The sequence below is a fragment of the Oncorhynchus mykiss genome, chromosome 18, assembly GCF_013265735.2.
Source record: "Oncorhynchus mykiss isolate Arlee chromosome 18, USDA_OmykA_1.1, whole genome shotgun sequence".
NCBI classification, from domain to species: domain Eukaryota; kingdom Metazoa; phylum Chordata; class Actinopteri; order Salmoniformes; family Salmonidae; genus Oncorhynchus; species Oncorhynchus mykiss.
Genome location: NC_048582.1, coordinates 7356357 through 7487176, shown reverse-complemented (window position 1 = coordinate 7487176; position 130820 = coordinate 7356357). Strand labels below are relative to the sequence as shown.

The window sequence follows — 130820 nt, the reverse complement described above, 5'->3', positions numbered from 1 at the left end:
CTAACGCTCCAGCTGTCTTTCAGGCATTAGTCAATGATGTCCTGAGAGACATGCTGAACATCTTTGTTTTCGTTTACCTTGACGATATCCTGATTTTTTCACCGTCACTCCAGATTCATGTTCAGCACGTTCGACGTGTCCTCCAGCGCCTTTTAGAGAATTGTCTTTTTGTGAAGGCTGAGAAGTGCACTTTTCATGCCTCCTCCGTCACATTTCTCGGTTCTGTTATTTCCGCTGAAGGCATTAAGATGGATCCCGCTAAAGTCCAAGCTGTCATTGATTGGCCCGTCCCTAAGTCACGCGTCGAGCTGCAGCGCTTTCTCGGCTTCGCGAACTTCTATCGTCGTTTCATCCGTAATTTCGGTCAGGTGGCCGCTCCTCTCACAGCCCTTACTTCTGTCAAGACGTGCTTTAAGTGGTCCGTTTCCGCCCAGGGAGCTTTTGATCTCCTCAAGAATCGTTTTACATCCGCTCCTATCCTTGTTACACCTGACGTCTCTAGACAGTTCGTTGTCGAGGTTGACGCGTCAGAGGTGGGCGTGGGAGCCATTCTTTCTCAGCGCTCCCTCTCTGACGACAAGGTCCACCCATGCGCGTATTTTTCTCATCGCCTGTCGCCGTCGGAACGTAACTATGATGTGGGTAACCGCGAACTGCTCGCCATCCGGTTAGCCCTAGGCGAATGGCGACAGTGGTTGGAGGGGGCGACCGTTCCTTTTGTCGTTTGGACTGACCATAGGAACCTTGAGTACATCCGTTCTGCCAAACGACTTAATGCGCGTCAGGCGCGTTGGGCGCTGTTTTTCGCTCGTTTCGAGTTCGTGATTTCTTATCGTCCGGGCTCTAAGAACACCAAGCCTGATGCTTTGTCTCGTCTCTTCAGTTCTTCAGTAGCCTCCACTGACCCCGAGGGGATTCTCCCTGAGGGGCGTGTTGTCGGGTTGACTGTCTGGGGAATTGAGAGGCAGGTAAAACAAGCGCTCACTCACACTCCGTCGCCGCGCGCTTGTCCTAGGAACCTTCTTTTCGTTCCCGTTCCTACTCGTCTGGCCGTTCTTCAGTGGGCTCACTCTGCCAAGTTAGCCGGCCACCCTGGCGTTCGGGGTACGCTTGCTTCCATTCGCCAGCGTTTTTGGTGGCCCACCCGGGAGCATGACACGCGTCGTTTCGTGGCTGCTTGTTCGGTCTGCGCGCAGACTAAGTCCGGTAACTCTCCTCCTGCCGGCCGTCTCAGGCCGCTTCCTATTCCCTCTCGACCGTGGTCTCACATCGCCTTAGATTTTGTCACCGGACTGCCTTCGTCAGCGGGGAAGACTGTTATTCTTACGGTTGTCGATAGGTTCTCTAAGGCGGCCCATTTCATTCCCCTTGCTAAGCTTCCTTCTGCTAAAGAGACGGCACAAATCATCATCGAGAATGTTTTCAGAATTCATGGCCTTCCGTCAGACGTCATTTCGGACAGAGGTCCGCAATTCACGTCTCAATTTTGGAGGGAGTTTTGCCGTTTGATTGGGGCTTCCGTCAGTCTCTCTTCCGGCTTTCACCCCCAGTCTAACGGTCAAGCAGAACGGGCCAATCAGACTATTGGTCGCATCTTACGCAGTCTTTCTTTTCGCAACCCTGCGTCTTGGTCAGAACAGCTCCCCTGGGCAGAATACGCCCACAACTCGCTTCCTTCGTCTGCGACCGGGCTATCTCCTTTTCAGAGTAGCCTCGGGTACCAGCCTCCGCTGTTCTCATCTCAGTTCGCCGAGTCCAGCGTCCCCTCCGCTCAGGCTTTTGTCCAACGTTGCGAGCGCACCTGGAAGAGGGTCAGGTCTGCACTTTGCCGTTATAGGACGCAGACTGTGAGGGCTGCTAATAAGCGTAGAACTAAGAGTCCTAGATATTGTCGCGGTCAGAGAGTTTGGCTCTCCACTCAGAACCTTCCCCTTAAGACGGCTTCTCGCAAGTTGACCCCGCGGTTCATTGGTCCGTTCCGTATTTCTCGGGTCATTAATCCTGTCGCAGTTCGACTTCTTCTTCCGCGATACCTTCGTCGCGTCCACCCGGTCTTCCATGTCTCCTGTATTAAGCCCGTTCTTCGCGCCCCCGCTCGTCTTCCCCCCCCCCCCCCCCCATCCTTGTCGAGGGCGCACCCATCTACAGGGTCCGCAGGATTTTGGACATGCGTCCACGGGGCCGTGGTCACCAGTACCTTGTCGATTGGGAGGGGTACGGTCCTGAGGAGAGGAGTTGGGTTCCCTCTCGGGACGTGCTGGACCGTGCGCTGATCGAGGATTTCCTCCGTTGCCGCCAGGTTTCCTCCTCGAGTGCGCCAGGAGGCGCTCGGTGAGTGGGGGGGTACTGTCATGTTGTGTCTTGTCTCTGTCCTTTCCCTTCACCCTGTCTCCCTCTGCTGGTCGTTGTTATGTTACCTTTTCTCCCCCGCTTTCCCCCAGCTGTCCCTTGTCTCCTCTAACTACCCGTTCCCCACCTGTTCCCTGTTTCCCTCTGATTAGGTCCCTATATCTCTCTCTGTTTCTGCTCCTGTCCTTGTCGGATTCTTGTTTGTTTGTGTTTCATGCCTGAGCCAGACTATCGTCATGTTTGCTGTAACCTTGTCCTGTCCTGTCGGAATCTGCCGGTCTATCTGAGCCTACCTAAGTTTGGTTATTAAAGAAGCTCTGTTTAAGTTAGTTCGCTTTTGGGTCCTCATTCACTCACCGTAACAGCAACCTTCCGGTTACTAGTCCAATACTCTAACCACTAGGCTACCCTGCCCTGAGTGATTTGTGCCAGAAGGGCTGGAATCAAATCCACGCTGACAAGGTAGTGTTATTTGTACAGGCAGCTGCCCTAACCGCTAGACCATCCCAGATCACTGATTGAACTCCATTTTGACAGTTGATTCATAATCTTATGTTCTCTGGAAAGCTTAAGATGTCCTGAGTATAGAAAACATTAGGAACACCTGCTCCTTCCATGACATAGACTGACCAGGTGAATCCAGGTTAAAGCTATGATCCCTTATTGATGTCACTTGTTAAATCCACTTCAATCAGTGTAGATGAAGAGGTGGAGACAGGTTAAACAAGGATGTTTAAGTCTTGAGACATGGATTGTGTGCCATTCAGAGGGTGAATGGGTTAGGCAAACCATTTAAGTGCTTTAAAACAGGGTATAGTAGTAGATGCCAGTCACACTGTTTTGAGTGTGTCAAGAACTGCAATGCTACTGGGTTTTTCATTACTCAACAGTTTCCTGTGTGTATCAAGAACAGTCCACCACCCAAAGGCCATTCAGCCAACTTACGTAAGTGCATTCTGTACATTTTCAGATTCTGTTTCTTCTTCATACTGGTCCCCCAGTGGAAATCAAACCCACAACCCCGGTGTTGCAAGCGCCATGCTCTACCAACTGAGCCACGAGGGTAACTGAGCCTCGAGGGTAACTGAGCCACGAGGGTAACTGAGCCACGAGGGTAACTGAGCCACGAGGGTAACTGAGCCTCGAGGGTAACTGAGCCACGAGGGTAACTGAACCACGAGGGTAACTGAGCCACGAGGGTAACTGAGCCACGAGGGTAACTGAGCCACGAGGGTAACTGAGCCACGAGGGTAACTGAGCCCCGAGGGTAACTGAGCCACGAGGGTAACTGAGCCACGAGGGTAACTGAGCCCCGAGGGTAACTGAGCCTCGAGGGTAACTGAGCCACGAGGGTAACTGAGCCCCGAGGGTAACTGAGCCACGAGGGTAACTGAGCCTCGAGGGTAACTGAGCCACGAGGGTAACTGAGCCTCGAGGGTAACTGAGCCACGAGGGTAACTGAGCCACGAGGGTAACTGAGCCTTGAGGGTAACTGAGCCACGAGGGTAACTGAGCCTCGAGGGTAACTGAGCCACGAGGGTAACTGAGCCACGAGGGTAACTGAGCCTCGAGGGTAACTGAGCCTGCAACTCGATATTAGGTAGGTGTTTGTAATGTTTTGTACACTCAGTGTATACTGTAGATCAAACAAATCCCAGGCTTTCATTAAAATGTGTTCAACTTCCCATTGGCTAAACTTACCCCAAGGCAAACATTTTGACTATATTAGCCAACACACCTTTAATGCTAGGTTTAGGACCTGGTATGGAAGCTTCTAGAGACCCCAACTGATGTTTAGAACAATCTTAAAATTATTTACTTTGGTTTAGATTAGTGTTGCACGGTATATCAGTATCGTGGTAATATCCCGGTAACAAAACGTCATGATACTTCTGGCACCAATATTTTATAATACCACAGTACCATTTCATATGATACTACCACATTTCTCGGCCCTACTGATCTAAAGAACCAGCTGACGCCTGTTATAAAATGTTAATAAAGTCAGTTTTATTTATAAATTCTATTAAATTTTTTTAAGAAATGGGAAGTAGACTAGTCTATTGTATGCGCCGGGCCAATAATGATAATTTCACAAACATTGTTGCGGGCAAATTTAAAACTAATCCTGGCCCACTATGATTGTTTCGAAAACAAACAACGTTGTTCAGTCACGTTACCTAGCTAGCTAACAACATGGTAACTTGATAGTAGGTGTAGCAGGATGAAAAGAAAATGCCCTGCTACTCATGAGATGTGCTTGAAAAAGGTTAGATTCATATGTAACAGGCCTAATGTGAGCCTGAACTCCTTCTCCTTCTGGTCCTCCTTACATTCTGTGTGGTGCGTTTTTAAAGTTGGTAGCTGTGTGTATGTGTTAGAGAGAGAGAGAGAGAGAGAGAGAGAGAGACAGAAATAGAGAGAGAGAGAGAGAGAGAGAGAGTGGTGTGTGTTTATGAAGGATACAGAGACAATGAGAGAGAGAGAGAGAGAGAGAGAGAGAGAGAGAGAGAGAGTGGTGTGTGTTTATGAAGGATACAGAGACAATGAGAGAGAGAGAGAGAGAGAGAGAGAGAGTGGTGTGTGTTTATGAAGGATACAGAGACAATGAGAGAGAGAGAGAGAGAGAGAGAGAGAGTGGTGTGTGTTTATGAAGGATACAGAGACAATGAGAGAGAGAGAGAGAGAGAGAGAGAGAGAGAGAGTGGTGTGTGTTTATGAAGGATACAGAGACAATGAGAGAGTGAGAGAGCGAGAGAGAGAGAGAGAGAGAGAGAGGTGTGTGTTTATGAAGGATACAGAGACATTGAGAGAGTGAGAGAGTGAGAGTGTGTGTGTGTGTGTGTGTGTGTGTCATGGCATATCATGTGTGGCAGCTGTAATCCACTTCCAGCCATCACTCACCTTCTCTCTGTCTGCTCTTCCTATGCAATTTTTCCTCCACCAGTTTTTAAATCTAATGTAGCCATGATGGCGAGGGGGGATGCAGACCCTGATCAGTCTTCTGTTGTTAGTTTTGTACATTTGATACATTGTAGAAGCGGGCAGAGCCAGTAAAATTGATACATTGTAGAAGCGGGCAGAGTGATCAATGTTTATATATTGTAGCAGCGGGCAGAGCCAGTAAAATTGATACATTGAAACAGCGGGCAGAACCAGCAAAATTGATACATTGAAACAGCGGGCAGAACCAGCAAAATTGATACATTGAAACAGCAGGCAGAACCAGCAAAATTGATACATTGAAACAGCGGGCAGAACCAGCAAAATTGATACATTGTAGCAGCGGGCAGAACCAGCAAAATTGATACATTGTAACAGCAGGCAGAACCAGTAAAATTGATACATTGTAGCAGCGGGCAGAACCAGCAAAATTGATACATTGAAACAGCGGGCAGAACCAGCAAAATTGATACATTGTAGCAGCGGGCAGAACCAGTAAAATTGATACATTGTAGCAGCGGGCAGAACCAGTAAAATTGATACATTGAAACAGCGGGCAGAACCAGTAAAATTGATACATTGTAGCAGCGGGCAGAACCAGTAAAATTGATACATTGTAGCAGCGGGCAGAACCAGCAAAATTGATACATTGTAACAGCAGGCAGAACCAGTAAAATTGATACATTGTAGCAGCGGGCAGAACCAGTAAAATTGATACATTGAAACAGCGGGCAGAACCAGTAAAATTGATACATTGTAGCAGCGGGCAGAACCAGCAAAATTGATACATTGTAACAGCAGGCAGAACCAGCAAAATTGATACATTGAAACAGCGGGCAGAACCAGTAAAATTGATACATTGAAACAGCGGGCAGAACCAGTAAAATTGATACATTGAAACAGCGGGCAGAACCAGCAAAATTGATACATTGTAGCAGCGGGCAGAACCAGCAAAATTGATACATTGTAGCAGCGGGCAGAACCATCAAAATTGATACATTGTAGCAGCGGGCAGAGCGGGCAGAACCAGCAAAATGGATACATTGTAACAGCGGGCAGAGCCAGCAAAATTGATACATTGTAACAGCGGGCAGAGCGGGCAGAGCCAGCAAAATTGATACATTGTAACAGCAGGCAGATCCAGCAAAATTGATACATTGTAACAGCGGGCAGAACCAGCAAAATTGATACATTGTAACAGCGGGCAGAGTGGGCAGAGCCAGCAAAATGTATACATTGTAACAGCAGGCAGAACCAGCAAAATTGATACATTGTAACAGCGGGCAGAACCAGCAAAATTGATACATTGTAGCAGCGGGCAGAACCAGCAAAATTGATACATTGTAGCAGCGGGCAGAACCAGCAAAATTGATACATTGTAGCAGCGCTGCAGAACCAACAAAGTTGTGAAGATCTTCCTGTGAAGATGTGAAGGATCAGGTTACAGTGGGTCTCTCCCACCAGAGGGGGAAAGGTGGAGCGGGCAGCTCTACAGCGCCCTCTCTCCCACCAGAGGGGGAGAGGTGGAGACGCTTTAGTCAGGTCTCTGACTTCCTCCTTATTGAGATTTATTATAAACTGCAAAACCCTTACGCACCACTGCACTTTATATACCAGGGTTGGCTGGCCTTCTCTAGTCACTCGTAGGCTCATTCACTGGTATACTTTATTTACAAAGCCATTTGGGGTTTACTACCTTTTTAATTTGGGCATTTTTATTGTTCAGAAATGTGGTGGGTCGTCTCTTCGTTCGCTGGACTTTATCCTGCTAACTGTTCCAAATGTCCAAACTGAATTTGGTAAAAGGGCTTTTATGTCCTCTTCGCCATCAGCTTGGAACGCCTTACAAAATACTTTTAAACTGGAAGAACTTGTCCCGATTGATGTATTTAAGTCACCGATGAAGGATTTTGAGGCTGATTCCCTGACCTGTCAATGTTTTTCATTTGCTGTTTTGTGATTTTGTTATACTCTTGTGAATTCTATGGACTTTACTAGATTACTTTTCGTTTTTCATGTTGTCTGTCTGTAATTGTGTAATGACTTGGTGCCCATCTTGGCCAGGACGCTCTTGAAAAAGAGATTTCAAATCTCAATAAGCCCTTCTCGGTTAAATAAAAAGTAACAAAATTATAGGCTGTCTCGTTGTTGTCGGTGATCAGGCCTACCACTGTTGTGTCATCAGCAAACTTAATGATGGTGTTGGAGTCGTGCCTGGCCATGAAGTCATGAGTGAACAGGGAGTACAGGAGGGGACTGAGCACACACCCCTGAGGGGCCCCCGTGTTGAGGATCAGTGTGGCGGATGTGTTGTTACCTACTCTTACAAACTGGGGGCGGCCAGTCAGGAAGTCCAGGATCCAGTTGCAGAGGCAGGTGTTTGGTCCCAGGGTCCTTAGCTTAGTGATGAGCTTTGAGGGCACTCTGGTGTTGAATGCTGAGATGTAGTCACTGAATAGCATTCTCACATACGGGTCGGTAGTCATTTAGGCAGGTTACCTTAGTGCTCTTGGGCACAGGGACTATGGTGGTCTGCTTGAAACGTGTTGGTATTACAGACTCGGACAGGGAGAGGTTGAAAATGTCAGTGAAGACACTTGCCAGCTGGTCAGCGTATGCTCAGAGTACATGTTCTGGTAATCCGTCTGGCCCTGTGGCCTTGTGAATGTTGACCTGCTTAAAGGTCTTACTCACATCGGCTGCAGAGAGAGTGATCACACAGTCATCTGGAACAGCTGATGCTCTCATGCATGTGTCAGAGTTACTTGCCTCGAAGCGAGCATAGAAGTTATTTAGCTTGTCTGGTAGGCTCGTGTCACTGGGCAGCTCTCGGCTGTGCTTCCCTTTGTAGTCTGTAATAGTTTGCAAGCCCTGCCACATCCCACGTGCGTCGGAGCTGGTGTAGTACAATTCGATCTTAGTCCTGTATTGACACTTTGCCTGTTTGACGGTTCGTCGGAGGACATAGCGGGATTTATTATAAGCTTCCGGGTTAGAGTCCCGATTCTTGAAAGCAGCAGCTCTACCCTTTAGCTCAGTGCTAAAGGTTGCCTGTAATCCATGGCTTCTGGTTGGGGTATGTACATACAGTCACTGTGGGGACGACGTCCTCGATGCACTTATTGATAAAGACAGTGGCTGACGTGGTGTACTCCTCAATGCCATAAGAAGAATCCCGGAACATATTCCAGTTTCTGCTAACAAAACAGTCCTGTAGTTTACCATCTGCTTCATCTGACCACTTTTTTATAGACCGAATCACTGGTGCTTCCTGCTTTAATTTTTGCTTGTAAGCAGGAATCAGGAGGATATAATTATGGTCAGATTTGCCAAATGGAGGGCGAGGGAGAGCTTGCACGTGTCTCTGTGTGTGGAGTAAAGGTGGTCTAGAGGGAGAGCTTGTACGTGTCTCTGTGTGTGGAGTAAAGGTGGTCTAGAGGGAGAGCTTGTACACGTCTCTGTGTGTGGAGTAAAGGTGGTCCAGAGGGAGAGCTTGTACGCGTCTCTGTGTGTGGAGTAAAGGTGGTCCAGAGGGAGAGCTTGTACGCGTCTCTGTGTGTGGAGTAAAGGTGGTCCAGAGGGAGAGCTTGTACACATCTCTGTGTGTGGAGTAAAGGTGATCTAGAGGGAGAGCTTGTACGCGTCTCTGTGTGTGGAGTAAAGGTGGTCCAGAGGGAGAGCTTGTACGCGTCTCTGTGTGTGGAGTAAAGGTGGTCCAGAGGGAGAGCTTGTACACATCTCTGTGTGTGGAGTAAAGGTGATCTAGAGGGAGAGCTTGTACGCGTCTCTGTGTGTGGAGTAAAGGTGGTCCAGAGGGAGAGCTTGTATGTGTCTCTGTGTGTGGAGTAAAGGTGGTCTAGAGTTTTTTCCCCCCTCTGGTTGCACATTTAACATGCTGATAGAAATGAGGTAAAACTGATTTAAGTTTCCCTGCATTAAAGTCCCTGGCCACTAGGGGCGCCGCCTCTGGATGAGCATTTTCCTGTTTACTTATGGCCTTATACAGCTCATTGAGTGTGGTCTTAGTGCCAGAGTCGGTCTCTGGTGGTAAATAGACAGCTACGAAAAATACAGATGAAAACTCTCTAGGTAGATAGTGTGGTCTACAGTTTATCATGAGATACTCTACATCAGGCGAGCAAAACCTTGAGACTTCCTCAGATATTGTGCACCAGCTGTTGTTTAGATATATGCATAGGCCCCCGCCCCGTGTCATACCAGAGGCTTCTGTTCTGTCCTGCCGATAGAGTGTATAACCCACCAGCTGTATGTTCTTAATGTCATCGTTCAGGCACGACTCGGTGAAACATAAGATATTACAGTTTTTAATGCCCGTTGGTAGGATATACGTGCTTTCAGTTCGTCTCATTTATTTTCCAGCGATCGAACGTTAGCTAGCAGGATGGAAGGCAAAGGCAGATTAGCCACTCGTCGCCTGATCCTCACAAGGCATCTTTTCCCACAAAATCTCAGTTTTCTTCTCCAGAGAATGACGGGGATCTGGGCCTGGTCGGGTGTCTGTAGTATCTCCCTCCCGTCCGGCTCATTGAAGAAAAACTCTTCGTCCGATTTGAGGTGAGTAATCACAGTTCTGATGACCAGAAGCTCTTTTCAGTCATAAGAGACGGTAGCAGCAACATTATGTACTAAACAAGTTACAAATAATGCAAAAAAAATACAAAAAATTGCATGGTTGGTTAAGAGCCGATAAGACTGCAGCCCTCCCCTCTGAAGTCATCATGGTTCTAGTCATCCACGGGGAATGAAAATATCCAACTCAGCTCCCATAAAGACTTTGCATTCCAAATGGCACCCTATTCCCTACATAATGCACTACATGGTGTAAGAGTAGTGCACTACATGGTGTAAGAGTAGTGCACTACATAGGGAATAGGATGCCATTTGCAATGCAACCTTGATGAGATGATTGCAGTATGCAAAGAATGCTGTTGAGCCTGAGAGAAGAATGTGTTTTCACAAGTAGTGTCTTGTGTTCAGGAAAACAAATCTAACTCTGTAGAAAAACACTAAACTCAAAGACAGTCATCATGTAACCAAAGCAGAACTCTTACTAGCTTCAGGAATGACCAGACACAGTTCTGTTAAAAGGAGTGCTCTTTGGTGTTGCTAGACTATTATTTAGTGGTAACACTTAAATTCAAAAGCAATTCCCCCATTCTGTTACGAGGCATTGGCGTTTTGTCCTGTTTTCTAAGATGTCTGTGAAGTTAAGTTGAACTGAGTGCTGTTACACAACTGCAATCTGCTGGAAGACCTACTGTGATTCTCACATTATTTAAGAGGCATTGACTTTTCGGCTGTTTTTTTTTTTACATTGTAAAAGGGTAGACTGTAGACGGTTGTATACCTCTACATTATTCAGCCTGAGTGGTAGACTGTAGACGGTTGTACACCTCTACATTATTCAGCCTGAGTGGTAGACTGTAGACGGTTGTACACCTCTACATTATTCAGCCTGAGTGGTAGACTGTAGACGGTTGGCGCTGTATGCTCTACGCCACACACACACACACACACACACACACACACACACACACACACACACACACACACACACACACACACACACACACACACACACACACACACACACACACACACACACACACACACACACACACACACACACACACACACACACACACACTTTATTTGAATCCACAAATCTCATTACATCATAGAGGATTCAAACATTTCAGAGGACACAGAAGGAAATTAAAGCACCTTCTTCACACAACTAGGCTGACCATAACAGCTGAAACAGAGCAGTACCTTCTCCTTCACACAACTAGGCTGACCATAACAGCTGAAACAGAGCAGTACCTTCTCCTTCACACAACTAGGCTGACCATAACAGCTGAAACAGAGCAGTACCTTCTCCTTCACACAACTAGGCTGACCATAACAGCTGAAACAGAGCAGTACCTTCTCCTTCACACAACTAGGCTGACCATAACAGCTGAAACAGAGCAGTACCTTCTCCTTCACACAACTAGGCTGACCATAACAGCTGAAACAGAGCAGTACCTTCTCCTTCACACAACTAGGCTGACCATAACAGCTGAAACAGAGCAGTACCTTCTCCTTCACACAACTAGGCTGACCATAACAGCTGAAACAGAGCAGTACCTTCTCCTTCACACAACTAGGCTGACCATAACAGCTGAAACAGAGCAGTACCTTCTCCTTCACACAACTAGGCTGACCATAACAGCTGAAACAGAACAGTACCTTCTCCTTCACACAACTAGGCTGACCATAACAGCTGAAACAGAGCAGTACCTTCTCCTTCACACAACTAGGCTGACCATAACAGCTGAAACAGAGCAGTACCTTCTCCTTCAGGATTTACTTAGTGCTTTAATATGGATACATTCCTAGCATGTGCTGTGTTGTGATTTAATTATTTTTTACTCATTTTAGTGACTTCCTTTCCTGTGAATTGCCAAACCCCTTTTTGAGTGCTGGTCTCGTTGTGGGAATGAGTGTGTTAACCAGGGACCTGAGCCACGCCACACACACCATAAGGACTTTTGGGGTTAATGAGCTACCCCTGCACAAAGACAGATCTCAGACAATGTTCAGCAGATATCAAGCCAGCACTGGAGAGGACAGGTGCAACAGGCTGTGTTCAGCCACACCATTAGCGCCACGTCTGGGGAGAAGGGACTGGATGAGTGCGGCCCTGCTCGGGAAGAGCCGACCGTAACAACCCTGCTCAGGAAGAGCCAACCGTAACAACCCTGCTCGGGAAGAGCCGACCGTAGCAACCCTGCTCGGGAAGAGCCGACCGTAACAACCCTGCTCGGGAAGAGCCGACCGTAACAACCCTGCTCGGGAAGAGCCGACCGTAACAACCCTGCTCGGGACAAAGAGCCGACCGTAACAACCCTGCTCGGGACAAAGAGCCGACCATAACAACCCTGCTCGGGACAAAGAGCCGACCGTAACAACCCTGCTCGGGACAAAGAGCCGACCGTAACAACCCTGCTCGGGACAAAGAGCCGACAGTAACAACCCTGCTCGGGACGAAGAGCCGACCGTAACAACCCTGCTCGGGACGAAGAGCCGACAGTAACAACCTTGCTCGGGATGAAGAGCCGACCGTAACAACCCTGCTCGGGACAAAGAGCCGACCGTAACAATTCTGCTCGGGAAGAGCCGACCGTAACAACCCTGCTCGGGACAAAGAGCCGAACGAGGTGTGATTGTGTACCAATGGTTTCCAGTATGATGATGTTTCTGATGAAGCTTTCTCCACCCTTACCAGACGTGGTCTGCTACGGAGAGGCTGTGACTACCGCATCGGAACCCCATGATGCCAACACAGAGGCCGTGACTACCGCATCGGAACCCCATGATGCCAACACAGAGGCCGTGACTACCGCATCGCAACCCCATGATGCCAACACAGAGGCCGTGACTACCGCATCGCAACCCCATGATGCCAACACAGAGGCCGTGACTACCGCATCGCAACCCCATGATGCCAACACAGAGGCCGTGACTACCGCATCGGAACCCCATGATGCCAACACAGAGGCCGTGACTACCGCATCGCAACCCCATGATGCCAACACAGAGGCGACAAACGCTCCATGCCAAGCAACTAAAGACTCTAGAGTGTGTTGTGTTGTGGGCCCGGGCCTGTTCTGTGTTCTGTGTTGTGGTGTGGGCCCGGGCCTGTTCTGTGTTCTGTGTTGTGATGTGGGCCCGGGCCTGTTCTGTGTTGCTTCTATCCTGTAACCCTCTTTTAATACTTAGATATTAGAGAACCGCAAACACTGTCTATCTACCTCCTGCCTGTGTCTGCGGTATTGGGACTGACTATCTACCTCCTGCCTGTGTCTGTGGTATTGGGACTGACTATCTACCTCCTGCCTGTGTCTGCGGTATTGGGATTGAAAGAACTTTGGTTTTTGACATTAAACAACACACACAGGGGGTCCCGAGTGGCGCAGCTGTCTAAGGCACTGAATCTCTGTGCAAGAGGCGTCACTACAGTACCTGGTTCAAATCCAGGCTGAATCACATCCAGCCGTGATTGGGAGTCCCATAGGGCGGCGGCGTCCGGGTTTGGTCGGTGTAGGCGGTCAATGTAAAGAAGTTGTTCTGAACTGACTTGCCTAGTTAAATAAAAAAATATAACACACACGTTCATGTTTATATATTATAGCAAACTGTTTATGTTCCATTTAATATATTGGACAATGATCCTCTGCCAATGCCATTCACGGGATTTACCGTCATCACGCACCAAACCTCTGACGCCAAATTTGGTGTCTCATAGGAGGCACTACCTCCGATGGGTGACATGTTGGTATAATTATGTCGGAACAATATTTGTTTAACTTATTACCAGACCCTGGCTTGGTTTGACTCAGCTGTCTCTTAAACACGTCGCTATTTAGGATCGGGGGGGGGGAGTTGTCACTACGGATCAGTCCCAAACGCTACTCTATTCCCTACACAATACTTTTGACCTTGAGTCCTATTGCCTAAATAGTACACTACATAGTGCTTTCATTGCATTGTCATTTGGGACGCAGACAACCAGAAACATGACACTTGCTTCCACACTTCTGAAACTCATTTTCAGGTCCGCTGAAGGACATGACTACCGTCACCCAAGTTGTTCTAAATGAAAAAGTTTTTTAGTGTCAAACTGTTAAATGTTGCCTCAGCATTGTATTGATCTGTGTCTACAGAAGCTGGCTCTCTGACTACCTCCTCCAGACTAGAGATTCCAAGGCATTTGTTTAAACACAGGGGCGGAATTAGGGGACGCAAGAACAAAGTTCCCAAAGTGTATTTTTTTTTGGCACATATTGACAATTCTCAAGGTTACTTTTTTCCCACTCAAAGAGTCAAAGGTCATTTTGTTAAGTGGGCAAGTGAATCCACTAAAACGCCATGTTACCCCTGAACAAAAGTCTCTGTCGATGTCTTTGTGTTATAATTCAAGTTGGACAAGCATTTAATGAGAGTTCACGTTCCCGTGACGTTATGCACGCTGGGTCCAATGAGTTGGTGCATTTACACCGACTACACAGCAGAAGTAGCTTTACAAAAAACATATCAGTCAAAGAGCACACCAGGCATCGAACCACAGAAGGAGAGAGAGAGAGAGAGAGAGAGAGAGAGAGAGAGACACAGAGACAGAGAGAGGTAGAGAGAGAGCGAGAGACAGAGAGAGAGACAGAGAGAGAGAGAGGTAGAGAGAGAGAGAGAGAGAGAGGTAGAGAGAGTGAGAGAGACAGAGAGACAGAGAGAGAGAGAGGTAGAGAGAGAGAGAGACAGAGAGAGCATTAACAAGATATTCTGTTTTATCTCTGCTTGACAGAAAGCGTAAACATCGTCTGGACACCGACAGCGCTTCGCCTCAGCAGATGATTCTAATGTGACACACAAAGGCGTGCGTTCCAAATGACACCCTATACAATACTGCTGACCAGAGCCCTATGTGCCCTGGTCTAAAGTAGTGCACTATGTAGTGAATGAAGTGCCATTTGGGACACAGACCAGATCAATGCCTCGCAGAGATAATGTGATGGATGGAACTATAACAACGGTCCAGTAGCACTCTCTAAGTACACTTGATTTTAATGGCTTGAATCTTCAATTTAAAATGACTTCTATATTGATCTCTTCACACTTCCTTGTTCATCATCCTTTCAGGTTTTCTTTCCACAGGTTGGCAGATAATTAGTTAGCCATCTATCCCCTCTGCCAGCAGTGATCTGAATGACAAGGTCCAGACGGTTCCTACGTCTGTCCACAACACAGCATACTAACAAAGTTATTTATTAGGCTCTGTTACTAATAAGCAATTAACACAATGAACATAAAAGCCTATGTGCCAACTGCCAACAACTGAACCCATTTCACACTACTGAGCTAGAGACAAACTGAGCCATGCCACGCTGTACCTGTACTGAGCTGGCCTGGTTACTAATCCTCCATGGTAGTATCTGTACTGAGCTGGTTACTAATCCTCCATGGTAGTATCTGTACTGAGCTGGCCTGGTTACTAATCCTCCATGGTAGTATCTGTACTGAGCTGTACTGAGCTGGCCTGGTTACTAATCCTCTATGGTAGTATCTGTACTGAGCTGGCCTGGTTACTAATCCTCCATGGTAGTATCTGTACTGAGCTGGCCTGGTTACTAATCCTCCATGGTAGTATCTGTACTGAGCTGGCCTGGTTACTAATCCTCCATGGTAGTATCTGTACTGAGCTGTACTGAGCTGGCCTGGTTACTAATCCTCCATGGTAGTATCTGTACTGAGCTGGCCTGGTTACTAATCCTCCATGGTAGTATCTGTACTGAGCTGTACTGAGCTGGCCTGGTTACTAATCCTCCATGGTAGTATCTGTACTGAGCTGGCCTGGTTACTAATCCTCCATGGTAGTATCTGTACTGAGCTGTACTGAGCTGGCCTGGTTACTAATCCTCCATGGTAGTATCTGTACTGAGCTGGCCTGGTTACTAATCCTCCATGGTAGTATCTGTACTGAGCTGTACTGAGCTGGCCTGGTTACTAATCCTCCATGGTAGTATCTGTACTGAGCTGGCCTGGTTACTAATCCTCCATGGTAGTATCTGTACTGAGCTGGCCTGGTTACTAATCCTCCATGGTAGTATCTGTACTGAGCTGGCCTGGTTACTAATCCTCCATGGTAGTATCTGTACTGAGCTGGCCTGGTTACTAATCCTCCATGGTAGTATCTGTACTGAGCTGTACTGGTTACTAATCCTCCATGGTAGTATATGTACTGAGCTGGCCTGGTTACTAATCCTCCATGGTAGTATCTGTACTGAGCTGGCCTGGTTACTAATCCTCCATGGTAGTATCTGTACTGAGCTGTACTGAGCTGGCCTGGTTACTAATCCTCCATGGTAGTATCTGTACTGAGCTGGCCTGGTTACTAATCCTCCATGGTAGTATCTGCACTGAGCTGGCCTGGTTACTAATCCTCCATGGTTATATCTGTACTGAGCTGTACTGGTTACTAATCCTCCATGGTAGTATCTGCACTGAGCTGGCCTGGTTACTAATCCTCCATGGTAGTATCTGTACTGAGCTGTACTGAGCTGGCCTGGTTACTAATCCTCCATGGTAGTATCTGTACTGAGCTGGTCTGGTTACTAATCCTCCATGGTTGTATCTGTACTGAGCTGGCCTGGTTACTAATCCTCCATGGTAGTATCTGTACTGAGCTGGCCTGGTTACTAATCCTCCATGGTAGTATCTGTACTGAGCTGGCCTGGTTACTAATCCTCCATGGTAGTATCTGTACTGAGCTGGCCTGGTTACTAATCCTCCATGGTTATATCTGTACTGAGCTGTACTGGTTACTAATCCTCCATGGTAGTATCTGCACTGAGCTGGCCTGGTTACTAATCCTCCATGGTAGTATCTGTACTGAGCTGTACTGAGCTGGCCTGGTTACTAATCCTCCATGGTAGTATCTGTACTGAGCTGGTCTGGTTACTAATCCTCCATGGTTGTATCTGTACTGAGCTGGCCTGGTTACTAATCCTCCATGGTAGTATCTGTACTGAGCTGGCCTGGTTACTAATCCTCCATGGTAGTATCTGTACTGAGCTGGCCTGGTTACTAATCCTCCATGGTAGTATCTGCACTGAGCTGTACTGAGCTGGCCTGGTTACTAATCCTCCATGGTTGTATCTGTACTGAGCTGGTCTGGTTACTAATCCTCCATGGTAGTATCTGTACTGAGCTGGCCTGGTTACTAATCCTCCATGGTAGTATCTGTACTGAGCTGGCCTGGTTACTAATCCTCCATGGTTGTATCTGTACTGAGCTGTACTGAGCTGGCCTGGTTACTAATCCTCCATGGTAGTATCTGTACTGAGCTGGCCTGGTTACTAATCCTCCATGGTAGTATCTGTACTGAGCTGTACTGAGCTGGCCTGGTTACTAATCCTCCATGGTTACTTGACCTCTGCTGGACTGTGTGATAAGTAAAGATCAGAGTCGTCAGAGTCGTCAATCCCAATGCCATTAGATTGAGACGGGTCCATCGTGGCCCAATCATTACGCTGTTCTAACCCAATGCCATTAGATTGAGTTGGGCCCATCTTGTCTGGGTTGGCGCCCCCCCCTTGGGTTGTGCCATGGCGGAGATCTTTGAGGGCTATACTCGGCCTTGTCTCAGGATGGTAAGTTGGTGGTTGAAGATATCCCTAAAGTGGTGTGGGGGCTATGCTTTGGCAAAGTGGGTGGGGTTATATCCTGCCTGTTTGACCCTGTCCGGGGGTGTCCTCGGATGGGGCCACAGTGTCTCCTGACCCCTCCTGTCTCAGCCTCCAGTATTTATGCTGCAGTAGTTTATGTGTCGGGGGGCTAGGGTCAGTTTGTTATATCTGGAGTATTTCTCCTTTCTTATCCGGTGTCCTGTGTGAATTTAATTATCTCTCTTTCTCTCTCTCAAAGGACCTTAGCCCTAGGACCATGCCTCAGGACTACCTGGCCTGATGACTCCTTGCTGCCCCCAGTCCACCTGGCCGTGCTGCTGCTCCAGTTTCAACTGTTCTGCCTACAGATACGAAACCCTGACCTGTTCACCGGACGTGCTACCTGTCCCAGACAGACACCGCTAGCGCGTCGTGGGACACCTTTCACGTCATTTATTATTTTCCATTAAAACACATATCCTTTACTAATTCTATGGTTAGAACAGCGTAATGATTGGGCCACGATGGGCCCAACTCAATCTAATGCCATTGGGTTAGATCAGTGGACATTTTTGCCTATAGAATGTGCCTGGATGTGTCACTGTTACGGTGAGTGAATGAGGACCCAAAAGCGAACTAACTTAAACAGAGCTTCTTTAATAACCAAACATAGGTAGGCTCAGATAGACCGGCAGATTCCGACAGGACAGGACAAGGTTACAGCAAACATGACGATAGTCTGGCTCAGGCATGAAACACAACAAACAAGAATCCGACAAGGACAGGAACAAAAACAGAGAGAGATATAGGGGACTAATCAGAGGGAAAAGGGGAACAGGTGGGAGAAGGGGTGACGAGGTAGTCAAGAGGAGACAAGGAACAGCTGGGGGAAAAGCGGGGGAGAAAAGGTAACCTAATACGACCAGCAGAGGGAGACAGGGTGAAAGGAAAGGACAGAAAGACACAACATGACAATACATGACAGTACCCCCCCACTCACCGAGCGCCTCCTGGCGCACTCGAGGAGGAAACCTGGCGGCAACGGAGGAAATCCTCGATCAGCGCACGGTCCAGCACGTCCCGAGAGGGAACCCAACTCCTCTCCTCAGGACCGTACCCCTCCCAATCAACGAGGTACTGGTGACCACGGCCCCGAGGACGCATGTCCAAAATCCTGCGGACCCTGTAGATGGGTGCGCCCTCGACAAGGATGGGGGGGGGGGGGGGGGGAGACGAGCGGGGGCGCGAAGAACGGGCTTAATACAGGAGACATGGAAGACCGGGTGGACGCGACGAAGGTATCGCGGAAGAAGAAGTCGAACTGCGACAGGATTAATGACCCGAGAAATACGGAACGGACCAATGAACCGCGGGGTCAACTTGCGAGAAGCCGTCTTAAGGGGAAGGTTCTGAGTGGAGAGCCAAACTCTCTGACCGCGACAATATCTAGGACTCTTAGTTCTACGCTTATTAGCAGCCTTCACAGTCTGCGTCCTATAACGGCAAAGTGCAGACCTGACCCTCTTCCAGGTGCGCTCGCAACGTTGGACAAAAGCCTGAGCGGAGGGGACGCTGGACTCGGCGAACTGAGATGAGAACAGCGGAGGCTGGTACCCGAGGCTACTCTGAAAAGGAGATACCCCGGTCGCAGACGAAGGAAGCGAGTTGTGGGCGTATTCTGCCCAGGGGAGCTGTTCTGACCAAGACGCAGGGTTGCGAAAAGAAAGACTGCGTAAGATGCGACCAATAGTCTGATTGGCCCGTTCTGCTTGACCGTTAGACTGGGGGTGAAAGCCGGAAGAGAGACTGACGGAAGCCCCAATCAAACGGCAAAACTCCCTCCAAAATTGAGACGTGAATTGCGGACCTCTGTCCGAAACGACGTCTGACGGAAGGCCATGAATTCTGAAAACATTCTCGATGATGATTTGTGCCGTCTCTTTAGCAGAAGGAAGCTTAGCAATAGACTCTGGGGCGGGGTATGCAGTTATGCTAAATCCCTTTCAGATGCATTTCACATGATGTGTCACAGTAAAATGAGACCGAATGTATTTTGTTCTGTGAACGTCAATCTTCTCACCTCTATGGCTGTGTCACAAATGGCACACTATTCCCTATATAGTATATACACTATATATACACAAAAGTATGTAGACACTTTCAAAATTAGTGGATTGGGCTATTTCAGCCACACCCGTTGCTGACAGGTGTATAAAATCGAGCACACAGCCATGCGATCTCCATAAGACAAACATTGGAGGTAGAAAATGGCCTTACTAAAGAGCTCAGTGACTTTCAACATGGCACCGTCAAAGGATGCCACCTTTCCAACAAGTCAGTTTGTCAAATGTCTGCCCTGCTAGAACTGCCCAGGTCAACTGTAAGTGCTGTTATTGTGAAGTGCAAATGTCTAGGAGCAACAACGGCTCAGCCGTGAAGTGGTAGTCCACACAAGCTCAAAGAACAGGAAGTGCAGTGGGTAAAAATGACATTCTAGATGATTCTGTGCTTCCAACTTTGTGGCAATAGTTTGGGGAAGGCCCTTTCCTGTTTCAGCATGGCAATGCCCCCATGCACAAAGCGAGGTCCATACAGAAATGGTTTGTCGAGATCGGTGTGGAAGAACTTGACTGGCCTGCACAGAGCCCTGACCTCAAACCCATCGAACATCTATGGGATGAATTGGAACGCCAACTGCGAGCCAGGCCTAATCACCCAATATCAGTGCCAAACCTCACTAATGCTCTTGTGGCTAAATGGGAGCAAGTCCACGCAGCAATGGTCCAACATCTAGTGGAAAGCCTCCCCAGAAGAGAGGAGGCTGTTATAGCAGCAAAGGGGGACCAACTCCAAATGAATGCCCATGATTTTAGAACGAGATGTTTGACGAGCAGGTGTCCACATACTTTTGGTCATGTAGTTTATGTTTTATTGCGAGCTACCTATGGGCCCTATGGGTGTCTTTTGGGACAGGTAGCCAGGTTGTTCTTGTCAGAACGGGCCAAGGCAGAACGGGCCAAGGCAGAACGGGCCAAGGCAGAACGGGCCAAGGCAGGGGTGTTAGCAGGAGAAAATGTCACAAAATCCCTTTTTTCGAGGCATTTCATCGTACTCTCACCTTACACAGCGATGACGACGTTAAAAAGGTGCGATCACACATTTGGAACCAAAGACCTTGGAGCCATGTGGGGGTTTTGGTGTGAACCACGTGTTGCGACCCAATTGGCACCCTATTCCCTATGTAGTGCACTACCCCATAGGGCTCTGGTCAAAAGTAGTGCACTACAGTATATAGAGAATAGGGTGCCATTTGGGACATCCAACAGCCACTGAGGAGTCAGCAGCAATATGCTGTCTGTGTGTCAGCCGGTTCTGTTCCTGCTAAGTGCTTCTGAGATCCGGTGAAGACGATGAAGACGGTAGTGTTTTTGACGACCATGGTTTGGAGTCCCAAATGGCGCCCTATTCGCTATGTAGTGCTCTACTTTTGACCAGGGTCCACAGGGCTGTGGTTAAAAGTAGTGCACTATATAGGGAATGGGGTGCCATTTGGTACTGTGTTGGATGAGTTCTCTTATTTTCGTGCAGTTCTGCAGCTGCTGGCTGGTACTCGCTGCGGGTGTCAGGTCTGTTTTAAATGCATAGAGAGAGGCTCAATGCCTGGAGGTTTCATATTATGGGGTGTTAAATGGTGTGTTAGTAGTTATTGCTATACAGAAAGTACATCAGAATAACCATGACATGTTTACAGAGTATGGGAGGGTAGTGGATTTGGGTCAATCTGTCACGTCTCCATATGAATCCATTGTTCTCAGAGTGAGGCACATAGAATCACTATCACCTTTATTCCACCAGTGGATTTACATACTGTACAGCAGGAATACAGAGTATTACAGAGATATTTCAGAGTACAGAGTTTACAGACAGACGAGAAGCACAATAAACAGACAGAATATAGAAACCAGGAATTTACACCGATCCACATGCAATATGTACACTATAAACACTCTAGGCTAAAAACTACACACTACATTGTAAACACTCTAGGCTAAAAACTACACACTACTATAAACACTCTAGGCTAAAACTGCACACTACACTGTAAACACGTTAGGTTAAAACTACACACGACACTGTCAACACGTTAGGTTAAAACTACACACGACACTGTCAACACGTTAGGTTAAAACTACACACGACACTGATGTCACGGTCGTCCTCCTCTTCATCTGAAGAGGAGAGGCGAAAAGGATCAGAGGACCAATATGCGGCGTGGTAAGTGTCCATGGTAAATCTTTAATAAAGAAAGACTGAACACTATACAAACGAGTAACAAAAACAATACACCAAATTCGACTGTGACGCTACAAAATGAGACCTGTGCTGAAACAAGCCATCAACATAGACAATCACCCACAAACAAACAGTGCAACCCAGGCTACCTAAGTATGATTCTCAATCAGAGACAACTAATGACACCTGCCTCTGATTGAGAACCATACTAGGCCGAAAACATAGAAATACCCCAAAACATAGAAAAACAAACATAGACTGCCCACCCAACTCGCGCCCTGACCATACTAAATAAATACAAAACAAAGGAAATAAAGGTCAGAACGTGACAACTGTCAACACGTTAGGCTAAAACTATACACTGTAAACACCATTTTTGTCACAATCCACAAGGAAACAAACCAAAACAATAAACACAGGAACAGGGATCAAACATGTGACTGGGCACAGAACATCCACAGAGTAGTACATATGTATATGAAGTGGTGGGTTTTTCCTCCCGATGCAGAATACATAGAGATTTCTGAATCACTGTGGCCTGCTGTTGACCTCTTGGCTGTATCTCTTTGAGGACTGCCCGCTCTCAGCACCTCTTCTCTGGGCACTTAGGGCTCCATTAGAGGGTCCTGGAGACCTCTGGGTCCCTCAGGTAGCAGGTAGCCTAACAGTTAAGAGCAATGAGCCAGTAGCCAAAAGGGCGCTTGTTTGAATCCCGAGCTGGCAAGGTGGAAAAATCTGCCGTTCTGCCCTTGAGCAAGGCAACCCCAAATAACTGCTCCCTGGGCGCAGTTGACGTCAATTAAAGCAGCCCCCCGCAGCTCTCAGAGGGTTTGGGTTAAATGCTGAAGACACATTTTAGTTGAATACATTGTTGTACAACTGACTAGGTATCCCCCTTTCCCTTTTATATACAGACCCCATTAATACCTGAGTCACATGATCTGATACAAACCCCATTAATACCTGAGTCACATGATCTGATATAGACCCCATTAATACCTGAGTCACATGATCTGATATAGACCCCATTAATACCTGAGTCACATGATCTGATACAAACCCCATTAATACCTGAGTCACATGATCTGATACAAACCCCATTAATACCTGAGTCACATGATCTGATACAAACCCCATTAATACCTGAGTCACAGGATCTGATACAGACCCCATTAATACCTGAGTCACATGATCTGATACAGACCCCATTAATACCTGAGTCACATGATCTGATACAGACCCCATTAATACCTGAGTCACATGATATGATACAGACCCCATTAATACCTGAGTCACAGGATCTGATACAGACCCCATTAATACCTGAGTCACATGATCTGATACAGACCCCATTAATACCTGAGTCACATGATCTGATACAGACCCCATTTATACCTGAGTCACAGGATCTGATACAGACCCCATTAATACCTGAGTCACAGGATCTGATACAGACCCCATTAATACCTGAGTCACATGATCTGATACAGACCCCATTAATACCTGAGTCACATGATCTGATACAGACCCCATTAATACCTGAGTCACAGGATCTGATACAGACCCCATTAATACCCGAGTCACATGATCTGATACAGACCCCATTAATACCTGAGTCACAAGATCTGACCCAGACCCCATTAATACCTGAGTCACATGATCTGATACAGACCCCATTAATACCTGAGTCACATGATATGATACAGACCCCATTAATACCTGAGTCACAGGATCTGATACAGACCCCATTAATACCTGAGTCACATGATCTGATACAGACCCCATTAATACCTGAGTCACAGGATCTGATACAGACCCCATTAATACCTGAGTCACAGGATCTGATACAGACCCCATTAATACCCGAGTCACATGATCTGATACAGACCCCATTAATACCTGAGTCACAAGATCTGACCCAGACCCCATTAATACCTGAGTCACATGATCTGATACCGACCCCATTAATACCTGAGACACAGAATCTGATACAGACCCCATTAATGCCTGAGTCACATGATCTGATACAGACCCCATTAATACCTGAGTCACATGATCTGATACAGACCCCATTAATACCTGAGACACAGGATCTGATACAGACCCCATTAATGCCTGAGTCACTGTGTATAATGATTGGAGACAGGCGCAGGAATACGAAATAGTTGTAAAAAATGTCACTACCCAAAATAGACCATAACAGGGCTGTTAGCTGATAGGTGTAGGTAATCAGACTGTTGGATTTAAAGAGACACCGCTATAATCTTCAATCATTTATTACGTTTTAAGAATTCTGAAGAATTATTCTCAGGAGAAGACATTTCTTCCAAATCTTGTATTTTGTTGATTTGTAATCTGCCACTCCAGGCCTGCTATGAATCTAATGCACCTTTATATGACACTCCAGGCCTGCTATGAATCTAATGCACCTTGATAGGACACTCCAGGCCTGCTATGAATCTAATGCATCTTGATATGACACTCCAGGCCTGCTATGAATCTAATGCATCTTGATAGGACACTCCAGGCCTGCTATGAATCTAATGCACCTTGATATGACACTCCAGGCCTGCTATGAATCTAATGCACCTTGATAGGACACTCCAGGCCTGCTATGAATCTAATGCACCTTGATAGGACACTCCAGGCCTGCTATGAATCTAATGCACCTTGATATGACACTCCTTTTAGCATTTGGTAGTGGCTGATTAGAGGTGATGCGTTTTATTTATACACAGCTGTCATAAATAGGAATAAACATATAGCTACATCAAGCATTAACACATTGTGGACATCTAATCTGGACTATATCTACTGCTGTACATATCATCTAATCTGGAATATATCTACTGCTGTACATATCATCTAATCTGGAATATATCTACTGCTGTACATATAATCTAATCTAGAATATATCTACTGCTGTACATATCATCTAATCTGGAATATATCTACTGCTGTACATATAATCTAATCTGGAATATATCTACTGCTGTACATATCATCTAATCTGGAATATATCTACTGCTGTACATATAATCTAATCTGGAATATATCTACTGCTGTACATATCATCTAATCTAGAATATATCTTCTACTGTACATATAATCTAATCTGGAATATATCTACTGCTGTACATATCATCTAATCTGGAATATATCTACTGCTGTACATATCATCTAATCTGGAATATATCTACTGCTGTACATATCATCTAATCTAGAATATATCTTCTACTGTACATATCATCTAATCTAGAATATATCTACTGCTGTACATATCATCTAATCTGGAATATATCTACTGCTGTACATATCATCTAATCTGGACTATATCTACTGCTGTACATATCATCTAATCTAGAATATATCTACTGCTGTACATATCATCTAATCTGGAATATATCTACTGCTGTACATATCATCTAATCTGGAATATATCTACTGCTGTACATATAATCTAATCTGGAATATATCTACTGCTGTACATATAATCTAATCTGGAATATATCTACTGCTGTACATATCATCTAATCTAGAATATATCTTCTACTGTACATATAATCTAATCTGGAATATATCTACTGCTGTACATATCATCTAATCTGGAATATATCTACTGCTGTACATATCATCTAATCTAGAATATATCTACTGCTGTACATATCATCTAATCTGGAATATATCTACTGCTGTACATATAATCTAATCTGGAATATATCTACTGCTGTACATATCATCTAATCTGGAATTTATCTACTGCTGTACATATCATGTTATCTAGAATATATCTACTGCTGTACATATCATCTCATCTGGAATATATCTACTGCTGTACATATCATCTAATCTAGAATATATCTTCTACTGTACATATCATCTAATCTAGAATATATCTACTGCTGTACATATCATCTAATCTGGAATATATCTACTGCTGTACATATCATCTAATCTGGACTATATCTACTGCTGTACATATCATCTAATCTAGAATATATCTACTGCTGTACATATAATCTAATCTGGAATATATCTACTGCTGTACATATCATCTCATCTGGAATATATCTACTGCTGTACATATCATCTAATCTAGAATATATCTTCTACTGTACATATCATCTAATCTGGAATATATCTACTGCTGTACATATCATCTAATCTGGACTATATCTACTGCTGTACATATCATCTAATCTAGAATATATCTACTGCTGTACATATCATGTTATCTAGAATATATCTACTGCTGTACATATCATCTAATCTGGAATATATCTACTGCTGTACATATCATCTAATCTGGACTATATCTACTGCTGTACATATCATCTAATCTAGAATATATCTTCTACTGTACATATCATCTAATCTAGAATATATCTTCTACTGTACATATCATCTAATCTAGAATATATCTACTGCTGTACATATCACCTAATCTAGAATATATCTACTGCTGTACATATAATCTAATCTGGAATATATCTACTGCTGTACATATCATCTAATCTGGAATATATCTACTGCTGTACATATAATCTAATCTGGACTATATCTACTGCTGTACATATCATCTAATCTGGAATATATCTACTGCTGTACATATAATCTAATCTGGACTATATCTACTGCTGTACATATAATCTAATCTGGAATATATCTACTGCTGTACATATAATCTAATCTGGAATATATCTACTGCTGTATATATCATCTAATCTGGAATATATCTACTGCTGTACATATCATCTAATCTGGAATATATCTACTGCTGTACATATCATCTAATCTGGACTATATCTTCTGCTGTATATATCATGTTATCTAGAATATATCTACTGCTGTACATATCATCTAATCTGGAATATATCTACTGCTGTACATATCATCTCATCTGGAATATATCTACTGCTGTACATATCATCTAATCTAGAATATATCTACTGCTGTACATATCATCTAATCTGGAATATATCTACTGCTGTACATATCATCTAATCTGGACTATATCTACTGCTGTACATATCATCTAATCTGGACTATATCTTCTGCTGTATATATCATGTTATCTAGAATATATCTACTGCTGTACATATCATCTAATCTGGAATATATCTACTGCTGTACATATCATCTAATCTGGACTATATCTACTGCTGTACATATCATCTAATCTGGACTATATCTACTGCTGTACATATCATCTAATCTGGAATATATCTACTGCTGTACATATCATCTAATCTGGACTATATCTACTGCTGTACATATCATCTAATCTGGACTATATCTACTGCTGTACATATCATCTAATCTGGAATATATCTACTGCTGTACATATCATCTAATCTGGACTATATCTACTGCTGTACATATCATCTAATCTGGACTATATCTACTGCTGTACATATCATCTAATCTGGAATATATCTACTGCTGTACATATCATCTAATCTGGACTATATCTACTGCTGTACATATCATCTAATCTGGAATATATCTACTGCTGTACATATCATCTAATCTGGAATATATCTACTGCTGTACATATCATCTAATCTGGACTATATCTACTGCTGTACATATCATCTAATCTGGACTATATCTTCTGCTGTATATATCATGTTATCTAGAATATATCTACTGCTGTACATATCATCTAATCTGGAATATATCTACTGCTGTACATATCATCTAATCTGGACTATATCTACTGCTGTACATATCATCTAATCTAGAATATATCTACTGCTGTACATATCATCTAATCTGGAATATATCTACTGCTGTACATATCATCTAATCTGGACTATATCTACTGCTGTACATATCATCTAATCTGGAATATATCTACTGCTGTACATATCATCTAATCTGGAATATATCTACTGCTGTACATATCATCTAATCTGGAATATATCTACTGCTGTACATATCATCTAATCTAGAATATATATTCTACTGTACATATCATCTAATCTAGAATATATCTTCTACTGTACATATCATCTAATCTAGAATATATCTACTGCTGTACATATCATCTAATCTGGAATATATCTACTGCTGTACATATCATCTAATCTGGACTATATCTACTGCTGTACATATCATCTAATCTAGAATATATCTTCTACTGTACATATCATCTAATCTAGAATATATCTTCTACTGTACATATAATCTAATCTGGACTATATCTACTGCTGTACATATCATCTAATCTGGAATATATCTACTGCTGTACATATCATGTTATCTAGAATGCCTTAATGTAAGTACAGGGGAACCCTCCTCTCCTCTATTCTCTTCTCCTCAACCCCCTTCTCTCCTCTTAAGATCTTCATACCCTGTCTGTTCTGAAAGCAAGAAGCCTGAATGAACCCCTCATACTTAAGGACCAAATGTACTATAAATATACAGGGAGGGATTCAGGTAACGCTTTGGAAGAAGTAAAATATAGAACAAATTGTCTGAGTCAGTGAAGGAGCAGCAGAAATCTTTGTTTGTGCCAGAAAATGAACCAAAGTGTAATTGTGTTCCCAATCAAAAATAAGAACCTGAGACAATGAGGAACGTGTTTCTCATCAGCAGGGACTCTTATAATTGGACAATAACATGCAGAAAACACAACCAGCTATTCAGATGGTGATACTGCACATGGGCAAAATAACCATAACCTGGAAGAGGCCATTTCCAAAGCTTCATTATAAACTGGGTTGTATGAGTCCTGAATTCTGATTGGCTGACAGCCGTGGTATACCACAGATATGATAAAACATTTATTTTAACTGCTCTAATTACATTGGTAACCAGTTTATAATATCAATAAGGCACCTCGGGGGTTTGTGGTATATGACCAATATACCACGGCTAAGGGCTGTGTCCAGGCACTCTGCGCTGCGTCGTACGTAAGAACAGCCCTTAGCCGTGGTATATTGGCCATATACCACACCCCCTCAAGCCTTATTGCTTAACTATATCAGGGCTGTTTTGTTAGCTCAGATGAGATAGTATTAATTGTGTATAGGTATAGCTTGTCGTAAAGATAAATACGCATGTAGCTACATCAAGCATTAGCACATAGTGGACATCATATCTGGAATGCCTTCATGTCAACACAGAGGTAGAGTTAGGAGAAAACTGGGGTTATATAAAGTAACTCCCTTCAATGTGCTGATGTCATGACTCTAGGACCAAGAAAATTGATTTAAAATAGCTTCTGAAGTTGCGTAATTGTATGTTCGTTAATGGGAAAATATGGTCGTTTTTTTTCTCCATTCCCTGAAAAGTGGAGATAAGAGGTTTTCACCTGACAGGGTTGAATAAATGGTCTGTCTCTCTCAGTGAAGCAGTAGAGGTACCTCAGGATGTTAGTGCATGAAAAGGAACAAAGTTGTAAATGTGTTCCCAATCAGGCAAGAGGCTACAGGGAAAGCAGTTGGAGAGGAAGGTGTCTTATATGGAATATGAGACAATAGGAAACAGATAGTACAACATTTCAAGCTCAGACACAAGTAGGAAATATAAAGCTCTTCCTTCATATTCTCCTCTCATCTGCTCCTCTTTTTTCCTCTCGTCTCCTCTTACACTCCTCTCGTCTTGTCTCCTCTATTTTGCTTTCCTCTCCTCTGCTCTTCTCTATTTTTCTCTTGTCTCCTCTATTTCTTTTCCTCTCCTCTTGTCTCCTCTATTTCCTTTCCTCTCCTCTCCTCTTGTCTCCACTATTTTCCTCTCTTATCTCCATACCTGTCTGTTCTGAAAGCATGGAGCCCGAACAAAACCTGTAAAACCTAGAAGTTGGCTGAAGGGCCTTGTGGACTAATATATATATATATATATATATATATATATATATATATATATATATATATATATATTAAAATGACCATCAGTCACTGTTGTACTTTACAATAACTAATGGGGATGCTCACATCACATTTTCTGATGTATCAAATACTTATGTCATGCAATAAAATGCAAATGAATTACTTAAAAATCATACAATGTGATTTTCTGGATTTTTGTTTTAGATTCCGTCTCTCACAGTTGAAGTGTACCTATGATAAAAATTACAGGCCTCTACATGCTTTGTAAGTAGGGAAACCTGAAAAATCGGCAGTGTATCAAATACTTGTTCTCCCCACTGTATATATATACACAAACATTGATGATTTTCAGGTAACGTTTTCCAAGTAGGAGACTTTAGAAATGAATTGTCAGTCTCAGTGAAGGACAGCAGCAGCAGAGGTTCTTTGTGCCAGAAAATGAACCTAATTGTGTTCCCAATCAAAAATAAGAACCTGAAAAGGGTTTGTCATCAGCAGGGACTCTTATATTCATAACTGAATATAGTTTATTTGTCGTCATGGTAGACCTTTGGTCACCCAGTTTCCCTTAAAGAGAATGACTAATGGAACGTCGTCTCTTTGATTCAGTACCATTTGTAAAAAGAATAGTCTGTTGCTATAGCTACAGGTTTGCCATGAATGAACCTATCCAGGCAATAATGACTTCTAATGGAAAGCACTGCTGGGCTTTTAATGGGAATAGGTCAGGGTCTAGTGGTTTTCAAGCACTGAAAAACCTACAAAAAGAAATGCAAACTAAATATGAATTGAATGCCATTTTATTTGACAAGGATGAATCATTTCCATGTCTGAACTTCCTTTAACCAACCTAGAGTATAGAATCATCTCAGCAGATGGACTAGATTTAACCAACCTAGAGTACAGAATCATCTCAGCAGATGGACTAGATTTAACCAACCTAGAGTACAGAATCATCTCAGCAGATGGACTAGATTTAACCAACCTAGAGTACCGAATCATCTCATCAGATGGACTAGATTTAACCAACCTAGAGTACAGAATCATCTCAGCAGATGGACTACATTTAACCAACCTAGCGTACAGAATCATCTCAGCAGATGGACTACATTTAACCAACCTAGAGTACAGAATCATCTCAGCAGATGGACTACATTTAACCAACCTAGAGTACAGAATCATCTCAGCAGATGGACTACATTTAACCAACCTAGAGTATAGAATCATCTCAGCAGATGGACTAGATTTAACCAACCTAGAGTACAGAATCATCTCAGCAGATGGACTAGATTTAACCAACCTAGAGTACAGAATCATCTCAGCAGATGGACTAGATTTAACCAACCTAGAGTACAGAATCATCTCAGCAGATGGACTAGATTTAACCAACCTAGAGTACAGAATCATCTCAGCAGATGGACTACATTTAACCAACCTAGAGTACAGAAACATCTCAGCAAACAAATTACTATTGTTGTCCTTTGAATTTCAACTTGAACTCTATTATTAGCTGATTAAATGCACGGGAGGAGCAAATAAAAAGGACCATTTCAACAGTATCCCAGATGTTGTCCATGATGCTCAGCTACCTCAGCACCAGAATGTAGAGAGACTGGACTAGATAGACCATGACCTTTTCACTTTCTCTTTGACAACTGGAGGAGTGGGGGCTAAAGACCCAGTCTCTTGTCACAGCGTGACAGAGAATAAAGATCACAGAGTCCCTTGTCACAGCGTGACAGAGAATAAAGATCACACAGTCCCTTGTCACAGCCCTCCTTCCCTCCCTCCCTCCCTCCCTCCATCCATCCCTCCAAAGTGACCTCTGCTACAGCCCTCCTTCCCTCCCTCCCTCCATCCATCCCTCCAAAGTGACCTCTGCTACAGCCCTCCCTCCCTCCCTCCATCCATCCATCCCTCCAAAGTGACCTCTGCTACAGCCCACATTGTAATATCTCTGGTCAGGAACCAACAGAGGAAGGTGGCATGCATCTCATCATACCTCACACTCCTTTAGCAACAGCAGCCAAATCTTCATTTCCTTTCTTTCTTTCTTTCTTTCATTTCATTTCATTCCATTTAATTTAATTTCCTTCCTTCCTTCAATTTCCTTCCTTCCTTCCTTTCATTCCTGCCATCCTTCCCTCCCTTTAGACACGGGACCCCTGCAGTCCAAAATCACGCTCGTCTCATAAACATAGCCCACACCTCAAACCTAGCTGAATGTAACATAGCCCACACCTCAAACCTAGCTGAATGTAACATAGCCCACACCTCAAACCTAGCTGAATGTAACATAGCCCACACCTCAAACCTAGCTGAATGTAACATAGCCCACACCTCAAACCTAGCTGAATGTAACATAGCCCACACCTCAAACCTAGCTGAATGTAACATAGCCCACACCTCAAACCTAGCTGAATGTAACATAGCCCACACCTCAAACCTAGCTGAATGTAACATAGCCCACACCTCAAACCTAGCTGAATGTAACATAGCCCACACCTCAAACCTAGCTGAATGTAACATAGCCCACACCTCAAACCTAGCTGAATGTAACATAGCCCACACCTCAAACCTAGCTGAATGTAACATAGCCCACACCTCAAACCTAGCTGAATGTAACATAGCCCACACCTCAAACCTAGCTGAATGTAACATAGCCCACACCTCAAACCTAGCTGAATGTAACATAGCCCACACCTCAAACCTAGCTGATTGTAACATAGCCCACACCTCAAACCTAGCTGAATGTAACATAGCCCACACCTCAAACCTAGCTGAATGTAACATAGCCCACACCTCAAACCTAGCTGAATGTAACATAGCCCACACCTCAAACCTAGCTGAATGTAACATAGCCCACACCTCAAACCTAGCTGAATGTAACATAGCCCACACCTCAAACCGAGCTGATTGTAACATAGCCCACACCTCAAACCGAGCCGATTGTAACATAGCCCACACCTCAAACCTAGCCGAATGTAACATAGCCCACACCTCAAACCTAGCTGAATGTAACATAGCCCACATCTCAAACCTAGCTGAATGTAACATAGCCCACACCTCAAACCTAGCCGATTGCTTTGGGGTGACTCAGATGCATGGAGGGAGGGTTTGACGTGAAGGATCTGACAGTGTTGGTGGTAGTGGTGTGAAGGCTCACCTCCCTCACACCATCTCCACTGCCCTCAGCGCCCAGCACATTAGTGCTGTCTGTCCTTCAGTCTGATTGGACCTCAAAGCACCCTCCCATGGCCAGCAGGGGTCTCCGGGCAGAGATGCAAGGGGCTTGTTAGGAGAAGGTCACTGACTCACTGCTCATTGGCTGACAGCTGGTCTCACAACAGAACAATAACCAGGGGAAAAGGAGGGAGATGGAGAGAGAGAGAGGGAGAAATGGCTGGAGGACGAGACAACAGAACAACAGCTCTGATATCACTAACCCGCAGTGCGTGGCTGGTCTTAAAGCAGAACAGAGCAGCTGTTAATATTGCTCAATCTATCTGCGAGGAGCGTATAAAGCCACATAAGTTCACACAGGGAGTGTTTGAGAGGATGTTCTGGATGCTAAGGCATGTTCCATGCGACCCCAAACTGTTCACACCCCTCTTGTTGGCGGAGAGAACATGCTGCAAGTTTTAAAGTTCCCGTAATTTGTTTGTTTTTGTTTTAAAGCACATTTCCTGCAATTCTACTCCTTCCTCCATGTCTTGTGTGGTTAAATGATCCGAAGGTGAGTCAATCGACTCCAGGGGGTTAAAGTCTTGACTTATAAGAATAACTACTAGTCTGGATAAAGCTTTAATTTTCCAAGACTGGTGAAAACAATGCACGCCGCGAAAACCAAGAAATTAGCTTCCCAAATTATGTTCATTTATGACATACTGTAATTAAGACATGATTATGACTTAATCAAGAATCTCCTCACCAGGAATCAAAGGAAAAGAGAGCATGTCCAGGCTACCGTAAACATCAAGGTCTCCTCTGGTTCAGACAACTAAAATACATCAGTCGTATGTGGTATAATACACACAATCTATACAGTAGAAATCCATGTGTTATCTGGTTTAGACAGCTGAACATATCAGTCATGTATAGGAACATATCTACAATCTATACAGTAGATACATGTATGTCTCCTACCCCCTCCCTTGTAACCTCTAACACCATTACCAGCTATGGGTGCTGGAAGTACAGTGGTTTCTCTAAGCTATCACAGACATTTGCTTGCTATAGGTGCGACTGAGCACAGACACATTCAGAAAACACACACGTGGCCAGTGATTTTAATGCAGGGAAACTGAAATCCGTTTAACCTAATTTTGACCAGCATGTCACCTTGTGCAACTAGAGGGGAAAAACTCTAGATCACTTTCCTCCACACACAGAAATGCATAAACTCTAGATCACTTTCCTCCACACACAGAAATGCATAAACTCTAGATCACTTTCCTCCACACACAGAAATGCATACAAGGCACTTCCTCACCCTCCCTTTGGCAAATTAGACCATAAGTCCAGTTTACAAGAAAACTCTAATAGGAAGAACCAGTGACACGCTCAATATGAAAATCCGACAAAGAGGAAGCTACAGGACTGTTTCGCTAGCACAGACTGGACCAGTAAGGAACCAATCACTGTTAGTCTACACCTGTTGTTTACCAAGCATGTGACACATACAGTTTGATTGGACCTAGCCATATCTGAACAGAGGGGGACTTTATATCTATATATTTCAACAGAGGGGGACATTAGTAGTCTGTACCAGTCTCTTCAGCTAACATTTCACTCCTTGCTACTCCTTGTCATTGCCCATGAGACTGGCCTTTCGGCAATCGCAACGTTCAATATGCGCTGGATTTACCTCAAGAGTTGCTCATTGGTTGATTGAAATAACATTCATATTTTCCAGGACAACATGTGGAGCTTCAAATATAATTAGAATTTATAACAATTTTAAAATCAAACATTTAGCTATTAGCTAGGCAAGTTGTTGTATTTTGAGGCTTAACATTTTGTTCTGTGGTTGGAATTGCAGTATGTATTTTGTTAGAGAATTTTAGATATGAGCTAGCAACTATTGATGTACTGGTTTTCTCTGGATCAAACAAAAAAATGGTTGCTGAGCAACCGGATACCAAGGTGTTTTGGGGAGAAAAAGTTCCAAAATTTGCATAAAATCATTGTGATTGGAGGATAGCTTTGAGGGTGATCAAATCAGGATCAAGTCCTCTATTCTCCTCCAGCTCATTAATGATAAAATACTCATATTTCAAGATGGCAGTAAAGCCATTCACTTTGGCACAATGACACGGAGTACAGGGAGTGGATTAACTAAAGAGACTAGTACCCAGGCTAGGACATTAGACCTATAGTTGAACAGAGGGGGACATTATAACTATATTTGGACAGATGAGATGACTAGGAGCAGAGCAAAGTGTCTCCATCCTCGGTTTCTAGCTAGTCACGTTTGGCATAGGATAAAGAGTACAACGAGTGGAATGTTAGCACAAACAGACTGGTACCCAGGCTAGTTTCTAGATACCTGGAGCAACATTCCACACATTTGTTCAGAGAAGTGGTGTGTTGGTAAATTCAATATGGAGTGCCAGAGTGCGCTCAGAGTGCGCTCTGGACGTTTGTATATTCAGAGCGTTGTCAGATTGTCCATTTGGCTAGCTTGCGAGCTACTTCCAGACACAAATGAGAGAACACCTCACTCTGACCATGTTACTCATCGGCTGTTTTCATGTTATCTAGAGCGTTGGTGACTGTAACCGTGCTGGCAACAATTTAATTACGTTTTTTTGCCAACGTTTACTGACACTGGCCATATTCAACAGGTGTTGAGCATTTGTAAATTCATAATTTATTCTGCACTTTGGCACACAGACGAGAGTGCTCTGAAATCCTCTCTGTGAAATAATTGGTTGCCGTAGCAACACCAAAATGTTTATTCTATTTAAAAAAACAAACATTAAAAAACGCTGTATCGAGGAGGCATGAACAATTTATGAAAACATGCAACTATACATAAATGAATGGTTATTATGTAATCTTTAAATCAGGGGTTCTTAAACTTTTTCAGCCTGGGACCCAATTTACGCTTATGAAAACATGCAACTATACATAAATATTGGTACTTTTCATTGCCCTTATGCATAAAACACATGCAATATAGATAAATAGCAAATAACAATTAAATATAATAATATAAATAGTTATTCATGTTTATTTTTCCCCCATTAAAAACACACCGCATTCTGAAAAAATTCAGACCCTTTGACTTTTTCCACATTTGTTAAGTTACAACCTTATTCTAAAATGGATTAAATTGTTTTTTTCCTCACATCATTCTACAGACAATACCCATAACGACAAAGCAAAAAAAGGTTTTTAGAAATGTTAGCAAATGTTTTAAAAAATGACATAAGCATTCAGACCCTTTACGCATTACTTTGTTGAAGCACCTTTGGCAGAGATTACAGCCTCAAGTCTTTTGGGGTATGATGCTACAAGCTTGGCATACCTGTATTTGGGGAGTTTCTCCCATTCTTCTCTGCAGATCCTCTCAAGCTCTGTCAGGTTGGATGGGGAGCGTCGCTGCACAGCTACAGTTGAAGTCAGAAGTTTACATACACTTAGGTTGGAGTCATTAAAACTCGATTTTCAACCACTCCACAAATTTCTTGTTAACAAATTATAGTTTTGGCAAGTCGGTTAGGACATCTACTTTGTGCATGGCACAAGTACTTTTCACAACAAATGTTACAGACAGATTATTTCACTTATAATTCACTGTATCACAATTCCAGTGGGTCAGAAGTTTGCATACACTAAATTGACTGTGCCTTTAAACAGCTTGGAAAATTCCAGAAAATTATGTCATGGCTTTAGAAGTTTCTGATAGGCTAATTGACATCATTTGAGTCAATTGGAGGTGTACCTGTGGATGTATTTTAAGGCCTCCATTCAAACTTTTCATGGGAAAATCAAAAGAAATCAGCCAAGTCCTCAGAATTATTTTTTGTAGACCTCCACAAGTCTGGTTCATCCTTGGGAGCAATTTCCAAACACCTGAAGGTACCACCTTCATCTGAACAAACAATAGTACACAAGTATAAACACCATGGGACCATGCAGCCGTCATACCGCTCAGGAAGAAGACACATTCTGTCTCCTAGAGATGAACACACTTTGGTGCAAAAAGTGCAAATCAATCCCAGAACAACAGCAAAGGATCTTGTGAAGATGCTGGAGGAAACAGGTACAAAAGTATCTATATCTACAGTAAAACGAGTCCTATATCAACATAACCTGAAAGGTCGCTCAGCAAAGAAGAAGCCACTGCTCCAAAACCGCCATAAAAAAGCCAGACTACGGTTTGAAACTGCACATGGGGACAAAGATCGTACTTTTTGGAGAAATGTCCTCTTGTCTGATGAAACAAAAATATAATTGTTTGGCCATAATGACCATTGTTATGTTTGAGGGACGAAAGGGGGAGGCTTGCAAGCCGAACACCATCCCAACCGTGAAGCACAGGGGTGGCAGCATCATGTTGTGGGGGTGCTTTGCTGCAGGAGGGACTGGTGCACTTCACAAAATAGATGGTATCGTGAGGCAGGAAATGTATGTGGATATATTGAAGCAACATCTCAAAACATCAGTCAGGAAGTTAAAACTTGGTCGCAAATGGGTCTTCCAAATGGACAATGACCCTAAGCATACTTCCAAAGTTGTGGCAAAATGGCTTAAGGACAACAAAGTCAAGGTATTGGAGTGGCCATCACAAAGCCCTGACCTCAATCCTATAGAAAATGTGTGGCCAGAACTGAAAAAGCGTGTGCGAGCAAGGAGGCCTACAAACCTGACTCAGTTACACCAGCTGTCAGGAGGAATGGGACACAATTCACCCAACTTATTGTGGGAAGCTTGTGGAAGGCTACCCAAAATGTTTGACCCAAGTAAAAAAAAATTAAAGGCAATGCTACCAAATACTAATGGAGTGTATGTAAACTTCTGACCCACTGGGAATGTGATGAAATAAATAAAAACTGAAATAAATCATTCTATCAACTATTATTCTGACATTTCACATTCTTAAAATAAAGTGGTGATCCTAACTGACCTAAAACAGGTAATTTTTACTAGGATTAAATGTCAGAAATTGTGAAAAACTGAGTTTAAATGTTTTTGGCTAAGGTGTGTGTAAACATCTGACTTCAACTGTATTTTCAGGTCTCTCCAGAGATGTTCAATCGGGTTCAAGTCAGAGCTCTGGCTGGGCCACTGAAGGACATTCAGAGACTTGCCCCGAAGCCACTCCTGCATTGTCTTGGCTGTGTGGTTAGGGTAGTTGTCTTGTTGGAAGGTGAACCTTCGCCCCAGACTGAGGTCCTGAGCATTCTGGAGCAGGTTTCTTTGCCTTGATCCTGACTAGTCTCCCAGTCTCTGGGATGCTTCCACCACCATGCTTCACCGTAGGGATGGTGCCAGGTTACCTCCAGATGTGACGCTTGTCATTCAGGCCAAAGAGTTCAATCTTGGTTTCATCAGAGAATCTTGTTTCTCATGGTTACCTTTAGGTGCCTTTTGGCAAACTCTAAGCGAGCTGTCATGTGCATTTTACTGAGGAGTGGCTTCCGTCTGGCCACTCTACCATAAAGGCCTGATTGATGGAGTGCTGCAGATATGGTTATCCTTCTGGAAGGTTCTCCCATCACCACAGAGAAACTCTGAAGCTCTGTCAGAGTGACCATCGGGTTCTTGGTCACCTCCCTAACCAAAACCCTTCTCCCCTGGGGCCGCAGGTAGCCTGGCGAGTAGGAGCTTTGGGCCAGTAACAGAAAGGTTGCTGGATTGAATCCCAGAGCTGATGATATTCCCCAGGCACCGATGATGTGGATGTCCATTAAGGCAGTCCCCCCACACCTCTCCGATTCAAAGGGGTTGGGTTAAATGCGGAAGACACATTTCAGTTGAATGCATTCAATTGTACAACTGAATATCCCCCTTTCCACACTTCTTACATTTAAGAATGATGGAGGCCAATGTGTTCTTGTAAGGTGTACGTGTTGGTGGCAGGGAAGTCAGGTGCAGGAGAACAAACTTGGTATAAACAGAGTCATTTAATAAGAACTCACAAACAAACTCCAAAAACCTAAATATACAAAAATGTATAAAATGGGTACAAAACCCATCGCGCACCAACACATACTAGCACTAACATACAATCAAACAATCTCCAACAAGGACATGAGGGGAAACAGAGGGTTAAATACACAACATGTAATTGATGTGATATGAACCAGGTGTGAAGGAAGACAAGACAAAACCAATGGAAAAAGAAAAATGGATCAGTGATGGCAAGAAGATCTGTGACGTCGACCGCCGAACACCGCCCGTGACAGTACCCCCCCGCTGACGCGCGGACCGACTCGCAGGGCGATCCGGATGGAGACGGTGGAAATCTCGCAGCATAGAAGGATCCAACACGTCGTCCACCGGAACCCAGCATCTCTCCTCCGGACTATACCCCTCCCAGTCCACGAGGTACCGAAGGCTGAATCGAATCCAGTATGGAACGAACGGAGTACGCCGGGTCCCCCTCGATGTCCAGAGGGGGTGGAGGAACCTCCCACACCTCAGACTCCTGGAGCGAGCCAGCCACCACCGGCCTGAGGAGAGACACATGGAACGAGGGGTTAATGCGGTACTCGGGGGAAGCTGGAACCTGTTACATACCTTGTTCACTCTCCTCAGGACTTTAAATGTCCCCACAAACCGCGGACCCAGCTTCCGGCAGGCGGAGGGGCAGGTTTCGGGTCGAGAGCCAGACCCTGTCCCCCGGTGCGAACACCGGGACCTCACTGAGGAGACGGTCTGCACACCTTTTCTGGTGCAGTACGGCGCACTGAAGGTGGACATGTGCGGCGCCCCATGTTTCCCCCTTGCGCCGGAACCAGTCGTCCACCGCAGGAGCCTCAGTCTGACTCTGATGTCAAGGAGACAGAACCGGCTGATACCCCAAGACACACTGGAAGGGAGAAAGGTTAGTGGAGGAGTGGCGGAGCGAGTTCTGGGCCATCTCTGCCCAGGGCAAGAACGCCGCCCACTCCCCCGGCCGGTCCTGGCAATAAGACCTCAGAAACCTTCCCACATCCTGGTTAACTCTCTCCACCTGCCCGTTACTCTCGGGGTGAAAACCTGAGGTAAGGCTGACCGACCGCCCGAACAAGGAGCGGGATCGACTTAGGCAGAAGTCGTGACAGTTCTTGGGGACCTTCAATGCTGCAGACATTTTTTGGTACCTTTCCTCAGATCTGTGCCTCGACACAATCCTGTCTTGGAGTTCTACAGACAATTCCTTTGACCTTATTGTTTGGTTTTTGCTCTGACATGAACTGTGGGTCCTTAGATATAGACAATTGTCCAATCAATTGAATTTACCACAGATGGACTCCAATCAAGTTGTAGAAACACCTCAAGGATGATCAATGGAAACAGGATGCAACTGAGCTCAATTTCAAGTCTCATTGCAAAGGGTCTGAATATTTATGCAAATAAGATATTTCCATTGTTTTTTTTTATACCTTTGCAAAAACCTGCTTTTGCTTTGTCATTATGGGGTATTGGGTATAGATTGATGAGGATTTTTATTTATTTAATCAATTTTAGACTACGGCTGTAACTTAACAAAATGTGGGGAAAGGGAAGGGGTCTGAATACTTTCCGAATGCTCTGTTCCCCAACTGTCTAGGTTGGAACTGTTGCTGTTAAAATATAATAAATAATTTAAATTCTGAACTGGAATAAGCTGATTGATCACATCACACAGATGTAGAGCAGAAAACACACACAGTCCTAATGAGAGGTGTGTGGCTGGTTGATGCTTTCAACAAGCATTTCTATTCTGGGTTCAGTTTTTAACAGTGCAACCCTGAGGTCATGCTCAGCATGGAGTCTGTTTCTGTACTTGTTTTTTAAGTACGCCAGAGATACGAACCCTGACTCATATAGGTATGTGGTGCCAAACTGGACCAGAACATCTACTGCTTTCTCAGTCAGGCACGAGACCGCTTCCTGCTGTAGATGAGCAAAAAAAATAAAAAGCAATCAATAATTTTATTCCAGTTCAGAATAAAAATGATAACTTGTATTTTAACAGCAACAGTTCCAACCTCGACTTGTTGTTTTCAACAATCATTTCTACAGTAAGTTGTGCAGTAGGCCTGATCATTTTATATTCTAAATATACAGTACTGTAACTTAAGGGTAGCACAGTAGCTAGCTAGCTTGCTTGCTTTGGCTAATATTAGCAATCTAACGTTAATAGCTGTGTACAATGTAATTGTTTGAAAGGGAAACTCACATCTAAGTTACTACTTTGAGAGATTGTACTCCCTTATTTCTGCTTACCTGTTATAAAATGACAACAAGCTAGTTGACTTACTTTTCCACTGTCAAAGCGATGTTTCCTGAAGCATTCAGCCCTGCTCTGAAACAACTCCCTGGGTTTACCATCATGCTGTGGATGTTTGCTCAGAATGTGTTATTTTAATGTGAGAGTCTCATTACTAAGCACTTCCCTGGACAAAATACATTGTGTGCGCCCCTCGTTATTTCTCAAAGTTGGTATGAAACCAAGAGAAAGAAACGTATCGCAGTATTTCAGTTTAATGACGATTGAGCTGTCAGAATTTATGGCTAGCTTGACTACATTTGATGACAGCTGGGCGAGTGAGAATACCAAGTCATTGGCTGACGGCGCATCATCTGCTGCCGAACTACAGCGCTGCTGTAGGGTCGCGGAGTGATCTTCAATTAAAACTGCAGAAAAAAAAGATCCGGTAAACCGCGAAGCACACAGGCTTCTCCTCTCAGTCGCGCAGCTGCCGAACTGACACGGCTGCTTAGCAGACAGAGCGCAATGAACACAGACCATTTGTCCTTGGCCAAATCAATTCCAGGAATTAATGAAAGAATGATACATTTGCTCTAACACGTCGCGACCCACCGTTAACAGGTCTGGTCGCGACCTATACTTTTACAAGGTGAGAGAACTTTGAACAAAACGGTTAAAACTTTAATTATAAATATGAAGGATAGACACCGAAAGGACAAACTTCGATTATATTTACAAAATGTTGGCAGCAATTATTACAAAAATATTGTTCTTTAGCGCAAAATACATGTTCAGTGCATATAAATACTAATAATTTACATATGTAAATAAAACATGTAAAACGTCATGTATGTAGGTTAGAAAGATAAACTATTTTATTTGAAGTTAGATATATAAATAGCGATATAAATTAAATTATGAACTTTTTCACTGCTTCCAAACTTCAAAGCCAAGCAGATGTCAAAGGTTATATTCTTCTTAGTATCACTGGCATCTGCGGATCAAAAGAATGAAAAGGTGTTAGTACATGTGTTGTAGTATGGCTGTTCAACCACGGTCTCTTGAGGACCCAAACATTTCTGATGTACATCAGGTACTGATTCATTCAGACCTTGAACATCAGCTGATACATTTATCAATTAACTACTATCAAAACGATCAAACTAAGTAGTCAAAAGGGGTGTGTCTCAAGTTGCATTCTACCTGCGAGAGGCATGGTTGAAGTGCTGTTTGTTGTTAGCACAGGCAGTATGGTTCAGGTGACATGCAGGGTAGGATGATCTGGGTCCTGGGTTAAGGTGGGCTGTGGGGACAGTGTAGTGCGGTCTGGGACACAGTCACACCTGTCAACATCTATGTCACAGTCCACCGTTCTCATATTGGGAGAGAAGTCTGGAACAAACAGAGAGAAAAACATAGGAATGACTTAATATGACTACAGGGACCAGACCAGGGAAAATGGAGCGAGAACAACACATCAGAATAACCACTTCCTACAGAGGCTATATCATATCCTGAATAACACCCTGATTTAGCATCCCCAGCGCATTACAATGGAATGGTCCCCAAAGTGCAAACACTGCCCAAACCCAGTGCTGCATACCAGCTAAATCTAGTGCATCTACTGGGCTGGATAGTTGATACATCTACCAGTGGTAGACTAACCTGGTTGTTCAGTGGAGGGGTAGGATACAGTGGTAGACTAACCTGGTTGTTTAGTGGAGGGGTAGGACACAGTGGTAGACTAACCTGGTTGTTCAGTGGAGGGGTAGGATACAGTGGTAGACTAACCTGGTTGTTCAGTGGAGGGGTAGGATACAGTGGTAGACTAACCTGGTTGTTTAGTGGAGGGGTAGGACACAGTGGTAGACTAACCTGGTTGTTTAGTGGAGGGGTAGGACACAGTGGTAGACTAACCTGGTTGTTTAGTGGAGGGGTAGGACACAGTGGTAGACTAACCTGGTTGTTTAGTGGAGGGGTAGGATACAGTGGTAGACTAACCTGGTTGTTTAGTGGAGGGGTAGGATACAGTGGTAGACTAACCTGGTTGTTTAGTGGAGGGGTAGGATACAGTGGTAGACTGACCTGGTTGTTTAGTGGAGGGGTAGGACACAGTGGTAGACTAACCTGGTTGTTTAGTGGAGGGGTAGGACACAGTGGTAGACTCGTTGTTCAGTGGAGGGGTAGGACACAGTGGTAGACTAACCTGGTTGTTTAGTGGAGGGGTAGGACACAGTGGTAGACTAACCTGGTTGTTTAGTGGAGGGGTAGGACACACAGCGGTCGGACATGCAGTCCCAGATCAACCCACTGGCACACAGACGCCTGGAGTCCTCTGATTTAGAGAGCTGACGCATCGGAGAGCACCTGCAACCAAACACACCGCCTGGTTAGTGCTAAGGGTACGACTAGCGAGAGAGTGTGTTTGTGTGTGTGTGTGTGTGTGTGTATCTGTACATCTGGACTCACCCGTTCCTCCTGTGAGAGCGTATATGGGCTTGCCGTCGGATCAGGGGTGGTTCCATACACTTACACTCTGTGTGATTGGCTACCTTTATCAACACCGGCTCAGGTCCGTATTTGAACGGTATCACACTCAGCAGCTGCAGGACGGAACGTGTCAGATCACATTAGTCCGGTTCTGGAGTCAGAGATCCACTTTGTAGAGAGAGCTGTATTTTATTTGACTCATTGATGGCCCAATGACGTGCATAGTGTACATTATGTAGTCTGTACGTTCTGTATATATTCACATTCTCCAAAATCCTTGTCATTTAGGAGCACTTATCATAATCACAATTGTCTTAAAACATAAATCAGGGGTCCCCAACTATAGCCGCGGGGTGATGTTTGTTGGAGCGGATGGTCAGGGGACCGGAACTATAGCCGCGGGGTGATGTTTGTTGGAGCGGATGGTCAGGGGGCTGGAACTATAGCCGCGGGGTGATGTTTGTTGGAGCGGATGGTCAGGTGGCCGGAACTATAGCCGCGGGGTGATGTTTGTTGGAGCGGATGGTCAGGGGTCCCCAACTATAGCCGCGGGGTGATGTTTGTTGGAGCGGATGGTCAGGGGGCCGGAACTATAGCCGCGGGGTGATGTTTGTTGGAGCGGATGGTCAGGGGGCCGGAACTATAGCCGCAGGGTGATGTTTGTTGGAGCGGATGGTCAGGGGGCCGGAACTATAGCCGCGGGGTGATGTTTGTTGGAGCGGATGGTCAGGGGACCGGAACTATAGCCGCGGGGTGATGTTTGTTGGAGCGGATGGTCAGGTGGCCGGAACTATAGCCGCGGGGTGATGTTTGTTGGAGCGGATGGTCAGGGGGCCGGAACTATAGCCGCAGGGTGATGTTTGTTGGAGCGGATGGTCAGGGGGCTGGAACTATAGCCGCGGGGTGATGTTTGTTGGAGCGGATGGTCAGGGGACCGGAACTATAGCCGCGGGGTGATGTTTGTTGGAGCGGATGGTCAGGGGGCCGGAACTATAGCCGCGGGGTGATGTTTGTTGGAGCGGATGGTCAGGGGGCCGGAACTATAGCCGCGGGGTGATGTTTGTTGGAGCGGATGGTCAGGGGGCCGGAACTATAGCCGCGGGATGATGTTTGTTGGAGCGGATGGTCAGGGGGCCGGAACTATAGCCGCGGGGTGATGTTTGTTGGAGCGGATGGTCAGGGGGCTGGAACTATAGCCGCGGGGTGATGTTTGTTGGAGCGGATGGTCAGGGGGCCGGAACTATAGCCGCGGGGTGATGTTTGTTGGAGCGGATGGTCAGGGGGCCGGAACTATAGCCGCGGGGTGATGTTTGTTGGAGCGGATGGTCAGGGGACCGGAACTATAGCCGCGGGGTGATGTTTGTTGGAGCGGATGGTCAGGGGGCCGGAACTATAGCCGCGGGGTGATGTTTGTTGGAGCGGATGGTCAGGTGGCCGGAACTATAGCCGCGGGGTGATGTTTGTTGGAGCGGATGGTCAGGTGGCCGGAACTATAGCCGCGGGGTGATGTTTGATGGAGCGGATGGTCAGGGGGCCGGAACTATAGCCGCGGGGTGATGTTTGTTGGAGCGGATGGTCAGGGGGCCGGAACTATAGCCGCAGGGTGATGTTTGTTGGAGCGGATGGTCAGGTGGCCGGAACTATAGCAGCGGGGTGATGTTTGTTGGAGCGGATGGTCAGGGGTCCCCAACTATAGCCGCGGGGTGATGTTTGTTGGAGCGGATGGTCAGGGGGCCGGAACTATAGCCGCGGGGTGATGTTTGTTGGAGCGGATGGTCAGGGGACCGGAACTATAGCCGCGGGGTGATGTTTGTTGGAGCGGATGGTCAGGGGGCCGGAACTATAGCCGCGGGGTGATGTTTGTTGGAGCGGATGGTCAGGGGGCCGGAACTATAGCCGCGGGGTGATGTTTGTTGGAGCGGATGGTCAGGGGGCCGGAACTATAGCCGCGGGGTGATGTTTGTTGGAGCGGATGGTCAGGGGGCCGGAACTATAGCCGCGGGGTGATGTTTGTTGGAGCGGATGGTCAGGGGGCCGGAACTATAGCCGCGGGGTGATGTTTGTTGGAGCGGATGGTCAGGGGGCCGGAACTATAGCCGCGGGGTGATGTTTGTTGGAGCGGATGGTCAGGGGGCCGGAACTATAGCCGCGGGGTGATGTTTGTTGGAGCGGATGGTCAGGGGTCCCCAACTATAGCCGCGGGGTGATGTTTGTTGGAGCGGATGGTCAGGGGACCGGAACTATAGCCGCGGGGTGATGTTTGTTGGAGCGGATGGTCAGGGGACCGGAACTATAGCCGCGGGGTGATGTTTGTTGGAGCGGATGGTCAGGGGACCGGAACTATAGCAGCGGGGTGATGTTTGTTGGAGCGGATGGTCAGGGGGCCGGAACTATAGCAGCGGGGTGATGTTTGTTGGAGCGGATGGTCAGGGGGCCGGAACTATAGCCGCGGGGTGATGTTTGTTGGAGCGGATGGTCAGGGGGCTGGAACTATAGCCGCAGGGTGATGTTTGTTGGAGCGGATGGTCAGGGGACCGGAACTATAGCCGCAGGGTGATGTTTGTTGGAGCGGATGGTCAGGGGGCTGGAACTATAGCCGCGGGATGATGTTTGTTGGAGCGGATGGTCAGGGGGCCGGAACATTGTTACAATCATTTGTACACCGCAAACATCCAAAAAGAGGTTGTATTTGAAAATAGACATCATTTCATACATTGATAACATTGAGACATGATAAAATATCTATTTTCTTAATTAGTAGGAATACTTGGGAACAGATTTACTAAATTAAACACATTTTTAGCTGAATTCCTGGGGATTTTAAAGGTATTTTTTAGACCAAAAACTAAAATCATATTTAAAAAAATATATATATATTTACTAAAAACTTTGGGCCCTGTTGCCTGTTACCCTTTGCCGACCCCTGCCAGAAATTATTGCCATTTATTAAGAATAATATTAATAATGCATTTTATTTGTAATACACCTTCTAACAGATATTTAAAGAGGAAATGCTCACTGTTTTATTAACATAGGCAGTACTTGTGTTTCTGCACGATACACCCTCTTTGTTACAGCATCCGTTGCACCTGAAGACGGACACGCAGGGGGGCTTGAAGAACATGGAGGTCGTGGTGCCCAGTTCCTTTGCCACGTCTACACACGTCTCTCTGGGCGTGCACTGGGTCTTCTGCCACTCATCATCTATGGCTAATGATCACATACACACAACACCAACAGTTACACACAGAACAAAACTAATAGCAACCATAGAGACTTGCTTTGGCTACCGTCTGGGTACACTCACATTCTAACCACAAAACATGCATTAGCAACCTGGAATGAATGTCTTGGCTTTTGCTTGGAGGGTTAACACAGTCTCGAGAAGACAAAGGGTTCAAACCCGTCTGTCTCATACTTTATGACTATCTCCAGGGAGAACATTGAATAATGCCCAGCCTTTAGCTCAGAGGTCTAACACATTGAGCAAGTGCACAGTAGACGCAGATATCGAACCCACATACCTTTGAGTATCCCGAGGCTGTATGAGCCAGCAGCATAGCTCAACAAACAATACCAAAACTTTAGCTTAGAGAGCCAACACAGTTTTGAGGAGACCCAGGTTTCGAACCCACATACCTTTGAGTATCTCCAGGCTGTAGGATGCTACAGCGTAGCGCGTGGAGCGGTGTGACCCAGATCCAGGGGAGGAGGAGGAGGAGGAGGAGGAACGGTAGTTGGGCTGCTGAGAGGAAGAGGATGAGGGAGACGTCTCCAGGTGTTTGAGTTTTAGACGACACTTCCACAGCTTCCAGTCAGGGAAATCTGTCAGCATGAGCAGCTCGTCCAGACTGGAGGCCGAACGCACATCCCTCTCCCACTTCTCCTGGTTGATCACCTGCAGGGAGCAGAGGAGGAGGACACAAAACATTTAATGGTATATGTTGTTTTAAAGACAGGATAGAAAATAAGCTCCAACACGCTGGTAAAATATTGTTAGTTGGTTTGTGAGAGTCAACAGTCTCACCACAAGAGGGCAGCACTCTTACATCCAAGTCAGGATTAACTTTAGATGCGATTGAGGCCGGTTTACAAGGACTGGACTGAGCTGATGATACATGCAAGTCAGTGATTCCTCACACTCACATCCACCTCTGACTGTGCTATTATTGCCCAACGCCAGGTCCCACAGACCATTAACAGCTGTCCTGGGATTTAAGACTATCATCATTTAGATCACAACAGATACAACAACAATCAGTGCTTCTGTGTATTATAGTATTATATCACTACAGTATTAATAGTACCACTGTATTGTAGTATTAAAGTACTACAGTATTATAGCACTACATAGTATAGTACTATATTATTAGTATTATAGTACTAAGGTAGTGTATTATTATAGTAGTACAGTATTAGAGTACTATGGTAATGTAGTATTATAGTACTACAGTATTATAGTACCACAGTATTGTAGTACTACAGCATTATAGTATTATAGCACTACAGTAGTATAGTACTACATTATCGTAGTATTATAGTACTACAGTATTGTAGTATTATAGTTCTGCAGTATTGTGGTATTATAGTACTACAGTATTGTAGTATTATAGTACTACGGTAATGTAGTATTATAGCATTACAGTATTATAGCACCACAGCATTGTAGCACTACAGTATTATTGCACTAAAGTATTATAGTACTGCTGTATTGTAGTATTATAGTACTGCAGTATTGTAGTATTATAGTACTACAGTATTGTAGTATTATAGTACTACAGTATTGTAGTATTATAGTTCTGCAGTATTGTGGTATTATAGTACTACAGTATTGTAGTATTATAGTACTACGGTAATGTAGTATTATAGCATTACAGTATTATAGCACCACAGCATTGTAGCACTACAGAATTATTGCACTAAAGTATTATAGTACTGCTGTATTGTAGTATTATAGTACTGCTGTATTGTAGTATTATAGTACTGCAGTATTGTAGTATTATAGTACTACAATATTGTAGAACTACAGTATTATAGTACTACAGTATAATAGTACTACAGTTTTATAGTACTACAGTATTGTAGTATTATAGTACTACATTATTATAGTACTACAGTATTGTAGTACTACGTGTGTAATCATTACTTCTTCTCATTCCCATGACTGTTCATAGCTGGGATGAGAGGATGCCCATTGTACCCCAAATGCACAGTAGATCCCCTGGCATCAGCCCATAGACAACATAACAGCTGCGAATGTGGAGTTGGCTGGGGTGACATTAAGGGGTAGTGGGGGGCAGGAGTTCCCAGGGTCCACCTGTTGAGGAGCTCTAGGAGCTATGAGAAGACAAGCCTCCTCCTTCCCATGGAGCAGAGGATGGAGGAGAGACACAGAATATTAGGAGACCTAGCTACTGTTTCCCACAGAGACAAGCTTAGAACTGCTGCTGCACAGGCTAGTGCAGATAACAAGCAGGTAGGCCACTAACTAACACATATACAGTACTAGTGCAGATAACAAGCAGGTAGGCCACTAACTAACACATATACAGTACTAGTGCAGATAACAAGCAGGTAGGCCACTAACTAACACATATACAGTACTACTGCAGATAACAAGCAGGTAGGCCACAAACTAACACATATACAGTACTACTGCAGATAATAAGCAGGTAGATCACTAACTAACACATATACAGTACTAGTGCAGATAACAAGCAGGTAGGCCACAAACTAACACATATACAGTACTACTGCAGATAACAAGCAGGTAGGCCACTAACTAACACATATACAGTACTACTGCAGATAACAAGCAGGTAGGCCACAAACTAACACATATACTGTACTACTGCAGATAACAAGCAGGTAGGCCACAAACTAACACATATACAGTACTACTGCAGATAATAAGCAGGTAGGCCACAAACTAACACATATACAGTACTACTGCAGATAATAAGCAGGTAGATCACTAACTAATATACAGTACTACTGCAGATAATAAGCAGGTAGATCACTAACTAATATACAGTACTAGTGCAGATAACAAGCAGGTAGGCCACAAACTAACACATATACAGTACTACTGCAGATAACAAGCAGGTAGGCCACAAACTAACACATATACAGTACTACTGCAGATAACAAGCAGGTAGGCCACAAACTAACACATATACAGTACTACTGCAGATAACAAGCAGGTAGGCCACAAACTAACACATATACAGTACTACTGCAGATAACAAGCAGGTAGGCCACAAACTAACACATATACAGTACTAGTGCAGATAACAAGCAGGTAGGCCACAAACTAACACATATACAGTACTACTGCAGATAATAAGCAGGTAGATCACTAACTAATATACTGTGTTACTGCAGATAATAAGCAGGTAGATCACTAACTAATATACTGTGTTACTGCAGATAACAAGCAGGTAGATCACTAACTAATATACTGTGTTACTGCAGATAACAAGCAGGTAGATCACTAACTAATATACTGTGTTACTGCAGATTACAAGCAGGTAGATCACTAACTAATATACAGTACTACTGCAGATAATAAGCAGGTAGATCACTAACTAATATACTGTGTTACTGCAGATAATAAGCAGGTAGATCACTAATATACTGTGTTACTGCAGATAATAAGCAGGTAGATCACTAACTAATATACTGTGTTACTGCAGATAACAAGCAGGTAGATCACTAACTAATATACTGTGTTACTGCAGATAATAAGCAGGTAGATCACTAACTAATATACTGTGTTACTGCAGATAATAAGCAGGTAGATCACTAACTAATATACTGTGTTACTGCAGATAACAAGCAGGTAGATCACTAACTAATATACTGTGTTACTGCAGATAATAAGCAGGTAGATCACTAACTAATATACTGTGTTACTGCAGATTACAAGCAGGTAGATCACTAACTAATATACAGTACTACTGCAGATAATAAGCAGGTAGATCACTAACTAATATACAGTACTACTGCAGATAATAAGCAGGTAGATCACTAATATACTGTGTTACTGCAGATAACAAGCAGGTAGATCACTAACTAATATACTGTGTTACTGCAGATTACAAGCAGGTAGATCACTAACTAATATACTGTGTTACTGCAGATTACAAGCAGGTAGATCACTAACTAATATACAGTACTACTGCAGATAATAAGCAGGTAGATCACTAACTAATATACTGTGTTACTGCAGATAATAAGCAGGTAGATCACTAACTAATATACTGTGTTACTGCAGATAATAAGCAGGTAGATCACTAACTAATATACTGTGTTACTGCAGATAATAAGCAGGTAGATCACTAACTAATATACAGTACTACTGCAGATAATAAGCAGGTAGATCACTAATATACTGTGTTACTGCAGATAATAAGCAGGTAGATCACTAACTAATATACTGTGTTACTGCAGATTACAAGCAGGTAGATCACTAACTAATATACTGTGTTACTGCAGATAATAATCAGGTAGATCACTAACTAATATACAGTACTACTGCAGATAATAAGCAGGTAGATCACTAATATACTGTGTTACTGCAGATAATAAGCAGGTAGATCACTAACTAATATACTGTGTTACTGCAGATAATAAGCAGGTAGATCACTAACTAATATACTGTGTTACTGCAGATAATAAGCAGGTAGATCACTAACTAATATACTGTGTTACTGCAGATAATAAGCAGGTAGATCACTAACTAATATACTGTGTTACTGCAGATAATAAGCAGGTAGATCACTAATATACTGTGTTACTGCAGATTACAAGCAGGTAGATCACTAACTAATATACTGTGTTACTGCAGATAACAAGCAGGTAGATCACTAATATACTGTGTTACTGCAGATTACAAGCAGGTAGATCACTAACTAATATACTGTGTTACTGCAGATAATAAGCAGGTAGATCACTAATATACTGTGTTACTGCAGATAATAAGCAGGTAGATCACTAACTAACATACTGTGTTACTGCAGATAACAAGCAGGTAGATCACTAACTAATATACTGTGTTACTGCAGATAATAAGCAGGTAGATCACTAACTAATATACTGTGTTACTGCAGATAATAAGCAGGTAGATCACTAACTAACATACTGTGTTACTGCAGATAAGAAGCAGGTAGATCACTAACTAATATACTGTGTTACTGCAGATAATAAGCAGGTAGATCACTAACTAACATACTGTGTTACTGCAGATAAGAAGCAGGTAGATCACTAACTAATATACTGTGTTACTGCAGATAATAAGCAGGTAGATCACTAACTAACATACTGTGTTACTGCAGATAAGAAGCAGGTCGGAAAATCCGACCACAATAATTGCTAGACGTGTGTTGGGTGATCTCTCTCAGTGCCCTACAGGACAACATGGAGAATGGGAACAGTCATGTGTACAACTCCAAACACATTGGAGGAGACCGGTCTGGTGTTACAGCTGACCAGTCCTATGGAGCTGTGGCTTCTTCCCTGCCTCCATGTGTACAACTCCAAACACACTGGAGGAGACCCGTCTGGTGTTACAGCTGACCAGTCCTATGGAGCTGTGGCTTCCTCCCTGCCTCCACTTATAGTGTTCAAATCATATTTTCACTAAATTCACTCTCTGCACACTATTACCCCCCAAAAAACGAAGACATTACATTATGACTGTGTTGGTGTAATGTCAATTTAACAACAAAATGTGGCAATTTAAATAGTCTATTGTTGCCAATTGTAAAAGTTCCAAATCATAAAAACCTTTTAAACATTTACAATATAAAAAGGGTGTGGTCGGATTTGTTGAGAAAGACAAATAACGAGGGAATAAGGGACTTCCATTCATTTACGAGACGGGAAGGGAAACCCACAGAACAGATGGAGAGTTGAATAAACAACGGAGAGGAGAGGGGCCGGGTCAGAGGCGGGCCCGGGTCAGAGGCGGGGCCGGGTCAGAGGCGGAGCCGGGTCAGAGGCGGGGCCGGGTCAGAGGCGGGGCTGAGGAAAAGGACTGTCGTGTAATATGAAACATGTCAAACAGAAACAGCTTGCTTTCATTTCTCCCAGTCGTTGTAACGACATGAGCCGCCGCTGATCTGTTCAATATGTGAAGATTGTGGCGTTAGGGTGTAGCTGGATGCTTCCTCTATGTGAGGATTGTGTCGTTAGGGTGTAGCTGGATGCTTCCTCTATGTGAGGATTGTGACGTTAGGGTGTAGCTGGATGCTTCCTCTATGTGAGGATTGTGACGTTAGGGTGTAGCTGGATGCTTCCTCTATGTGAGGATTGTGACGTTAGGGTGTAGCTGGATGCTTCCTCTATGTGAGGATTGTGACGTTAGGGTGTAGCTGGATGCTTCCTCTATGTGAGGATTGTGTCGTTAGGGTGTAGCTGGATGCTTCCTCTATGTGAGGATTGTGACGTTAGGGTGTAGCTGGATGCTTGCTCTATGTGAGGATTGTGACGTTAGGGTGTAGCTGGATGCTTCCTCTATGTGAGGATTGTGACGTTAGGGTGTAGCTGGATGCTTCCTCTATGTGAGGATTGTGACGTTAGGGTGTAGCTGGATGCTTCCTCTATGTGAGGATTGTGACGTTAGGGTGTAGCTGGATGCTTCCTCTATGTGAGGATTGTGACGTTAGGGTGTAGCTGGATGCGTCCTCTATGTGAGGATTGTGACGTTAGGGTGTAGCTGGATGCTTCCTCTATGTGAGGATTGTGACGTTAGGGTGTAGCTGGCTGCTTCCTCTATGTGAGGATTGTGACGTTAGGGTGTAGCTGGATGCTTCCTCTATGTGAGGATTGTGACGTTAGGGTGTAGCTGGATGCTTCCTCTATGTGAGGATTGTGACGTTAGGGTGTAGCTGGATGCTTCCTCTATGTGAGGATTGTGACGTTAGGGTGTAGCTGGATGCTTCCTCTATGTGAGGATTGTGACGTTAGGGTGTAGCTGGATGCTTCCTCTATGTGAGGATTGTGACGTTAGGGTGTAGCTGGATGCTTCCTCTATGTGAGGATTGTGACGTTAGGGTGTAGCTGGATGCTTCCTCTATGTGAGGATTGTGACGTTAGGGTGTAGCTGGATGCTTCCTCTATGTGAGGATTGTGACGTTAGGGTGTAGCTGGATGCTTCCTCTATGTGAGGATTGTGACGTTAGGGTGTAGCTGGCTGCTTCCTCTATGTGAGGATTGTGACGTTAGGGTGTAGCTGGATGCTTCCTCTATGTGAGGATTGTGACGTTAGGGTGTAGCTGGATGCTTCCTCTATGTGAGGATTGTGACGTTAGGGTGTAGCTGGATGCTTCCTCTATGTGAGGATTGTGACGTTAGGGTGTAGCTGGATGCTTCCTCGTAAACCAGACAGACAAGGAGTTTTCTTTTCCCTCTTCTGCAATTTAGACCCAGGGGAAAGCAGGGCCCCAAGGGGAGAGATATCGGGAGATTGAGTGAGGGGGGGGGGGGGGGGGAGACAGACAGCGAACAAGAGAGAGGAGAGAGCGAAGAAGAGAAAGAGAAAGAAGTGATTGATAATTTAGGAAGTTGAAACGCTCCTCTTTCCAGGTCGGTGAGATCTTGTTAATGGTGACGCATGCATTTGGACTTCCAATACATTTGCACCGTTTACATAAGAGGCACACACACACACACACACACACTGCTCATTAGACCATGTCAGCTCTGATCTTCATGGACAGCTCACAGGTGGTGTGTGTGTGTGTGTCTCCACGCCCCTTGCCAACTGGTCAGCGCTAGTTTTATTAGCTAACATGGTGAGTTGTAAGGAGAGTTGATTCAGTTCATAAGAACACAAAGATGGACTCAAACCTGGTGCCTCCAGTGGGAGACATGTGTCCCCATTTGATGACATACCGGTTATTAATAAATAGCTTCTTGATGACGATGACTCGTGCATTTAATCCACAGAATAAGAGCCTGAGCAGAACATGAGTTGCAGATGAAACAGTGCCTGGTCTGGACATTGAAGTCATACAGAAATGAAGTGCATAGACACCGGACACTTACCCTGAGAGAGCTGGGATCATCTTGAACCTTGTTTGGCATTCCCAAGTTCAACCTCACCAACACCAGCATCATTCCAACACCGGCAGCAAGCATCCTCTGCATCCTCTGGTTCAATGCTGTATCTCAGTCTCTTTTGTGTTCAAAGTTCTCCTTCTGTCTCTGTACGGTGAATTTTCAGTCTCTGGACAGAAATTGTACAACAGAGAGCCGTTTCTCTCAGGGTAATCCCCTGTAACAGAGAGATGTTTCTGTATTGGGTAATCCTCTATAATAGAGAGCAGAGCCAGAGGAAGGAGTCTCCTCTCTACAGACCAGCCCCTCTCAGACCGGCGCTGACTCCTCAGACCACACACAAGCTCCTGTCACAGTCCCTGTGGTTACGGACACCTCTCCCTCTCTCCCCCCGGGTCACAGACTCTCTCTCTCTCCCTGGTCACAGACACCTCTCCCTCTCTCCCTCTCCGTCTGGCCACAGACACCCCAGAGCAAATGGAACAGCTAAAGAGGATTTAAAACACCTCTACCTCTCTCTCTATCCCCCCAACTACACACAGCAAGGACACTTAGAGTTTCACTCAGTCACTTGAGACTGCCTCAAGGACTCTTAAGACTGTCTCTCTATTGGTCCAACTACAAGCAAGGACTCTTAAGACTCTCTCTATTGGTCCAACTACAAGCAAGGACTCTTAAGACTCTCTCTATTGGTCCAACTACAAGCAAGGACTCTTAAGACTGTCTCTCTTTCTTTTGCCTGTCTTGACTATCCCCTCTCTTCTCCCCAGTTAGTCCAGACCTCATTATCTACTGTGTCTCAGCCTCTGCGTTAAAGGGCCTGCTTGTCACATCGAGCGAGCATGGCCCCGCACTTAGTTCCCGTCCTTCAGGGTTGAGAGGGCTGTCTGTCTGTCTCTCTGTCCCCACCATGTCACCCTGGCTCTGTCTGTCCCTGCCTTGTCTCCCTGGTTCTGTTTGTCTGTCGGATGTTGCCTTGCTCTGTCTGTCTGTAAGTCTGTTCTGTCTGCCCCTGCCTTGTCTCCCTGGTTCTGTTTGTCTGTCGGATGTTGCCTTGCTCTGTCTGTCTGTAAGTCTGTTCTGTCTGCCCCTGCCTTGTCTCCCTGGTTCTGTTTGTCTGTCTGATGTTGCCTTGCTCTGTCTGTCTGTAAGTCTGTTCTGTCTGTCCCTGCCTTGGCTGTTAAATCCAAAGCCACTGTATTTCCACAGAGTTCAGCTTATCTGGAGCAGCATGAACATGTGTTTTAAATGTGATCCAGACCTCAGCTACGCAGCATGGATACATGGGCCAGGGAGGGACGCTCCCACCCTCCACCCCACCCCTATCCCATCCCAGCCAAAACTCACTTCCCACTGGGCACAGACCTCATTTCAACGTCTAATTACGAGGAAACATTGATTCAACCAGTGTGTGCCCAGGGGTTTGATTGTCTGCGGAGGGAGGGATGGAGGGAGAGGAGATGTGATAGAGAGGGAGGAATGGAGGGAGAGGAGAAAGAGGAGATGTGATAGAGAAGGAAGGAGGAGGGAGAGGAGAAAGAGATGTGAGAGAGGGAGGGAGGGAGGAGGGAGAAACATGAGATGTGATAGAGAGGGAGGGAGGGAGGAGGAGGGAGAAACAGGAGATGTGAGAGGGAGGGAGGGAGGGAGGAGGAGGGAGAAACAGGAGATGTGATAGAGAGGGAAGGAGGGAGGAGGAGGGAGAAACAGGAGATGTGATAGAGAGGGAAGGAGGAGGGAGAGGAGAAAGAGGAGATGTGATAGAGAGGGAGGAATGGAGGGAGAAACAGGAAGAAACAGGAGATGTGATAGAGAGGGAGGGAGAAACAGGAGATGTGATAGAGGGAGGGAGGAGGAGGGAGAAACAGGAGATGTGATAGAGGGAGGAGGAGGGAGAAACAGGAGATGTGATAGAGAGGGAGGGAGGAGGAAGAAACAGGAGATGTGATAGAGAGGGAGGGAGGAGGAGGGAGAAACAGGAGATGTGATAGAGAGGGAGGGAGGAGGAGGGAGAAACAGGAGATGTGATAGAGAGGGAGGGAGGAGGAGGGAGAAACAGGAGATGTGATAGAGAGGGAGGGAGGAGGAGGGAGAAACAGGAGATGTGATAGAGAGGGAGGAATAGAGGGAGAGGAGAAACAGGAGATGTGATAGAGAGGGAGGGAGAAAGAGGAGATGTGATAGAGAGGGAGGGAGGAGGAGGAAGAAACAGGAGATGTGATAGAGAGGGAGGGAGGAGGAAGAAACAGGAGATGTGATAGAGAGGGAGGGAGGAGGAGGGAGAAACAGGAGATGTGATAGAGGGAGGGAGGAGGAGGGAGAAACAGGAGATGTGATAGAGAGGGAGGAGGAGGGAGAAACAGGAGATGTGATAGAGAGGGAGGGGAGACCCGCTGTTTCGCAGTATGAGACGTCATTCTGCCAGATGCAAATGGCCCTGAAATGTGAGACGTGGTTGGTTTCCCTCCTTCTCGTAACGGATACCTGCATCTCCTCTGAGGTCTGTCCAAGGACATAATGACTGGAACTAATCAGTGGTTCCATTAGATCGCTTCTGGAGACATCACGGCAGGATAGTTTTATTGAGGTTGAATTAAAAGTGCCTTTTTCATCATTTACATTTCAGTTTAATGGTTTGGAGGCACAGTAACAAAACATCTATTTCAGAAAAAGAAAACCAGTATAAAATGACAACTTAATGATTTAAAAAGAGACAAACAACACATCAAGCTGGTTCATGATTAAAATACACTTGGGTCACATGACCATAACAAGACAAGACCTATAACATGATTAGAAGATGTCTGCCGATTCTTAGAAGGAATCCCTGATCTTAGACCTCCAAGCCGTAGCCCTCTCGAACCCATTGGTCCCTGTCCTGTAGTCTCTGACTGCCTGGTTGATCTCCTCTTCCGTGTTCATCACAAACGGACCTGGAGAGAACAAGGAAAGTGTAGTGTGTCACGTGACACATGAACGATCCAATACTGTGGTAACTGACTGGAGTTCAGTGATGTAAAGAAATGAAGGTCTTACCATGTTGGACCACCGGCTCATTGATCGGCTGTCCCGCAATCAAGACAAAATGGCAAACCTCTGATGCCTGGAGAAAGGAGTTTGAGTTGTAGTGAATTTACAATTCCCGAAAACTGTGTTAAGAGTCTGTAAGAAGTTCAGACAGCCTACCTTGTTTTCTACGGCTATGCAGTCTCCATCATCAAACACGATGGTGTGATGTGGCTCCACTTTCTGCTGCTCTGCATCTGGACCTGAAAGAGCAATGGAAAACAGAATAAACTCTACAGACGGCCCGCCTGGGATGAAAACAAGATTATTACCTCAAAAGAAATGGCAAACAATACAACTTTCATTTGAGGAATTTCTGTCGAGATTTTAACCCGAGGGAAACACTGCAATCAAGAACCAAAGAAAATGTGCATTTCCTCTCCATCTGACATGGTGAAGTCTGCTTCCTTCATCTGAATACTAAAGGTCAACAGAAATGCAGAAACGCCAAACGCTTCAAGTTGTGGTGGATGTATTTTTCAGACACAGCTGTGCTTGATTTGCCTTACAGACTACACACTCTGTCGATTCAGTGGCATCTCGGTTCAAACCCACCTTAATCTTAGTTACAGCGAACGGTTCAACTTGATTCTGGTTTCAAAACATCTGTCTACAATTAAAAAAGGAGCTTTCCGTGAGATCCTACGAAGCAACGATTCCATTTAATCAGATCATAATGCAACTTCCTGTAGAAACAAATATCAACTATGAGTGAAATGTAACAAAAGCCCTTTCTAAATGAGTGAAGAGCACGCTAGATCTTCTCACGCTAGCTAACATCTATCATAATGAAAATACAATTCCTCCTACTCACGCTAGCTAACATCTATCATGATGAAAATACAATTCCTCCTTCTCAAATATGTGCTTCCCATTGACAAACAAAAGAAACGTTACATTTTTACACGTGAAAAAGGACAGGCTTAACGTGTCCTGTATAGACAAACACTGTAGGGAACAGTCCAACTCTGTATAGCAGGGTGTCACAGGACTGTAGGGAACAGTCCAACTCTGTATAGCAGGGTGTCACAGGACTGTAGGGAACAGTCCAACTCTGTATAGCAGGGTGTCACAGGACTGTAGGGAACAGTCCAACTCTGTATAGCAGGGTGTCACAGGACTGTAGGGAACAGTCCAACTCTGTATAGCAGGGTGTCACAGGACTGTAGGGAACAGTCCAACTCTGTATAGCAGGGTGTCACAGGACTGTAGGGAACAGTCCAACTCTGTATAGCAGGGTGTCACAGGACTGTAGGGAACAGTTCAACTCTGTATAGCAGGGTGTCACAGGACTGTAGGGAACAGTTCAACTCTGTATAGCAGGGTGTCACAGGACTGTAGGGAACAGTCCAACTCTGTATAGCAGGGTGTCACAGGACTGTAGGGAACAGTTCAACTCTGTATAGCAGGGTGTCACAGGACTGTAGGGAACAGTCCAACTCTGTATAGCAGGGTGTCACAGGACTGTAGGGAACAGTTCAACTCTGTATAGCAGGGTGTCACAGGACTGTAGGGAACAGTCCAACTCTGTATAGCAGGGTGTCACAGGACTGTAGGGAACAGTCCAACTCTGTATAGCAGGGTGTCACAGGACTGTAGGGAACAGTCCAACTCTGTATAGCAGGGTGTCACAGGACTGTAGGGAACAGTCCAACTCTGTATAGCAGGGTGTCACAGGACTGTAGGGAACAGTCCAACTCTGTATAGCAGGGTGTCACAGGACTGTAGGGAATAGTTCAACTCTGTATAGCAGGGTGTCACAGGACTGTAGGGAACAGTCCAACTCTGTATAGCAGGGTGTCACAGGACTGTAGGGAACAGTTCAACTCTGTATAGCAGGGTGTCACAGGACTGTAGGGAACAGTTCAACTCTGTATAGCAGGGTGTCACAGGACTGTAGGGAACAGTTCAACTCTGTATAGCAGGGTGTCACAGGACTGTAGGGAACAGTCCAACTCTGTATAGCAGGGTGTCACAGGACTGTAGGGAACAGTCCAACTCTGTATAGCAGGGTGTCACAGGACTGTAGGGAACAGTCCAACTATGTATAGCAGGGTGTCACAGGACTGTAGGGAACAGTCCAACTCTGTATAGCAGGGTGTCACAGGACTGTAGGTGAAACCATTTGTTACAGGTATAGTACCATAAGACATACATCTATTCCTGCGTCCCATATGGCACCCTATTCCCTACATAGTGCACTACTTTTGGCCAGGCCCCATAGGGCACTATATAGGGAAAGGTTTCCCTGGAACATGAATCACAACATGAAGGGTTCAAGTGGGATTTTGTCCCATTCCTAAACCATTCCTAGAGTTGCTATTGGCTTCAGATCAGAAGGCTACATCCCAACGTTGACATGACATCCCAGAGAGGACGGAGGAGAGGAGGAAGGGAACATCCCAGAGAGGACAGAGGAGAGGAGAAGAGGAAGGGAACATCCCAGAGATGACAGAGGAGAGGAGGAAGGGAACATCCCAGAGAGGACGGAGGAAAGGAGAAGAGGAAAGAAACATCCCAGAGAGGACGGAGGAGAGGAGAAGAGAAAGGGAACATCCCGGAGATGACGGAGGAGAGGAGAAGAGGAAGGGAACATCCCAGAGATGACAGAGGAGAGGAGGAAGGGAACATCCCAGAGATGACGGAGGAGAGGAGAAGAGGAAGGGAACATCCCAGAGAGGACGGAGGAGAGGAGAAGAGGAAGGGAACATCCCAGAGAGGACAGAGGAGAGGAGAAGAGGAAGGGAACATCCCAGAGAGGACAGGAGAAGAGGAAGGGAACATCCCAGAGAGGACGGAGGAGAGGAGAAGAGGAAGGGAACATCCCAGAGAGGACGGAGGAGAGGAGAAGAGAAAGGGAACATCCCAGAGAGGACGGAGGAGAGGAGAAGAGGAAGGGAACATCCCAGAGAGGACAGAGGAGAGGAGAAGAGGAAGGGAACATCCCAGAGAGGACGGAGAGGAGAAGAGGAAGGGAACATCCCAGAGAGGACAGAGGAGAGGAGAAGAGGAAGGGAACATCCCAGAGAGGACAGAGGAGAGGAGAAGAGGAAGGGAACATCCCAGAGGACGGAGGAGAGGAGAAGAGGAAGGGAACATCCCAGAGAGGACGGAGGAGAGGAGAAGAGGAAGGGAACATCCCAGAGAGGACGGAGGAGAGGAGAAGAGGAAGGGAACATCCCAGAGAGGACGGAGGAAAGGAACATCCCAGAGAGGACGGAGGAAAGGAGAAGAGGAAGGGAACATCCCAGAGAGGACGGAGGAGAGGAGAAGAGGAAGGGAACATCCCAGAGAGGACAGAGGAGAGGAAGGGAACATCCCAGAGAGGACGGAGGAGAGGAGAAGAGGAAGGGAACATCCCAGAGAGGACGGAGGAGAAGAGGAAGGGAACATCCCAGAGAGGACGGAGGAGAGGAGAAGAGGAAGGGAACATCCCAGAGAGGACGGAGGAGAGGAGATGAGGAAGGGAACATCCCAGAGAGGACGGAGGAGAAGAGGAAGGGAACATTATTAAATAAATGCACCTGCTCTGTTTGATTGTCTCTCTCTCTGGACGAGGGACAGCAACAAGATGCAGAGTGTTTCCGAACCACCAAACACAACACTGTTCTGGGTGACCATCAACATGAGGCTGCAGGGCAGTTAGGAACTAATGGAAAACTGTTCAACAGAAACTAAATGGAGGAAACTCACCGACACAGACAGATCCTGCCAGTGTGTAGATAAACGAGGTCCATCCTAGCAGAGATGATAGAAAAACTGTTGTTTTGGACTGGCATTGATAATGCATTTTGTTACCTCATTAACAAGTTAACTGTCACAGTATACACAACAATCACGACATTTATAAAGCCTCATATTCTAAATGATGTGACTTGGTGGGCGAGTCTGACCACTTGGTATACCGACGTCTTGCCATGTGAGCTGTGGGCCATAACACTGAGATGGCCTCATTTCTAATCCACCATAGGGCCCTGTAATACGATGACGTGGGAGCCATCCATTCAACGCACCAACACTGACTGTGCGCACACACACACACACACACACACGCACACGCACACGCACACGCACGGACTACTTAACGTCTTACGTATGGTATAATGTGACCATTCAACACAGCACCACTGACTCCATAGCAACCACACAGCACCACCGACTCCATAGCAACCACACAGCACCACTGACTCCATAGCAACCACACAGCACCACTGACTCCATAGCAACCACACAGCACCAGACTCCATAGAGAACAGGCAGGGTGACCATGGAAACCAAGCCAGTTGTATAAACTTTAGAAGACTCCCAACCCTTGGAGGACTTCTGTTTGTCACAGACAGTTGATAGCAACTTTCTCCCACCACAAACCAACGTCAGGTACAGTACCGTTCCCACAATGAGAAAGCGTGTGTCATACACACCACATAGCACTTAGCTAGGGTTTGAGTTGAAAGGTTCTGCTAACTTTACTGAAAAGGTTAACAGATTTAGTGCCAGATTGTGGATGAATGGAGCACACAGAACAATATCGCTACAGTAGACCAAGCTCTGGTCCATGGTGTTACATGCAGCTTGAGCTTTCTTCATGGAGCAGGTAACGCCCTGGACCAGAGCCACAGAAGGCCTATTCAGTAAAGATGGTTTTACCTGAAGGAACTGGTTGTACATGCTTGGCTCCTACATCCAGCTTGAAGTCCAGATAGAGTGTTGGAGTCCTGGTGAAGATTTTTGACTGCACAAAAAAAAAGGACAAGACATTTATAGTATTTCACTGACCCCCAACATTCCAGGCAGCACCCCTTTAAACACCCAGCACCCTGATCTGTTGGTGTTACCTCTCCCACTCCCTCTTTTAACACCAAGCACCCTGATCTGTTGGTGTTACCTCTCCCACTCCCTCTTTTAACACCAAGCACCCTGATCTGTTGGTGTTACCTCTCCCACTCCCTCTTTTAACACCTAGCACCCTGATCTGTTGGTGTTACCTCTCCCACTCCCTCTTTCAACACCTAGTACCCTGATCCGCTGGAGGAGTTGTCTCCCTGTCAGTCAGCGACAGGCCAAACCCAGTCATTACTCTGTCTCCCTGTCAGTCAGCGACAGGCCAAACCCAGTCATTACTCTGTCTCCCTGTCAGTCAGCGACAGGCCAAACCCAGTCGTTACTCTGTCTCCCTGTCAGTCAGCGACAGGCCAAACCCAGTCGTTACTCCGTCTCCCTGTCAGTCAGCGACAGGCCAAACCCAGTCATTACTCTGTCTCCCTGTCAGTCAGCGACAGGCCAAACCCAGTCATTACTCTGTCTCCCTGTCAGTCAGCGACAGGCCAAACCCAGTCATTACTCTGTCTCCCTGTCAGTCAGCGACAGGCCAAACCCAGTCATTACTCCGTCTCCCTGTCAGTCAGCGACAGGCCAAACCCAGTCATTACTCCGTCTCCCTGTCAGTCAGCGACAGGCCAAACCCAGTCGTTACTCTGTCTCCCTGTCAGTCAGCGACAGGCCAAACCCAGTCGTTACTCCGTCTCCCTGTCAGTCAGCGACAGGCCAAACCCAGTCATTACTCCGTCTCCCTGTCAGTCAGCGACAGGCCAAACCCAGTCATTACTCTGTCTCCCTGTCAGTCAGCGACAGGCCAAACACAGTCATTACTCCGTCTCCCTGTCAGTCAGCGACAGGCCAAACCCAGTCGTTACTCCGTCTCCCTGTCAGTCAGCGACAGGCCAAACCCAGTCATTACTCTGTCTCCCTGTCAGTCAGCGACAGGCCAAACCCAGTCATTACTCTGTCTCCCTGTCAGTCAGCGACAGGCCAAACCCAGTCGTTACTCCGTCTCCCTGTCAGTCAGCGACAGGCCAAACCCAGTCATTACTCTGTCTCCCTGTCAGTCAGCGACAGGCCAAACCCAGTCATTACTCCGTCTCCCTGTCAGTCAGCGACAGGCCAAACCCAGTCGTTACTCCGTCTCCCTGTCAGTCAGCGACAGGCCAAACCCAGTCATTACTCTGTCTCCCTGTCAGTCAGCGACAGGCCAAACCCAGTCATTACTCTGTCTCCCTGTCAGTCAGCGACAGGCCAAACCCAGTCATTACTCTGTCTCCCTGTCAGTCAGCGACAGGCCAAACCCAGTCATTACTCTGTCTCCCTGTCAGTCAGCGGCAGGCCAAACCCAGTCATTACTCTGTCTCCCTGTCAGTCAGCGACAGGCCAAACCCAGTCATTACTCCGTCTCCCTGTCAGTCAGCGACAGGCCAAACCCAGTCATTACTCTGTCTCGCTGTCTGTCAGCAACAGGCCAAACCCAGTCATTACTCTGTCTCCCTGTCAGTCAGCGACAGGCCAAACCCAGTCATTACTCCGTCTCCCTGTCAGTCAGCGACAGGCCAAACCCAGTCATTACTCCGTCTCCCTGTCAGTCAGCGGCGTATTCAACCCTGTTGGAAGTCTTTACTCTGTCTCCCTGTCAGTCAGCGACAGGCCAAACCCAGTCATTACTCCGTCTCCCTGTCAGTCAGCGGCGTATTCAACCCTGTTGGAAGTCTTTACTCTGTCTCCCTGTCAGTCAGCGACAGGCCAAACCCAGTCATTACTCTGTCTCGCCGTCTGTATCCTCTCCAGTCCTAGAGTAACTCTACCACACAGTAAATGGTAAGGGTTCATATCCTGGTCTTAGCAGTTTAGGTGTTGATGTAGTGTTACTTAGTGTTACTAAGAACGGACTGAACGCCCAGCTGGTGTTGCGTTTTAAGCGGTTGTTAAAAAATACTGTTGTTCGGTGGTTTAAAATATTCAATTCAAACCAGTTGTGATGGTATTTGAGAAATGTTCAAATGTTCATCATTGACTGTGATGTTATGATTGCTGGTGTCCATGTTGTGACAGAATCAAGCATATTTGGAAGTGTCCTTCCGTTAAAAGACACAGACTAAATTTATTTTAACACGTACAGTAAGCTAATACCATTTTTTTTTACCAGTCTCTCTGTATATCCCCAGTGTTAGCCAGTGTTACCTGGTGTTGATTTTTCAGTGTAACTTTTCTAGTGTTGATTAAGGTGTTAAAGTAGCTCTGTAAGTGTTAAACACTCATTGGTTTAGAAGAAACCCAGTGTTGGTGTTAATACCCAGTGTTGAACTAAAACCACGCCCATCATTATCATATTTCCCAGCATGCTCTACTGCAGTTAGATTTTTTTTTAGAATTGTTTGTTTCAATATCTATGTTTTTGAATGTACATCGATTAATTAATGAAATATAAATAACATACATTTTTCTAAGCTAATCCAATCTGTTATATGGATTCATTGCACCCATTACTGAAATGGTTGATCCAGTTTAGATGCTTAAGGTATTCTTCCGATCCCAGCAGTCATTCTGAATCAGGTTGCAGGTGAATAAAAATTAGAAAATGTTGGATATCCCCACTCTGGCTGGATTCCAATAGGAATTACACATCACTTTGCAAGACAGCATAATGTGATTTGCAGGCCTAAAATTTTCCCGTAAACCATGAGTTTCAGGCCACTTTATTAGGGTAAAACCAAGCCCTCAAAAATAAGGCCTTGTGAATTATGTGTTGTTTTGTGTTAAATAATACAATTATAATGATAACATAATCGCTTAGGATCTCACTTGGTGAAGGCCACAGGACGGAAAATGGATGAACGCATCAACCATAGCTGTGTTTGAATACCCATACTAACATACCGTAAACTACATACTTAACGAGTATATATACTACATCATATAAGTTTATTTTAGTATACTGTAAACAAACGGTATCCTTTCAGTTGAGTGTAGTAGCGCTTCGCCTGTCTACCGGAAGTTGATGCTGTTGCTATGTAACTTCTTGCTAGTTTGTTAGCATAGACATCTTACGACTTCAGAACGCACCAAGAATATACCACTTAGCTAAGCTAAGAATGACGTGAATAATCAAGTTAATAAATGTTGTGTAGGTAGTTAGATAGCATATAGTTAATGTACTGGAAAGTTCAATGTATTAGTAGCCAACTAACATTACGTAGCTAGCTAACATACCAGTACATACAAGCAATTGTTGTAATGATATGCGGTTCGTAAGGCTAACGTAGCTAACAATTTGTAAGCCAGCATAACGTGTAACGTAACTTATTTGAAAAGTCATTACTTTATTACATTGCTCAACATTTCTTTAACATTTGTCATAATTAGTTTAAAGCAATGAATTTGTATCCGCTCTCATCAGACTTCGGCTGCTCGTGTCTCTGTCACTAACAGATACAGGCATGGGTCGTAACTCAACAAGTCACTCGAAAGGCAAGGCACTCTGGAAAATAAGGCTTTACACTAAGCAGTGTGCTCATTTAACACTGAAAGTGTGGACCAGTATAGACACTGGACCAGTGTTAAATGTAACACTCTCAGTGTTTATTCAGTGAACACCATAACAGTGTAACTTTAACACTGAGTTAGTGTAACATTTTAATGCCACTGGTGTTGGAAAGTACCAGTGTTAAAAGGGCAACACTTTGAAAAGTGTAAATTCAACACTTTCTGGTGGTTCTCATATAAACACTTAAAAAGTGTGAAATTGAACAATCACAGTGTGTTTTACCAATCAAATGTTGCTGTGCAGCTCAGTCCCACCCAGCCCCACCCAGTCCCACCCCCAGTCCCACCCCCAGTCCCACCCCCAGTCTCACCCCCAGTCCCACCCAGTCCCACCCAGCCCCACCCAGTCCCACCCAGCCCCACCCCCAGTCCCACCCAGCCCCAGTCCCACCCCCAGCCCAGTCCCAGCCAAGTCCCACCCAGTCCCACCCCCAGCCCAGTCCCAGCCAAGTCCCACCCAGTCCCACCCCCAGTCCAGTCCCACCCCCAGCCCAGTCCCACCCCCAGCCCAGTCCCACCCCCGTCCCAGTCCCACCCCCAGCCCAGTCCCACCCCCAGCCAAGTCCCAATACATTTACATACAGATAACTGCCAAAATGAAGGAAACACAAATGAGGAATAGAAAATATATTGAAAGCAGGTGCTTCCACACAGGTGTGGTTCCTGAGTTAATTAAGGAATTAACATCCCATCATGCTTAGGGTTCTGTATAATGTGTGTTGTGTCTCAGTCACCAGATCTCAATCCAATTGAACACTTACTGGAGATTCTGGACCAACGCCGGAGACAGCGTTTTCCACCACCATCAACAAAACACAAAATGATGGACTTTCTAGTGGAAAAATGGTGTCGCATCCCTCAGCTTGTAGAATCTACGTTGAAGCTGTATAATCTACATCTACATTGTAGATTCTATCTACATTGTAGAATCTACATCTACATTGAAGCTGTTCTGGCAGCTCGTGGAGCCCAATGACATGTTAAAACACTTTATTTTGGTGTTTCCTTTATTTTGGTGTTTCCTTTATTTTGACAGTTACCTGTCTATTACCCTGTTGGACATCGTTAGCCTCTCTGCCTGTCTGTAGTGTCTCCCCCTGCCCTGTAGTAACCAGAGGCAACCCGTGTCCCAGCTTCAACCCATTTTCATGTGTAAAATGACAAACCTTATGGACGTCATTAGAAACTCTGTCTCCACTCCTGCCCTAGAGTAACCCCGCCAGGCAATACGGTCCCAGCGATGCCCCGCCCCTTTCCCAGCTTCAACACATTTACATCTGAAATATGACAAACCTTATAGACGTCATTAGAAACTCTGTCTGTCTCCACTCCTGCCCTAGAGTAACCCCAAACCCAACCGGCCCTGGTCAAATTTACATCTGAAATATGACAAACCATATAGACGTCATTAGAAACTCTGTCTGTCTCCACTCCTGCCCTAGAGTAACCCCAAACCCAACCGGCCCTGGTCAAATTTACATCTGAAATATGACAAACCTTATAGACGTCATTAGAAACTCTGTCTGTCTCCACTCCTGCCCTAGAGTAACCCCAAACCAAACCGGCCCTGGTCAAATTTACATCTGAAATATGACAAACCTTATAGACGTCATTAGAAACTCTGTCTGTCTCCTCTCCTGCCCTAGAGTAACCTCAAACCCAACCGGCCCTGGTCAAATTTACATCTGAAATATGACAAACCTTATAGACGTCATTAGAAACTCTGTCTGTCTCCTCTCCTGCCCTAGAGTAACCTCAAACCCAACCGGCCCTGGTCAAATTTACATCTGAAATATGACAAACCTTATAGACGTCATTAGAAACTCTGTCTGTCTCCACTCCTGCCCTAGAGTAACCCCAAACCAAACCGGCCCTGGTCAAATTTACATCTGAAATATGACAAACCTTATAGACGTCATTAGAAACTCTGTCTGTCTCCTCTCCTGCCCTAGAGTAACCCCAAACCCAACCGGCCCTGGTCAAATTTACATCTGAAACATGACAAACCCACTTCCCCAGAAACCTGCAACTAATTTCCTGTCTCGTCTAACTCAGCAGACAGACGCAGAGAACATAAGGAGGAGAAGGAGAGGGGGGGGGAGAAAGAGGATGGATACTCGTGAAGACGTAATTGCCTGCAAATGTCACATGATGAAGCTGAATGTCTTGTGGTTGGTTGGGATTTCTGGCGAGTCATATCTAGGCCTGAGGCTTTCAACATCTCAGTCATTGTATTGTATAAAGTTTTCTGGCTTTGATATGGGCAAGACCCCAGCACATCATATCAACAGCCGACACTAAGTATTCATTCTGTATAATACAGTGACAAAGGAACAATGATGATGACAATGATGGAGATGATAAACTCCCCCCCCCCTTTTCATCCACTGTGGTTTTGGACCTGTGATTACAAATGCGTTACATTGTAGGGTGAGAAATATATAAATCTATACATGTTCTTATGGCTGTTTGTTATGACTTCCACATGACATCAACCAGTGTTTCTCCTAAATGCGTTTAGTAGCGGCGTACTGCCATTGCTAATTCGTGGACGCCACCGAAAAACTTATATAAAAATAAGAAATGATTTTACCATCCCGTGGTGCACCGCTGCTAAGCGCATATAGGGGAAACACTGGTTGATGCCATGTGGAAGTCAGAACAAACATCCATAAGAACTTGTATAAACTTAAATAACTAAAACCCAGATAAAATATGTAGAAAATATAATAGAGCAATATATATATATATTTTAATGATTACCTTTGAGAACTAACAATCCCCCCAAATAAAAAATAAACAGTCGGGGAGAATCCAAAATGTAAGAAATATCATGTCATGGGGCCCCCATTGATTTTGTTATACTGTTTGAGTCATTCAGATAGCATAAGAACAAGGCATAAGCCATGATAAAATGTGTAGAATTGAAGGAATTTAGCTTTAAAATCTTCTCTCAGCCCTATGGCACATTTTTTTTGAATGGCATGAAATTAGCTTTAAAAAAAATAGCACAATGTTCTCTCTGCCCCGCGGCAAAATGTATAGAATTGCAGGAAATTTGCTTTAAAACAGCATCAGTTTGTCTCTGCGGCCAAGAAGAGGGTCTCTAAAACCGCACAACTGGCCACACCCACTACCACCACCCGGGTTATGGTTAGTATGGTGCTCCTCACCTGTACACCCAGGGTTATGGTTAGTATGGTGCTCCTCACCTGTACACCCAGGGTTATGGTTAGTATGGTGCTCCTCACCTGTACACCCAGGGTTATGGTTAGTATGGTGCTCCTCACCTGTACACCCAGGGTTATGGTTAGTATGGTGCTCCTCACCTGTACCCCCAGGGTTATGGTTAGTATGGTGCTCCTCACCTGTGCACCCAGGGTTATGGTTAGTATGGTGCTCCTGACCTGTACACCCAGGGTTATGGTTAGTATGGTGCTCCTGACCTGTACACCCAGGGTTATGGTTAGTATGGTGCTCCTGACCTGTACACCCAGGGTTATGGTTAGTATGGTGCTCCTTACCTGTACACCCAGGGTTATGGTTAGTATGGTGCTCCTCACCTGTACACCCAGGGTTATGGTTAGTATGGTGCTCCTCACCTGTACAACTAGGGTTATGGTTAGTATGGTGCTCCTGGCCTGTACACCCAGGGTTATGGTTAGTATGGTGCTCCTCACCTGTACACCCAGGGTTATGGTTAGTATGGTGCTCCTGACCTGTACCCCCAGGGTTATGGTTAGTATGGTGCTCCTCACCTGTACACCCAGGGTTATGGTTAGTATGGTGCTCCTCACCTGTACACCCAGGGTTATGGTTAGTATGGTGCTCCTCACCTGTACACCCATGGTTATGGTTAGTATGGTGCTCCTCACCTGTACACCCAGGGTCATGGTTAGTATGGTGCTCCTCACCTGTACACCCAGGGTCATGGTTAGTATGGTGCTCCTCACCTGTACAACTAGGGTTATGGTTAGTATGGTGCTCCTCACCTGTACCCCCAGGGCCTGTCCAGAGATGACGGCCACAGTGACCCCCTCCCTGCTGGGCTTGGGGACCTGGCTGTCCTTCAGCTCCTGGTACTGGGGCTCCACCATCTTGTCCTCCCTCCTCAGGTTGACCCACAGCTGCAGGCCCTGGACGGGCTCCTCAGACACGGGCATCTCTGCATGGACCACCCCTCGACCTGCCGTCATCCACTTATGAAGAGACAAGGACACACAGAGACAGACACAGAAACACACACACACAGATACAGAGAGGCATAGACACACAGAGACGGACACAGAAACACACACACACAGATACAGAGAGGGACAGACACACAGAGACGGACACAGAAACACACACACACAGATACAGAGAGGCATAGACACACAGAGACGGACACAGAAACACACATACACAGATACAGAGAGACATTGACACACAGAGAAGGACACAGAAACACACACACACAGATACAGTGAGGGACAGACACACAGAGACGGACACAGAAACACACACACACAGATACAGAGAGGCATAGACACACAGAGCCGGACACAGAAACACACATACACAGATACAGAGAGGGACAGACACACACACACACACACACAAAACACAATTACTAACCACATAAAGGAGAATTGTACAGTATAATATACATGAAATCAGTGTTGTCTCATATGATTTCCATAATAAATCACCCATGTGGACTTAATACTGGAACTAACTGGTTTCCAGGAGGATATTAACTTCACATTTACACCTTTCCTTCCCCAGTGCTGTGATATGTACCTAGTGGATGTCTATCTTCCCCAGTGCTGTGATATGTACCTAGTGGATGTCTATCTTCCCCAGTGTACCTAGTGGATGTCTATCTTCCCCAGTGCTGTGATATGTACCTAGTGGATGTCTATCTTCCCCAGTGCTGTGATATGTACCTAGTGGATGTCTATCTTCCCCAGTGCTGTGATATGTACCTAGTGGATGTCTATCTTCCCCAGTGCTGTGATATGTAGCTAGTGGATGTCTATCTTCCCCAGTGTACCTAGTGGATGTCTATCTTCCCCAGTGCTGTGATATGTACCTAGTGGATGTCTATCTTCCCCAGTGTACCTAGTGGATGTCTATCTTCCCCAGTGCTGTGATATGTACCTAGTGGATGTCTATCTTCCCCAGTGCTGTGATATGTACCTAGTGGATGTCTATCTTCCCCAGTGCTGTGATATGTACCTAGTGGATGTCTATCTTCCCCAGTGTACCTAGTAGATGTCTATCTTCCCCAGTGCTGTGATATGTACCTAGTGGATGTCTATCTTCCCCAGTGTACCTAGTGGATGTCTATCTTCCCCAGTGCTGTGATATGTACCTAGTGGATGTCTATCTTCCCCAGTGCTGTGATATGTACCTAGTGGATGTCTATCTTCCCCAGTGCTGTGATATGTAGCTAGTGGATGTCTATCTTCCCCAGTGCTGTGATATGTACCTAGTGGATGTCTATCTTCCCCAGTGCTGTGATATGTACCTAGTGGATGTCTATCTTCCCCAGTGCTGTGATATGTAGCTAGTGGATGTCTATCTTCCCCAGTGCTGTGATATGTACCTAGTGGATGTCTATCTTCCCCAGTGCTGTGATATGTACCTAGTGGATGTCTATCTTCCCCAGTGCTGTGATATGTACCTAGTGGATGTCTATCTTCCCCAGTGCTGTGATATGTACCTAGTGGATGTCTATCTTCCCCAGTGCTGTGATATGTACCTAGTGGATGTCTATCTTCCCCAGTGCTGTGATATGTAGCTAGTGGATGTCTATCTTCCCCAGTGCTGTGATATGTACCTAGTGGATGTCTATCTTCCCCAGTGCTGTGATATGTAGCTAGTGGATGTCTATCTTCCCCAGTGCTGTGATATGTACCTAGTGGATGTCTATCTTCCCCAGTGCTGTGATATGTACCTAGTGGATGTCTATCTTCCCCAGTGTACCTAGTGGATGTCTATCTTCCCCAGTGTACCTAGTGGATGTCTATCTTCCCCAGTGCTGTGATATGTACCTAGTGGATGTCTATCTTCCCCAGTGCTGTGATATGTACCTAGTGGATGTCTATCTTCCCCAGTGCTGTGATATGTAGCTAGTGGATGTCTATCTTCCCCAGTGCTGTGATATGTAGCTAGTGGATGTCTATCTTCCCCAGTGCTGTGATATGTACCTAGTGGATGTCTATCTTCCCCAGTGCTGTGATATGTACCTAGTGGATGTCTATCTTCCCCAGTGCTGTGATATGTACCTAGTGGATGTCTATCTTCCCCAGTGCTGTGATATGTACCTAGTGGATGTCTATCTTCCCCAGTGCTGTGATATGTAGCTAGTGGATGTCTATCTTCCCCAGTGCTGTGATATGTACCTAGTGGATGTCTATCTTCCCCAGTGCTGTGATATGTAGCTAGTGGATGTCTATCTTCCCCAGTGCTGTGATATGTAGCTAGTGGATGTCTATCTTCCCCAGTGCTGTGATATGTACCTAGTGGGTGTCTATCTTCCCCAGTGCTGTGATATGTACCTAGTGGATGTCTATCTTCCCCAGTGCTGTGATATGTAGCTAGTGGATGTCTATCTTCCCCAGTGCTGTGATATGTAGCTAGTGGATGTCTATCTTCCCCAGTGCTGTGATATGTACCTAGTGGATGTCTATCTTCCCCAGTGCTGTGATATGTAGCTAGTGGATGTCTATCTTCCCCAGTGCTGTGATATGTAGCTAGTGGATGTCTATCTTCCCCAGTGCTGTGATATGTACCTAGTGGATGTCTTATCTTCCCCAGTGCTGTGATATGTAGCTAGTGGATGTTCATTGTTCTTCTCAAAGCTCCGCTAACATTAAAAGAACACACTGGAAGGTTGTGTTCAAAATGGCCGCTACTACTTTTGGTCCAGGGGCTAAGCTGTGCACTAAATAGGGTCTAGAGCCCTCAAAACTCAACGTTGGACCTCGAAGCCAGTTCCACTGCGTGTTCTCTACGTCCCCTCTAATCAGGGACTGATTTAGTCCTGGGAAACCAGCTGTGTGCAATTCATCATCAGGTAAAACAGAAAACCAGCAGGCTCCAGACCTCGTAGGGTAAGAGTTGAGTACCCCTGGTCTAGAGAATAAGGGCTCAGGGAATAGGGGTTTTAGCCAAAAGTAGTGCACTATATAGGGAATAGGGCTCTGATCTAAAGTAGTGCACTATATAGGGAATAGGGCTCTGATCTAAAGTAGTGCACTATATAGGGAATAGGGCTCTGATCTAAAGTAGTGCACTATATAGGGAATAGGGCTCTGATCTAAAGTAGTGCACTATATAGGGAATAGGGCTCTGATCTAAAGTAGTGCACTATATAGGGAATAGGGCTCTGATCTAAAGTAGTGCACTATATAGGGAATAGGGCTCTGATCTAAAGTAGTGCACTATATAGGGAATAGGGCTCTGATCTAAAGTAGTGCACTATATAGGGAATAGGGCTCTGATCTAAAGTAGTGCACTATATAGGGAATAGGGCTCTGATCTAAAGTAGTGCACTATATAGGGAATAGGGCTCTGATCTAAAGTAGTGCACTATATAGGGAATAGGGCTCTGATCTAAAGTAGTGCACTATATAGGGAAAAGGGAGTCATTTCTGATGCAACTTTTCAGTGCCCTGAGGGTGATGCAGCGTTGCTGTGGGAAGCTAATTGAGCAATAACACTTAAAACTTTCGTCAGCAGCTTTCCCCTCCTGTTCCACTGTGAGGAAACCCGTCTGCCCTGGGTTAGTAGCTCCAGCCCCCCTCCCCCCCAATGGTGTTTGTCTATACCGCTCTCTCTCTCGCTGTTGCACGCACACACACACACCAAGTCTCTTGTAGTAGTATCTTGGTATTTTATCAGGATCACTGTTAGCTGTTGCACACACACACACACACACACACACACACACACACACACACACACACACACCAAGTCTCTTGTAGTAGTATCTTGGTATTTTATTAGGATCCCTGTTAGCTGTTGAGAAAGAAGCAGCTCCTCTTACTGGGTCCACACAAAACATGACATAATTTAGTGTCCTCGACTTGTTCAACAGCCACACCGTTCATGACCAAATTCAGCTGAGGTCTAGAACTTAGGGAATGATTTGTACCAAATTACAATGCTTTTAGTTTTAGAGATGTTCAGGACCAGTTTATTACTGGCCACCCATTCCAAAACAGACTGCAACTCTTTAAGGGTTTCAGTGACTTCACTAGCTGTGGTTTCTGATGTGTACATGGTTGAATCATCAGCATACATGGACACACATGCTTTGTTTAATGCCAGTGGCATTAGTGTCTATTTAGTGCCTATTAAACCACTTCCTGGTTGATGCTGACTGACTGACCAGGGACAACAGCTTTACGACTGCTGCATGGGAAAAACACAGGAAATGCTCCTGAAGGCACGATGCTTCATTGGTTCTGGTGGGAGTCTGGTGAAGAGTAGGAACCTACATACCGTACTGTGAGTGCCCACTAGGTGTTTCTCTACCTGTAAATCCCCTGGTTTCAGTAGTCCAGAGTGGCCACAGAAATCCTCATGGCATTATGATGCTTCATTGGTTCTGGTGGGAGTCTGGTGAAGAGTAGGAACCTACATACCGTACTGTGAGTGCCCACTAGGTGTTTCTCTACCTGTAAATCCCCTGGTTTCAGTAGTCCAGAGTGGCCACAGAAATCCTCATGGCATTATGATGCTTCATTGGTTCTGGTGGGAGTATGGTGAAGAGTAGGAACCTACATACCGTACTGTGAGTGCCCACTAGGTGTTTCTCTACCTGTAAATCCCCTGGTTTCAGTAGTCCAGAGTGGCCACAGAAATCCTCATGGGCTGAAACGCCTTTCAGAACGTAGGTCACCTAAACAAAGACGAAACAGATCCAAATATATTCACAAACCCACCGATGAGCCACTGCTGATTTTATATAACAGCTTGAGAGGCAAAACAAAACATGAACTGTGCTCTGCAGTTACCCCTCCCCCGAAATACCAACCGTGTCTAGAGAAGTGGAAAACAACTTTCTCTAAGTCTTTGCATATTGAGGTTGAGATGAGGAAAGAGATGAATGAATCTCGGTTGTAAACATGAATGGGTTTGGGAAGGAAATCTCATCATAAAGGTTGTAAGACTGGAAAGCATAGTATGGTAAATCATTGATTTCATATTTTCCTCGTGCAAGTCTAACAGATTAAATATGTACAGTGTGTGTGTGTGTGTGTGTGTGTGTGTAATGCAGTGTCCGTTGAGCAGGACAGACAAGAGCACGTGTTCACTCCCCGTGTCCATTCCACTGCCACATGGACTGAGGTCAAAACGGACAGGAAGTAGAAAGCTATAGAGGTTAGAGGTAAACATCTGTCTCTCAGAGAGGCTTCTAAACCTCCAGCCAGGGGGGCGAGAGCCTCTCTCTGATCTGGCAGCGCACGCGGATTTGAGCTCTGAGATCTAACAGTGAGCCAACACACCTGCTGCATGGAATGCTGGGCCGTGGGCGCTTCAGCCCTGCCCCCGTCAGGTCTGGTCCAGTCCGCGGCCAGATGGACACTAAGCTACACATATACAGTATCAGCTGGGCCTATGGCCTCATCTGGTCTGGGCCATGGTAGACGCTATGTTAGGTTACACATGTATCTACAGTATCGGCTGGGCCTATGGCCTCATCTGGTCTGGGCCATGGTAGACGCTATGTTAGGTTACACATGTATCTACAGTATCGGCTGGGCCTATGGCCTCATCTGGTCTGGGCCATGGTATGTTTAGTTACACATGTATCTACAGTATCAAAAACAGGCCGAGACTTTTCTATTAAAAACACTTGTTTTGACTCTATAAATTCCCACTGTGGACCATCGCCTTTATGGTTGAGGAAACCGTGATTCACCAACACCACTTCCAAAGCAGAAGTTTAATTTCCCTCCTCCCCTCTGTCTAAATATGTGATATTGGTGGGTTTTCATTCAAACCCCAGTATACAAAAGCAAGCTAATGCTATGTATAACAAACCTATTGAGAAGCTTTCTCTGGACGAGGCTTACACTACAGTAGGCCTGTTAGTGCCATCTGCTGGTCGTTAGCAGGAAGTGCATCAATGGTGTATGTGCCTCACCCTCCCGCATCACTAAGGGTGTATGAGCCTCACCCTCCCTCATCATTAATGGTGTATGTGTGCCACACCCTCCCTCATCAATAATGGTGTATGTGCCACACCCTTCCATATCATTAATGGTGTATGTGCCACACCCTCCTTCATCATTAATGGTGTATGTGCCACACCCTACCTCATCATTAATGGTGTATGTGCCTCACCCTCCCTCGTCATTAATGGTGTATGTGCCACACCCTCCTTCATAATTAATGGTGTATGTGCCACACCCTACCTCATCATTAATGGTGTATGTGCCTCACCCTCCCTCATCATTAACGGCGTATGTGCCTCATCCTCCCTCGTCATTAATGGTGTATGTGCATCACCCTCCCTCATCATTAATGGTATATGGCGAGCAGGCCTTTCTAATCGACCTGGCCCGGGTATCCTGGAAGGATATTGACCTCATCCCGTCAGTTGAGGATGCCTGGTCATTCTTTAAAAGTAACTTCCTCACCATCTTACATAAGCATGCTCCGTTCAAAAAATGCAGAACTAAGAACAGATATAGCCCTTGGTTCACTCCAGACCTGACTGCCCTCGACCAGCACAAAAACATCCTGTGGCGGACTGCAATAGCATTGAATAGTCCCTGCGATATGCAACTGTTCAGGGAAGTCAGGAACCAATACACGCAGTCTGTCAGGAAAGCAAAGGCCAGCTTTTTCAAGCAGAAATTTGCATCTTGTAGCTCCAACTCCAAAAAGTTCTGGGACACTGTAAAGTCCATGGAGAACAAGAGCACCTCCTCCCAGCTGCCCACTGCACTGAGGCTAGGTAACACGGTCACCACTGATAAATCCATGACAATCGAAAACTTCAACAAGCATTTCTCAACGGCTGGCCATGCCTTCTGCCTGGCTACTCCAACCTCAGCCAACCGCTCCGCCCCCCCGCAGCTACTCGCCCAAGCCTCTCCAGGTTCTCCTTTACCCAAATCCAGATAGCAGATGTTCTGAAAGAGCTGCAAAAGCTGGACCCGTACAAATCAGCTGGGCTTGACAATCTGGACCCTCTATTTTCTGAAACTATCCGCCGCCATTGTCGCAACCCCTATTACCAGCCTGTTCAACCTCTCTTTCATATCGTCTGAGATCCCCAAGGATTGGAAAGCTGCCGCAGTCATCCCCCTCTTCAAAGGGGGCGACACCCTGGACCCAAACTGTTACAGACCTATATCCATCCTGCCCTGCCTATCTAAGGTCTTCGAAAGCCTAGTCAACAAACAGATCACTGACCATCTCGAATCCCACCGTACCTTCTCCGCTATGCAATCTGGTTTCAGAGCTGGTCATGGGGGCACCTCAGCCACGTTCAAGGTACTAAACGATATCATAACCGCCATCGATAAGAGACATTACTGTGCAGCCGTCTTCATCGACCTGGCCAAGGCTTTCGACTCTGTCAATCACCATATTCTTATCGGCAGACTCAGTAGCCTCGGTTTTTCTAATGACTGCCTTGCAAAATAGCTTCCAATACTCTACTCAGCAAACTGGATGCAGTTTATCACAGTGCCATCCGTTTTGTTACTAAAGCACCTTATACCACCCACCACTGCGACCTGTATGCTCTAGTCGGCTGGTCCTCGCTACATATTCGTCGCCAGACCCACTGGCTCCAGGTCCTCTACAAGTCCATGCTAGGTAATGCACTGGTTACGATGGCAACACCCACCCGTAGCACGCGCTCCAGCAGGTGTATCTCACTGATCATCCCTAAAGCCAACACCTCATTTGACCGCCTTTCCTTCCAGTTCTCTGCTGCCTGCGACTGGAACAAATTGCAAAAATCGCTGAAGTTGGAGACTTTTATCTCCCTCACCAACTTTAAACATCTGCTATCTGAGCAGCTAACCGATCGCTGCAGCTGTACATAGTCCATCGGTAAATAGCCCACCCAATTTACCTACCTCATCCCCATACTGTTTTTATTTATTTACTTTTCTGCTCTTTTGCACACCAGTATCTCTACCTGCACATGACCATCTGATCATTTATCACTCCAGTGTTAATCTGCTAAATTGTAATTATTTGCCCAACTCCTCATGCCTTTTGCACACAATGTATATAGACTTTTTTTTCTACTGTGTTATTGACTTGTTTATTGTTTACTCCATCTGTAACTCTGTGTTGTTGTCTGTTCACACTGCTATGCTTTATCTTGGCCAGGTCGCAGTTGTAAATGAGAACTTGTTCTCAACTAGCCGCCCTGGTTAAATAAAGGTGAAATAAAAAAAAAAAAAAAAAATAAAAAAAATCCTCCCTCATCATTAATGGTGTGTGCCTCATCCTCCCTCATCATTAATGGTGTACGTGCCTCACCCTCCATCATTAATGGTGTACGTGCCTCACCCTCCCTCATCAGTAATGGTGTACGTGCCTCACCCTCCCTCATCATTAATGGTGTACGTGCCTCACCCTCCCTCATCATTAATGGTGTACGTGCCTCACCCTCCCTCATCATTAATGGTGTACGTGCCTCACCCTCCCTCACCATTAATGGTGTACGTGCCTCACCCTCCCTCACCATTAATGGTGTATGTGCCTCATCCTCCCTCATCATTAATGGTATGTGCCTCATCCTCCCTCATCATTAATGGTGTACGTGCCTCACCCTCCCTCATCATTAATGGTGTATGTGCCTCATCCTCCCTCATCATTAAATGGTGTACGTGCCTCATCCTCCCTCATCATTAATGGTATGTGCCTCATCCTCCCTCATCATTAATGGTACGTGCCTCACCTTCCCTCAACGGCCTCATATGAACCTGTTATTCCACATGACGGTCCGATCTGCCAGGGCTTCAGTCAGAACACAACATTGTATCACTCCAGATAGAGAGAGACAGTGTAGATGCTGCATCGCGCTAGCTAGACAGGCAGAGAGAGACAGAGAGAGAGAGAGAGAGAGAGAGAGAGAGAGAGAGAGAATAGATAGCCTACTCACGGTCTCAAATCCTCTGTGGGGGTGATCGGGGAAGCCAGATGGCTTTTTGACTTTGAACTCATCCAACATCAAGAAAGGATCCAGGTTAATCAGCTGAAATACATGGATGGACAAGATATCAGCCTACCATGTCATAATATGTGGTTTAGTTTGGTATTTTAAAAAGGATATTATTAAACATGATAAACTAGGCAGATGTAAGACAGACAGTATGACAGTAACTCACCTCCTTTCTTCCTATGCTTCTGCGGACATGGGCTCCCACACCTTCTACCTGCTCCACACTCAACACCGTCTTCACAACTCTTCTTATCCTCATTGTAGAGGATAGGGTTATTTACTTGTAGTACCTTATTTATTATGGTACACCTTGAACAAAAATACTGAAGAGAAAAGGAAAAATAACTGCATTGAATATATAGCCTAAGCCTTCAAATACCCACCGTTATTGTTCAACGTCAATACAAAACATCACGTTAATACCAAACACTATAACGAGTGTTTTGTTATTAGATGTTACAATATTTCTTATTTGGCTAAGACTTTTATTGGGATAATATGGAGTAAAAATACAACATGACAGAGCAATAACAGCATCGGTCTCTAGCTAGGATAAATTAAGTTAAGCGGACTTCCCCGTGGAGTAGAGTTTACTTTGATACACGAAACTCAATGTCACTAACCTTGCAGAAATTGGATGTGGACTCAACAATACTAATTTACTCCGAATATCAACTAGAATCAGACAAGCACGTATTGTAGGCTGTCAAATCCTCCCAGTGTGTAGCAACAACAGAATTATAAACCTATCATCTTCCAAGCGCAGTCATGTTGTTGTCGCGGTTGCCAACACTGCATCTGTTGCGCATGTACGGACATGAAGGGCGTGATTGACCGTACGGGATTAGTTTGAATAAAAAAAGAGGGAGGGTTATTTTTCATTCTCAGATAAAAAGGGGTGAGGTGCAGTTTATTAGGAAGGGGGGAGTTTATTCTGAGCTAGGAAGGGGTGAGGTGTAGGTTATTCTCAGATAAGAAGGGGTGAGGTGCAGTTTATTAGGAGGGGGGGGGGGGGGGAGTTTATTCTGAGCTAGGAAGGGGTGAGGTGTAGTTTATTAGGAGGGGAGAGGGGGGGGGGGGGTTTATTCTGAGCTAGGAAGGGGTGAGGTGAAGTTTATTCTCAGCTAGGAAGGCAGCTGAATCCATGATCTATCGCTGCGTAAATCTCCCTTTGACATCCAAACATTACTTGCGCTAAGGTCTTTAATCATAACCACATCAGCCCGTGCATCTGCTGAATGTATTCTTCTGTGTGTGCTCTCTCCACGGTGGTTTGTGTCCCTGTCCCTCCGTAACCACTCCGGTTGTGCTGGAATATTATGTCCTTCGCGATGCGCGCGCTCGCAGCCTGTCCTCCTGCCAGATTCAGCGCGTGCGGACCAACCTGTTTGTGACAACAAAGGGAATACAGCTGAGTCACACTGACTGTACAGTATTACATAACCAACTGAGTCTCTATCGACAAGTACCCTACAAAAGAGATTCTCACATAGGTCTACTTTCCAAGCCATATGTTGCCTATATTTCAGAGCCTATATTGCGGCCTTGAAAGACTAAAGAAAATACAAGCTTATAAATATATCAAAAGGCTGTCCCTGCTCTGCTGCGTTTTTGCCAACACTCCATTGGGTTATCATTCCACCCCTCCAAAACCCTGAAAAGCTACTTCTTTTTTAATCCATTACCATTTTTTTCATTACTTGTGTCTGTCAATGCTTTGACAAATTCACAGCAATACAGATGAATGAAATATTCTCCCTCTGACATTCCATTCTCTTATTTCTACAAAATGTTTTCATTTGTGTGATTAGCAAAAAATACCAATATACCTGAAGTGCTGTGTACTGTCCCATCAGGTACAGAGGACAGCCTGGAGCCCACTGCAAGCTCTCAGATATACAAGGCCAGCCATCCAGGACCTAAAGTTGAGATACGTTGTAATTAGACTTGGATCAAATGCAGGTGACTGTAGTATAGTGGTATAACATAGTATAGTAGTATAATAGTAGTCTATAGTAGTACAGTAGCCATCTATAGTATAGTAGTATAGTAGTAGCTCATAGTAGTATAGTATCAGCCTATAGTAGTAGCCCATAGTAGTATAGTAGCAGCCTATAATATAGTAGTATAGTAGCAGCCTATAGTAGTATAGTAGTAGCCCACAGCAGTATAGTAGCAGCCTATATTACTATAGTATAGTAGGAACCTATAGTATAGTAGTATAGTAGTAGCCTATAGTATTATAGAATAGTAGGAGCCTACAATAGTATAGGAGAAGCCTATAGTATAGTAGTAGCATAAAGTACTATAGTATAGTAGTAGCCTATAGTAGTATAGTATAGTAGCACAGTATAGTTGTAACCTATAGTATAGTAGTATAGTATAGTAGTAGCCTATAGTAGTATAGCACAGTCGTAGCCTATAGTGTAACAGATTAGTATAGTATGGTATGGTGTAGTAGTAGCCTATAGTATAATAGTACCATATAGTAGTATGGTAGTATAGTATAGTATAGTAATAGCCTACAGTGGTATGGTGTAGTAGTGTAGTATAGTAGTAGCCTATAGTATAGTAGCTTAGTATAGCAGTAGCATATAGTAGTATATTATAGCCATATAGAAGTAGCCTATAGTATAGTATAGTAGTAGCCTATCGTAGTATAGTATGGCATAGTGTGGCATAGTATAGTAGTAGGCTATAGTAGTATAGTATAGTAGCCTAAAGTATCGTATAATAGTAGCCTATAGTAGTATAGTAGCATAGTAGTAGCCTATAGTAGTATAGTATTATAGTAGTAGCCTATAGTAGTATATTATAGTAGTATAGTATAGTAGTAGCCGACAGTATAGTTGTATTGTGGCGTAGTATAGTAGTAGCATATATTATAGTAGCAGCCCATAGTGGTATAGTATAGTAGTAGCCTATATTAGTATAGTATGTGTGTATAGTATAGTAGTAGCCTATAGTATAGTAGTAGCTTATAATAGTATAGTATAGTAGTAGCCTATATTATGATAGTATATGTGTATAGTATAGTAGTAGCCTATAGTATAGTAGCCTATATTATATTAGTATAGTAGTAGCCTATAGTATAGAAGTATAGTATAGTAGTAGCTTATAGTATAGTAGTATAGTATAGAGGTAGCCTATAGCATAGTAGTAGCCTATAGTAGTATAGTATAGTAGTATAGCATAGTAGTAGCCTATAATATAATAGTATAGTAGTGTAGTATGGTATAGTATGGTAATAGCCTATAGTAGTGGGGTGTAGTAGCCTATAGTAGTGGGGTGTAGTAGCGTAGTGTAGTAGTCACCTATAGTATAGTAGTGTAGTCTAGGAGTAGCCTATAGTATAGTATTGTAGATGCCTATAGTAGTATAGTATGGTATAGTTTGGTATAGTATAGTAGTAGCCTATGGTATAGTGGTAAAGTATAGTAGTAGCCTAAAGTGTAGTGGTAGCCTATATTAGTATAGTAGTATAGTGTAGTAGCAGACCATACCATAGTAGTATAGTATAGTATGGCAGTACCCCATAGTATAGTAGTATAGTATAGTATGGTGGTATAGTATAGTAGTATATTAGTATAGTATTATAGTATTATAGGAAAAAGTACCCAACTATCATACTGTAGTAAAAGTAAAGATACCTTAATAGAAAATGACTCAAGTAAAAGTAAAAGTCACCCAGTAAAATCTACTTCAGTGACGGTATAAAAATGTTTGGTTTAAAATATACTTAAGTATCAAAATTAAAAGTGTAAATCCTTCTAAATTCCTTATATTAAGCAAACCAGATGGCACCATTTTCTTGTCCAACATTCAGTCATAATTTACAAACAAATCAGGTGTGTTTAGTGAGTCTGTCAGATCAGAGGCAGTAGAGATGACCAGGGATGTTCTCTGTTTAGTGAGTCTGTCAGATCAGAGGCAGTAGAGATGACCAGGGATGTTCTCTGTTTAGTGAGTCTGCCAGATCAGAGGCAGTAGGGATGACCAGGGATGTTCTCTGTTTAGTGAGTCCACCAGATCAGAGGCAGTAGGGATGACCAGGGATGTTCTCTGTTTAGTGAGTCCTCCAGATAAGAGGCAGTTGAGATGACCAGGGATGTTCTCTGTTTAGTGAGTCCACCAGATCAGAGGCAGTAGGGATGACCAGGGATGTTCTCTGTTTAGTGAGTCTGCCAGATCAGAGGCAGTAGGGATGACCGGGGATGTTCTCTGTTTAGTGAATCCTCCAGATCAGAGGCAGTAGAAATGACCAGGGATGTTCTCTGTTTAGTGAGTCTGCCAGATCAGAGGCAGTAGGGATGACCAGGGATGTTCTCTGTTTAGTGAGTCCACCAGATCAGAGGCAGTAGGGATGACCAGGGATGTTCTCTGTTTAGTGAGTCCACCAGATCAGAGGCAGTAGGGATGACCAGGGATGTTCTCTGTTTAGTGAGTCCTCCAGATAAGAGGCAGTTGAGATGACCAGGGATGTTCTCTGTTTAGTGAGTCCACCAGATCAGAGGCAGTAGGGATGACCAGGGATGTTCTCTGTTTAGTGAGTCTGCCAGATCAGAGGCAGTAGAAATGACCAGGGATGTTCTCTGTTTAGTGAGTCTGCCAGATCAGAGGCAGTAGGGATGACCAGGGATGTTCTCTGTTTAGTGAGTCCACCAGATCAGAGGCAGTAGGGATGACCAGGGATGTTCTCTGTTTAGTGAGTCCACCAGATCAGAGGCAGTAGGGATGACCAGGGATGTTCTCTGTTTAGTGAGTCCTCCAGATAAGAGGCAGTTGAGATGACCAGGGATGTTCTCTGTTTAGTGAGTCCACCAGATCAGAGGCAGTAGGGATGACCAGGGATGTTCTCTGTTTAGTGAGTCTGCCAGATCAGAGGCAGTAGGGATGACCGGGGATGTTCTCTGTTTAGTGAATCCTCCAGATCAGAGGCAGTAGGGATGACCAGGGATGTTCGGTTGATAAGTGCGTGAATTGGACTATTCTCCTGTCCTACTAAGCATTCAAAATGTATCCAGTACTTTTGGGTGTCAAGGAAAATGTGTGGAGTAAAAAGTACAATATTTTCTTAAGGAATGTAGTGAAGTAAATGTAAAAGTAGTAAAAAAATATAAATAGTAAAGTAAAGTACACATACGCCCAAAAAATACTTAAATAGTACTTTAAAGTATTTTTACTTAAGTACTTTACACCACTGTCGTATAGTATAGAAGTATAGTCATTTTGTGGACACAGATTTGATTAAAGATACATGAAAGATTCTTGCAGAGGTTGAGATATGATGTGATAGCAGCACACCTGAATAGGGAATTCCTTGATGACAGAAGAGAGCATAGGGTCTTGGTTGACGTCCAGTTTGCATCCTGTAGCCAGCCATATCCTGTCCCCAGTCCAAGTCTCACAGCCATTCTGTCCACACAGTGACAGTCTCCACACCTGGCTTTCATAGCACCACTTAGCTTCAGTCACCTGTAGAACACAACAGGTCGTGAATACCTTGGCTCTGCTTTCTCTCTTTCACCACATTGTGTTGTTTTATAGTTCCAAACGTTAGTTCCAAATGTTAGTTCCAAACATTAGTTCCAAATGTTAGTTCCAAACGTTAGTTCCAAATGTTAGTTCCAAACGTTAGTTCCAAACGTTAGTTCCAAACGTTAGTTCCAAACGTTAGTTCCAAATGTTAGTTCCAAACGTTAGTTCCAAACGTTAGTTCCAAACGTTAGTTCCAAACGTTAGTTCCAAACGTTAGTTAGTTCTCTGTGGAGAGAGGGTGGACAGAGGTTGTGTGTGCCTGGGGGGGGGGGGTCGCAGTAGAGAGGGTGGACAGAGGTTGTGTGTGCATGGGGGGGGGGGGGGGGGGGGGGTCACAGTAGAGAGGGTGAACAGAGGTTGTGTGTGCCTGGGGGTCACATTAGTATTAATATTATTGATATCTATTTACTAGCAGTATTATTCTGACTAGTAGCATTACTATATTATTGATATCTATTTACTAGCAGTATTATTCTGACTAGTAGCATTACTATATTATTGATATCTATTTACTAGCAGTATTATTCTGACTAGTAGCATTACTATATTATTGATATCTATTTACTAGCAGTATTATTCTGACTAGTAGCATTACTATATTATTGATATCTATTTACTAGCAGTATTATTCTGACTAGTAGCATTACTATATTATTGATATCTATTTACTAGCAGTATTATTCTGACTAGTAGCATTACTATATTATTGATATCTATTTACTAGCAGTATTATTCTGACTAGTAGCATTACTATATTATTGATATCTATTTACTAGCAGTATTATTCTGACTAGTAGCATTACTATATTATTGATATCTATTTACTAGCAGTATTATTCTGACTAGTAGCATTACTATATTATTGATATCTATTTACTAGCAGTATTATTCTGACTAGTAGCATTACTATATTATTGATATCTATTTACTAGCAGTATTATTCTGACTAGTAGCATTACTATATTATTGATATCTATTTACTAGCAGTATTATTCTGACTAGTAGCATTACTATATTATTGATATCTATTTACTAGCAGTATTATTCTGACTAGTAGCATTACTATATTATTGATATCTATTTACTAGCAGTATTATTCTGACTAGTAGCATTACTATATTATTGATATCTATTTACTAGCAGTATTATTCTGACTAGTAGCATTACTATATTATTGATATCTATTTACTAGCAGTATTATTCTGACTAGTAGCATTACTATATTATTGATATCTATTTACTAGCAGTATTATTCTGACTAGTAGCATTACTATATTATTGATATCTATTTACTAGCAGTATTATTCTGACTAGTAGCATTACTATATTATTGATATCTATTTACTAGCAGTATTATTCTGACTAGTAGCATTACTATATTATTGATATCTATTTACTAGCAGTATTATTCTGACTAGTAGCATTACTATATTATTGATATCTATTTACTAGCAGTATTATTCTGACTAGTAGCATTACTATATTATTGATATCTATTTACTAGCAGTATTATTCTGACTAGTAGCATTACTATATTATTGATATCTATTTACTAGCAGTATTATTCTGACTAGTAGCATTACTATATTATTGATATCTATTTACTAGCAGTATTATTCTGACTAGTAGCATTACTATATTATTGATATCTATTTACTAGCAGTATTATTCTGACTAGTAGCATTACTATATTATTGATATCTATTTACTAGCAGTATTATTCTGACTAGTAGCATTACTATATTATTGATATCTATTTACTAGCAGTATTATTCTGACTAGTAGCATTACTATATTATTGATATCTATTTACTAGCAGTATTATTCTGACTAGTAGCATTACTATATTATTGATATCTATTTACTAGCAGTATTATTCTGACTAGTAGCATTACTATATTATTGATATCTATTTACTAGCAGTATTATTCTGACTAGTAGCATTACTATATTATTGATATCTATTTACTAGCAGTATTATTCTGACTAGTAGCATTACTATATTATTGATATCTATTTACTAGCAGTATTATTCTGACTAGTAGCATTACTATATTATTGATATCTATTTACTAGCAGTATTATTCTGACTAGTAGCATTACTATATTATTGATATCTATTTACTAGCAGTATTATTCTGACTAGTAGCATTACTATATTATTGATATCTATTTACTAGCAGTATTATTCTGACTAGTAGCATTACTATATTATTGATATCTATTTACTAGCAGTATTATTCTGACTAGTAGCATTACTATATTATTGATATCTATTTACTAGCAGTATTATTCTGACTAGTAGCATTACTATATTATTGATATCTATTTACTAGCAGTATTATTCTGACTAGTAGCATTACTATATTATTGATATCTATTTACTAGCAGTATTATTCTGACTAGTAGCATTACTATATTATTGATATCTATTTACTAGCAGTATTATTCTGACTAGTAGCATTACTATATTATTGATATCTATTTACTAGCAGTATTATTCTGACTAGTAGCATTACTATATTATTGATATCTATTTACTAGCAGTATTATTCTGACTAGTAGCATTACTATATTATTGATATCTATTTACTAGCAGTATTATTCTGACTAGTAGCATTACTATATTATTGATATCTATTTACTAGCAGTATTATTCTGACTAGTAGCATTACTATATTATTGATATCTATTTACTAGCAGTATTATTCTGACTAGTAGCATTACTATATTATTGATATCTATTTACTAGCAGTATTATTCTGACTAGTAGCATTACTATATTATTGATATCTATTTACTAGCAGTATTATTCTGACTAGCAGCATTACTATATTTTTGTTATTTCTGTACCTGGCAATATGCTCGGACAGACAGCTGTCCAGTCTGGATGTAGGGCTGCAGGGCTGCGTAGGCCTCAGGTGTAACTGCCCCTCCCTTCCTGGCCTGTCTGATCATGGCCAGTCTCTTATGGACGCTGCTCTCGTTGTAGAACTGGCGCAGGTAGGCCAGGCCGTCCATCTTGATGCCATGCTCCACATGGGAGTACCGGCCCACCAGGCTTTCCACGTCACCCACGTCAAACTGCTTCAGCTGGGGGAGAGGACCGAGGCAGAGGGGTTTGGGGTTTGAGATCATGGTGGTCTGACTATAACATTTTCTTAACATCAAACTGTTTCAGCTGGGGGAGAGGACCGAGGCAGAGGGGTTTGGGGTTGGAGATCATGGTGGTCTGACTATAACATTCTCTCAACATCAAACTGCATCAGCTGGGGGAGAGGACCGAGGCAGAAGGGTTTGGGGTTGGAGATCATGGTGGTCTGACTATAACATTCTCTCAACATCAAACTGCATCAGCTGGGGGAGAGGACCGAGGCAGAGGGGTTTGGGGTTGGAGATCATGGTGGTCTGACTATAACATTCTCTTAACATCAAACTGCTTCAGCTGGGGGAGAGGACCGAGGCAGAAGGGTTTGGGGTTGGAGATCATGGTGGTCTGACTATAACATTCTCTCAACATCAAACTGCTTCAGTTGGGGGAGAGGACCGAGGCAGAGGGGTTTGGGGTTGGAGATCATGGTGGTCTGACTATAACATTCTCTTAACATCAAACTGCTTCAGCTGGGGGAGAGGACCGAGGCAGAGGGGTTTGGGGTTGGAGATCATGGTGGTCTGACTATAACATTCTCTTAACATCAAACTGCTTCAGCTGGGGGAGAGGACCGAGGCAGAGGGGTTTGGGGTTGGAGATCATGGTGGTCTGACTATAACATTCTCTCAACATCAAACTGCTTCAGTTGGGGGAGAGGACCGAGGCAGAGGGGTTTGGGGTTGGAGATCATGGTGGTCTGACTATAACATTCTCTTAACATCAAACTGCTTCAGCTGGGGGAGAGGACCGAGGCAGAGGGGTTTGGGGTTGGAGATCATGGTGGTCTGACTATAACATTCTCTCAACATCAAACTGCATCAGCTGGGGGAGAGGACCGAGGCAGAAGGGTTTGGGGTTGGAGATCATGGTGGTCTGACTATAACATTCTCTCAACATCAAACTGCTTCAGTTGGGGGAGAGGACCGAGGCAGAGGGGTTTGGGGTTGGAGATCATGGTGGTCTGACTATAACATTCTCTCAACATCAAACTGCTTCAGTTGGGGGAGAGGACCGAGGCAGAGGGGTTTGGGGTTGGAGATCATGGTGGTCTGACTATAACATTCTCTTAACACGGGGACTCTGGAGATGTGATGTATTTCCAGAGTATATATTTAAACAACATGTCTACAAATGAACAAAATCTAAAAGGGTACTTTTGAGCTATTGATATTATTAGTTATAATGTTGAATAAATTAATGTGTAAAATTGTAGTTCACAATATAGACATACTATATTAAATACGGATATAAATACTCCATATTTTAGAGCACTCTACGAAGAGAGTAATGACACCAAGATGTTGTCTATCTGTCAGTATCTCCCTAGGAGAGGTGGGTGTGGAGTCAGGAGCAGGAGACCAAGATGTTGTCTATCTGTCAGCATCTCCCTAGGAGAGGTGGGTGTGGAGTCAGGAGCAGGAGACCAAGATGTTGTCTATCTGTCAGTATCTCCCTAGGAGAGGTGGGTGTGGAGTCAGGAGCAGGAGACCAAGATGATGTCTATCTGTCAGTATCTCCCTAGGAGAGGTGGGTGTGGAGTCAGGAGCAGGAGACCAAGATGTTGTCTGTCAGTATCTCCCTAGGAGAGGTGGGTGTGGAGTCAGGAGCAGGAGACCAAGATGTTGTCTATCTGTCAGTATCTCCCTAGGAGAGGTGGGTGTGGAGTCAGGAGCAGGAGACCAAGATGTTGTCTATCTGTCAGTATCTCCCTAGGAGAGGTGGGTGTGGAGTCAGGAGCAGGAGACCAAGATGTTGTCTATCTGTCAGTATCTCCCTAGGAGAGGTGGGTTTGGAGTCAGGAGCAGGAGAGCAAGATGTTGTCTATCTGTCAGTATCTCCCTAGGAGAGGTGGGTGTGGAGTCAGGAGCAGGAGACCAAGATGTTGTCTATCTGTCAGTATCTCCCTAGGAGAGGTGGGTGTGGAGTCAGGAGCAGGAGACCAAGATGTTGTCTATCTGTCAGTATCTCCCTAGGAGAGGTGGGTGTGGAGTCAGGAGCAGGAGACCAAGATGTTGTCTATCTGTCAGTATCTCCCTAGGAGAGGTGGGTGTGGAGTCAGGAGCAGGAGACCAAGATGTTGTCTATCTGTCAGTATCTCCCTAGGAGAGGTGGGTGTGGAGTCAGGAGCAGGAGACCAAGATGATGTCTATCTGTCAGTATCTCCCTAGGAGAGGTGGGTGTGGAGTCAGGAGCAGGAGACCAAGATGTTGTCTATCTGTCAGTATCTCCCTAGGAGAGGTGGGTGTGGAGTCAGGAGCAGGAGACCAAGATGTTGTCTATCTGTCAGTATCTCCCTAGGAGAGGTGGGTGTGGAGTCAGGAGCAGGAGACCAAGATGTTGTCTATCTGTCAGTATCTCCCTAGGAGAGGTGGGTGTGGAGTCAGGAGCAGGAGACCAAGATGTTGTCTATCTGTCAGTATCTCCCTAGGAGAGGTGGGTGTGGAGTCAGGAGCAGGAGACCAAGATGTTGTCTATCTGTCAGTATCTCCCTAGGAGAGGTGGGTGTGGAGTCAGGAGCAGGAGACCAAGATGATGTCTATCTGTCAGTATCTCCCTAGGAGAGGTGGGTGTGGAGTCAGGAGCAGGAGACCAAGATGATGTCTATCTGTCAGTATCTCCCTAGGAGAGGTGGGTGTGGAGTCAGGAGCAGGAGACCAAGATGATGTCTATCTGTCAGTATCTCCCTAGGAGAGGTGGGTGTGGAGTCAGGAGCAGGAGACCAAGATGTTGTCTGTCAGTATCTCCCTAGGAGAGGTGGGTGTGGAGTCAGGAGCAGGAGACCAAGATGTTGTCTATCTGTCAGTATCTCCCTAGGAGAGGTGGGTGTGGAGTCAGGAGCAGGAGACCAAGATGTTGTCTATCTGTCAGTATCTCCCTAGGAGAGGTGGGTGTGGAGTCAGGAGCAGGAGACCAAGATGTTGTCTATCTGTCAGTATCTCCCTAGGAGAGGTGGGTGTGGAGTCAGGAGCAGGAGACCAAGATGTTGTCTATCTGTCAATATCTCCCTAGGAGAGGTGGGTGTGGAGTCAGGAGCAGGAGACCAAGATGTTGTCTATCTGTCAGTATCTCCCTAGGAGAGGTGGGTGTGGAGTCAGGAGCAGGAGACCAAGATGATGTCTATCTGTCAGTATCTCCCTAGGAGAGGTGGGTGTGGAGTCAGGAGCAGGAGACCAAGATGATGTCTATCTGTCAGTATCTCCCTAGGAGAGGTGGGTGTGGAGTCAGGAGCAGGAGACCAAGATGTTGTCTATCTGTCAGTATCTCCCTAGGAGAGGTGGGTGTGGAGTCAGGAGCAGGAGACCAAGATGATGTCTATCTGTCAGTATCTCCCTAGGAGAGGTGGGTGTGGAGTCAGGAGCAGGAGACCAAGATGTTGTCTATCTGTCAGTATCTCCCTAGGAGAGGTGGGTGTGGAGTCAGGAGCAGGAGACCAAGATGTTGTCTATCTGTCAGTATCTCCCTAGGAGAGGTGGGTGTGGAGTCAGGAGCAGGAGACCAAGATGTTGTCTATCTGTCAGTATCTCCCTAGGAGAGGTGGGTGTGGAGTCAGGAGCAGGAGAGCAAGATGTTGTCTATCTGTCAGTATCTCCCTAGGAGAGGTGGGTGTGGAGTCAGGAGCAGGAGACCAAGATGATGTCTATCTGTCAGTATCTCCCTAGGAGAGGTGGGTGTGGAGTCAGGAGCAGGAGACCAAGATGTTGTCTATCTGTCAGTATCTCCCTAGGAGAGGTGGGTGTGGAGTCAGGAGCAGGAGACCAAGATGTTGTCTATCTGTCAGTATCTCCCTAGGAGAGGTGGGTGTGGAGTCAGGAGCAGGAGAGCAAGATGTTGTCTATCTGTCAGTATCTCCCTAGGAGAGGTGGGTGTGGAGTCAGGAGCAGGAGACCAAGATGTTGTCTATCTGTCAGTATCTCCCTAGGAGAGGTGGGTGTGGAGTCAGGAGCAGGAGAGCAAGAATTTCAAGAAGGGCGTTTTATTTACTGGTCCACCAACAAGGTAGAGGACCACAAAAGCAGCCACTAGAAAACAGGAACCCAGTCTAGTGGAAAACGGAGGAACACACTCCTCTGACTAAACTAACGTGCTGGAAAAACAGTCCTGTGAAATAAACCTGCTTAACAGAGAAAACCGCAACCCAAGCCAACGACGGTAACACAAACAATCTTGCACAAAACCTAGAGGGTAGGGCGAGATGAAATACCCCACTAATAACCTAAACTAGACACAGGTGAACACAAGACAGACAAAACCTAGAGGGTAGGGGGAGATGAAATACCCCACTAATAACCTAAACTAGACACAGGTGAACACAAGACAGACAAAACCTAGAGGGTAGGGCGAGATGAAATACCCCACTGATTAGCCTAAACTAGACACAGGTGAACACAGGACAGACAAAACCTAGAGGGTAGGGCGAGATGAAATACCCCACTGATAACCTAAACTAGACACAGGTGAACACAAGACAGACAAAACCTAGAGGGTAGGGGGAGATGAAATACCCCACTAATAACCTAAACTAGACACAGGTGAACACAAGACAGACAAAACCTAGAGGGTAGGGCGAGATGAAATACCCCACTAATAACCTAAACTAGACACAGGTGAACACAAGACAGACAAAACCTAGAGGGTAGGGCGAGATGAAACACCCCACTGATTAGCCTAAACTAGACACAGGTGAACACAAGACAGACAAAACCTAGAGGGTAGGGGGAGATGAAATACCCCACTAATAACCTAAACTAGACACAGGTGAACACAAGACAGACAAAACCTAGAGGGTAGGGCGAGATGAAATACCCCACTGATTAGCCTAAACTAGACACAGGTGAACACAAGACAGACAAAACCTAGAGGGTAGGGGGAGATGAAATACCCCACTAATAACCTAAACTAGACACAGGTGAACACAAGACAGACAAAACCTAGAGGGTAGGGCGAGATGAAATACCCCACTGATTAGCCTAAACTAGACACAGGTGAACACAAGACAGACAAAACCTAGAGGGTAGGGGGAGATGAAATACCCCACTAATAACCTAAACTAGACACAGGTGAACAACAAGACAGACAAAACCTAGAGGGTAGGGCGAGATGAAATACCCCACTGATTAGCCTAAACTAGTCACAGGTGAACACAAGACAGACAAAACCTAGAGGGTAGGGCGAGATGAAATACCCCACTGATTAGCCTAAACTAGACACAGGTGAACACAGGACAGACAAAACCTAGAGGGTAGGGGGAGATGAAATACCCCACTAATAACCTAAACTAGACACAGGTGAACACAAGACAGACAAAACCTAGAGGGTAGGGCGAGATGAAATACCCCACTGATTAGCCTAAACTAGACACAGGTGAACACAGGACAGACAAAACCTAGAGGGTAGGGCGAGATGAAATACCCCACTGATTAGCCTAAACTAGACACAGGTGAACACAAGACAGACAAAACCTAGAGGGTAGGGCGAGATGAAATACCCCACTGATTAGCCTAAACTAGACACAGGTGAACACAAGACAGACAAAACCTAGAGGGTAGGGCGAGATGAAATACCCCACTGATTAGCCTAAACTAGACACAGGTGAACACAAGACAGACAAAACCTAGAGGGTAGGGCGAGATGAAATACCCCACTGATTAGCCTAAACTAGACACAGGTGAACACAAGACAGACAAAACCTAGAGGGTAGGGCGAGATGAAATACCCCACTGATTAGCCTAAACTAGACACAGGTGAACACAAGACAGACAAAACCTAGAGGGTAGGGCGAGATGAAATACCCCACTGATTAGCCTAAACTAGACACAGGTGAACACAAGACAGACCAAACCTAGAGGGTAGGGCGAGATGAAATACCCCACTGATTAGCCTAAACTAGACACAGGTGAACACAAGACAGACCAAACCTAGAGGGTAGGGCGAGATGAAATACCCCACTGATTAGCCTAAACTAGACACAGGTGAACACAAGACAGACAAAACCTAGAGGGTAGGGCGAGATGAAATACCCCACTGATTAGCCTAAACTAGACACAGGTGAACACAAGACAGACAAAACCTAGAGGGTAGGGCGAGATGAAATACCCCACTGATTAGCCTAAACTAGACACAGGTGAACACAAGACAGACAAAACCTAGAGGGTAGGGCGAGATGAAATACCCCACTGATTAGCCTAAACTAGACACAGGTGAACACAAGACAGACCAAACCTAGAGGGTAGGGCGAGATGAAATACCCCACTGATTAGCCTAAACTAGACACAGGTGAACACAAAACAGACCAAACCTAGAGGGTAGGGCGAGATGAAATACCCCACTGATTAGCCTAAACTAGACACAGGTGAACACAAGACAGACAAAACCTAGAGGGTAGGGCGAGATGAAATACCCCACTGATTAGCCTAAACTAGACACAGGTGAACACAAGACAGACAAAACCTAGAGGGTAGGGCGAGATGAAATACCCCACTGATTAGCTTAAACTAGACACAGGTGAACACAAGACAGACAAAACCTAGAGGGTAGGGCGAGATGAAATACCCCACTGATTAGCCTAAACTAGACACAGGTGAACACAAGACAGACAAAACCTAGAGGGTAGGGCGAGATGAAATACCCCACTGATTAGCCTAAACTAGACACAGGTGAACACAAGACAGACAAAACCTAGAGGGTAGGGCGAGATGAAATACCCCACTGATTAGCCTAAACTAGACACAGGTGAACACAAGACAGACAAAACCTAGAGGGTAGGGCGAGATGAAATACCCCACTGATTAGCCTAAACTAGACACAGGTGAACACAAGACAGACAAAACCTAGAGGGTAGGGCGAGATGAAATACCCCACTGATTAGCCTAAACTAGACACAGGTGAACACAAGACAGACAAAACCAAACGAAAAAGAAAAGGGATCGGTGGCAGCTAGTAGGCCGGCGACGAAGACCGCCGAGCGCCTCCCGAACAGGGGGAGGAGCCACCTTCGGTGGAAGGCGTGACAGTATCATGTACGGTTCACAGATCATAGGGTCTTACAGGAGGCATATACAGGTCTAAAAAAGCAATTTTCACCATGGTTTTCAAAACAATGGTTTGTGCTACAAATGTAAAAGCATATTAAAACCTCCTAGATCCTCCAAATGAAGTTCCTATGTGATAATTCCCAGAACTAACAAGTTTCCACTTCGGGAGGAAGGAAAGATAATTGGGACATATGGCCATAGATTTAAACAGAAACAGACCTGTAAGTGTTTGCGCATCACCCAGGTCACATGACTGGCTCCTTGCTGCAGAGCGATGGAGATGACGTGAGCGCTGGTCAGGCCTCCACCAACCACCACCACCCTCTGGCCAGGCTCACACACCACATAGAGACCTGCTGGATGGAGACAGAGTTAGTGACACCATGCTGAATGGAGACAGAGTTAGTGACACCATGCTGGATGGAGACAGAGTTAGTGACACCACATAGAGACCTGCTGGATGGAGACAGAGTTAGTGACACCCCATAGAGACCTGCTGGATGGAGACAGAGTTAGTGACACCCCACTGATTCTTAACAGGAACAGAATGTCCAACACAAATAAGTACTAAGTAATTAAGTTAATTTATACATTTGATAACTCAAACAGATGCCCAGTCAGTGTGATATTACAGTATTGCAGCCTTTGGCTTGACAGCATGTCATGTCACCTCAACACCAGGAGAGGGCGTTATAGTACAGTGTCATGTCATGTCACCTCAACACCAGGAGAGGGCATTATAGTACAGTGTCATGTCATGTCACCTCAACACCAGGAGAGGGCATTATTGTACAGTGTCATGTCACCTCAACACCAGGAGAGGCCATTATAGTACAGTATCATGTGGAGACATATGGTCCATCTATACAGATAGCTATCAATAGCAGAGTATTCTCATCTCAACCGACCTGATGAGAGAGAAGAAGAACTCTCTTCCTGTTCCTGGTTCTGGCTTCTTGGTTCCTGTTGCCGTGTTGACCGTGAGTGGTGGTGCATGAGCTGCACGGTGTGCTGCAGGCGTTCCTCAGGGTAGCTCTCCGCTATGGACGACACCCAGAAAGGAATGTTGGCCATCTGGGCACGGGTCGGCCCGGTCGCCATGACTACCCGCCTTGCCTCGAGGACGTCCCCGTTCTGAAGGAATACCCTGAATGATGTCACAATTCCTTCTGACATCACAGGGGTCAGTCTGTCCACTGTGCCCTTTGTCAGGACACTGTCCAGGCCGTATTTGTCCACCTGGATAGAGTATTGTTGTTGTATAGTTATTTTGCTCTGGGTGATTTGAGTGGATGGCTAATAGATTACAGGCACACACATGTTACACTATATATCACAAGTTCATAGATTTTAATGAACAACTACAGTGGCAAGAAACAGTATATGAACCCTTTGGAATTACAGTTGAAGTCAGAAGTTTACATACACCTTAGCCTAATACATTTACACTCAGTTTTTTCACAATTCCTGACATTTAATACTAGTAAACATTTCCTGTCTTAGGTCAGTTAGGATCACCACTTCAAGAATGTGAAATGTCAGAATAATCGTAGAGAGAATGATTTATTTCAGCTTTTATTTCTTTCATCACATTCCCAGTGGGTCAGAAGTTTACATACACTCAATTAGTATTTGGTGGCATTGCCTTATTTTTCTTGGGTCAAACGTTTCAGGGAACCTTCCACAAACTTCCAACAATAAGTTGGGTGAATTTTGGCCCATTCCACCTGACAGAGCTGGTGTTACTGAGTCAGGTTTGTAGGCCTCCTTGCTCGCACATGCTTTACCAGTTCTGCATACAAATATTCTATAGGATTGAGGTCAGGGCTTTGTGATGGCCCTTCCAATACCTTGACTTTGTTGTCTTTAAGCCATTTTGCCACAACTTTGGAAGCATGCTTGGGGTCATTGTCCATTTGGAATTTGCGACCAAGATTTTACTTCCTGACTGATGTCTTGAGATGTTGCTTCAATATATCCACATCATTTTCCGTCCTCGTGATGCCATCTATTTTGTGAAGTGCACCAGTCCCTCCTGCAACAAAGCACCCCCACAACATGATGCTGACATCCCCGTGCTTCACGGTTGAGATGGTGTTCTTCGGCTTGCAAGCCTCCCCCTTTTTCCTCCAAACATAACAATGGTCATTATAAACAAACAGTTCTATTTTTGTTTCATCAGACCAGAGGACATTTCTCCAAAAAGTACAATCTTTGTCCCCATGTGCAGTTGCAAACCGTAGTCTGGTTTTTCTATGGTGGTTTTGGAGCAGTGGCTTCGTCCATGCTGAGCGGCCTTTCAGGTTATGTCGATACAGGACTCGTTTTACTGTGGATATACAGTGCCTTGCGAAAGTATTCGGCCCCCTTGAACTTTGCGACCTTTTGCCACATTTCAGGCTTCAAACATAAAGATATAAAACTGTATTTTTTTGTGAAGAATCAACAACAAGTGGGACACAATCATGAAGTGGAACGACATTTATTGGATATTTCAAACTTTTTTAACAAATCAAAAACTGAAAAATTGGGCGTGCAAAATTATTCAGCCCCCTTAAGTTAATACTTTGTAGCGCCACCTTTTGCTGTGATTACAGCTGTAAGTCGCTTGGGGTATGTCTCTATCAGTTTTGCACATCGAGAGACTGACATTTTTTCCCATTCCTCCTTGCAAAACAGCTCGAGCTCAGTGAGGTTGGATGGAGAGCATTTGTGAACAGCAGTTTTCAGTTCTTTCCACAGATTCTCAATTGGATTCAGGTCTGGACTTTGACTTAGCCATTCTAACACCTGGATATGTTTATTTTTGAACCATTCCATTGTAGATTTTGCTTTATGTTTTGGATCATTGTCTTGTTGGAAGACAAATCTCAGTCCCAGTCTCAGTTCTTTTGCAGACTCCATCAGGTTTTCTTCCAGAATGGTCCTGTATTTGGCTCCATCCATCTTCCCATCAATTTTAACCATCTTCCCAGTCCCTGCTGAAGAAAAGCAGGCCCAAACCATGATGCTGCCACCACCATGTTTGACAGTGGGGATGGTGTGTTCAGGGTGATGAGCTGTGTTGCTTTTACGCCAAACATAACTTTTTGCATTGTTGCCAAAAAGTTCAATTTTGGTTTCATCTGACCAGAGCACCTTCTTCCACATGTTTGGTGTGTCTCCCAGGTGGCTTGTGGCAAACTTTAAACAACACTTTTTATGGATATCTTTAAGAAATGGCTTTCTTCTTGCCACTCTTCCATAAAGGCCAGATTTGTGCAATGTACGACTGATTGTTGTCCTATGGACAGAGTCTCCCACCTCAGCTGTAGATCTCTGCAGTTCATCCAGAGTGATCATGGGTCTCTTGGCTGCATCTCTGATCAGTCTTCTCCTTGTATGAGCTGAAAGTTTAGAGGGATGGCCAGGTCTTGGTAGATTTGCAGTGGTCTGATACTCCTTCCATTTCAATATTATCGCTTGCACAGTGCTCCTTGGGATGTTTAAAGCTTGGGAAATCTTTTTGTATCCAAATCCGGCTTTAAACTTCTTCACAACAGTATCTCGGACCTGCCTGGTGTGTTCCTTGTTCTTCATGATGCTCTCTGCGCTTTTAACGCACCTCTGAGACTATCACAGTGCAGGTGCATTTATACGGAGACTTGATTACACACAGGTGGATTGTATTTATCATCATTAGTCATTTAGGTCAACATTGGATCATTCAGAGATCCTCACTGAACTTCTGGAGAGAGTTTGCTGCACTGAAAGTAAAGGGGCTGAATAATTTTGCACGCCCAATTTTTCAGTTTTTGATTTGTTAAAAAAGTTTGAAATATCCAATAAATGTCGTTCCACTTCATGAATGTGTCCCACTTGTTGTTGATTCTTCACAAAAAAATACAGTTTTATATCTTTATGTTTGAAGCCTGAAATGTGGCAAAAGGTCGCAAAGTTCAAGGGGGCCGAATACTTTCGCAAGGCACTGTAGATACTTTTTTACCTGTTTCCTCCAGCATCTTCACAAGGTCACTTGCTGTTGTTCTGGGATTGATTTGCACTTTTCGCACCAAAGTACGTTCATCTCTAGGAGACAGAACGCGTTTCCTTCCTGAGCGGTATGACGGCTGCGTCGTCCCATGGTGTTTATACTTGCGTACTATTGTTTGTACAGATGAACGTGGTACCTTCAGGTGTTTGGAAGTTGCTCCCAAGGATGAACCAGACTTCTGGAGGTCTACAATTCTTTTTCTGAAGATTTTCTGAAATCTTGTCTGATTTCTTTTGATTTTCCATGATGTCAAGCAAAGAGGCACTGAGTTTGAAGGTAGGCCTTGAAATACATCCACAGGTACACCTCCAATTTACTCAAATTATGTCAGTTAGCCTATCAGAAGCTTCCAAAGATATTACATAATTTTCTGGAGTTTTCCAAGCTGTTTAAAGGCACAGTCAACTTAGTGTATGTAAACTTCTGACCCACTGGAATTGTGATACAGTGAATTATAAGTGAAATAATCTGTCTGTAAACAATTGTTAGAAAAATGATCTGTGTCATGCACAAAGTAGATGTCCTAACCGATTTGCCAAAACTATAGTTTGTTAACAAGAAATGTGTGGAGTGGTTGAAAAATTAGTTTTAATGACTCCAACCTAAGTGTATGTAAACTTCCGACTTCAACTGTACCTGGATTTCTGCATAAATTGGTCATCAAATTTGATCTGATCTTCATCTTAGTCACAACAACAGACAAACATAGTGTACTTAAACTAATAACACAAATTATTGTATTCATCTTGTCTATATTGAATACATCATTTAAACATTCACAGTGTAGGTTGGAAAACGCTAGGTTAAAACCTTTTACGGCTAGGGATTCCGCTAGCGGAATGTTTCGACAACATCCGGTGAAATGGCAGAGCTCGAAATTCAAAAAAAAATATTAAAAATATTTAACTTTCATACATTCACAAGTCCAACACACCAAATTAAAGCTGAACTTTTTGCTAATCTAGCCACTGTGTCAGATTTCAAAAAGGCTTTGCGGCGAAAGCAAACCATGCTATTATCTGAGGACAGCATCCCATCAAACAAACACAGACAATCATATTTCATCCCGCCAGGCGCGACACAAAACTATATAATTCATGCTTACCTTTGAAGATCTTGTTCTGTTGGCACTCCAATATGTCCCATAAACATCATAAATGGTCCTTTTGTTCGATTAATTCTGTCTTTATATATCCAAAATGTCCAACTTACACAACATGACTACAAAATATCTAATAAATTACCTGTAATCTTGATCCAAACATTTCAAACAACTTTCCTAATACAACTTTAGGTTTTTAACGTAAATAATCGATACAATTTAAGACGGGATAAACTGTGTTCAATAGCGGATAAAAACAATGTGGAGCGAGCTTTTGGGTCGCGGGCCCCAACCACAACAGTACACTAGACTCGACCCTCGATCTGAACAGCCCTACTTCTTCATTACTCAAAGGAAAAACATCAACCAATTTCTAAAGACTGTTGACCTCCAGTGGAAGCGATAGGTACTGCAAGCAAGTGCCTTAGAAATCTAGACCCACATAGAAACCCATTGAAAAGAGAGTGAGCTCTAAATAAAAAATCCCTGGATGGTTTGTGGTTTCGCCTGCCAACTAAATTCTGTTATACTCACAGACATCATTTTAACAGTTTTAGAAACGTTAGAGTGTTTTCTATCCAAATCTACCAATTATATGCATATCCTAGCTTCTGGGCCTGAGTAGCAGGCAGTTTACTTTGGGCACGCTTTTCATCCGGACGTGAAAATACCACCCCCTAGCCCGAAGAGGTATTAATGACTTCTACAAAAGCTAATTGGAGTCAGGAGTCAGCTAACCTGGAGTCCAATCAATGAGATGAGATTGGAGCAGAAATCCGGGAATTTCCAAAGGGTTCACAAACTTTTTCTTGCAACTGTACATAAACCCTACAATAGAGCAAGCATTCACTGTAAAACTCACATTCACTATCATTAGTAGTCATCAAGTGTATTAGTGCAGGTCTGGAACAAAAGCCTGCAACCCCAGTAGCTCTCCAGCAGGAGGGTTAGTTGACCACTCCCAGGTAAGTCCTACTTGTGTCACACAGAGAAGCATCACTGTTATTGCACAATTTTGTGTAGTGGAGGGACTCACATAGTATGTTTAGTATGGTGCAGGGTTGGGGTCAATTCCATTTCAATTCCAATTGGAAGTTCAGTTTACTTCCTGAATTGACTGAACTGAAATGGAATTCACCCCAATGATGGTATGGTGCCTTTTCACTTCAACTCAACTCAAGCCACGGCCAGCGTGCATCTCCATCTCCGACCTGCTGCATGAAGAAGTCCACACTGAGCCTGGTGCCTGGCAGGCTAAAGTACAGGCTCTTCTGTAGGCCTCTGCTGCTGCTCAGTCTCCTCCTGTCCTTCTGGCCCAGACGCATGTCGTTGAAGAAGGCGTTCTCATCCAGAATGAAGGTGTGATCAGGGAGGCAGTGTAGCTCCGCTGTCCGATCCTTCTCCAGAACAAACTCCTGCAAAGCCCTCTGGGAGGAACCAAGACAAAGGGCTTATAGGCAAAAACAAGTACACTGCCTGAATTGACTGGATTGAAAACTGAAGTGACCTCAACTCGCGTTGTCCAGAAGGAACCATTCATTCAACCCTACAGCAGGGACCATCAACCTTGTTGAGTGTGTGTGTGTGTCTGTGTGCACCAGGGTGTGTGAGCGAAGGTGAGGGATGTACCTTATTGAGTGGGTCTGTGTGCACCAGGGTGTGTGAGCGAAGGTGGGGGATGTACCTTATTGAGTGGGTCTGTGTGCACCAGGGTGTGTGAGCGAAGGTGAGGGATGTACCTTATTGAGTGGGTCTGTGTGCACCAGGGTGTGTGAGCGAAGGTGGGGGATGTACCTTATTGGGTGGGTCTGTGTGCACCAGGGTGTGTGAGCAAAGGTGAGGGATGTACCTTATTGAGTGGGTCTGTGTGCACCAGGGTGTGTGAGCGAAGGTGAGGGATGTTGAGTGCTCTGAACTGGCTCTCCCACAGCGAGGTCCATGCTCCGTATGAGTCCACCACTCTGAAGGCCAGCGGAGGGCAGGATGTAACTGACTCTGGGTCTGGAGCGGCCTGCTCCTCCGGCTCGGCTGTCTGCTGTCCTGGGAGATATTACACACCTGTCAACCAGACAGCATCGCCAGCAGAACGGTGTGAACTGGAGAGACTCAAATACAGTCTATACAGTCAAATTAAGCCTACACCTTCAACCTCGACTAAAAACCACTTTCAATGGAGATTTTCTTTTTAGCCTAGAGACTGGATCTGGGCCCGGCTTGGAGTGGCCTGCTCCTCAGCTGGCTGTTGTCATGGGGATGGGGAGAGATTAGAGACATGTCAAACAGAGAGCACCAACAGCATGCTGTACACTATATGTGTAGGGAGATTAGAGAGGAATGTCTCTCCTAACTGAAATCAAGAAAGGCCAAAATGTGAGGAAAAACATTGGTCTACTTTCTGGGATGTTTTCCTGGACCAGATCACGCCGACGTCGAGCCCCTGACGATCCTTTTAATAAACATTTACTCTTTAGTCTGGGAACAGGCTTCATCTGGGCCCTTTATGAAAAGCCCACGTTAAAACATTGAGCTGCAGTGTAGTTATCCTCACTGGTAGCTCCTCTTCTCTTGCTCTTAGAGCGGCTGGTCTTGGCCCTGCCCTGGCTGAGCTGGATCCCCTGGAGGATGTCTGTGTTGGGGGGAGGTGGGGACAGGGCCTGGTCTGGACAGGACAGCAGGGTGGCCAGGGTCAGGGCCTGGGGTCCTCCGCCTATTATCAGGACGTCCAACATCACACGGCTGGCATGAGACAAACACCAGCACAGAAAAAAAGTTACAAAATCTAAATCAAATGTAAAAAGTCAGTTAAGAACAAATTCTTATTTTCAATGACGGCCTAGGAACAGTGGGTTAACTGCCTGTTCAGGGGCAGAACGACAGATTTGTACCTTGTCAGTGTAACAGTACAAGTTTAGACCGTCCCCTCGCCCATACCCGGGCGCGAACCAGGGACCTTCTGCACACATCAACAGTCACCCTCGAAGCATCGTTACCCATCGCTCCACAAAAGCCGCGGCCCTTGCAGAGCAAGGGGAACTACTACTTCAAGGTCTCAGAGCAAGTGACGTCACTGATTGAAACGCTATTTAGCGCCCACGCTAACTAAGCTAGCCGTTTCACATCCGTTACACTCACCCCCCTTTTGACCTTCCTCCTTTTTCCGCAGCAACCAGTAATCCGGGTCAACGGCACCAATGTAACAGTACAAATTTAAACCGTCCCCTCGCCCATACCCGGGCGCGAACCAGGGACCTTCTGCACACATCAACAGTCACCCTCGAAGCATCGTTACCCATCGCTCCACAAAAGCCACGGCCCTTGCAGAGCAAGGGGAACTACTACTTCAAGGTCTCAGAGCAAGTGACGTCACTGATTGAAACGCTATTTAGCGCCCACGCTAACTAAGCTAGCCGTTTCACATCTGTTACACTATCTTGGGGATTTGAACTTGCAACCTTCCAGTTACTAGTCCAACGCTCTAACCACTAGGCTACCCTGCCGCCTACCCTGCTGACTAACAGTGAAATGCTTCCTGACGGTCTTTAAATCCCCAATGAGAAACAATAACTTGGCTATTTACACAGAGTATCAGTACTGAGTCAAGGATAACTTGGCTATTTACACAGAGTACCAGTACTGAGTCAATGATAACTTGGCTATTTACACAGAGTACCAGTACTGAGTCAAGGATAACTTGGCTATATACACAGAGTACCAGTACTGAGTCCATGTGCACAGGTACAAGGTAATTGAGGTAGATATGTACATATAGGTAGGGATAAAGTGACTAGTCAACAGGATAGATAATAAACAGTAACAACAGTATACTGTAGGTAGGGGTAATAGGATCGATAATAAACAGTAACAACAGTATACTGTAGGTAGGGGTAACAGGATAGATAGTAAACAGTAACAACAGTATACTGTAGGTAGGGGTAATAGGATCGATAATAAACAGTAACAACAGTATACTGTAGGTAGGGGTAACAGGATAGATAGTAAACAGTAGCAGCAGTGATGAGTCAAAAGAGTTAGTGTAAAGAGAGTCATTGCAGATAGTCCAGGTAGCTATTTGGTTAACACTTTAACTAACTATTTAGCAGTCTTATGGCTTGGGAGTAGAGACTGTTCATATAACACACACATATGCAGGCATACACACACACACACACACACAATGTCAATCTCTAACTCTCCACTGCAAAGTACTACCGAGCAAAACAGTGAGTGATTTTGAGACCACAAAGCCTTCCAGAAGGATCTCTACCCTACAGGAATGTGTGGCAGTTTAAGATGTCATGCCAACACTACAAGCCTACTGCTTCAGATATATTTTCACTTACCATAGGCTAGTTAGTCATTTAGCTACCTAAAAAGTACCAAGACCATGTAAACACATAACAGTACCTCGTTGAACTTTCAGTATCTGTCAACTCAGTTTGTCAAACACAAAAACAAAACACAGTACCTTATTAAGATTCCAGTATCTGTCAATTCAGTTGGTCAAAATACGCAAAGCCTCCAACAGTCACAGTGTGTCAACATAAAACAGTCAACATATACTAAGGCTGAAAACAATGAATACTTGGGCTGAAAACAATGAATACTAAGGCTGAAAACAACATATACTAAGACTGAAAACAATGAATACTAAGGCTGAAAACAACATATACTAAGACTGAAAACAATTAATACTAAGGCTGAAAACAACATATACTAAGGCTGAAAACAACATATACTAAGGCTGAAAACAACGAATACTAAGGCTGAAAACAACAATATACTAAGGCTGATAACAATGAATACTAAGGCTGAAAACAATGAACACTAAGACTGAAAACAATTAAGGCTGAAAACAATGAATACTAAGGCTGAAAACAATTAAGGCTGAAAACAATGAATACTAAGACTGAAAACAATGAATACTAAGACTGAAAACAATGAATACTAAGGCTGAAAACAACATATACTAAGGCTGAAAACAACATATACTAAGGCTGAAAACAACATATACTAAGGCTGAAAACAACATATACTAAGGCTGAAAACAACATATACTAAGGCGGAAAACAACGAATACTAAGGCGGAAATCAATTAAGGCTGAAAACCCACAGCTGGTCAGGGCTGTAACCCTATCTACCTCAGGCATCTATAGACACAGTTGAGTGTCATTGGCTACCAGGAGGGCTCTCAAAATAGCCTTGCCGTAAAGAAGGGGGGTGCTCTGAACTCTCTCACACTCTCACAGCTTAGTACCACTGTTATCTAAACTGACTTGATACTGTTCACCAATGGTGCTTCCTGAACCTATAATATCATAGGATTGATATTGAAAAAAGATATAACAGCACTTTAGTTATTTTTTAGACCACTAGACTTGAACCAGCAACCTTCTGGCTATTAGTCCTTCGCTCTAACCTCTAGGCTACCTACCAATTGCACTATAGAGACGTCCTATAAATGTGATAAATGTGTAAACACACAACCTGGTCTCAGAGCATTTCATATTATTCTTTACGTAAGTCCGAGACATTCCATTTAGCATGATATTTTACGTTTCGTATGGTATGTATTATTTTGTGGATGTCCAGCACCCATTTTGTATGATATGTTACGCATTACAACTTGTATGACTTGTTACGAATTTGATAAACGTATAATATGTTACGAATTTGCTAAGCGTACATTATGTTACAAATTCCAATTTGTTGTGACTAATGTTTGCTAGGTGGCTAATGTTAGCTAGGCTAGGGGTTAGGGTTAAGGTTAGGGTTCGGGGGAAAGGATAGCTAAAAGCATTATGGTTAGGGTTGGGGTTAGGGTAAGGGTTAGGGTTAGGGTTCGGGGGAAAGGATAGCTAAAAGCATTAGGGTTAGGGTTAGGGTTGGGGTAAGGGTTAGGGTTAGGGTTATGGTTAGGGTTGGGGTTAGGGTTAGGGTTCGGGGGAAAGGATAGCTAAAAGCATTAGGGTTAGGGTTAGGGTTGGGGTAGGGGTTAGGGTTAAGGTTAGGGTTCGGGGGAAAGGATAGCTAAAAGCATTATGGTTAGGGTTGGGGTAAGGGTTAGCTAGAATGCTAAGCAGTTGAAAAATAGCAACAAAGTCGTAAGTGCTTGAAAAGTTCCTTATTGGCTAAAATGCTGAAGTTGTCCGTAATTACAGTATATTCAAACACGTAACCTTTGCGTTGCTCGACATTCTCGTTATAAAAAACGACCCATCCACCCCGACCGACCACCCTCATATTGTTTTGCCTTAAGTAACCTTCTGTTTTAAGTAACTATACCAAACGTAACATATCATACTAATTTGAGTGTCCCAGATTTAGCTTGACTATGTTACGCCTCATAAGTCCTCAACTGGCAGCTTCATTAAATAGTACCCGTAAAACACCAGTCTTAACGTCAACAGTGAAGAGGCGACTCCGGGATGCTGACCTTCTAGGCAGAGTTGCAAAGAAAAAGCCATTTCTCATACTGGCTAATATAAAGAAAAGATTAAGATGGGCAAAAGAACACAGACACTGGACAGAGGAGCTCTGCCTAGAAGGTCAGCATCCCGGAGTCGCCTCTTCACTGTTGACGTTGAGACTAGTGTTTTGCGGGCACTATTTAATGAAGCTGCCAGTTGAGGACTTGTGAGGGGTCTGTTTCTCAAACTAGACACTCTAATGTCCTCTTGCTCAGTTGGGGACCGGGGCCTCCTAATCCTCTTTCTATTCTGGTTAGACCAGTTTGCGCTGTTCTGTGAAGGGAGTAGTACATGGAATAGCCTTAATTTCTCAGAGCAAGAATAGACTGAAGAGTTTCAGAGGAAAGTGCTTTGTTTCTGGCCATTTTGAGCCTGTAATCGAACCCACAAATGCTGATGCTCCAGATACTCAACTAGTCTAAAGAAGGCCAGTTTTATTGCTTCTTTAATCAGAACAAGTTTCCAGCTGTGCTAACATAATTGCAAAAGGTTTTCTAATGATCAATAAGCCTTTTAAAATGATAAACTTGGATTAGCTAACACAACGTGCCATTGGAACACAGGAGTGATGGTTGCTGATAATGGGCCTCTGTACGCCTATGTAGATATTCCGTTAAAAATCAGCCGTTTCCACCTACAATAGTAATTTACAACATTAACAATGTCTACACTGTATTTCTGATCAATTTGATGTTATTTTAATGAACAAAACATTTGCTTTTCTTTAAAAAACAAGGACATTTCTAAGTGATCCCAAACTGTTGAACAGTAGTGTAAGTATCTTACACAGACACACACAGACACACACAGACACACACAGACACACACAGACACACACAGACACACACAGACACACACAGACACACACAGACACACACAGACACACACAGACACACACACCGTGAACGGTCAACATGGTCAAGTTAATCTGGGAGAACCTCATATTTTCAGTTGACTTCACAGAGGAAGCTGCGATTGTGATGTAATTTCCTGTCTACAGGGTCATCATCTCAGTTCCCCTCGATGTTCCCCTTTCTAGGCTTTCCCATGGAGGTGAAGGACCATGTCTCTGTATGGTGTTAGTGAGGCAGTGTGTCATTGTGTTTGTATGTGTTAGTGTATGTGCGCGCGTGTGTGTTCACTCACCTGTATGCAGAAACCTTTCATTGTTTAAATCAACATCCCTAATCTTCACTTCTGTACTTAAATTCAGCCACCACCTGTACCTTCAATGATCTAGAACTTCAAATGCTTCTGCTTTTTATAAATCCCACTTCTGGAAATAACAACAACGCACTCTACATTCAAACAGTCAACGCCTAGTCACTAAAGAGATGCATTTCAATGTATAAACAACTCTAATCGGAAGCTCGGTCAAACAAAAACATGTGGTCTTTCATGGGTTCACTTCAACAGCCATCTCTACTGTCATGTGCAGTTGAAGTCTGACGTTTACCTACAGTAACTATCTTCTAAATGAGCGGACCAAGCCATCTCTATTGTGATGTACAGTTGAAGTCTGACGTTTACCTACAGTAACGTTCTTCTAAATGAGTGGACCAAGCCATCTCTACTGTCATGTACAGTTGAAGTCTGACGTTTACCTACAGTAACGTTCTTCTAAATGAGTGGACCAAGCCATCTCTACTGTCATGTGCAGTTGAAGTCTGACGTTTACCTACAGTAACTATCTTCTAAATGAGTGGACCAAGCCATCTCTACTGTGATGTACAGTTGAAGTCTGACGTTTACCTACAGTAACGTTCTTCTAAATGAGTGGACCAAGCCATCTCTACTGTCATGTACAGTTGAAGTCTGACGTTTACCTACAGTAACGTTCTTCTAAATGAGTGGACCAAGCCATCTCTACTGTCATGTGCAGTTGAAGTCTGACGTTTACCTACAGTAACGTTCTTCTAAATGAGTGGACCAAGCCATCTCTACTGTCATGTGCAGTTGAAGTCTGACGTTTACCTACAGTAACGTTCTTCTAAATGAGCGGACCAAGCCATCTCTACTCTCATGTACAGTTGAAGTCTGACGTTTACCTACAGTAACTATCTTCTAAATGAGCGGACCAAGCCATCTCTATTGTGATGTACAGTTGAAGTCTGACGTTTACCAACAGTAACTATCTTCTAAATGAGCGGACCAAGCCATCTCTATTGTGATGTACAGTTGAAGTCTGACGTTTACCTACAGTAACGTTCTTCTAAATGAGTGGACCTAGCCATCTCTATTGTGATGTACAGTTGAAGTCTGACGTTTACCTACAGTAACGTTCTTCGAAATGAGCAGACCAAGCCATCTCTATTGTGATGTACAGTTGAAGTCTGATGTTTACCTACAGTAACTATCTTCTAAATGAGCGGACCAAGCCATCTCTACTGTGATGTACAGTTGAAGTCTGACGTTTACCTACAGTAACTATCTTCTAAATGAGCGGACCAAGCCATCTCTACTGTGATGTACAGTTGAAGTCTGACGTTTACCTACAGTAACTATCTTCTAAATGAGTGGACCAAGCCATCTCTACTGTCATGTACAGTTGAAGTCTGACATTTACCTACAGTAACGTTCTTCTAAATGAGTGGACCAAGCCATCTCTACTGTGATGTACAGTTGAAGTCTGACGTTTACCTACAGTAACGTTCTTCTAAATGAGCGGACCAAGCCATCTCTACTGTCATGTACAGTTGAAGTCTGACGTTTACCTACAGTAACTATCTTCTAAATGAGTGGACCAAGCCATCTCTATTGTGATGTACAGTTGAAGTCTGACGTTTACCTACAGTAACGTTCTTCTAAATGAGTGGACCAAGCCATCTCTACTGTCATGTACAGTGTAAGTCTGACGTTTACCTACAGTAACGTTCTTCTAAATGAGCGGACCAAGCCATCTCTACTGTCATGTACAGTTGAAGTCTGACGTTTACCTACAGTAACGTTCTTCTAAATGAGTGGACCAAGCCATCTCTACTGTCATGTACAGTTGAAGTCTGACGTTTACCTACAGTAACGTTCTTCTAAATGAGCGGACCAAGCCATCTCTACTGTCATGTACAGTTGAAGTCTGACGTTTACCTACAGTAACTATCTTCTAAATGAGTGAACCAAGCCATCTCTATTGTGATGTACAGTTGAAGTCTGACGTTTACCTACAGTAACTATCTTCTAAATGAGTGGACCAAGCCATCTCTATTGTGATGTACAGTTGAAGTCTGACGTTTACCTACAGTAACTATCTTCGAAATGAGCGGACCAAGCCATCTCTACTGTGATGTACAGTTGAAGTCTGACGTTTACCTACAGTAACGTTCTTCTAAATGAGTGGACCAAGCCATCTCTACTGTCATGTACAGTTGAAGTCTGACGTTTACCTACAGTAACGTTCTTCGAAATGAGTGGACCAAGCCATCTCTACTGTGATGTACAGTTGAAGTCTGACGTTTACCTACAGTAACTATCTTCTAAATGAGCGGACCAAGCCATCTCTACTGTGATGTACAGTTGAAGTCTGACGTTTACCTACAGTAACTATCTTCTAAATGAGTGGACCAAGCCATCTCTACTGTCATGTACAGTTGAAGTCTGACATTTACCTACAGTAACGTTCTTCTAAATGAGTGGACCAAGCCATCTCTACTGTGATGTACAGTTGAAGTCTGACGTTTACCTACAGTAACGTTCTTCTAAATGAGCGGACCAAGCCATCTCTATTGTGATGTACAGTTGAAGTCTGACGTTTACCTACAGTAACGTTCTTCTAAATGAGTGGACCAAGCCATCTCTACTGTCATGTACAGTGTAAGTCTGACGTTTACCTACAGTAACTATCTTCTAAATGAGTGAACCAAGCCATCTCTATTGTGATGTACAGTTGAAGTCTGACGTTTACCTACAGTAACTATCTTCTAAATGAGTGGACCAAGCCATCTCTATTGTGATGTACAGTTGAAGTCTGACGTTTACCTACAGTAACTATCTTCGAAATGAGCGGACCAAGCCATCTCTACTGTGATGTACAGTTGAAGTCTGACGTTTACCTACAGTAACTATCTTCTAAATGAGTGGACCAAGCAATCTCTATTGTGATGTACAGTTGAAGTCTGACGTTTACCTACAGTAACTATCTTCTAAATGAGTGGACCAAGCAATCTCTATTGTGATGTACAGTTGAAGTCTGACGTTTACCTACAGTAACGTTCTTCTAAATGAGTGAACCAAGCCATCTCTATTGTGATGTACAGTTGAAGTCTGACGTTTACCTACAGTAACGTTCTTCTAAATGAGTGGACCAAGCCATCTCTATTGTGATGTACAGTTGAAGTCTGACGTTTACCTACAGTAACGTTCTTCTAAATGAGTGGACCAAGCCATCTCTATTGTGATGTACAGTTGAAGTCTGACGTTTACCTACAGTAACGTTCTTCTAAATGAGCGGACCAAGCAATCTCTATTGTGATGTACAGTTGAAGTGTGAAGTTTACCTGCAGTAAAGTTCTTCGAAATGAGTGGACCAAGCCATCTCTATTGTGATGTACAGTTGAAGTCTGACGTTTACCTACAGTAACGTTCTTCTAAATGAGTGGACCAAGCCATCTCTACTGTCATGTACAGTTGAAGTCTGACGTTTACCTACAGTAACGTTCTTCGAAATGAGCGGACCAAGCCATCTCTACTGTGATGTACAGTTGAAGTCTGACGTTTACCTACAGTAACGTTCTTCTAAATGAGTGGACCAAGCCATCTCTATTGTGATGTACAGTTGAAGTCTGACGTTTACCTACAGTAACGTTCTTCTAAATGAGCGGACCAAGCAATCTCTATTGTGATGTACAGTTGAAGTGTGAAGTTTACCTGCAGTAAAGTTCTTCGAAATGAGTGGACCAAGCCATCTCTATTGTGATGTACAGTTGAAGTCTGACGTTTACCTACAGTAACGTTCTTCTAAATGAGTGGACCAAGCCATCTCTACTGTCATGTACAGTTGAAGTCTGACGTTTACCTACAGTAACGTTCTTCTAAATGAGTGAACCAAGCCATCTCTATTGTGATGTACAGTTGAAGTCTGACGTTTACCTACAGTAACTATCTTCTAAATGAGTGGACCAAGCCATCTCTATTGTGATGTACAGTTGAAGTCTGACGTTTACCTACAGTAACTATCTTCGAAATGAGCGGACCAAGCCATCTCTACTGTGATGTACAGTTGAAGTCTGACGTTTACCTACAGTAACGTTCTTCTAAATGAGTGGACCAAGCCATCTCTACTGTCATGTACAGTTGAAGTCTGACGTTTACCTACAGTAACGTTCTTCGAAATGAGTGGACCAAGCCATCTCTACTGTGATGTACAGTTGAAGTCTGATGTTTACCTACAGTAACTATCTTCGAAATGAGCGGACCAAGCCATCTCTACTGTGATGTACAGTTGAAGTCTGACGTTTACCTACAGTAACTATCTTCTAAATGAGCGGACCAAGCCATCTCTACTGTGATGTACAGTTGAAGTCTGACGTTTACCTACAGTAACTATCTTCTAAATGAGTGGACCAAGCCATCTCTACTGTCATGTACAGTTGAAGTCTGACATTTACCTACAGTAACGTTCTTCTAAATGAGTGGACCAAGCCATCTCTACTGTGATGTACAGTTGAAGTCTGACGTTTACCTACAGTAACGTTCTTCTAAATGAGCGGACCAAGCCATCTCTACTGTCATGTACAGTGTAAGTCTGACGTTTACCTACAGTAACGTTCTTCTAAATGAGCGGACCAAGCCATCTCTACTGTCATGTACAGTTGAAGTCTGACGTTTACCTACAGTAACGTTCTTCTAAATGAGTGGACCAAGCCATCTCTACTGTCATGTACAGTGTAAGTCTGACGTTTACCTACAGTAACTATCTTCTAAATGAGTGAACCAAGCCATCTCTATTGTGATGTACAGTTGAAGTCTGACGTTTACCTACAGTAACTATCTTCTAAATGAGCGGACCAAGCCATCTCTATTGTGATGTACAGTTGAAGTCTGACGTTTACCTACAGTAACTATCTTCGAAATGAGCGGACCAAGCCATCTCTACTGTGATGTACAGTTGAAGTCTGACGTTTACCTACAGTAACTATCTTCTAAATGAGTGGACCAAGCAATCTCTATTGTGATGTACAGTTGAAGTCTGACGTTTACCTACAGTAACTATCTTCTAAATGAGTGGACCAAGCAATCTCTATTGTGATGTACAGTTGAAGTCTGACGTTTACCTACAGTAACGTTCTTCTAAATGTGTGAACCAAGCCATCTCTATTGTGATGTACAGTTGAAGTCTGACGTTTACCTACAGTAACGTTCTTCTAAATGAGTGGACCAAGCCATCTCTATTGTGATGTACAGTTGAAGTCTGACGTTTACCTACAGTAACGTTCTTCTAAATGAGTGGACCAAGCCATCTCTATTGTGATGTACAGTTGAAGTCTGACGTTTACCTACAGTAACGTTCTTCTAAATGAGCGGACCAAGCAATCTCTATTGTGATGTACAGTTGAAGTGTGAAGTTTACCTGCAGTAAAGTTCTTCGAAATGAGTGGACCAAGCCATCTCTATTGTGATGTACAGTTGAAGTCTGACGTTTACCTACAGTAACGTTCTTCTAAATGAGTGGACCAAGCCATCTCTACTGTCATGTACAGTTGAAGTCTGACGTTTACCTACAGTAACGTTCTTCTAAATGAGCGGACCAAGCAATCTCTATTGTGATGTACAGTTGAAGTGTGAAGTTTACCTGCAGTAAAGTTCTTCGAAATGAGTGGACCAAGCCATCTCTATTGTGATGTACAGTTGAAGTCTGACGTTTACCTACAGTAACGTTCTTCTAAATTAGTGGACCAAGCCATCTTTACTGTCATGTACAGTTGAAGTCTGACGTTTACCTACAGTAACGTTCTTCTAAATGAGTGAACCAAGCCATCTCTATTGTGATGTACAGTTGAAGTCTGACGTTTACCTACAGTAACGTTCTTCTAAATGAGTGGACCAAGCCATCTCTATTGTGATGTACAGTTGAAGTCTGACGTTTACCTACAGTAACGTTCTTCTAAATGAGTGGACCAAGCCATCTCTATTGTGATGTACAGTTGAAGTCTGACGTTTACCTACAGTAACGTTCTTCTAAATGAGCGGACCAAGCAATCTCTATTGTGATGTACAGTTGAAGTGTGAAGTTTACCTGCAGTAAAGTTCTTCGAAATGAGTGGACCAAGCCATCTCTATTGTGATGTACAGTTGAAGTCTGACGTTTACCTACAGTAACGTTCTTCTAAATGAGTGGACCAAGCCATCTCTACTGTCATGTACAGTTGAAGTCTGACGTTTACCTACAGTAACGTTCTTCGAAATGAGCGGACCAAGCCATCTCTACTGTGATGTACAGTTGAAGTCTGACGTTTACCTACAGTAACTATCTTCTAAATGAGTGGACCAAGCCATCTCTATTGTGATGTACAGTTGAAGTCTGACGTTTACCTACAGTAACTATCTTCTAAATGAGTGGACCAAGCCATCTCTACTGTGATGTACAGTTGAAGTCTGACGTTTACCTACAGTAACGTTCTTCGAAATGAGTGGACCAAGCCATCTCTATTGTGATGTACAGTTGAAGTCTGACGTTTACCTACAGTAACGTTCTTCTAAATGAGCGGACCAAGCCATCTCTATTGCGATGTATAGTTGAAGTCTGAAGTTTACCTACAGTAACGTTCTTCGAAATGAGTGGACCAAGCCATCTCTATTGTGATGTACAGTTGAAGTCTGAAGTTTACCTACAGTAACGTTCTTCTAAATGAGCGGACCAAGGCGCAGCGTGGATTGAGTTCCACGTCTTTTTAATACAAAGTGAAACTAGACACAAAAACAACAAAACTACAAAGACCGTGACGACGTAGTGGCCAAACACAAACAATATCCCACAACCCAGGTGGGAACAATGGAGAACTTAAGTATGATCCCCAATTAGAGACAACGATAATCAGCTGCCTCTACTTGGGAACAATACCAAGCTCACCAACATAGAAATAGGAAAAACTAGAACACCCCCCCCCAGTCACGCCCTGACCTACAACACTATAAGAGAATCAAGGGCTCTCTATGGTCAGGGTGTGACACATACACCTTAGCCAAATACGTTTCAACTCAGTTTTTCACAATTCCTGGATTTAAATCTAGTAAAAATTCCCTGTCTTAGGTCAGTTAGGATCACCACTTTATTTTAAGAATGTGAAATGTCTGAATAATAGTAGAGAGAATGATTTATTTATTTCATCACATTCCCAGTGGGTCAGAAGTTTACATACACTCAATTTGTATTTGGTAGCATTGCCTTTAAATTGTTAACTTGGGTCAAATGTTTTGGGTAGTCTTCCACAAGCTTCCCACAATAAGTTGGGGAAATTTTGTCCCATTCCTCCTGACAGAGCTGGTGTAACTGAGTCAGGTTTGTAGGCCTCCTTGCTCGCACACGCTTTTTCAGTTCTGCCCACACATTTTCTATGGGAATGAGGTCAGGGCTTTGTGATGGCCATTCCAATACCTTGACTTTGTTGTCATTAAGAAATGTGTGGAGTGGTTGAAAAACGAGTTTTATTGACTCCAACTTAAGTGCATGTAAACTTCCGACTTCAATTGTATGTAGTGAGTAATTTCTTCCTGTTGCAACAGAGAGCTAGCCTGCTTCCAGGTCTGTGTGTGCTGTCTTGCCAAACAATGACCATAGTAGTTGGTCCTGACGGCACACAGTAATCAGGGACCAGGCTAACAAGGAGCTACCGAAGCCACAGAACTGTGTGTGGTGATGACGTTGATGCCATGCCATACCTGGAAAGCCAACATTTTCAACACAGGCAGGAGTTTAATGAGTGGATAGCACAAGCAGACTGTGAATTGTCCATTTAACACTCAAACAGCTGTGTTCTTGTAATCTATTGTTTTTCCATTTTACAACTCATGACCAGTTCCTCGTTCTGCAGAAGATCCTCTTTTGGCAAAATAATAGTCCCTCTTGTGTGCGTGTACCTACTTCCTCTCTGGCTGCTCGGTTCACATGATGCAGAAGTGCTTGGTCAACCCTCCTATAAAAAGCTATTTAAGTCAGGACTTGTTGTACTGCCCACACACTACCAGAGGGGAGACTGCTAACACTCACTACCAGTCAGAAGACTGCCTACACACTACCAGTAGGAAGACTGCTAACACTCACTACCAGTAGGAAGACTGCCTACACACTACCAGTAGGAAGACTGCCTACATACTACCAGTGGGGAGACCTAGAGAAGGATATGGATATCACAGTAAGTGATATGACTGCATCACTTCCCTTCCAGTTTATGTTGTAGTTTTCTATTTGAATTGTAACAATGTAGGGTAGGGTAGTAGAAATGTGAGGGATCAGGGATATGCTCTTTGGTCTTTTCAACAATGTATACAGTAGTAGTCGTCACGTGGAGGCTAAGGCTTAGTTTTCAACCATGTATGGTAATGTGAGTTGCTATGATTTCCATTCCGGTCCATAGGATTCACCTGTGAAGGGAGGTATCTCTATACTTCACACAGAGGAGGATGGGAAACACCACTATGAAGTGGAGAAGATCCTCAAGTTCAAGAAAGGAGGACAAGGAGGAGGAGCCTTCGCCAGGTAACCTCTGATAACCTCTGTTTTTCTGTGAAGAATTTGAATATACTGTAGGTTGAAACCTTTTAAGGATAGAGGAGTTGAGACATTTTAGAGGGAAACAAGAGGGACTTCCCATAGTAAAACTCCTTTATGATGTAAGGAAATAGTTTTTGATCTAATGTCAGGGGTGAGGTCACAGAGTTATTTAATTTGGTAATTCCACCCCTGAATGTCATAAAAAGCTGTATTGTTTTTCTCCAGGTCCGTGTAGATTGAACCACGGGGTCTGTGTAGATTAAACCACGGGGTCTGTGTAGATTGAACCACGGGGTCTGTGTAGATTAAACCACGGGGTCTGTGTAGATTAAACCACGGGGTCTGTGTAGATTAAACCACGGGGTCTGTGTAGATTGAACCACGGGGACTGTGTAGATTGAACCACGGGGTCTGTGTAGATTGAACCACGGGGTCTGTGTAGATTGAACCACAGGGTCTGTGTAGATTGAACCACGAGGTCTGTGTAGATTGAACCACGAGGTCTCTGTAGATTGAACCACTGGGTCTGTGTAGATTGAACCACGAGGTCTGTGTAGATTGAACCACGGGGTCTGTGTAGATTGAACCACGGGGTCTGTGTAGATTGAACCACGGGGTCTGTGTAGATTGAACCACGGGGTCTGTGTAGATTGAACCACGGGGTCTGTGTAGATTGAACCACGGGGTCTGTGTAGATTGAACCACGGGGTCTGTGTAGATTGAACCACGGGGTCTGTGTAGATTGAACCACGGGGTCTGTGTAGATTGAACCACGGGGTCTGTGTAGATTGAACCACGGGGTCTGTGTAGATTGAACCACGGGGTCTGTGTAGATTGAACCACAGGGTCTGTGTAGATTGAACCACTGGGTCTGTGTAGATTGAACCACGGGGTCTGTGTAGATTGAACCACGGGGTCTGTGTAGATTGAACCACGGGGTCTGTGTAGATTGAACCATGGGGTCTGTGTAGATTGAACCACGGGGTCTGTGTAGATTGAACCACGGGGTCTGTGTAGATTGAACCACAGGGTCTGTGTAGATTGAACCACCGGGTCTGTGTAGATTAAACCACGGGGTCTGTGTAGATTGAACCACGGGGTCTGTGTAGATTGAACCACGGGGTCTGTGTAGATTGAACCACAGGGTCTGTGTAGATTGAACCACGAGGTCTGTGTAGATTGAACCACGAGGTCTGTGTAGATTGAACCACGAGGTCTGTGTAGATTGAACCACGGGGTCTGTGTAGATTGAACCACGAGGTCTGTGTAGATTGAACCACGGGGTCTGTGTAGATTGAACCACGAGGTCTGTGTAGATTGAACCACGAGGTCTGTGTAGATTGAACCACGAGGTCTGTGTAGATTGAACCACGAGGTCTGTGTAGATTGAACCACGGGGTCTGTGCAGGGCCATATTAAGAAATCAAAGGCCCCAGGGCTTTGTTTTTTTTTTTATTGAGATCCCCTTTAAAAAAATCTGCCTTTTTAAAAATGTATATCATGCAAATCTACATAATTTACATGCCAGAAGACATTAGCTGAATCTTTTTTAATACCACACAAATGACCGAAATGACCGGCTACTCTGACACTGACAAACTGAGATCAATCTGGTCATGAATTCAAGCAAACAATAGCCCCAGCCAATGAAGCGACACACAGATTGTACAATATTTGGAGGCAATGTACAGTATATATATATATATATATATATATATATATATATCATAGGCTACAGTAGGCTGCTAAATACAATTTCCAGTGGCACACTGACTTTCCTAATGATGAAGATGAAGCCATAGGCTACTCACGGTGATGACCGATGCGCCCGTCGTAGCAAACGCCTGTCTCAAGATGAGCTACACGTTGGGTGTTGTTCTATTGGTTCTACAGAAAGCCTGTCTCAAGATGAGCTACACGTTGGGTGTTGTTCTATTGGTTCTACAGAAAGCCTGTCTCGAAATGAGCTACACGTTGGGTGTTGTTCTATTGGTTCTACAGAAAGCCTGTCTCAAGATGAGCTACACGTTGGGTGTTGTTCTATTGGTTCTACAGAAAGCCTGTCTCAAGATGAGCTACACGTTGGGTGTTGTTCTATTGGTTCTACAGAAAGCCTGTCTCAAGATGAGCTACACGTTGGGTGTTGTTCTATTGGTTCTACAGAAAGCCTGTCTCAAGATGAGCTACACGTTGGGTGTTGTTCTATTGGTTCTACAGAAAGCCTGTCTCAAGATGAGCTACACGTTGGGTGTTGTTCTATTGGTTCTACAGAAAGCCTGTCTCGAGATGAGCTACACGTTGGGTGTTGTTCTATTGGTTCTACAGAAAGCCTGTCTCGAGATGAGCTACACGTTGGGTGTTGTTCTATTGGTTCTACAGAAAGCCTGTCTCGAGATGAGCTACACGTTGGGTGTTGTTCTATTGGTTCTACAGAAAGCCTGTCTCGAGATGAGCTACACGTTGGGAGTTGTTCTATTGGTTCTACAGAAAGCCTGTCTCAAGATGAGCTACACGTTGGGTGTTGTTCTATTGGTTCTACAGAAAGCCTGTCTCAAGATGAGCTACACGTTGGGTGTTGTTCTATTGGTTCTACAGAAAGCCTGTCTCAAGATGAGCTACACGTTGGGTGTTGTTCTATTGGTTCTACAGAAAGCCTGTCTCAAGATGAGCTACACGTTGGGTGTTGTTCTATTGGTTCTACAGAAAGCCTGTCTCGAGATGAGCTACACGTCGGGTGTTGTTCTATTGGTTCTACAGAAAGCCTGTCTCGAGATGAGCTACACGTCGGGTGTTGTTCTATTGGTTCTACAGAAAGCCTGTCTCAAGATGAGCTACACGTTGGGTGTTGTTCTATTGGTTCTACAGAAAGCCTGTCTCGAGATGAGCTACACGTTGGGTGTTGTTCTATTGGTTCTACAGAGAGATGAGTCTTCTCTTTTCAGCACTTCTCTTTACATTTGCTTTCCAAACTGTACGTTTTTGTTTTTCCTGCAATATTGTATTTTGAAATGTGCAAAAAGGGCAAACCGACATCCGGAACCAAACATAGAAATATAATCCATGGATGGCAGTTCCCATTTCAGTCAGGACTGGCATCCATTGCTAGTGTACCCATGAGTTTAAATTGCCAGGGTAAGAGGTTATAAAATCCTTCTATGGATTGTATGTCTATGGCCACAAGCAACAATCTGTAGCCTATAGTTTGCTACAAATGACATGTTATGGCGTCAGGTGCAATTTCCTGACGTGGTTTAGGTCCACTTGTAGAATCTATGCCAAGGCACATTGAAGCTATTCTGGCAGCTCGTGGTGGCACAACACCCTTCAAGACATTTTATGTTGGTGTTTCCTTTATTTTGGCAGACACCTGTATGTGCTTGTGATAAAACTTAATTCACAGTTTAAAAAATAAATAATAATCTATTGATTTTCATCGCTAAATCTCTGGTGTATTTTTAACATTGAGATCGGGCTCTGGTGGTTGGATAAAAAAAATATTTTTTAAATTATAAGAATATAAAAATGTCATACCGACATATTGACCAGTCACATTTATTGATTGTGCAGTTTATTTTAATTATTTTATTAATAAGTTACCCAATCAAGGCAGGGCACCCACAGTTGCCCACGTGGGCCCTCTACCTCCTCTCCTTCCCCCAGCTGATGAATACCAGAGCGGCAGCAGGCAGTTTACACTCATTGAGAGTCCTCCTGTGGTTGGCAGTTGCAATGAAAAAACATAATAAATATATACAAATATATATAAAACAGGTATGTGGTGTTGTTGTTGTTCCTCAGTGAAGGAGACAAGCTCCTGACGATCAATGGAGTGGACCTACAGGATCTATCCCCAGAGGCCTTCGCCAAGATTCTGACGGAAGGAAACCCCATGTTGGTGAGTGATATAGCTGGAGGAGAGTTCTTATATCACTCCACTCTCTTCATGGGTTGCATGTTTCATCACAATATTGTTTTGAACTAATGCCCAACTGAGCATTCTACTAAAATGTATTGTCAATGAGCACTGATTAAGATTTCATCAAAAGTGCGTTACAGTGGCTTAGAAATACAATGCCATTCAAAAGGATGCAAATAATTAGTAGTAAAACCTTTTGTCCTCATTTTGATGTCGCCAGATTGACTTTAGATGCAGTATGACGTTAGCTAAAATTGAGGTAGCTGCCGTTAGCATTGCTAGCTATTTTTTGACGAACTTTGCTAGCTAATGACAACATTGCCATCTGTCTAAAGTAAATTTGACGACATGATAATGCTGGGAAAGTTGTTTCTTACTAAAAATTTGACTCGTTTAGCAATGTCATCTTATTTCCAGGCACTATAGTGTAATTTAGACTAAACAGCCGTACCCTCCGTCCAGAATGACTGGGCTTATCACGACTTTAGGGCACCACTATTACGCCGCCGGTCAGGGTTGCCAGGTCTGGCCGAAATTGATTACTCAAAACCCACCCACAAGGCCTAAACACTAACAATTGTTCGTTTTTTTTCGCAGCAAGAAAGGAGTTGGCACAATTAGCCAATAAACCATTTTTTCAATAACGTTATCGAGTGAATATCGACTTAACTTCTAAAGACTTAAACAAAATTCTGTTTTCCATCAAATACTAATTATTGTGAACTAATATGACTAGCTAAGGAATTTGAATATCAAATCTAATTTTATTTGTCACATGCGCCGAATACAACAAGTGTAGACTTTACCGTGAAATTCTTACTTACAAGCCCTTAACCAACAGTGTAGACTTTACTGTGAAATGCTGACTTACAAGCCCTTAACCAGTGTAGTTCAAGAAGAAGAAAATCTATCAGCCGTCTTATTGCTCGGGGGTAGAAGCTGTTGAGGAGCCTTTTGGTCCTAGACTTGGCGCTCCGGTACCGCTTGCTGTACGGTAGCAGAGAAAACAGTCTATAACTTGGGTGACTGGAGTCTCCTACAATTTTATGGGCTTTCTTCTGACACTGCCTGGTATATAGGTCCTGGATGGCAGGAAGCTTGGCCCCAGTGACGTGTTGGGCCATACGCACCAGCTTTGTATTTAATTAAAAATTGTATTTAACCAGGTAGGCCAGTTGAGAACAAGTTCTCATTTACAACTGCGACCTGGCCAAGATAAAGCAAAGCAGTGCGACAAAAACAACACAGTTACACATGGAATAAACAAACGTACAGTCAATAACACAATAGAAAAATCTGTGTACACTGTGTGCAAATGAAGTAAGGAGGTAAGGCAATAAATAGGCAAAGTGGCGAAGTAATTACAATTTAGCAACTTACACTGGAGTGATATGTACAAGTTGAAATACTGGTGTGCAAAAGAGCAGAAAAACAAATATGGGGATGAGGTAGGTAGTTGGTTGGATGGGCTATTTACAGATGGGCTTTGTACAGCTGCAGCGATCGGTAAGCTGCTCTGACAGCTGACATTTAAAGTTAGTGAGGAAGATATGTCTCCAACTTCAGTGATTTTTATTTTTGTAATTAGTTCCAGTCATTGGCAGCAGAGAACATGAAGGAAAGGTGGCCAAAAGAGGTGTTGGCTTTGGGGATGGCCAGTGAAATATACCTGCTGGAGCACGTGTGACGGTTGGGTGTTGCTATGGTGACCAGTGAGTTGAGATAAGGCGGAGCTTTACCTAGCAAAGATTTATAGATGACTTGGAGCCAGTGGGTTTGGCGACGAATATGTAGCGAGGACCAGCCAACAAATCGCAGGGGTGGGTAGTATATGAGGTTTTGGTGACAAAACGGATGGCACTGTGATAGACTGCATCCAATTTGCTGAGTAGAGTGTCGGAGGCTATTTTGTAAATGACATCGAAGTCTGGGATTGGTAGGATAGTCAGTTTTACGAGAGTATGTTTGGCAGCATGAGTGAAGCGAGGCTTTGTTGCGAAATAGGAAGACGATTCTAGATTAAGCATGTCCAATTTTGGATTGGAGATGCTTAATGTGAGTCTGGAAGGAGAGTTTACAGTCTAGCCAGACACCTAGGTATTTATAGTTGTCCACATATTCTAAGTCAGAACCGTCCAGAGTAGTGATGCTAGTCGGGGGTGCGAGCCGCGATTGGTTGAAGAGCATGCATTTCGTTTTACTAGTATTTAAGAGCAGCTTGAGGCCACGGAAGGAGTGTTGTATGGCATTGAAGCTCGTTTGTTAAGTGTCCAAAGAAGGGCCAGATGTATACAGAATGGTGTCGTCTGTGTAGAGGTGGATCGAAGAATCACCCGCAGCAAGAGCGACATCCTTGATATATACAGAGAAAAGAGTCGGCCTGAGAATTGAACCCTGTGGCACCCCCATAGAGACTGCCAGAGGTCCGGACAACAGGCCCTCCAATTTGACACACTGAACTCTATCTGAGAAGTAGTTAGCGAACCTGTAGCGCCTTACGGTCAGATGCCGAGCAGTTGCCATACCAGGCGGTGATGCAACTGGTCAGGATGCTCTCGAAGGTGCGGCTGTAGAACTTTTTGAGGATCTGGGGACCCAAATCTTTTCAGTCTCCTGAGGGGGAAAAGGTTTTGTCGTGCCCTCTTCATGACTGTCTTGGTGTGTTTGGACCATGATAGTTCGTTGGTGATATGGACACCAAGGAACTTGAACTCTTGAACCTCTCCACTACAGCCCCGTCAATGTTAATGGGGGCCTGCTCGGCCCTCCTTTTCCTGTAGTCCACGATCAGCTTCTTTGTCTTGCTCACATTGAGGGAGAGGTTGTTGTCCTGGCACCACACTGCCAGTTCTCTGACCTCCTCCCTATAGGCTCCCTTATCGTTGTTGGTGATCAGGCCTACCACTGTTGTGTCGTCAGCGAACTTAATGATGGTGTTGATGTCGTGTTTGGCCACGCAGACGTGGGTGAACAGGGAGTACAGGGGGGGACTAAGTACACACCCCTGAGGGGCCCCAGTGTTGAGGATCAGTGTGGCAGATGTGTTGTTGCCTACCCTCACCACCTGGGGGCAGCCCATCAGGAAGTCCAGGATCCAGTTACAGAGGGAGGTGTTTAGTCCTTAGCTTAGTGATGAGCTTCGTGGGCACTATGGTGTTGAATGCTGAGCTGTACTCAATGAGCAGCATTCTCACATGTGTTCCTTTTGTCCAGGTGGGAAAGAGCAGTGTTGATTGAGATTGCGTCATCTGTGGATCTGTTGGGGCGGTATGTGAATTGGAGTGGCGATATGTGAATTGGAGTGGGTCTAGGGTATCTGGGTGGATGCTATTGATGTGAGCCATGACCAGCGTTTCAAAGCACTTCATGGCTTCTGATGTGAGTGCTACAGGGCGGTAATCATTTAGGCAGGTTACCTTCACTCCCTTTGGCACAGGGACTATGGTGGTCTGCTTGAAACATGTAGGTATGACAGACTCTGTCAGGGAGAGTTTGAAAATCTCAGTGAAGACACTTGCCAGTTGGGCCATGCATGCTTTGAGTACACGTCCTTGTAATCCATCTGTCCCGCAGCTTTGTGAATGTTGACCTGTTTAAAGGTATTGCTCACATCGGCTACCGAGAGCGTTATCGCACAGTCATCCAGAACAGCTGGTGCTCTCGTGCCTACTTCAGTGTTGCTTACCTCGAAGCGAGCATAAAAGGCATTTAGCTCGTCTGGTAGGCTCATGTCACTGGGCAGCTCTCGTCTGGGTTTCCCTTTGTAGTAGTATCTGTAAAGTGCGTAGAAAGATGTCAAATGTTTTTTATAATCAATCCTCAGGTTGTTTTTACAATATATAATCGATAATATGTCAACCGGAATGTAGCTTCTTCCATAGGCGAGAGAGAGAAAATGGCTGCTGCGCATGAAAAACTCTGCTGGCACCCAGCCATCCACTGACGCGATGGGTTCTTTCTCGCTAATTTTTCTAAATAAAAGCCTGAAACTATATCTAAAGACTGTTCACAGCTTGAGGAAGCCATAGGAAAAGGAATCTGGTTGATATCCCTTTAAATGGAGGCAAGGCATCCAGTGGTACCGAGAGCTTTCAGGAAAAACAGCACCTTTCTTGTTGGATTTTCCTCAGGTTTTCGCCTGCAATATCAGTTCTGTTATACTCAGACAATATTTTGACAGTTTTGGAAACTTTTTAGAGTGTTTTCTATCCTAATCTGACAATTATATGCATATTCTAGTTTCTGGGCCTGAGAAATAGGCAGTTTCAAATGGGTATGTACTGCCCCCTACACTCGAAGTTAATCCTGTATTGATGCTTTACTTGTTTGATGGTTCGTCTGAGGGCACAGTGGAATTTCTTATAAGCGTCCAGATTAGTGTCCCGCTCCTTGAAAGCGGCAGCTCTAGCCTTTAGCTCGATGCGGATGTTGCCTGTAATCCATGGCTTCTGGTTGGGGTATGTATGTACAGTCACTGTGGGGACGACGTTGTCGATACACTTATTGATGAAGCCGATGACTCCTCAACGCCAATAGATGAATCCTGGAACACTTCTGTATTGAGCGAGTCACCGGTACTTCCTGCTTTAGTTTTTGTTTGTAAAGCAGGAATCAGGAGGATAGAATTGTGGTCAGATTTGCCAAATGGAGGGCGGGGGAGAGCTTTGTATGCATCTCTGTGTGGAGTAAAGTTGAGTTTTTTTAAATGTATTTTATTCCCCCCTCTGGTTGCACATGTGACATGCTGGTAAAAAAAATTGGTACAACTGATTTAAGTTTACCTGCATTAAAGTCCCCGGCCACTAGGGGCGCCGCTTCTGGATAAGCATTTCCTTGTTTGCTTATGGCCTTATAGAGTCGGTTGAGTGCGGTCTTAGTGCCAGCATCGGTCTGTGGTGATAAATGGATGACTACGAATAATATAGATGAGAATTCTCTTGGTAGATAGTGTGGTCTACAGCTTATCATAAGGTACTCTACCTCAGGCGAGCAATACCTCAAGACCTCTTTAATATTTTAGACATCGCGCACCAGCTGTTATTGACAAAAAAGACACACACCCCCACCCCTTCTCTTACCAGACGTAGCTTCTTCTCTGTTCTGCCGGTGCATGGAAAATCCCACCAGCTCTATATTGTCCGTGTCGTCATTCAGCCACAACTCGGTGAAACATAAGATATTACAATTTTTAATGTCCCGTTGGTAGGATAAACGTAATCCTAGGTCATTAATTTTATTTTCCAATGATTGCATGTTAGCAAGTAGAACAGATAACAGTGGGAGTTTACTCGCTCGGTCTACGGATTCTCAGCACCTTCTTTTCCTCCATCGTTTCTTCACGCAAATAACGGGGATTTGGGCCTGTTCCCAGGAAACCAGTATATCCGTCTCGTCAGACTCGTTAAAGGAAAAAGCTTCTTCCAGTTCGTGGTGAATAATCGCAGTTCTGATGTCCAGAAGATATTTTTGGTCGTAAGAGACGGTAACATTATGTACAAAATAAGTAAAAAAAACAAGTAACAAACAACGCAAAGAAACAAACAAAATAGCTCAGTTGGTTAGGAGCATGTAAAATGTTCATCTTATATTTTGTGAGAGAAAAGATCATTTGCCCTTATTAAACTTAAAAAAGAATGTAGGGCTATTTTCTGGAAAATGTGCCAGACGTTAAGACTACAAACCATTATAAATGGCCTATTTGCGAGATTGACTTGTCATTTCAATCAGCGTAGGCTAGGCCTAATGACTAAAATCCAGGTTTATGATTGTAATTCAACTTCGTCGTGGTTTGGGTAGCTGGATGCAGGTAGCTTATAGCCCCTGATAGGCCTACATCTCATTTCAGATAACCTACAGTAGCCTAGGCAAGATGTAACATGAACGATTTAGCAGCTTGCTTAGTTCGAATTGACAGACTAATTTATTCAACATGAATATCGAGGCGATTTCAAGGTAATAAGTGCTTCAGTTGCCGAATAGGCTACTGAGGATGGGGTCGTAATTTCAATCACTGAACCAAATGTGAACGATAGACCTATGCTTGTCAACAACAGCCAGTGTTTTTATTTATTTACCTGTAGTCTAATCTGACTGACTTACTTTCAATATAATCAATAACAACAAACAGCTGATTGGCAATTGAGTTAGCACTGTGACCATGATCACAATTGAGTTAGCACTGTGACCATGATCACAATTGAGTTAGCACTGTGACCATGATCACAATTGAGTTAGCACTGTGACCATGATCACAATTGAGTTAGCACTGTGACCATGATCACAATTGAGTTAGCACTGTGACCATGATCACAATTGAGTTAGCACTGTGACCATGATCACAATTGAGTTAGCACTGTGACCATGATCACAATTGAGTTAGCACTGTGACCATGATCACAATTGAGTTAGCACTGTGACCATGATCACAATTGAGTTAGCACTGTGACCATGATCACAATTGAGTTAGCACTGTGACCATGATCACAATTGAGTTAGCACTGTGACCATGATCACAATTGAGTTAGCACTGTGACCATGATCACAATTGAGTTAGCACTGTGACCATGATCACAATTGAGTTAGCACTGTGACCATGATCACAATTGAGTTAGCACTGTGACCATGATCACAATTGAGTTAGCACTGTGACCATGATCACAATTGAGTTAGCACTGTGACCATGATCACAATTGAGTTAGCACTGTGACCATGATCACAATTGAGTTAGCACTGTGACCATGATCACAATTGAGTTAGCACTGTGACCATGATCACAATTGAGTTAGCACTGTGACCATGATCACAATTGAGTTAGCGCTGTGACCATGATCACAATTGAGTTAGCGCTGTGACCATGATCACAATTGAGTTAGCGCTGTGACCATGATCACAATTGAGTTAGCGCTGTGACCATGATCACAATTGAGTTAGCGCTGTGACCATGATCACAATTGAGTTAGCGCTGTGACCATGATCACAATTGAGTTAGCGCTGTGACCATGATCACAATTGAGTTAGCGCTGTGACCATGATCACAATTGAGTTAGCGCTGTGACCATGATCACAATTGAGTTAGCGCTGTGACCATGATCACAATTGAGTTAGCGCTGTGACCATGATCACAATTGAGTTAGCGCTGTGACCATGATCACAATTGATAACATCCAATTTCATTATCTAAACATGGCCATTCATAATTGTACAACAAGAAACTGAAGTTATAATATAGCCTATTTATTAAATCCAGTGGTTTAAAGTACTTAAATAAAAATACTTCAGTATTACTTTGTTTTTTTAGGGTATCTGTACTTTACTATTTATATTTTTGACAACTTTTACTTTACTACATTCCTAAAAAAAAAAAAGTAGGTACTTTTACACCATATATTTTCCCTGACAAAAGTACTCTTTACATTTTTGAATGCTTTAAGGACAGAAAGTGTCTAATTCACGCGTTTATCAAGAGAACATCCCTGGTCATCCCTAATGCCTCTGATCTGGCAGACTCACTAAACAGAGAACATCCCTGGTCATCCCTAATGCCTCTGATCTGGCAGACTCACTAAACAGAGAACATCCCTGGTCATCTCTACTGCCTCTGATCTGACAGACTCACTAAACAGAGAACATCCCTGGTCATCTCTACTGCCTCTGATCTGGCAGACTCACTAAACAGAGAACTTCCCTGGTCATCCCTAATGCCTCTGATCTGGAGGACTCACTAAACAGAGAACATCCCTGGTCATCCCTACTGCCTCTGATCTGACAGACTCACTAAACAGAGAACATCCCTGGTCATCCCTACTGCCTCTGATCTGACAGACTCACTAAACAGAGAACATCCCTGGTCATCCCTACTGCCTCTGATCTGACAGACTCACTAAACAGAGAACATCCCTGGTCATCTCTACTGCCTCTGATCTGGAGGACTCACTAAACAGAGAACATCCCTGGTCATCCCTAATGCCTCTGATCTGGCAGACTCACTAAACAGAGAATATCCCTGGTCATCACTAATGCCTCTGATCTGGCAGACTCACTAAACAGAGAACATCCCTGGTCATCCCTAATGCCTCTGATCTGGCAGACTCACTAAACAGAGAACATCCCTGGTCATCCCTAATGCCTCTGATCTGGCAGACTCACTAAACAGAGAACATCCCTGGTCATCCCTACTGCCTCTGATCTGACAGACTCACTAAACAGAGAACATCCCTGGTCATCCCTACTGCCTCTGATCTGGTGGACTCACTAAACAGAGAACATCCCTGGTCATCTCTAATGCCTCTGATCTGGAGGCCTCACTAAACAGAGAACATCCCTGGTCATCCCCTGCCTCTGATCTGGCAGACTCACTAAACAGAGAACATCCCTGGTCATCTCTACTGCCTCTGATCTGGTGGACTCACTAAACAGAGAACATCCCTGGTCATCCCTACTGCCTCTGATCTGGTGGACTCACTAAACAGAGAACATCCCTGGTCATCTCTACTGCCTCTGATCTGACAGACTCACTAAACAGAGAACATCCCTGGTCATCCCTACTGCCTCTGATCTGGAGGACTCACTAAACAGAGAACATCCCTGGTCATCTCTACTGCCTCTGATCTGGCAGACTCACTAAACAGAGAACATCCCTGGTCATCCCTACTGCCTCTGATCTGGAGGACTCACTAAACAGAGAACATCCCTGGTCATCTCTACTGCCTCTGATCTGGCACACTCACTAAACAGAGAACATCCCTGGCCATCTCTACTGCCTCTGATCTGGAGGACTCACTAAACAGAGAACATCCCTGGTCATCCCTACTGCCTCTGATCTGGCAGACTCACTAAACAGAGAACATCCCTGGTCATCCCTACTGCCTCTGATCTGGTGGACTCACTAAACAGAGAACATCCCTGGTCATCTCCTGCCTCTGATCTGGAGGACTCACTAAACAGAGAACATCCCTGGTCATCCCTACTGCCTCTGATCTGACAGACTCACTAAACAGAGAACATCCCTGGTCATCCCTACTGCCTCTGATCTGACAGACTCACTAAACAGAGAACATCCCTGGTCATCCCTACTGCCTCTGATCTGGTGGACTCACTAAACAGAGAACATCCCTGGTCATCTCCTGCCTCTGATCTGGAGGACTCACTAAACAGAGAACATCCCTGGTCATCCCTACTGCCTCTGATCTGACAGACTCACTAAACAGAGAACATCCCTGGTCATCCCTACTGCCTCTGATCTGACAGACTCACTAAACAGAGAACATCCCTGGTCATCCCTACTGCCTCTGATCTGGAGGACCCACTAAACTGAGAACATCCCTGGTCATCCCTACTGCCTCTGATCTGGCAGACTCACTAAACAGAGAACATCCCTGGTCATCCCTACTGCCTCTGATCTGACAGACTCACTAAACAGAGAACATCCCTGGTCATCTCTACTGCCTCTGATCTGGAGGACTCACTAAACAGAGAACATCCCTGGTCATCCCTACTGCCTCTGATCTGGAGGACTCACTAAACAGAGAACATCCCTGGTCATCTCTACTGCCTCTGATCTGGCAGACTCACTAAACAGAGAACATCCCTGGTCATCCCTACTGCCTCTGATCTGGAGGACTCACTAAACAGAGAACATCCCTGGTCATCTCTACTGCCTCTGATCTGGCAGACTCACTAAACAGAGAACATCCCTGGTCATCCCTACTGCCTCTGATCTGACACTCACTAAACAGAGAACATCCCTGGTCATCTCTACTGCCTCTGATCTGGTGGACTCACTAAACAGAGAACATCCCTGGTCATCTCTACTGCCTCTGATCTGACAGACTCACTAAACAGAGAACATCCCTGGTCATCCCTACTGCCTCTGATCTGACAGACTCACTAAACAGAGAACATCCCTGGTCATCCCTACTGCCTCTGATCTTACAGACTCACTAAACAGAGAACATCCCTGGTCATCCCTACTGCCTCTGATCTGACAGACTCACTAAACAGAGAACATCCCTGGTCATCTCTACTGCCTCTGATCTGGCAGACTCACTATACAGAGAACATCCCTGGTCATCCCTACTGCCTCTGATCTGGTGGACTCACTAAACAGAGAACATCCCTGGTCATCCCTACTGCCTCTGATCTGGTGGACTCACTAAACAGAGAACATCCCTGGTCATCTCTACTGCCTCTGATCTGACAGACTCACTAAACAGAGAACATCCCTGGTCATCTCTACTGCCTCTGATCTGACAGACTCACTAAACAGAGAACATCCCTGGTCATCCCTACTGCATCTGATCTGACAGACTCACTAAACAGAGAACATCCCTGGTCATCCCTACTGCCTCTGATCTGGCAGACTCACTAAACAGAGAACATCCCTGGTCATCTCTACTGCCTCTGATCTGGCAGACTCACTAAACAGAGAACATCCCTGGCCATCTCTACTGCCTCTGATCTGGAGGACTCACTAAACAGAGAACATCCCTGGTCATCCCTACTGCCTCTGATCTGGCAGACTCACTAAACAGAGAACATCCCTGGTCATCTCCTGCCTCTGATCTGGAGGACTCACTAAACAGAGAACATCCCTGGTCATCCCTACTGCCTCTGATCTGGAGGACCCACTAAACAGAGAACATCCCTGGTCA

At 44.4% G+C, this 130820-nt stretch overlaps 4 protein-coding genes across 11 annotated transcripts in view; 1 reads left to right on the top strand and 3 right to left on the bottom strand.

Annotated features, from left to right (window-relative positions):
* Positions 1-38759: 38759 nt before the first annotated feature.
* Positions 38760-55355, bottom strand: LOC110495412 (vascular endothelial growth factor D). 4 transcript variants are annotated; one of them, XM_036951571.1, is made up of 9 exons: positions 54594-55355; positions 47184-47442; positions 46564-46754; positions 43524-43657; positions 43303-43421; positions 42258-42446; positions 41103-42048; positions 39541-39686; positions 38760-39327 (listed from the first exon to the last, which is right to left on the bottom strand). In XM_036951571.1, exons 1-6 carry the CDS (start codon positions 54693-54695, stop codon positions 42310-42312), a joined length of 942 nt encoding a protein of 313 aa, XP_036807466.1. In that variant the 5' UTR covers positions 54696-55355; the 3' UTR covers positions 38760-39327; positions 39541-39686; positions 41103-42048; positions 42258-42309. The 4 variants fall into 4 exon arrangements, with proteins under 4 accessions (XP_036807466.1, XP_036807463.1, XP_036807464.1 ...); XM_036951568.1 differs by having other exon boundaries at positions 38760-39686; XM_036951569.1 differs by lacking the exon at positions 39541-39686.
* A 1796-nt stretch (positions 55356-57151) lies between these two features.
* LOC110495413 (pirin) lies at positions 57152-80251 on the bottom strand. Of its 4 annotated transcripts, XM_036951565.1 has the most exons (10): positions 79854-80251; positions 79397-79553; positions 79171-79263; positions 74854-74934; positions 70034-70240; positions 62319-62403; positions 61365-61409; positions 57792-57874; positions 57642-57708; positions 57152-57538 (listed from the first exon to the last, which is right to left on the bottom strand). In XM_036951565.1, the coding sequence occupies exons 2-10, from the start codon at positions 79487-79489 to the stop codon at positions 57420-57422; spliced, it is 873 nt and encodes a 290-aa protein (XP_036807460.1). In that variant the 5' UTR covers positions 79490-79553; positions 79854-80251; the 3' UTR covers positions 57152-57419. The 4 variants fall into 4 exon arrangements, with proteins under 4 accessions (XP_036807460.1, XP_036807459.1, XP_036807462.1 ...); XM_036951564.1 differs by lacking the exon at positions 79854-80251 and having other exon boundaries at positions 79397-79812; XM_036951567.1 differs by lacking the exons at positions 74854-74934; positions 79854-80251 and having other exon boundaries at positions 79397-79818.
* Positions 80252-80291: 40 nt separating this feature from the next.
* LOC110496985 lies at positions 80292-105202 on the bottom strand. 2 transcript variants are annotated; one of them, XM_036951562.1, is made up of 10 exons: positions 104551-105202; positions 102634-102821; positions 101935-102125; positions 101297-101512; positions 95859-96189; positions 95170-95306; positions 87622-87861; positions 84535-84705; positions 81060-81149; positions 80292-80614 (listed from the first exon to the last, which is right to left on the bottom strand). In XM_036951562.1, exons 2-10 carry the CDS (start codon positions 102812-102814, stop codon positions 80438-80440), a joined length of 1734 nt encoding a protein of 577 aa, XP_036807457.1. In that variant the 5' UTR covers positions 102815-102821; positions 104551-105202; the 3' UTR covers positions 80292-80437. The 2 variants fall into 2 exon arrangements, with proteins under 2 accessions (XP_036807457.1, XP_036807458.1); XM_036951563.1 differs by having other exon boundaries at positions 95170-95303.
* A 10501-nt stretch (positions 105203-115703) lies between these two features.
* LOC110500300 overlaps positions 115704-130820 on the top strand; it is a 32083-nt gene continuing 16966 nt past the window's right edge. The window contains exons 1-3 of the mRNA XM_036951560.1: positions 115704-115896; positions 116119-116240; positions 120054-120150. Of these exons, the coding sequence (XP_036807455.1) occupies positions 115885-115896; positions 116119-116240; positions 120054-120150 (231 nt within the window). The 5' untranslated portion in view covers positions 115704-115884. The remainder of the gene's footprint in view (positions 115897-116118; positions 116241-120053; positions 120151-130820) is intronic.

Excerpts from the sequence above, each read along its gene's own strand:
- LOC110495412 (XM_036951568.1), bottom strand. The coding sequence starts at position 54,695 with ATGCAGAGGATGCTTGCTGCCGGTGTTGGAATGATGCTGGTGTTGGTG. Across the intron at positions 43,658-46,563 it reads CTGCCTATGTTAATAAAACA|CTGCTGAGTGTGATACCGTT; the intron begins GTGAGCATTTCC and ends TCCGTCCTGCAG. Across the intron at positions 43,422-43,523 it reads CGCTCTCACAGGAGGAACGG|GTGCTCTCCGATGCGTCAGC; the intron begins GTGAGTCCAGAT and ends GTTTGGTTGCAG.
- LOC110495413 (XM_036951565.1), bottom strand. The coding sequence starts at position 79,489 with ATGAGGATAAGAAGAGTTGTGAAGACGGTGTTGAGTGTGGAGCAGGTA. Across the intron at positions 74,935-79,170 it reads CCCACAGAGGATTTGAGACC|GTGACCTACGTTCTGAAAGG; the intron begins GTGAGTAGGCTA and ends GTCTTTGTTTAG. Across the intron at positions 57,709-57,791 it reads GCATAGCCGTAGAAAACAAG|GCATCAGAGGTTTGCCATTT; the intron begins GTAGGCTGTCTG and ends TCCTTTCTCCAG.
- LOC110496985 (XM_036951562.1), bottom strand. The coding sequence starts at position 102,814 with ATGTTGGACGTCCTGATAATAGGCGGAGGACCCCAGGCCCTGACCCTG. Across the intron at positions 102,126-102,633 it reads CAAGAGAAGAGGAGCTACCA|GACAGCAGACAGCCGAGCCG; the intron begins GTGAGGATAACT and ends AATATCTCCCAG. Across the intron at positions 96,190-101,296 it reads TGGACTTCTTCATGCAGCAG|GTGGACAAATACGGCCTGGA; the intron begins GTCGGAGATGGA and ends TACTCTATCCAG.